Genomic DNA, 136417 nt, shown 5'->3' with positions numbered 1-136417 from the left:
CTTCGCCGGGCCCTCGGCCGGTAGAGGTCCGTGCCTTGATATTGCCAAGTCGGGGCCATTGACAGAGAGGTAGACTCCAACCCTTCACATATTCAAGCAATGACTTCAGAGAAAAGCTTGAAAACTTTCACCTAAGGCGTCTTTACTGGCCTCAATGTTCGCAGCCGTCATCGTGTGACTGGTTTCGCTCCATCACCACAGTATCCACATTTCAATCGATGCAGCATCCCGAAACCGTCCTACACCAGCCGCAACCCTCGACGACCAAGTCGTACATGGAAACCAACCACTCCCAGCTGCAAGATCTTGAACTCAATCATATATCAAGGCCTTCTTCGATCAACATCCCCGAATTCCGATCATCCACCGGCATCACCTTTCAAATCCCCAGCTCTAGTAGCTTGGTCCCCGCCGCACAGTATTAAGCATCATGATCCCACCAAAAGCAAAGTTCGTCCACGAGGTCGAGCGCGATAAAACGTCGACCTTGACATCCTCTTCACCCAACATGGTTTCTCACACATTCACGACGCCTGCGCCGCCAGACGCGACATACTTCGCCAGCATACTGAAACGCGAGCGAGAATCTAGCTTGCCTACCTACGAATCCGACAAGCAACGCCCGACCTCGACGGGGAGCAGTAAAGGCTTTGATGCGCGGAGCTACAGAGAGGATTTGGCTGTCAAAGCTAGAAGGCGTCGGAGGAAGTACGACTGTATCGCTGGGATCCTGGTTGCAATGGTTCTTTTAGGATGTGCGGGCACTTTGGCTGCAGTGATGATTTCCATTCGGAAGGATTAGTTTTGGAATATTTTGGGACAAATAATTGTTGTCTTTCTGCATGAATTGAGAATATTTGTGTGCAGGTAACGCAAAGCATGACGGATAGTATTGGGTATACAGGCATATCGTTGCAATATCAGATCAGTAGCGTCATTATCATAACGACACCCTTTCTCCTTTGCGCCTCAAAGCACATACTTAAACAGAGGCGACCTGTCTCCCATGTTGAACAGCTCTTCCTCGGTGTACTTCTCCTTTGCCTCGTCAGCAATTCTTGCTTTCTTCGCGTTGGCCGCCTTGTAACTCCACTCAAGAAGGAAGGCTACGATAAGACCACTTCCACCGAACGCCAAACTCAGACCGAACCCAGTGTGGTACTTGGGCTTCTCGCTCTCGAGGTACATAAAACTGCCAACGATTCCACCAACGTTGCCGACGCAGTTCATGAGAGCGATACCGATCGCACGTCGCGAGGCAGGAGCAATGTTGTTCGCGTTCCACGATGCGGCCGCTGCCTGAATGGGATAAATACCGATGACCGCGAGGACGACGGAGAAGTACGCGACTCCTCGCTTCTCCGCAAGCGCGCCGTTGAGGGACAGAATGATCGAATAGGCGACGGCGACGATGGCGAGTGGGATGGCGAGGAACGGCATGCGCCAGAAGAACCGATCGGATACCTTGGCGAAGCTGACGGCGGAGATGGCGGCGGCGACGTACGGCGGCGCGGAGAGCAGTTGCGCTTGGGTATTCGCGAAACCCATGGCTTTCGTGATGGTCGGGAGGGTGAACTTGATACCGTACGACAGCGCAGACTGGCAGACCAGGAAATACGCCTGGACGTAGATGCGCCAGTTGGTGAGGTTCATCTTGAGGTCCCTCCAGTTGACCTTGTTATCGCCGTGTTCGTCGCGAGATCCACCGCCCTGCTTGATGAAGATGGAGAGTTCTAGGTACTTGATCTCCTCGGGCTCCAGCCAGCGCGTGGAGAGGGTCGGCGTGTCGATGAGCAGGAAGAAGCACGCCACGCCGAGGCAGACGGTGGCGAGGCCCTCGAGGATGAAAATCCAGCGCCAGCCTTCCATGCCGGCAACACCATCCATTTCGGCGATGGCTGCGGCTAGGAGACCGGAGAAGGCACCAGATAGGGCACTTGCGCAGTAGAAGTATGAGATTCGGACGGAGAGATCGCTGGGCATGTACCAGTATGAGCACAGGTAAATAGCACCGGGGAAGAAACCGGCCCTGTGAGAAGGATTATTAGCTGATGTTGCCGCACGATGACATGGTGTGAGTACTCACTCGAAGATGCCAAGGAGAATGCGGGTAACCATCAGGCCGGCGAAGTTCCTCACCAAGCCTGTGCAAGTCATGACAATACCCCATGCAAGGGTAAGACTGCCGAGGTACGTGGAAGGGCGCTTGACTTTCTTGAGGATGATGTTGCTGGGGACTTCGAAGAGGACGTATGGGACGAAGACTGTGTGGTCGCGCGTTAGTGCGAGAAACGAAACAACAAAGACATTCGTCGTGAGACTCACAGATGGAAAGGACAGTGTTGTACTGCACGCCCGTCATGCCCAAGTCCTCAACCATGCCCTCGATCTTGGCATTTCCAATGTTGGCGCGATCAATGTGGCAGATCAAGTACAGAAGGGCGAGCATCGGAACCAGTCGTACATCAACCTAGTTGAATCGTTAGTCACTTCCCAGTGAGCTGCGCACCCCGAAGTTCAGTCTCACCTTGTGGAAAACCTTCTTCCGCTTCTCGTCCGGATAGTTGTTGTAGAAGTCCGCATCCTCAGGACTCAAACCAAACACGCGGTAGGGGCCGACTTCGATGGCCTCGGGAACTTTCTCGAGGTGGGTTTCTCCGGATGGCCTGTGTTGGATAGCCTCGACCTCGCTCTTGTCGAGCGAGCTCCTGTGTGCGGCCATATTCTGACTGCGTGAAGGTTATCGTTTCGCAATTAGAGAAGGTGAGAAGATGCGTCTGGCCGTGAAGAAGGCACAAGCAGTTGAGATGAGACACGTTCGGCTTCCTGAGTCGCTCAGCCTGCCTAGCTCTCACTCAAGACGCAAGAGTCCCGGACTAGTTATATCTCGCCGGGAGCACCTTATAACATAAAACGAATCCACTGCGGAGAAAGGTCCACCGCGGAGAAGGTTGGGAACAGCTTCCTGTGGGCTTTTGGAGCTGCTTCACCCGCACCGCTAAAATCCCCAGAGATCCATGTCCCCAGACTTGGCAGTTTTGCGGGGTGCGGGGAAATGGTTCGTCTGGCGAGGTTGGCCGTTGGAATCAACGGACGACGACACGGAAAAGCCACTCGCCAAGCTTATCCGTGGTTGTATCCGTCATGTCCGTCGCGTCCAGCGTCACATTGCAGCGCACGCGTCGAACGATTGGAGGCCGCAGGGAGACGTGGTTGGAGATGGCAATAGATGGCTCCTGTGCAGAGTAGGGATTCCAGTGGGACTGATTGCGCTCTGACGAGACGGTGAGATACGGCCGTTCTTGAGATTGCGCGATAGCCGAGCATGGGTAAGCTGCACTGGTTGACTGGTTCCTTTGGCTGCCTCTCGGTTTGTTCCATCTTCCCCACGGGGAGCGTTCCGCTGCTCTGCATAAACGAATACTGTGGACTCGAGAAACAACGCGATATCAGGGCTCCATTTCAAAGTCTCTCTTCCCAGCTCTCACTTCGCAACTTGAACTCTCCACTCAGGTCGTCGGGATAAGCTCTGGCACTCTAGTCATTCCAGAGGCTTGTCACGCACTAGTTACCGATGGCGTTCTTGGAATTCTTGGACAGAGGCTCCGGCATACCACGATCGTGTCTTGGCAATTTACTTCTGGTGCGCTCCGACGACTGACGGATAATACGGAACGAACCCGTCGTCTGCTTCAATGAGGCTGTTTTCCCGCCTCTCTGAATACCCCGCAGGCGTAGTGAACTTGGCGACGTCGGTACGTGGTCGGTAATTTTCCCGCCAAGCACGCCACACCAAGGGTCTCGTAGCCGCGGCCGGATCACCTGCCATCCTGAAGTGGTGCGATATGCGTTCGGGTGAGCGGGGTGCACGACACGAGCCGGGCGTCCTTGGAACAGCTCACAATCTTGCTTTTCCGTCGGGGCAGATGAGAAGAAATGTTCATAATGAAGGTGGTCCCACGGATTATTCACTGGCCGGTTCTCAAAATGGCGGATGGGAAGACAAATTTTAAGAAGGAATCGGCTTTTATTCTATGACAACTTAATTACGATTGATGACGGCCTGACTTTCAGACTTGAAATGAGCGTCGGCAGCTTACAGTTTGTCAGACCTTCACCGATCGCGTAATACTAGACCAACTCCGTCTTGATGCGAACTTCAACTTTTGTTCCTTTGAGGCGTTCGTCCTATATTTGATATAGCCCGTTGCGAGAGAGCAATGAATGACTCGTCGCAATTTGGCGAAAATCGAGACCATGTTCAGTCGGCACAAGTATCAACCCAGATTTTGCCCAAGTGAGATATCTCATAGCAAGCAGCAACCTCAGCAACGCAGCTACCTGACGCACCAGACCCATTGAACCCATACCTTGTGGCGTGCATTAGTCTTGAGCACCATGCGCGATCCGAGTATTGCATCATGAACATCATTCATATATTTGCCCTAGAAGTGATTGTATGAAGCCATGGCAACGCCATCGCTCAAATACTGTGTACAAGAAGTCGCGCAACTAAAAATACTTACGGCGATGAGATAGGTTTCTTCATCATCGTTTGTTTGAACGCAACCAGAGCGACCTCGGGCTGGTAGGACATCAGCCCGTGACCGGCATCAAACACCCTCATCCAGCTCAGGTTCTTGTTCGTCTTGTACTCTCCCTTCTTCTTCCCATCAAGCATGAAATCTTTCATCTCGGCCTTTTCGAAGTCGGGTCCCCCAATGCGAGTGACTGCTCTGAAGTTGCCAACATAGTTGCAGATCCAATCTGGCTCTCGAGTCAGCTGATTGTTATCACGGTCCAGACGTCTTGAGGACTCACCAGCATCACCAGCCCACACTAGGACCTGTACATCGGTCTGCGTAACCTTGCCGAGGGTTTCGAGAAACGAGCGTTGGCCTGGTTTAGTTGGTTATCGTGTGTCCTCAACACAGAACAGGTCGACTCACCATCTCCTGTAGCCGTGAACTTGTCGTAAGGAGCTTGGGGGCACTCCTGGTACTGTGACTTGGCACCGATGGCCTTCATGACTTCGGGTTTGTTGATGTACTTCATGTACGTGTTGGGTGGAAACTTGTCATCTTTCGCTCTGACATCGTACACATTGAACTGTTTGATGGCCTCGATGGGTGCCTCAATGGCGTTGAAACACGCGGTTTCGGCAGCGACACAAGCCTCGTTATTGCCCTCGGGTGCGGTGCACTTATCCATGGCAGGCGCGCAATCCTTGTCGTATGCCTTGGCGAGCTCATCATACTTGGGCTGGTCAATGAGCTTGTTGTATGTGTTGTTGATGGCGTAGTCCAAGTAATCCCGGTACTGGTTGCCTACGTCATAGTTAATACTACGCTCCATCTCAAGTGTCATGCGTACTTACGAGCGTCTATCCAGCCATTATTCACACCAAGAGCGACCACCTTGATCTTCTCACCCTTGACCTCGCCCTTGTCAATCTTGGCGTTCTGTGTCTGGAAGTGGTTGATGAACTCCGGGCCGTAGTGGCCGCCGTAAGACTCCGTGAAAAGTCCGAAATCCCGGCTCTTGTACTCCGGGAACTGCGTGTAGAATGATTGCATCAACGACCACACCTTGGGTGCCGCTTTGACAGTTGAATCGACATCGTTCGTGCCGTAACTGAAACCGACCCCGATTGGTTGGTCCACATAGAGCTGTGATGGGACGAGTCAGCATTGAGCAGCTTCCAAGAGGTATGAGCGCGGTTGTGTTATCACTATGGGGCCGTGATGGGGCTATGACCGCATTGGAGATGTCGAAACTTACCATGTTGGCGTAATTATTCCAAGAGTTGGGGTTCAGTTTGGGCTCGTCGCCACCTCCGTTGAAGGTGCAAGGACCGTTCTCCTGAAAGAGGCCCAACATGGAGCTGCAGCCTGGTCCACCGTTCAACCACAACGCCACGGGAGCCTCTTTTGGCTTGTCTCGGGCCTCGAAGAACCAGAAGAACATGTTCTGGTCCGTACCTTAGGATATGTTAGTCCCTTAGCTCGAGACTAGAGGAGTACGTCAACTTACCGACGTCAAAATATCCCGAGTACTGCTTCACATTGGGAGTGGTTTCGCAAATCTTGGAGTCAGTGACGAACCTCGTCCTGGAGTTCGTCGCCGCGTGTTCAAAAACGGTGTAGTTGGTGCCAAGGTCGGACATTAGGCTATAGCTTCTGTCGACGGCGTAGCTCTTCGGAACCGCGAGCGCCGCGACGAGCCCGGCGAAGCCGAGGACGGCCAATGATCGAACAGACACGCCCATTGTGTTGGCACCACACTTACAGTGAGGGAAGGACTTGTATGGGATGTGATCAAAGAAAGGAGAGTACAGAGAAGTTAGATCATAGCATTAACCCACATAGTGCAGGAGGGTGTGCGAAGGCAGCAGATGGGCGGTATTTGAGCTTGACATATGTGTGGAAGCCCGGACTGTCTGCATCCAAACGGAGGGAGCCGCTCATGACAGTCACCCTCGCCTGGCCGTGGAATTTTCAATCGAGAGCTTGTTTTATGGGGCGCAGATTATCCCGCCGTTCTTTTCTTTCGGCGGAGAGGGTTTAATTGTCGAATCCGGGGACGTAAGACAGGACTACCGCTGCGGCGGCTGTCGCCCGCCTCGTGTTGGTTTTGCCATTGTCTACGAATGTATGCCCATCTTGCCGAAAGACTTAACGCGGGATGCGTGGAATATGCAGCTTGTGAAGACTATCGCGGGAGCCGCTGCAGGGAACATTTCCTACTTGAGTATGGCCGTCCGCGCGCGTAGTGGGAGATTGAGCACAGTCGGCCTCGGTCGGCGAACCCTTTCATAGGTTTGTTTCGTCTGACCACACCATCATTCCGTCTGATCTGGGACCAGAAACAGAAACAAGATTAGACGCTGTTTCGTGGCAACGGAACAATTCTGTCCCTTACATTTAGCCTCGTTTTCAGGAGAGGAGGAAGCCGCGGCAGAGGGGCGGGAAGCCGCAGAGAAGAAGTTCTTACTTTGGAGGACTACTGGGAGAGTTCGAAGAAAGACTCGAGGATGCAGCGATGAGGTGAGAGGTTCCGCAGAACAGTCTCGTGGGAAGTGTCGCCCCCTGGCGTCGATCACCAATCAATGTTGTCAATCGGGAATTACGCTTAGTTCCCACGAGTCGGCGTGTGGTCCGTTGAGTCCGAGAAAGAATCTGACTGGTGCGGGTTCTTTGCAGAATCGAGGATTATCCCAGAATTACAGGAAATAAGCCGTCATAGGGTACACTTAAATGATGTCGCGGAAAGATTTTGGGATGCGCCGGCAACCCCCAACCAAGCGCCTGTCCTCTGAGAGGAATTAAGCTTGGTTTTTACACTCCACCTAGTCATCGGAAGCTCATCATCCGCATGGCACAAGTTCTCAGTGGCTGGAAACCAACGCATGTGGCGAGAGCGGTCGTGATGAAGAACAGTGAGGCGCATGTTGAAATGAAGTTTTCTTTGTCATATTTACGATCAAGTATTACTATTATCGTGCTGTCATACCTATTCAGTGCTTCATCACAGTCATGCGAAAATTATAAGCCGCCGTGCTTCCATCTCAGCTTTTTGAAGGTTTTTCAATAACCACAGGTTCCAGCTCAGGCTTCTCGATACTCCGTTCACTGGAGCTGTCGCTGGATACTCCGTGATTCTCGAGATCGGTGATCTTGGCGGCTTGCTCGCCTCTCCAGTCTTTGTGGTGTTAGTAAAGTGAATGGTAGATAGTGAAATCAGGGGCTTCTTACGTCTTGATTTCCAGGCTGGTACACCTGCGGCGAACATTTCGTCAATCTCCTCAAGAGACTTCTTGGCCATTTCAGGCATGCAGAGGTATCCCCATACCAAACCCATGGCTGAGATGGATCCGTATATTAGACCAACTCTGGAGCCAAGATTTGCCGGTTCTTGCAGCAGATAGGGCAGAGTGAATGAAGCGATGAAATTGCAGAGGTTTGCTGTGAGCCAAAACAGCATGACGGACTTGTCTCTGAGAGTGACATGCGGAATCTCAGTTTTCGTCAATTGCAATCTGTGTTCAGTGTCAGTAAACGACGCACTTCTCGAACTGAAGTGTATGGACACTTACGGGCCGCCGAATGAGACGAAATGGAAGATTGGGAACATGACGGTGAGCGCAACAATGCCCTTGTTGATGTCCAAGGTAGGATGAGCGATAGTGCCCAACCCACCCATCACCATCAGCACGGCGGTTTGAACAAAGCCCATCTGGAGGAAGAGGCGCCGACGGCCAACCCGATCAATGATGAACATGAAGGTAATGGCAGTGCCGAGCAAAAGAGCTCTTTTTACCATGGTCATCATGAAAGGGTCGACAATTTTCAGACTCTTCAAGAAGATGGTTCCGTAAAGATTCGAGAATGATGCACCTGACAGCGAAGCCAACGCGGCAGCCGTCAATCCGTTCACGGTTCGCCGCTGGGCTAGTTAGAGATATTCCTTCATTGAAGATGCCACTCTCAACTTACCAGGTTGGTTCCCTTAACGAGGTCCTTCCACCTTCCCTTCGTGTCGCTGGAGTTCAGGGCTTCCTGCAAAAGCTTGGCCTCCTTTTCGGCGTCATATCCTGGCATGGCTCCAAAGAGGTAGTCGAGATTCTCAACAGCCTTCTGATATTCGCCCTTCCGCAGGAGCCATCTGGGAGACTCGGGGATCAAGACCCAGAAAAACAACGAAAACGCGGGAAACAAGAAGCCGATGCCAACAGGGATCTTCCAGCAGCGGTCATCGTTGAGGTGGCTGGTAAAGTTGGTGATTATCGACGCGATGAATGCGGCAAACACACCATTGACTCCATAGATGGCCGTCAGAGAACCACGCACTGCGGCAGGTGCGATCTCGGCCTGGAACATCGGAATCAGGAAAGCCTCCATGCCGACATGAAAGTTCACGATCATTCGACCCGCGAGAAGCTGTTCGTAGTTCTTTGCCGTGTATACCGTGATCGTGCCAGCCAGGCAGACAATGTTGGTTAGGATGAAGACCAGTCGCCGGCCCCACCGCTCGCCGATTTGAGCACCGATGATTACGCCGACGGCATAGACGATGAGAGGGAAAGAGTTCATGTATGCCAGCTTATTCGAAGTGAAACCGAATGCCTTTTTCGCCGGGATGTAGTCTCCAAATCTTTTTTCGAATGCTAGATAACATGAATTAGTTTGATCATCCACAAAACACAGTTCTCTGAATATCACTTACGCGTCATTGCCTGGATAGTGTTGAGCGTTGAGCCTTCATACCCGAAGGTGAAGACGCTCATACCGAACACCAAGGTGACCCATAGTAGATTAGATGTAATGTGATGGGTCACCTTGAAGTTGTGACTCCGTAAATATGCGATTGTCATGATGGGCGTGTATTGTGAATCTGATGAGGCGTCCCAAAGAAGAATATGTCAAGACCAGCTTACTTCTTTCTGTTGTCTTGGCGATCGCCTGCCCTTCACCGACCAAACCAGCCGCGAACCAGAGGTAGTGAGGGCGAGGTGTCTTTCTCTTTTATGGGTTGAAGCTCTGTGTCTGAACACATCTGAAGACGAAAAATGTCTGGGTGTGTGAGCTGGGTTCAGCAGGGTGTCTGGATGGATGCAAGGGTTCACGGACGACGTGGGTGTAGGAAACTCTCAGGCCCCAGGTGCACTTGGGAGCTTAAACGCCTCCCGTCGGATGCAGTCGGCCACAACGGCAGGTCAAGCGCTCTGTCCGCCAGCTGTACTACACGTCGTTTCAATCCAAGCCGTCTCCCTGTTCATGAAGCAAAAACCACGCCCCGGATCTGTTCTGTGTGTCTGTCGAGATGGTCAGAAGGACAGACACCATCCCACACCCCGGGTCGCCGTCGTCGAATGTCTGTTGTTTGAATGCGCCGATCATTTTTCTTTGCAACACAGCCCATCCATCCTCTCACTATCTATGGCACGATATATCCCACAACGTCCCAAGGCGTTTCGTTGAACTAGGTACTCCCTTACTCTTGTTATTTTACGCATCTCGCGCCTCGCGATGTCCGTCCAGCGAACAGCCGCCCGCTTATTCACACATCCAACCCTGTACACCATCAGTCTTCCCGGATGGCCCGCATGATTCGACTGATAGAATCCATGCAGACGAGGCGACTTGATGGGGCCGCTCCGGAAGTATCGCCCACTATTATCCCCCGCCTTTCAGGTCTTTTGGGTACTTTGACACCATCCGAATGTTGTTGCTTTGAGTTATGCCGAGAAATCTAGGTGTCAAAAAAGCCATTCCTACGCCAGTTGGACACACGCTGCAATGGTCCAAGACCAGTATGATCATACCTCGAGAAGCAGCTCACGCGATGTTCACTTCATGTTCCCATGCACGGCAAACCGCTATTTCGCGAGAACGACTCGGCAAGTTCTTTGCTCACCTTAGCTTTGCTTAGCTTAACTTGGCTTCGCAATGAGGCTTCGCAATTGGGCTTCGCAATGGTGATTATGACTATGCCAAGTGATCGGAATCTTGTGGTTGCGATCTGGATTCCTGCAAATGCTTGTCCTGTTTGCCACGCATCCCGCGCGCGTTCCCCCTCAAGTCACAAACTTTACGGGATTTGTGGACAAGTCGCCCTCTTTCCGGGTAAACCCTATCTGCAGATGGATGAGTGGCCAAAGTTCGAAGCAATCATGGGACGAATTCAGCTCCTTCGGGAAACAAGACCGACCGCAGGTTGCAAAGCGCCGCCAGTCCCGTCTCAGACCCCCTTCTCGGCCGACACAGATCGTAAAGATGTAAACACTCGACATCATCACAGCTCCATCTTGCCATTGACTTCGAAACCCCCACCATCATGTTGTTGAGATCTACATAGTCGATGTGACCTGACACTCAGCCGGCGTGATTCGCCGCTCTATGTTTGGAAGCACAGGACAACTACTGGTGGAAAAGAGCCTCTTGCTGAGTCAATATGGACTTCTGGCTACTCTGCGATAATGCGACGCTGTGTTCACCTCTCGTAGTATCACCTACCGCAACTACAAGCCTTACCCCCATCTCACTCTAGAGACGATGATACGGGGTCAAAGGCATAGATCTCGCGAATCTCCAAATTTGTTTCGGTCTGGGGAGCTCGCCTTCGGTAAATGTGGCTCTGGTCTTGCTCGTATGTAAGAGTTGGTGGGGGAAAAGGGTGGGAAGTGGCGCTTTGGCCGGCCGCGAAACGTCTCCGCGTTTCGGCGTCAAAGAGGGTACTTCCCGGCTTCGGGAGACTCTTTGCTCCGCCTACCCGCCTCTGCTCAAGTTCACCAATAGGATCCTTTTCCAGAAGTCGCAAATCCTACGGATTCTGTACTGTCGTATGGCATCTATAGATTTGCGGCTCAGGGCCCTTGCATTAGCGCCGAGATCTCTTCATGGGGCCAAGACGGGATCACATGGATGTCGATGTGGCCATTCCGTTCCCGTGTGCGGGATAGCTTCTTCCCTTCCCACAATCTCCATATTTCATCTTGGCTATATCTTGGTTATTGAGGCGCAGTTGGTTCCCAGGTCGAGCCTCCCTTCCAAAACCGTCCGAAGAACTTCATCGACAAGGATTCAGTGGACCACTGCGGTCTCTCTGTTAAGCACTCTTGCAGCCTTCACTTGGAGGGATAGGGGAGCTCTGGGATCATACGGGTAACGCAACGAAACATTGCGTGAAAGCCCGTCGAAAAGTTCAGCTGCGACGCAGACAGAACGCCGATGAGGCCAAAGACACCGCAGGTCGGACGAATGATGTCGCGTCTCAGAAGCCACAGCAGCATAACTGGCAACAACTCCAACGACCAGTAGAAAGATTAGCCGCCTCCCCGCTGCCGAGACGGGACTGCACTCGGCTCGAGTGGAACATTTCGTCGCGGCCACGAGGATGCCAGGGATGGTCGAGGTCTTGGACGCTGTCAGAGCCGAGACCCCACGGAAACAAGTCGCGAATTCTTGCCCAAGAAAGCTCTCATCCATTCTGCTGCGGGAAATAATAAGAGAAGCCCTACGAAAAGGACGTGCTCAAGCAGGGTTTCCTCTTGACAGACAGCTGTGCCAAGCCTCGGGGCTTTTCTACACTAGCGGCAGATCTGAGGTAGCATTGCATTTCTGTCAAGAGTGTCATTCAACGTCTAGTCTACATGATCCATTTTCTGTCAGATAAATCTCAGTCTTCAAACCAAGTACAACGCGGCGCTGACGTTGATGTCCACGACGTCGCCGCGACAAGACAAAACATGGCGACGGCATTTGCATCGATAGTATATGGCACTCCTGCGACAATCCCAAGTCATTTACAAGGAGACATGCTGTTAGCATAGTCAATCCCCGCACGAATGTGTAGGCGCCAAGTGGAGGCAAAGTGCTTGTCACATTGTGACAGCCAATTTTTCCAGACAAAACGCCAAGAAACCCACAATCTTTGGCTTGGCGATTACAGCATGTTCGAGATGAATGGCTTGGTAATCGATGATGTTTTATCAAGTGGCGCGCGTGGAGCGCATCTTACGAAGGTGTTTCTATCAACGGACTCTTGCCCGGGTGGGAGGGCCATGCCTTTTCCTACCTATGCAGAACTGGTCCGTTGGGGCGACCCGGCAAGCTAAGGGTACGGAAGGTTGCAACCAAAGAGCAAGAGCCTACGAGAGGTCGAAGAGCTGGGGATAAAACTTCAGGTTAAACCGCACTATCTTCCCCATTCATCGTCATTCGCGGGGGTGGCGGTGTTGGATCCTATACCGAGTAGGAAAAGCATCGCCAACTTCACTGTTACAGACAGTTGTTTCTTTGGACATATTTGTTCAAGTCCGAACTTTGGATGATTCTGTACAGAACACGTTTGCCATCTCTTCGCGGTCGTTCCAACGACTTCACTCAATGTCGTCTGCCAAGACTGTCTCTTGATCTCAAGCATGAAAGAAACAATTGACAGGTTGACGATCCCACTGAACACAATGGATGATGGAAGTCTTGGTAATCGGATTGTCCGTCTGGATGAATCAATGCATCACAACGCCAATACTATGCGATGACGATGCTACGATAGGTGTTGGATGTGCCGGGCAACTTTCAGATGATGTTCTGCTCAATGACTCGGCTGCTCAATGCTGCACTGTGCCCATGGGACCATTTCCTGCCATGAAAGAGAACCGGAAAATACGATGGCGAAACATGAGGCCAGAAATACGAAAGGGGAAGTGGGCCAGACAGATGGGCCACACGGATACCACCAGATCTGATAGCAGTGTTGGTGTGTACCTGGTCTCATCTGATGTCTCTGATACACCAATGACATTGGCGACTTCTTCTTGCAGGAAGCCTCCATCGACGTCATTCTCCGGCACATGGGAAGGCGGGACACACATTCCGAGCCGATACGTTCGCTCTGAAAGTATGTGCTGTGTGCACGGAATCCAGTGCTGGAGAGTCATGTCGAGTTCCGATTCGCCGGATGGAGTTGTGAATGGTTTCAGTGCACCGGACCAGAGTCCGCCAGTTTTACGCTAGGTAAAATGAATCGTTGGACTATCCTCCGAAGCCCTTTCGTTCTAGAATGAGACCACCCCTCCGGAAGATGCTGCCGAGTCTTTGGCTAGTCTTTGCGCAATGGCGTCCCATCCTACTGTGCGTTGATTTCTGCTTAGACCACATCATCAACTTTGCTTCGTCGAATATTGACCGTTTCCCATCATCAATGCCAAAACATGGTTTCAATGAAAAGAATCAACCATTCTTTCATTACTGAATGAAAACAACTTCATATTTCCGCGGACCCGGGGATTTATCGGAGTCGCTGTATGAGCTGGCAACCGCTATGCCCGAGACTTGGGACGGTCTGTTATTGAGGCACGGAGTATCTGATCGCGAAGAGAGGCTCAGAACTTTCGAACTTTGCTATACGTGTTACTATGCTTCCAGATTGTGCTGTTCCTTCTTGACTACATGTACGAGACGCTACTAAACACTCGACATCCGTCGCCGGTCGAAGATGCCGATAGCCGTTTGACGGCATCAAGTGCCGTTAGCTCGGTCGGAACCGCCACAATTCACAGACTTCGAGTTAGTTATTAAGCCGGGTGGCATGATTCTATCGGCCAAAAGACATTTTTCGAAGCCAGAGAGACTATTTGTTCCGTGCTTAATACCCGGGGGAGCAATGCCGGGAAGACAAGCGTCCTGTTCCTTGGGTGGTAGGTATCGGTGGAAGAGCTCCTTCCGTGTTTCTTGTGGGCACCTCGAATGTTGCCAGGACCTCAACTCTGTTGGGTGTCTTTCAGTGTCATCATTTGTCAATGTCGGTATCGCTTTCGCCTTCGATGGCTGGTAATCATAGATTGTTTTGACGTTTAGCACCTTTCAACTTCGTTTGCTACATTTGCGACGTGATCTATAACGGCACTATCAAAGAATTTCTTGGCACCTATATCATGAACATCCTGAATCTCTGCAATAAAAGCATCTCTGCCTAGACCCAAGTCCCCGTTTGCCCTTTTCTACAGTTTTTGAGGTAATTCTTGTTATCCACCACGTTTATATTTGAGATTGTCGTTTGTCTCCGGTTGTGAGAGTATGTCTAATATTCTGAACTTTCCTGTGGGTCTGAAGATACTTCGTGATGATAGCTCATTAGGATCCATTAGAATGATCGACACTATCCAACCAATATGGACCTAATCCTGCACAGCGATATTCTCAGATAATAACAATTTTGAAGCCAATCTCTGCCTGATAGCCCGATCAATCAGATCACTGGCTGTTGTGCGTATGTATCTACAATCCATGCATTTGATTTCTGTCTCACATGCAACATTGACTGGAACGAAGAGGCAGGTCGGTGCTTGCGCTTCTCGTGACTTTGTTCAATGTTGGCTCTCCAACGGATCTCAACCGTATCACTAGTCGATGGATTCCGACCGCACATCGTGTTGTTTCGCTTCTTCTCAACGAACACTTAAGGAGCAGCCATCAACCCACGTACTCTCAGATGATGGTGATGGATAAGTGACCTGGGAAGGTGTAATATTGTGCAACCTCGCCGCGCGAAGAGGCGGTTCAGTCAAGCTGTTTGAACCAACTTCTGTTCCAATTTCTAGAACCTTGTACAATCGAGTTGCCAAATTGCGAGCTATTTGCTGTACGATTCATTTATTAATACGCCATCAACGCAATACATGTCTTCTGTTGTATGGATGCCAGATCGTGGAACTTGGCTGACTCGGGCTCGGCGGACCCACTCGGGCCCGGTCGGTCGGATCGGTGCCTCGGAGTTATATCGCCGAGGGAGCTCAGCCGAAGAAGGAATGGCCTCACGCGAGCACGCCTCACGCGAGCACATTCGATTCAAATGCATGTCGGATCTTTGATAAGCTTCAAATCATGCATAGGCTGCCTGCGGTGAGATTGTGGATTGCGAATGTCGCAAAAAAGCCTTGGGTGAAGCGATACAATCACGAGGTGTGAGAGATAATCATAGAGATAATCCAGGGGCAAATATGCACGTGATTAGTATTTCATTCACGAACTTGGTTTCTTTTTGACAGAAATCAGGGTGGAAATATCATCAGATCCTGCTACTGAGGCTAGCGGTAAGGCACTGGTCTAGTCTGCGATGGCACGCCTCTTCAACACAACGACCCATGAGACAACCCTCGAAAGGCTCCTATTCTTGGGAACGAATCAAAGTTCTGCATGCCCTAACGTCAATTGTCTTGGCCGAGCAACTGACTGACTAGTAGGACGGACATTCTATCTTCATGGTCTTGGGAAATCGTATGAACCCCTCGTCCCTGTGGTCTCACGTAGGGAGCTGCTCTGCCCTCAAACTGGGGCCCCCAGGGTTACTTCCGGCAGTGATCGTGAGTAAATTCTCTCCAACCCGGTTGCAGTTTTCGATATCCAGAGCATTGAGTATTCGAAGAGTTTAACTTTAGAGATCTCTATCTCTCATGATTGTGGTCACACGTTGTGTTTCGAGGCTTCCTCATTCCCAGTACCCCAACGCTTGCGTACGCGCACTAATGCATCATTCTTTCAGGCAAGCTGACCCAAGACACTCCATGCGGTCTGCGAGGCCAAGGAAGACATCCAGCCAACTCCATTGATGAGATTAAGTTCAACAGGTAGGTCTACAAGGTTGCGGTTCCTGGATTTCATTCTGGTCCACTCGGTGACCGCTTTGTCGGGACCGCATCGGTATGACACGCAAGCCAGTAGGCCACTTTTCTATTTAATTCGGCCCTTGCAGAAAACCTTCGCGCGACGTTATTTTTACCCGGAGTGTTCGTCTCTGCAGTGACGCTTTTGAGTTAGTCGCGAGCATGCAGCCGATGACTGGGTTCTTCATTCGGGGGAGTCCTTTCTAGAAGATGTTCCTGTCGTCATCATCGACGATCGTTGAAAGCTGCGCTGCACAAGAACGACGAAATGCTTGTTGGGTGCGTTTCTCAAGCTTGGGGAAATGGATTTGATCATGGGCTTTTCGCTGGGTTGTCTTAACCCGACTGCCTGGCTCATTTGAAAGTTGATCCCTGTGACTAATCAATCATCAAAGTGGCTAGAATGTGTGGAAATGGAGGTGAGGGCAACTCGCAATGCAGTGATTCTTACATGCAGTCTCTCTATGATGATTTGTGTTTCTATTGTATGCTACTCAGGTAAACGTCGTAAAATCAATGTTGTTAGTATCAGCCGTCGAGCTCTCAAGCTTCTTTCTTCCAGAAGCCACTGATAGATGCCGCCACTTCTGGTACTCTTTGCCTGACCACGGCATGTCCAACCTTGGGGACCACAACAACGTTTCTCAAGCCGAGTTCCTTAATCTGACCCTCACTGCACAAATCGTCCAGTTCTCCCAGCACCACCAGCGACGGGATGCCAGTGCCAACCGCCCGAACAAACTCAGCATCGTTGTCAAAGACACCGCCGTCCCTGAAAATGGCAACAACAGAAGCCGTGTGTCCGGGATGCTCGCGCATCTGCCACTCCCTCACGGCCTCGGCAACAACTTCTCCCTTGGCGACGCGCTCCTTCCAGTCTGTGGGCACTACCAAATCCCCACCCTCGAGGAAGTTAAGAGTGAACTTCCGCGCGGCAGTCTCGTCGACGTCGTTGCCGCGCAAGTAGTTTTGCTGCTCCGCGGTGAATTCAGAAGCGCGGAGGAGCCCGGCGGGCGCAACGAGAACGAAACTCTTCACCCGCGACGCCCGTGAGGCTACGTATCCCACCGTCAAGGCGGCCCCGAACGAGTACCCAACGAGGTGGGCGCAAGGCCAACCGAGCTGGTCCAGCAGAGCATCCAGAAGCTCGTGGAAGATTCTCGGTTCGTGGGGGACGACGGGCGTGTCGGTCAGCCCGTGACCCCAGAGGTCGACCAGCGCAAAGTGCGTCTGAGGAAACGACGCGTGCAAAGCCTTGGCAAGCGGCAGCATGCCCAGGGCAGGGGTCTGCACGCCGTGGATAAAAAGAACGCGATCGGGTGCGTTCGCGCCGTCCCCGGGCGAGGAAGGGGGTATCTCGAAGTAGGCGGCTTTGCCGGTGGGCGTGGTGAGATATTGGGCGGGCGGAAGTAGCGCGCCGAAAGCCGCCGTGAAGGCTTCTTCGGACGCACCCGGTATCGGCGCTTGCGAGCCGTAGGCCCCGCCCGGACGGGGCAGGACGAGGTCTTTGGACGCGTCGGACATTGTTGCACAGCCAACAGCCACAAGAGCGAGAAGTTTCGGAAACGCGGCTGCTTGTGATGCGCGTTTTATGATCGTGAAAAAAAAACGCTGAGAAATCAAAATGTCAACGCCAGGGCGCGGAGGTGGAGGCAGTGAGGCCCCTATTGGTCGATTCTGAGGTCCACATGTAAGACGTCTCCCGATCTCGCCCGGAGTCAACGACCCACTTGAGGCCGCGAACCGGATCCGGTCGGGGGAGTGGCCAGAGATACTCCAATGCCTTACGTGCACGCTCGCCAATCGCGCGGTCATCTTCGCCAGCTCAGTGGTACGCTGGTTGACGACATAAAGGGTCCACGACTAGCTGTTCCGCACGAGGGATGGGCCGAGTCCACGAGGAGTGAGAAATTCTTAGAAAATACACAAGTTTGAACGTATCTCATTCACAAGAGACGGGACACATTTCTAGCCAACCGGAGCCGGAGGCGTCGGTGGTGGGGCCGGGTCATTCGGCTCCGTCGTGATGGACCCACCCTTCCGGCTGCCGCGGTGTCGTCTTTGGCGAGGTGAGCCAAGCTTGAAAATATTCTGTTTGGATGACATGGATGGAGAGGCTGGGTTTAGGACGGTTTTCAGTCTGGCCTTATTCCGGTGATGAATTATAATATCCTCCCTAATTGGGCGTTGAGGTAGAGCTGTAGATCTTACCAACCTAACTGTGTGCTACTTGTCCTAATTGCTACATGACTTGTCTACACATTGTCTCTTTGAATCAGGTCGAGGCTATCGACTTTCTCACGTTTGACTCTTGGCATCAACACATCGAAGTGATGAATCCGAGAGACCTACGAACTAGGACCCCAGATCGACCACCGAGCGGCGGCGATCTTGACACCAGCACCAGTGAAGCAGGCGCTGAGAACGCCTCCCGTGCCAGAATGGCCGCAGGTATAGTCAGGCGTGCCGGTCTTCACATCCGCCTTGAAAGCTGTGGGTTTCCCCTCGACATCAATGTACACCGTCCAAGACTGGATGTTGAATCCGTTGGGGAAGTCAATGTCGGAGGTATAACCCGCGACGGAGCATGCATTATCGATGACGGATCGGGCACCGGAGATCCTGCAAAACAGATGTCAGTTAGTCTCTTGAAATGTGTCGAGGATAGAGAGTCCGACCATTGGTTGGAGCAGTGCGCCGTCTTGTTATTGGTGTTATCGACCACGTCAAACTCAAAGACTAGGTTATTGTTCGACAAGGTCTCGGCGGAGACGTTGGTGATCTCAATCTCGGGGTAGGCGGGCTCGGGAGGGAGGACGGGAGAGACCGGCGCGGCGGAGATTTGGAGGCTCGGGGTGGTGAGACAAGTGCTCAGCACGCCCGCCTCGCCAGAGTGGGCGCAGGTGTAGTCTGGCGACGAGGTGTCCAGGACCGCGCGGAACCACGTCGGGCGTCCTTCGATGCCGATGAGGGCTGACCAGGACTCGATACTGCTCGTGTTGCTGGGGAATCTGACGGTGAAGGAGTAGCCTGCGACGGAGCAGGACGCTGGGGTGGGGCGGGTGTCATCGAAGGCCCTGTTGCACGGTTAGGATCTCCGCGTTGGAGGGTGGGGGACGGGGTTGAAGTGCCATGTGTTGGAGCAGTGAATGGTCTGATCGGAGGTATTATCGACGACGTCGAAGTCGAAGAAAAGATTGCTGTTGGATAGGGTCTTGGCTGTGACGTTTGCGATTCTGATTAAGACTAGGCCGGCGTCGGAAGTGACGGGGGCGGCGGCCACAACGGTTGCGGAGAGGGCTGCGAGGAAAGAGGAGGGACGCATCTTGCGGGAGGCTTAAAGACAATTAAGCGAGCGTGTGTATTAAGAGATCGTACGGTGAAAGAATAAAGGGGTTATGGAATGAATTCGTCGACGAACACGTTCATCTTATATATTGCCCGAGAGACGTGATGGTCCATATCGGCATAACACGTTACTGACATAGGTAAGATGATGAACCTTGTTTCTCGCTGGATCTTGGACGGGACTGAAAAAGCGGACGAATTACAATCTGGAAAGATGAATAAACGCACCCCGCCGAGGAAAATGCGAGATATATTGCATCTTCGTGTTGCGTTTAGATTGCCGTTTCGGGAACGTCTACCCCGGGATCGCGGGGCCGGCCTTCCCACCGGCTCCACCACTGGGTCGGCGGATGCCGAACGCCACACGACTCGCTTTCGGAACGTCGGAGTTGGGCGCAGACTGGCCGGGGCGCGAAAACGTCAATTCCCCCGATTGACATATGCCGCCGACATGAGCCCAGACGCGCGGCAGTTGTGGCTCAGACTTTATCTAAGCAAGCACGGCTTTGAGGTCGCCTCCTTCGCCATTCGATACTTCGAACTCTCCCAGTTCGACTTCACCAACCGGGTCATGTTGCGGCGGGCACACTACAAGGATGACGACGACGACGACGATGACGATGACGACGCTGAGGACGACGAATCCTGAGGGTGACCGGCATGTGAGACATCGTTCTCTGCTGCGAGCTTCTTTGAACGTGTGCTGGGTATGGGTTGGACGTGGTGATCATGGGCCTGTCTTGATGAGGTTTGTGGTATGGGACTGGCTTTTGATCCTGTGGTGCTCCGGGACTTGGTTCCATGTACTTCAAGTTTCAGTTCCATCGGCAGAGCAATACAACACCGTTCCCATCAGCCCTTAACAAGGAAGTTCTGCCTTGTTAAGTGTGCAATTGCGTCCCTTCACAGGGTAGTATTACATGGGTGAGTTGATCCCCTTGCAATGATTGAATGTAGTCGCCAACCGTTTCGATTAGATATACGCCCTCCCAGCCCCTTCAGAACCCCGTCATCCCCTTCGTCCATCGCCTCCACGTGTCTTGCCAGTCGAATCATTGTTACCGTGTTGTTCCCTTCGAGGTAGGTTCTGCATTCCTGAACCGGATCCTGACTGAAATCCTAACTTGAACACCAGTCCTTCGTACGCAGCAACCAGGCTCTGCTTGCTGGGTGAGAGCCGCTCTGTAGGGGTGCCCTTCTGGAGGTCTATTTGTATGCCCGTGCATATATGTAGAACATCCTGAAGTCTTCCCCTCTCTGGCTCTGTTGTTATTAAGCCATAGTGTTGGTTGAGTTCGAGTGTGAACCTCATGAGCTGTAAGTCCAAAACACACTTCACACTCTTCCCAAGTCCCATCTAACCATGTTTCAGTCATGTACTGCTCTGGGAACCGCTCGAAGTCGATCTTTGAAGGTGTGAATTTGAGCTCTTGGAGTATTTGTTTCGCCTTTTTGTTGTTCTTGTTGATCTTGTGTCGCATGTGTTTGATGGTTAGTAGTCCCTTCTGCGATACGTTATGGACCTCAATCTGATTGCATCTAGTGCCGAGGCTTAAGAACCTTCTTGAACTCGTCTGCGAGAAGCGTGGCGTGTGCCGTGGTGGCCTCTGGGTTGACTGGAATTCGGGACGTCATGTTGAGTATGGCTTTCCCTTCACTTCTTCTTTCTCACAAACTAATCCGATAAGTCAGTCGTTCGGTTGCTAGAAGTGTCTCGGTGTGGTGTGTGTGGCTGGAGATGTTGGCAAGGATCAGATTCTTGCCAGGGGGGGCCTCATCAGTGTACGAAGCAATCCACCCTCACCTCGACAAGTGCATGTACTTACTGTTTGCATGACAGCTTCCAGCAATTTATACCTGCTGGAAACGCCCTTCAAGGTCGTCACGACCTTGGTGGTTGAGGCCATTCATGGTACGTCACTCCAATCCACTTCTCTTGAACGCAAACGCTAACTCCGCTCTGTCAACAGACCAAGTGGGCTGAAAACTTAGCTGGGAGGGCTTGCATATCCATTGGGCTTATAAACTCTCATTGTGTTGAGTGCTGGGTATTGCACTTATATTGCGTTATGTGGAAAGTTATTCTATTGTGTGGCTTGATATGAGTTTTTTTTTTTTGTAGCTCGCGATGTCCTCATTTCTTCTGAAAAATCAAATTTACCCAAAACTTCTCGTTCCCTGACCGTGACGTGACATGTCGCTATTACCGCTGGTTGTTTCTGGTCGGAGAAAGAAGGTGGAGGTTGATATTTGGCCTCAGTTGTGGTCTGGGTCAAAGGGGTGCAGCACGGATACCAAGGTGCCACACCGGATGGATTTTGTTGGGGGAGAGGGTTAGCGGAATTGGGGTAAAATGAGGTGAGGTATAAATAGACGCATCCCTCACATTTAACCGACACATGTCTCGCTTGATTCGGTTTCTGCTACTTCACTTTTTGAATCGTCATACACCACCACTCGCCCAACTCAGCATCATGCAAACCAACCCCACGGTTAGCCTCAGTAATGGCTTTCTTCGTCTCCCTCGAGAGCTGCGGGACGTGATCTACAAGATGTACGTCACCGTCGATGGCGGCTACAAATGCGACAGCAACATACTGGTGGAGAGCAAACTCCGCGGGGAAGCAAGAGGTAGACTCACGCAAGCCAACGGCGAGCCCATCGATTTGTCACTCGCTTATACCTGCAGAATAATCGCAAACGAAATGAGAGGTCTTGCCTTGCAGACGAATAATATCACCTTTTCCACCTTTTACTCCGACGGCCTGCGATGTCACCTCAACGCCTTCGACTTTTGGAAAAAGGACGGCCTCGATCAGCTGAGGATCGAGATCTTCGACTTGGCCCGCGAGTTTCTGACGGGACCGGTGTGCGACCAACTCGCGGCGGCCTACCCGCAGTTTGTGCCGCTTTTGGACCATATGAGGACAACGGAAGCAAGCAGCTCGACGACAATCGTTGACGCTGCCCACTACCGGGAAGCACCGTCGGTTTACAAGGAGTTCGTGAAGCGGGCGCTACAGCTGGCATCATCCCCGAACGCCAAACGGTTCGCCGAAGAAATGGATCGCCTGTGCCGGGGCGAGAAGGGTGCCAAGCGCTGGCAACCCGGGAAGCTCGACATTTTGCGAGTCATCGACTGCCCCATTGAAGCCTGGGATATACCGTCACAAGACGATCTGCTTGAGGTCGTGTCTTATGGTTACTTCCGCTTTCCCGCCGCCGACGACGAGACACCGGAGGCATTGATCAAATCGAGAGAAAGCGACAACTCGAAATATCGGCTCTCAGCAGCATCGTTGGCCGTTCAGTTTCTCAGTGCACTCCCCAAAAATACGCGGAGCTTTATCCGTAATATCATGCTAAACGAGGACCGGGACTCTGTTGCGGAATCCCCGTGTCACGCCCGTGGACTGATCCCATACTGCCAGGAGAACCGCCTACTACGGGTGGAGCGCCGCGCCGACTTATGGTGGAACGTACTACGAAAACACCCCTATCTCTCCCCCGAACAACGAATCTCAAGACCTCAGAGGATGAAGCTGTTTTCCAACCAAGTCACCAGAAACGTGGCTGTGTGGGTTGTCGAAGCGTCTATCCTCAGCTCTGCGGGCATGCCACCCGGGTCCTTCTCTCTCGTCTTAGACGCCGGCCCCGCCCCACAACTAGCCGAGGCGATATTTCAGCAAGTCGTACAACGGGATATAGCGTGGCATCTCGCGTGTGACGAGGCGGTCCGCCGAGGCTATGTCCCAGAGCTCTCTTGGGAGGACAGGAGATGCGATAATGACGACGGCCTTTTACGCGATGGTCGGACCTTTGAGAACTTTCCAAACGATATGGAAAATGTCGCGTCGCGGAGGTCTGTGGTACGGTTCACGTTCGATGTTGGGGCTTTGGGGGACGTGGGGAAGTTGGTCGAAGAAAGTCGCGACTACGATCACGACGACTGGAATGAAGTGTGGGATTCTCACGATCCCAAAACTTGGGAGACCGTTTCGCCCCTTCCTCAGTGGAAGGAAATTCTCATGGACAACGTAGTGTCAAGAGGGGAGACCACGACTGGTGAAAGAGGAAGTTCCACAACCGTTTAAGACATCCATGTGCAGACGGTAGCTTCGGGATCTATAGAGTCAGATTGCTGAGCAGGTACACTTATGTTGTGCTTCATGTGGAAAGTTATCAAGGTGCTGCATGACGTGAGCCCTTCCTTCTTTTCCCCGTAGCATGCCAACATCACAATATTTATTGAATGGGTCTCTGCGATGATGTCACTCAGAACATCAAATGATGACTTCGCACTTGCTGGACATCACGAGATGTCGGATAGAATAAGAAGAATAAGGGTTGCTGCGTTATATTGCGCGGCGAGCTGCATTTGTAGTTGCTGCGATAATGTCATCCTTTTCCAATCTTTCCACTGCAGACCTAAGAGGCTGAAGGACGTGATGCCTGTCAGATCAGGATGAGAAATTTTATGTACATTTTCCTTGCGCGGGCTTGCGCTTTTGATAGTCACACAAACACGGCGAACCTCAACTCGGAGAAGTCACATCAGACCTCACGCATCTTCAAGCTTCACCATGCACGAAGTTAATTGTTCGAGTAGAGCCTCGCATTCCTCGCTACTGAATCCAACAAACAAAACACCCCGCCACACCCAAACCCCAAGAACCAAATCCCAGAAAGCAAGAAAATCGCAGTAAATAAATACAGAAGAACACCAACCCCCTCCAAGAGCTTTCAATCCTTGACCAGCCACACGCAGACGACCGGCTTACCCCCGGGCTGCCCCGTCCTGGTCGCGTCCCAGCCGACGTCGGCGAGCGTCTTCTTCATCATGTCCTTGTCGTCGCCGGAGAAGCAGAGGCCCTTGTACCACTTGCCGTTGCCGGCCTGCACGATCTCGAAGCACTTGTTCTTCTTGGGCGTCGCGTTGGTGGCGCCGAAGCCCTTGAGGACGTCGGCGAGCGAGGTGGACACGGGGACGTGGAAGGCGGAGAACTGGATGCGCGCGTTGGCGGGCAGCTGCCAGGGCGGCGTGGTGGTGCGGAAGACGTGGATCTTGGTGTGCGCGGCGGGGAAGAAGTAGTTGTAGCCCGGCTCGCAGCCGGTGCCGCCGGTGGAGTTGGTGAGCTGCGCGGCCGGGTTGCGCGGGTCGAGGGCCGGGAGGTTCTGCGAGGTGCGGGCGACGGGGTAGGACTGGCCGCCGGGTTGGAGGGGGTAGGTGCCGTAGCCGGGCTGGGGGGCCGCGGCCGGGTTGGGCCACGTGTAGGCCGTCGATCCCGGGTAGGGGGCTGCGTTGGATGGGTATGAGTAGTACTGCGACGGGTAGTAGGCGACGTTACCGTATCCGCCGTACGTGGGGCCGGGTGGGGCCCAGCCGGGGTGGGGCATGTAGGCTTCGCCGTAGCGGGGGAGCTGCATGCCGGTGTTGGGGCCCCACGGGGGACGGCGAGCGTCGGCGTCTGGGCCGTTGAGTGGGTTGGACATTGCTGCGGTCTTTTTGGGGGTGAGGTTAGAAGTGGTGGTGGTTTGGTTGCCAGGTGTTCACCCAGTTGCCGAGGTGCGGATCGTATGCGGTGATCCAACTGCCGGGGACAGGTCCAGCGACTGACGGGTCCCACAAGCGGTTGTAGTGAGGGTGTTGGTGAGTCCGATTCGTTGGGGTTGTAAAGTTATTCGTTTCGTCAAAGCTGAGGCTATTCGAGAATTGTGAAGCCAAGTCTTGTTCGGAAGAAGAATCTGGGAAGATGTAAGCGACAACAGTTGATGACTTTATAACACGGCGTATTGGAGTTTGCTGGTTTGCAGTGAATAAGGGGGCGTGCTTGTGAGTGACTCACCCGAGTCAGAAGAGACGACGGACGATGATTCTGTGTCGTCACCGCGCGTGTCACGCTGGAAAGCAAAGATCTCGGTGCTCCAGACGGGGTTGTTGTGCTGGTCGTAAAAGGTGCCGACGATGAGCCAGCCCCAGAATGGAGGGTCCCTGGAGCAGTGCCAGTACTGGCCGATGATCAGCTTGGTTGCTGGGTAGGGCAGATACTCCGTCTCAGCCTCGTCGGCGGAGGACTGTTGAGAAGCCACGGTGATTGATGTATGAGGGGATTGAAGGTGTTGTTGGCTGTGTAATGCAGTCAGGCTTCAGGCTGATGATGATGTAGAATGTTATGCGAGAGAAGACGAGCAGTCATGATGGGCAAATTTATAGATTATTTTCAGTGTCGAAGCAGTGAATCATCGAGAGTTCCGTCGCCGAGTCTGACGAGCATGACGGCCGGTCGAAGTTGAGATGAGGCCATGTGTAATGCACATGAACATCGCCAGGTGAGCTCGTTGCGGGGATTGCGACATGCGACGAATGTGGTGGCTGCATGTTTCGGCAGTGAATCAGTGACGGTGAGTCTACCGATTCAGCTCGCCCATAAGATGATGTGTGATGTTGCAGTCAAGCGTCGCATGTCAAGTGATTTGAGCGAAGTTGACTTTTATTGCATTTTGCGGCTGGTATCTGAATGATGTGAATCTTTGGCGTGCGATGTGTCGCAACAGAGTGTGTCAGGCGTTTTTCCAACTTGTTTTCTCCAACTTCATTTTCTCCAAGTCTTCCCCAGGGACCCAAAAACCCAATTGCAGAGATCCTTGCAGCTGAAAAGATGAACCAGTCCGAGCGTCGTCTGTTGCGATGAACCGAACCAGCCGAGCAGTTCCTGAGAATCAGTTCAGCCGCTCCTTTCCTCTTCGCACACAGCGTAATGAACTTCGAGATGAATCGGTGGGTACAATCCAGCTCGCTCAACCAATCGCGAGCTTCGTTCGCGGCCTGTAGTGCTCGTGTCCACCGCTTGGTTTTGATTGGCAATTTCCGAGCTGGAGACGGGAGAAGCTTCTCGTCGCGCAACTGAATAGGGTCGGCATGATGCAGCTGCGATGTGTGACTTGTGTTGACGACGAGAATGCTCAGTGATGCGTGTTGCGCCCGTGGCCGACAGGTCCAGCTCCTCCAAGAATCGCTAGTAAAGTCGACGAGCTGATTCGAGAACTTGATCGGTTGCGGGGCGCCGTTTGACATGGGTCCGTATGTCGAGCTCCGGCATTCCCGTGCTGCGTCCAGCAGTACCCCTCGAAGTCGTCTCTGGGGGCCAGCTTCTCGTCAGCGCTCATGCACTCCACGAGTGCTCGTCGTCTGCGACCCCGCAGGCATGTTTTGAGAGGGCTCTCGGTCGTGATAATGTCGTGGATCTGTCATGGAGCTCAATCCTCGACCTCGATATCCTCCTCGACAACCCTCACGCCACCCGCCTTCTTCAACTCCTCGACCTCTCTCCGCACCATCTTCCTCCTCTCGACCTCGGTGACCAGGCCCTTGAGGTAGACCTCGGCCTGCACGGTGGCGCTGTACGACATGGCGGTCCAACTCCACATGTTCCTCCTCTCGGCGTCTGCGCCAGCCGCGAGCAGCGTCCTAAGCACCAACAAGTTGCCATTACCGCTTGCAAAGTGAAGCGCCGTGTTGCCGTCCAAATCAGCCCTCCGCACAGCGTCCTGCGCACCGCTCGGCACATACGTCAGAAGGATCTGCAGAACCGTGTCGTGGCCGCCGCGGCTGGCCTCCATGATGGCGTCGCGCCAGCGGACATCGCGGCGAAGGATGACGTGCGGGGTGCGCTCGCAGAGGAAGTGCACCACGTCGGTGTGGCCGGCGGCGGCGGCGAGCATCAGGGCGGTCTGGTGGCTCTCGTTGAGGGCCGGGTCGGGGTCTTCGTGGCCGAGGTCGAGCAGGACGTGGCAGATGGGGAGGTGGCCGAGGGAGGCGGCGAGGTGGAGGTTGGAGTTGGAGAGGCCCTCGGGGGAGGGATCTGGGTTGTGCAGGAGGCCCGGGTGGGATTTGAGGATTCGCTTGACGAGGAGGGGGTCGTTTGCCGTGATGGCGCGTCGGACGCGGAGGGAGGGCTCGATCCTGTGGTGTTTTGCGGGTGGTCAGCTTCAGTTACGTCACTGCTGGTCGTGACGGAACGGACTGGGCGCGTACATGGCTGATGGCTGTTAAATGGTGATCTAGCAAATACTTTGACGCGTATGAACTGTGGTAGAGATAAATATCATCGCCGTCGTGAGCGAGAGCAAGTGGAAGGCGTGGCGGCGATGGTGGCGAGGAGGAGGAGGAGCAGGAGGAGGAGGAGGATGGTGAAATTGGAGGAGAGAAAGAGCTGCTAGTTGGGATGAAAATGACATTTTGGCCGGTGACAGACAGCAAGCTGAGTTCAGCTACAGCGAGCACCCCCTGAAAACGGCAGGGGTGGCTAAGGGGTCAGCGGGGGAAGGCGGGGTCCATTTCCGTCACTGCCTTCCGTCGTCGCCGGGCTCACCTTGCTTCGGTGTGAGGCAGGTGCCAGATGCAGCTCTGTTCACCATGTGTTGGTTCTCGGTGAATTAATTTGGAGGTTTGCAATTGAGTTTTGGTAGTCTGATGTGGTATGAGATGAACAACGTTGCTATGCGTGGGTGAACTTTGAATGTGGCTTATTTTTGGGTCTTGTTCGTGAGAAGCTCACGAGAAGATGCATCCTATGAATCTTGACCAAATCTATTCCATATGACATTCATACTTGGCCGCAAATAATCTCACAATGCCGAAACTCCAAACACTCTAAGCAGCCGCGGCATACGGCGTGCCGTAGGGCTCCAGCTTCGTGCCCTCGACGTCAATGTACCCGAACTTGGTCAGGTCGCTGTTCTGCGCCATCTGCTCCGCCCACTTCTGCATCGACTTCTCAAACACGTCCTTGTACTTCTCCTGGGTGAGGTCCAAAGGCTCCTTATCCTGACCGACGAGTCTCATCCTACACACACATGTCAGTCAGCACCCGCCCCACCATCACGGACGAAAAGAAGGAAACTTACTGCGTGCCGGCCAACACGTTCGTCAGCCCAAAGTTCTCCTCCCCAAATAGCGTCTGGATAGCGCTCTGCACCTCCCCGTTGATCAACTTCTTGGGCAGGTCGAACTCGTTGCAGACGGGTCGCGCCAGCCCGATGCCGTGCACCGTCTCCAGCGCCTGGACCATGGCCGCCGCCGTCCTCAGCCCGCCGGTGACGTACGCCTTGGTCTTCTTCAGCTGCGGGATGATCTGCTCGGCGAAATCCAGGAAGAAGGCCTCGCGCTTCTTGCTCGACTCGCGCTTGTGCTCGAAGGCGAGCGACTGGTACGTGCCGCCGCTGAGCTCCACGAAGTCGAAGCCGTTCTCCTCGAGCGCCGCGCACAGCTCGCGGCAGTCGTCCGTCGTGAACCCGCCCTCCTGGAACTCGACGCTGTTGATCTTGATGCCGATGCTGAACGAAGGGTCCGGCACCCGCGCCCGGATCGCCTCGGCGATCTCGAGGATGATGCGCGCTCTGTTGGCGAGAGAGCCGCCGTACTGGTCCGTGCGCTTGTTGGTTGTGGGAGAGAGGAATTGCGCCAGGAGGTAGCCGCTAAACGCCCGATTAGTAATCTTTTCCGATTTATTCTTTTCGAAAAGAATTCTTCTTTCTTCTTCGTCGCAAGGAAAACTTACTGCGCGCCGTGCAACTCAACACCATCAAAGCCCGCCCTCCAACAGTACTCGGCGGCGTGCGCGAACCCCCCGATGACCTTCTCAAAGTCCGCCTTCTCCATCGCCCTCGGCTTCCCAAACGTCATCCCCATCACGTTGCCCTCCAGCTGCACGTCGCTCGCCGAGATGGGGTTCGGGTTGATGAAGTCGGCCACCTGCCGGCCCGGGTGGCTGAGCTGCGCGTGCACGAGGCTGCCGTGCTTCTTGGCCGCCTCCGCCACGGCCCGGAACCCCTCGAACCGCTCCCCTTCGAACTTGGACCCGGGCGGGATGATCGGGTTGCCCATCGCCTCCAGCTGGTCGTAGTCGATCAGCACGTTGCCCGTGAGGATCAACCCGAACCCGCCCTCGCCCCAGCGTTTGTACAGGTTGACGAGCTCCGGCGTTGGCACCCCGCGCTTCTCGAGCACCTTGGGGTCCCACGTCGAGAGGCGCTCCGTCATGGCCCCCTTCATGAACCGGTTCGGCGCCGTCTTGCCGCTGAACTCGAACTTGAGCGGCTGCGCGAGGGGCGCGGGGTCGACCGGCTCCGCGGGGAATCTTGTGGGTGCCATCTTTGATTTGAGTTTTGTGAGAAAAAGTTGAACGCTCTTTTAGGTGATGCTGAAGAAAAAGAATGTTCGTCTCGTCTTGACTTCTCGACATCATTCAACGAAACCGGCGGGCCGGAAGCTCCGTTTTATAACCCCCTCGACCCCACCCAAAAAGACGTCTCCAGTCTATGCCAGCACATCTTCATTATTCAGCTTCAGCTTTCTCTCCTTGAGAAGCGGAGCAATCTTGACGTTGCATGGTTTCAAAAGGCCTGAGCATTTGTAATGATATCATCGCCTCCCCACGCACTCCAGCCCGCCTCCCGGGCTTCGGGGAAACATGGCCACGGTCGCTCCACTCGGGATTCGGCAACGGCCACACTTCTGAGCCTCCCATCCCAACCCTCCTCCAGACCGGCATGCATAGAAACGGGGCGAGGCGCCGCGCCGCTGCCATCGGGTTCTAGAACTACCAATAGGTATCCGTCGACAAAACTTGCTCGCCCGGCGATATCGACGGCGTTAATCGGGCTCGACCAATGTGACTCCATCGGCGAGCGGGAGTGGGGACTCGTCGGTGTCATGGTGGGGGGCGCTCTCTCAATCCCGTGAACGTCATGAACCGCTCATTGGTTACACAACAACCCCAGAGTGGTAAACCTCCCCAAAGAGGAAACGGTGCTTTGGGTGCCTGGCATTGGCGCCGTTGCTGAACAAGCTTTGGGAGGATTATTGCTAATCTGACGACGGAGATCTATCCGTTTTCTCATCTATCGCCGCTGCTGAGTGATGATTGATCTAGCCTAGGTAGGCAAACAACCAGAGGAAGGAACTGGTGAGGCGCGAGATGTCGGGTGCATCCAGATCACGTCGTTGTCAAACGGCGGAGACGGAATATAGACTGACGTGTTTCATCACACCTTCCCCGCTGTGGTGTCTTCAGTGTAGGTGGGTTTCTTCCGAACAATCGGACCCGAAGCCAAAAGGTGACATGCAATTGACGACCAAGAAGATCATAGATAACATAGGAGTAAAAAGCAAAACATTGCGCCGAGGGGGAATCGAACCCCCGGCTCCCCGACGCTGCTGGATGGCAACGGAGAATTTTACCACTAAACCATCGGCGCTGACTAACAGGGGCGGATCAATGATTCGCCGGTGTTGAGAACGGCGTCCAACCGTCTTTTCGTAGCATCACCGGCATCTGTTCCGGACTTGCGATCGACACTCGCACGATGGTTCATTGAAGCCGCGACGTGAATTAGACTGGGTCCCAAATCAGGACAATTAGGACCAGATCTCTCTCACCGCATGCATCGCATGGTCGAGCTGGCCAGCATCCTCAATGCTATCTTGGTGACACAGGCAGAGAGCACAGCAGTGCGTCGTGATCTCCCGTACATGTTCCCACGACAACCAGACCTTCAACCAGCTTCGGTAGTTGAAATAAGGTAGTGGACCATCTATCTTCATTCTTTCTTCTTAGATTTCACAGATTGAAGTCCCGCACGTGGCAAGCGTCGTGGGCAGCAAATCCCAGAACGAGGCTGTCTCGTACCTGAGATACAAGCCCTCAAGTACACCGTTTTCTTGATGTCAATCTGTACGGTGCATTTTACACGGCACGTGCGAAACATTTCGAACTCTTACTGTCTACGTACCGGACATAATAGGTAAAGCGTCGACGATGTACCTTATCTGCACCGGTACATCCAGACTGTCCCACTGAATAAGCTCGGGGTGTGTGAGATGCGTGCTCCACGAGCCTAATCGCCAGCCACGGCCCGCACCGAATGCGGACCCGGATCCGGCGGCAGTCAGACATCGCCGCTTCGGCCGGTGATGGCGCCCACTCATGTCCGACAGCTGCTTTCAAACGACGCACTTGCGGGTACTTTTCTGACGTGCTGGTAGAACCGAATCAGACACACGCCGAATTTCGTCTGACTACTTTCACAGCTAGCTCCTGAGCCACCGGCATGCCGCCTCACATGCACCACCCCCGCCAACAGCAAAGACTTCACAATCAACAGCATCATTTGCCTTCAGTAGATAACCTCAGTATTCATTCCGAAATATCTACTTTCATTTTCCTTACTAAACTACTCAATCCCCCAACCCAAGCACCGCTCCCGCGAGCCGAACCCCCCAGAGGAGTCAGACGTTCCCTCAGGCATACGGATGCCACCGATCCTGCGCAGCCACCCGCCCAGCCTTCTTCTTCTCCGGCGACGGGGGCGGCGTCAGCTCCACCACAGGCGGACCCTTCGGCATCCTCTCCTTCAACTTGCAGTCGTCGCACCGGTTGCGGCGGAACGCCCCGTTGCACCGGGCGCAGCGCCCGACCCAGCCAGGCATGGTGATGATTTGTTTGGATTGGTTTATTTCTGTTGCGTCAGTTTGTTCGTGAATCTTTCTGTCTTGAAGCCCGGAGGAAGGGCGAGCGACTCACCAATGTGAAACTATGTTGGGATTGCAGATTTGCTGATGGTTATTTTGTGTGAATGGTTGGGTTTGATGAGTTTGAAGTGGAGGTCTGAGAGATAGCAGAACTTTTGGAAAGCTTGTCGGTTCTTATACCTCTTGAAATTGATGCTTTCTTTTTTGCCCAGTCATATTGAGTCCGCGGGCGAGGCACAGCTCACCACCCTGAGCAAACACTTGCGACACATCTCTTGATCGTCATACACCGAATCAGAAAAGCGGTTGACTCTGGTAAAGATTGACTGGAGCAGTTCTCATCAAGTGTCTACCCGATTCACAAGCAGTCATGTTCGTTTGACTTGGAGTCGACAGGATTCATGAACGGGGTAATTCTCTGGTTTCCTGTAAAGTTCTGCCATATTCTTTTCAGACAAGAGTTCAAACACTGACTGTCTCTGCGTCGGACTGATGTTGCACTGTTAAGTAAACGAATCTTTCCTTACGTGATGACGCCTTCTGCAAGAATGAGTTCTCGAAGTCTTCATTATTGCTGTGATCATGTCTGAAGCGTGTAAGGGCATAGTCCTGGACTGAGTTTAATGATTAAAGAGCTCGTTCAACTGACTTCTTTTCTGAAAAACATACTAACAAAGGCGCATGGTAATAATAATTTCCGAGATAGGGAGCATACAAGTCAAATGAGATTTTATCGACGTTCCATAGAGACATCCTCAACTACTATTCTTTGTTGCATATCTAATCCCATGCTAACTACATTTAATTCTCAACATATTAACTAGCCCAGCCTTCCCACAGTCACCATCCCCACACGGAAGCAGATCAACAGGAACGAGTTACAAGCGCCCGTGAGAACGGGAAGGTACTTCCATTTCGGCTTCCTCTTCGTCTTTCCACAGTGGCTGCACTTGTTGCCACGCCAGACCCCGCCGCATTTTGGGCATTTCTCCGCGTAGCCCGTCATCTTGGGCTTATTTGAAGCTTTGAATTGTCCTTCGCCAGGGTTTTGGGCGGTCTCGTTTTCTCTGGCCATTGTATTGAAGGGCTTCTGCTCAGTAAGATAAAATGTTGCTTGGAAATTAGTTTGATAGCACTGTGGTACTGATGTCCTGAGATTTGATCAGAATGCACTTCATGTAAGTTGTAATCTTTTCTGTGCTACGTCCAGGTATATTTATAAAAGTCGGTGGCCATGAATGTCGTTGGAAATCGTTCAGCGACTGGTTTGCTACTCCATCGTGAATACTCCTTCCGAATCCAATATGATGACTCGGCGTCGTTTCAGGTAGCTTCTGGCACTCCTAAAGCCTGACAGTTGACATAAACGCATGTATGGGTTGGGACTCAGGGTTTCTACCGGTCAAAGTTTGTGTTTGTCACGATTCACCAAGACGTGCAGTCAGCTTGACAGACAATCATTATATCATTAGTATGACTTTTCATGGATGATGTAGCAAAACTCCATTTTGTGAACTCTTCGTCGTGCCTGAAGTGCTCAAAACCCACCACGAGCACCACCAACTATTCCATGTCTTATCCCAATTCAATTTGGAGATTATTCATCTCCAATCCTTTTACTTCGGACGATCAATTACATGAAGGGATCAATTTACCAAACTATTTTTATCCCTTCATATAAGTGTGAAATGAACGAGTAATAGTGTAGCCTCATGTATGACTGACACGCCGAATCTTCGAATTAAGTAGCTCTCCATACCACATTGATCTTGGGCTTGACAGTTTCTTCCGAATCAAGTGACCACATGTGAAACTCAATGTCAAGGAAGATCATGTAATACATTTCGTACTGCTTATAATACGAATATTCTGGAGTATGGTCGACCTGTCTTTTGTAGCTCGTCCTACTTCGCTAATCCTCCAAGAACCAAGTACTCGACAAAGACCAGGTTCGGAATCCAACAACTGAACCCCGTCAGCGAGAGCGCAAACCGCGCCTCCATCCCGCTCACCAGCATCAACGGAAACTGCCACCTCAACATGGCCGCAGCATACGTCAGCGCAAAGTTCCTCGTCATCCAAGCCCGATGACTCTTCAGATCCGCATCCCTTCTAATGGCCAAAATGCTCCTTCGCAACGTCTCAAGCCACGCACACGCCAAGAGCGCGAACCCGACCCTGCCCCACGGCAGCGCAAGACTGTGGAAGGTGACATAGAACGCCGCGACGCCACCGAAGGTCACGGCTGCGGCGTAGACCCAGCCGAGCCAGCGATGGATCGCGGGGTAGTGCCGGCGGAGGGAGGGGAGGAATTGGAAGGGGCCGAGGCCCATGGCGACGAAGGACCCGGCTATGTGGACGCATCCGCCGGTGGAGGAGAGGATCCTGGCTTTGATTTCGGGGTCGCCTGGGGTCATGCCGGTGAAGAAGAGGGCGCCGTGGGCTGAGATGAGGAAGGAGGGGATGGCCATCAGCCACCACTGCAGGCTGGGTCCTCTGGATTTGGATGCTCGCGCAGATGTGTTGGCGTGACGTATAGTGGTTGTGGCGATTGTTTCGGCGGAGCTCGTGTCGCCATCTTTGATTGTTGAGGCTTGGGGTTCGGTCTTTCGGTGGGAAATCGATGCGCTGAGCATGTTTGCGGTCTTCGTAGGTTAATGGGATTTGATGGTGTATTGAGTCAAAGTATTGTTCAAGAGCGAAAAGAACTAGAAAAGCTGCCTTTTTGTACACAAAAATTGTCTCCACGTCAAATTCGATATGGTGTTGTTCCTGATAAGGTGGGTTTTCTCCGACGTAGGTCGTCTTCGGGGTCGCGGGCTTTCCCGCTTGCCGGCAGGGATGTCGTAGCATGGCAGTTGAGTAGCCCACACGTTTGAGTTCGAATTGGATGCTCAGTTTTTGCATCCTAAGTATATATAGGAATAAGTCTATTGGCCCATACACTCGAGGTGTACCGAAAACGTATGGCGGCGGCCGCGTTTAGTTCGCATGCATGTATGGGCCTCGATGGTCCTGGTCCATTGAATATGCCCTGATTGCTCTATACGTCTGCAGCATTTCTTTGGATGCTGGAGTCAGCGGATACAAATGAATTCGATCAAGGTGGCGGACTACTCCGGGTGGACCCCGGGTCGGACGGAGCTTACGGATTGCCCGTGGATAATAGAGCCTGTAGACATATATATTATGTGCATGAGGCCATTCCAGTGGGTGGCAAGACGGGACTTCATCTGCCCTTGAGACCTTTTTGCCGGCTAAAGACTGGAATCTATCCCAGTATATCTGTTTCAGAGGCCGCAAGAGGCGCGACTCCTTGGCAAGGTACTGATCATGATGTCCTACGTCTGCAGAAAGTGTCCTCACGGTTCGATTTTATATAATCATTTGAGATCTGGTACCGGCTGTAGTAACTATACATTGTGACGTATTTGTAGCTATTGCCCCCGGTATGCGTTTATAGCAAAAGTTCGAATCAAGCTGAAAGCGTTGGTTTAATACTCGCTGGTCTGGATTGGAATCCACGTTCATTAGATTGGAGATTACGTTGGATTCGTGGAGGCAGTGTTGTAAAAGAATCTCTCTTGGTGGCATTTGAGAGATAAGCCAATACTTGGAAGAAGTGTCTCCTGCGAAGGGCCACTTTCTGGGTTCAAGCTTCACAATGCCGCTTTCAACAGTTGAGATCTCGTTGGGTATGGCGAGATATGTACCAAAATAACAAGGGTGGCTGCATTGTATTGCGCGACAAGGCATCTGTAAACAGTTGAGACCACAGTTACAACATGGAAAGCATGTCGCAGCTCCATTCGCCCGAGCCTTATTGAAGAACTGCATCACGGCCCGAAAGGCAGACTGTATTCACAGCTGCCTCGGAGCGAGCATTACTGCTTGATTACCCCTGCTTCAAATCCGGTCCATAGAGGTTTGGAAGCTTGAGCTGGGTCAACTTAATGGCTACGTTGACCTCGACATCTGATGGGCAGGCAAACATAGAAGAAAGAACATCATTAAACAGCGAGATTATTGTGTCTCATACATGTTATTACATTTCTTTATTCTTTTTTCATTTCACATACCAATGCCCGGTTCCAATCGTTATAGCAAGACTTTTACTCCCAGGTAACAGGCACGTTCCACACTCTACGTCCACGGGCATCCAAAGACTGCTCCTTTGCTTCAGCCCCCTTTGTGACAACGGTCCTGTCCTCACCAACGGGCAGGATGACGTTGATACCTCCATCAGCCCACAGAGGCTTCCAAGCGTTCTTGTCACCCTCTGTAACAGCACCGCGAACCTCAACGGAGATCCTCTCTCCGTCGACGACCTCGTACTTAACGGTGAACTTGTACTCCGCCGGCACGTCGCGGCTGATACCGTCATCCTCAAACCACGCATCCTCAAAGACGACGCCCTTGACGTCGTCACTGGAAACCTGCTCAACCGTGCCGGAGGCAGCAGAGCCCCTCAGCACGGGAGGCGGGAAGATCTCCAATCCACGCCAGTCGTCCTTGGCCTGTCCAGGGAACTCTGGGTCCTCCTCCTTCTGCGACGTCGTGGGCAACGGCTTTCCGACGGGGATGGCGGCACCGATCTTGGCGATGACGGGGATGGAGTTGTACCACGGCGAGAGAACGGTGTGCCACTTGCCGGCCTCGAAGTGCTCGTACGGCGCGTTGGTGTTGAGGAAACCAAAGTCCTTGCCGTCGCTCTTCTTGGGGAGGTAGACCTTGGCCGTGTCGACGCCGGGCTCGTAGACGCCGCCGATGATGAGGGCATCACCGAACCAGTACTGTGTGTCGCCGGCCTTGATGGCCTTGGTCCAGACCTCGGGGTCGGACTCGTAGCCCCAACCGGTCCAGCGCTGGGGAGGGATGGCGGTGTGGTGGGCGCGGAGGTTGTGGGAGTAGGTGTAGGGGACGAGCTCGTAGCGGCGCTTGACGGCGGCGCGGATGGTCGGGGTCGCGGTGGGGTACATCCAGGGCTCGATGACGCCGCCGATGAGGTTGTCTTCCTCGGAGGTCTTGAAGCAGTTGATTGTGAAGCGGGGGGAGTGGACGCCGAGCTGGATCCAGCGGGTGAGGTGCTCGGGGGTGGGCTGGGGGCCTTCGAAGCCGCCAATGTCGTGACCGTAGCACTAATTGGTTATGTTAGAACAGATGTGTGAGTCAAGGTGAAGAGAGGACTTACGTGGAGGAGGGAGAAGCTGGCGTTGAGGGCAAGGGAGTTGCCGCCCTTCATGGACTCCCAGGCTGTAACGTTGTCACCACTCCAGGAGCTGCCGCAGTACTTCATAGTTCCAGCGGTAGCACTGCGAGTGAGAACAACAGGGCGTTCTTCCGGCTTGCCCTCGATAGTAGCATCGTGGGATGCCTTACCCATGAGCTCGGTGTGAATAGCACGACCCCAGAGACCAACGTCCTTGCGGTCGAGACCCTCAGGAATAGGGACCAGGTCCTTCTTCTCAAGGGCACACTGCCACTGGTCATCGGGGACAGTGTACTCATTGTTGTCGTTCCACATCACGTCGATGCCGACCTTCTTCAGGGAGACGACACCGTCATACCACCATTGATATCCGGCATTGCTGGTGAAGTCGATGTGACTTCCCTCGCCGCTCTCACCACCACCAGCACTCCAAAGTCTTGTGACAGCAGTCTTTCCAGTCTCGGGGTCCTTGAAGAACGCACCAGCCTCAGAAAGCCTCTTGTACTCCGGGTGTGTCGCAAGCACGTACGGCTTGATGTTCGCCAACAGCCTTACGCCATGCTTGTGGGCTTCTCTTGTAAACTCGCGCGGTTCCGGGAATCTGTGGTAATTCCATGTGAACACATTTCTCGTTTTGGGCTCCACCTCAGCAACAGTGTATCCGGAGCTCATCTGGAAAGCTGTGCAGGGAATATCGTGCTTCTCGCAGTTCTTGATGAAGCCCATGATGCAGTCGTGTGCCCTCGGTGAGTCCATCGCACTGTACTTCATACCGCCGCCGATGTAACCCATCATGTAACGCGGCACGCGCAGCGGGAAGCCAACGAGCTCAGCGTATGAGTGAACAACCTCAGCGACCGTCTTGCCGACGATGATGTACTGCTCCAGACCGCCATGAGCCTGGCGATGGACCTTGTAGGCACCCCACATGCCATCGAGCTCGGAGCCTATAGACCATGTGGAGCGGGAGTGCGCGGTCGAGAAGAGACCGACGGCGCCTTCGGTGGTGACGTTGATGAGCAACGGGATGTGCTTGTACAGAGGGTCGGTGTTGTAGGCATCGTAGCCAAAGGTGTCGGAGGCGGAGATCGTGAAGCCACGGGCGCTGAGGTCCATTGGCGCGGCCTTCTCGCCGAGGCCGACGTGGAGGGTGCCCTTCTTGTAGACAGAGTAGTGCGCCACGCCGGCGCCGTCAGCCGAGTAGGAGCGGAACGGCAGGTCCTTGTGAAGAGGCTTTCCTGAGGTGTCTTTGCCCAGGTGAATGGACACAACGGGAGCGCTTGACCATTCTACAACAGCCTTAGCGGCGGAGGTGGTGAAAGCGCGGCTGTTGTCGCTTGAGGAGGACTCGACATCTTTGGGAGCGGCGTCCAAACTCGGACGCTGGGCGCTGGGAAACGGAGGAATTGGGCGGGAAGCCGAGGAGTATGTGGTACGGAAAACCGTCGGGCGGACGACTTCGAAGGTGAAGTTGAAAGGTTCGATCTCCTTGTCGGAGGACTGCAGCTGCAGCGAAGCCGGGGCGAGGGACGCGCCCTTGGCCTCTTGCGGCGCGTATTTTACGGGTGTTCTTTCGTTTTGGATGAGCATTTTGAGGACTTTGTTGAAGCAATTGAACTCCTTCCAGCACAATACAAAGGATTCCGCCGTGGCGTTCTGACGGTTTTATTGTCGAGGAGGGGGAGGGGAAGGTGGGGGATTGTCAATTGATCATTACGTGCCCGGATGGAGGGGCACCGCATCGGAGGCCGGGCATAGCAACGTCAGTCACGATCCGCGGCAGCAGTCCCTTCAGCACAACTCAATAATAGTGCTCTGTGCAGCGTTATTCGTCTCGGTGGCCTCGGCCGACCTGGTCGTCACGGGGGTTCGGCTGGAGACCGAGAAGCATTAGTTGGCGATGTTTGTTGGGTTGCCGGGGTTGGAGTTGCCAGATGGTGTCATGGCATTGGCGGCTTCTGCGGCATTTGCTCCTTCGAGAGCGGGACGGCGTCGGCTATTACCCTTTTCAGATCGGGACGCGAGTCGCGGGTCGCAAGTAGGTGGATATCGTGAGAATCGTGGCCGAGATTCGGCGTCGAGTCGGTTTCGCGGGGTGTAATTGGAGAAAGGGCCTCCCCCGACGTGTTCCCCCGACTCTCCACATCCCCAGGTTGGGGTTAGGTCTGGATTCAAGGAGATGCCTGCAGGGAAGATTGATGTTCCGGTCGTATCATGAACGACAAAAGCACGCGTTGTGGATTCTCTGACTCGTTGGTGGAGGCGTGTTGCATGTCTGGTGGATGTTTTCTGTCATTTCGGCGTTGTCTTTCCTGAATGAAGAGAAACGAGCAAGACACGGCAACAAACCGGGCTTAACTCATCCTCGGTTCTCTCGGTTGCTGCTATTATGTAAGTCTCGGGAGTTCTCGGGCAACAGATGAACTTCTTAGACTTCATCAATATGTTTGTGTTTAAGTATGAGTATCTCTTTCTGTAGTTTCACAGATTGAACATTTGACTTCGACGTTAACCAGGAAGTCAGAATATTCTTCATGGACTTCCCCGCATCTCCTCATAATCCTCTGGAGAAAATGTTGGGGAACTGGGAACCAAGAGGAAGTTCGTAGCGCTTTTCAAGCGTCACAACGAGTTGCCCCGACATTCCCCAAACCTCCAGACCTTCCACTCCTTTCCCCGCGCGGAGAAACCCCGACATTTTGTCTGATTAAGTGGAGGTGACACGACCTGAACCCCAGAAACCTCCACACCGCCGACTTCATCAAACCACTCGACACCCTGCATTACTCGGTCTTCTTCCCGCAATAATCGAATCTCCCTGTCTTCTCTCCTGCATTGTCATTCGACCAACATCTCATCTCTCTCCGCAATACAGCAAAAACGGCACTCGGATCTTTCTCTTATTCGATACACACGTCGACGCTACGGGCTAGTATTTCCCCGAGAATTCATAGGCCCCCACGATATCGCGGCAGTCTTTCCTACTATGCTGTAGTCACCATGATCCAAGGCCCAAGCCCTGGCCCATCATCAAGCTCATTGATCCCGTGCCATTCCGTTCTTGAGCCTCCTCCACACCAATCATACACACCCAACCCCTGGATCCCAAGACTACGGATCTTCGCCGAAGGCCTTCTGCCATCCCGTCTGGGCAGTTTCCCCCCTTGGCAACCTCTTGTTCCGATGTCCAGAGAATGAGCCGCCGGGTCACCAACGACGTCAGCCCCTGTCGTTCGGCGACCGACTCGTAGGCGGGATAAGTCAGCCGACGCGCTCCCGACCCAAAAATGGCATTCTTAACTCGACTCTCCATCCCGCAATTCTCCTGGACGAGTTGGACTCGGCCCAACTCTGAACTCGAGCCCTTGCTACATGAAGAAACTTCTGGTCACAGCAGAGACTACGACGACGACGACGATACCGGCATCATGGCGACCAACGACGACCAGAACAAGCCTCCTGTGGACCAGGTTGAGAACGCCCGGCCGGCCGATGCCAACCATCGCCGCGATGCCGCCGCTGACCTTCTCGGCAAGTCCGGCACCTCGCCGGAGCACCGCGTCGTTGTCACGGCCGAGGATGACAAGAATGTGCTGAGGAGGATCGACTTGGTCATCCTTCCTCTGATGCTTTTTGTGTACTTCCTCCAGGGAATCGACAAGTCTACTCTCGCCTATGCCTCCGTCTTTGGTCTCATCAAGGACACCAACCTCGTTGGTGACCAGTACTCATGGCTCGGGTCCGTGGTCTACCTCGCTCAGCTGGTGATGCAGTTCCCGCTCGCCTGGTTGTTGGTCAAGTTGCCCATCGGCAAGTTCACTAGTTGCATGGTCGCCTTCTGGGGAGTTACTCTGTCGTGCATGGCTGCCGCGCACAACTTTGGCGGACTCCTGGCTGCACGCGCCTTTCTCGGAGCCTTTGAGTCTTCGGTGGCACCTGCCTTCGTCGCCATCACGCAGATGTGGTGGCGTCGTCGTGAGCAGACTCTGAGAATCAGCTACTGGTATGCCATGAACGGCTTCACCAACATGGTACGTTTGAATGCGTCGTGGAGCTTCGACATGTTGCTGACCTCTTTCAGTTCGGTAGTCTCATCACCTATGGCCTCGGTCACATCTCCTCTCCCTTGAAGGAATACCAGGTAAGATTCGCCAGTTGCATCCGCGGCCAGATTCCCGCTAACGACAAAATCACCAGATCATCTTCATGTTCTTCGGTATCATCACCGTCGTCTTCTCTTTCGTCATGTTCCTTTTCATGCCCGACTCTCCCGTGGAGGCCAAGTTCCTCAACGACCATCAGAAGGTCATCGCCATCGAGCGTCTGCGCATGAACCAGCAGGGTGTCATGTCGCGTGAGTGGAGATGGGATCATCTTTGGGAGAGTTTGAAGGATGTCAAGACCTGGATCTGGTTTTCTCTGGTCTTCTCCATCTCGTAAGCCACTTCCTCCATGTTTGCCGGGTTCCACTAACACCACGTCAGCATTCCTTCCGGCGGTATCTCGACTTTTGGTCCCTTGATCGTCCAGTCCTTCGGCTTCGATTCCTTCCAGACGATTCTCTTCAACATCCCCTTCGGATTCGTCCAGCTTGTCTCCACTGTCGGCGGCTCCTGGATTGCGACCAAGTTCCACAAGAAGGGACCCGTCATCGTTGGTCTTTGCATACCACCCATCATCGGATGCGTAATGCTTATGGTCCTTCCTAACAGCGCCAGTAAGCGGGCTGCGCGCTTGGTTGGATACTACCTCATCTCCGTCTACCCAGGAATCAGTACGTCACCCGCTTGATCTATGTAGCTTCCGACTAACATTTCACGCAGCGCCCCTCATCTACTCCTGGTCTGCCGCCAACACCGCTGGAGACACCAAGCGAAAGTGCACCTCAGCAGCCCTCTTCATCGGCCAGTCCGTGGGAAACGTCATCGGTCCCCTCCTCTACAAGCCATCCGAAGCGCCAAAGTATACTCGCGGTCTGACCTCAAACCTTGCCCTCTACTGCGTCATCATCGTTCTCGTCGGCCTCGCTAGCGTCTACCTCGCATGGCTTAACAAGTCGCACAGCAAGCGCCGTGTGGCAATGGGCAAGAGCGCAGTCATCATTGACACCAGTCTGTTCTCTGCGGAGGAGGCTGAGAGGATGCAGCAGGCGGGTCAGCCGGCTGGCGGAGATGGCCATGAGATGGCGGCGCCTGGAGAGGATGGCGCCGGCGATGTTGGAGCGAGGGCTTTTGACAACTTGACTGACCTGCAGAACGAAGAGTTCGTTTTCGTGTTCTGAGTCACGAGCTTGATAAGATGCACTGAATCGATGCTATATATGGATCAAATACGATCATTCTGAGTACAACCTATCCCTATGTGTTTGGGAATATGCAAGCGAAGTGATCAATACGTGCGGTTTGCGATCCATTGACTGTAAACAACATGCTATGCAGAACTTTTAATGCCTGAGTACACACAAAGGAAATTTTTGGTTCAATAAACAGGGCGTCGCAGGCGATGCATCAACTTAAACGATTGTCCCATCCTCATCTTCATCCGTCGACGCAAAGCTTTTCCAGTCGTCGTCTACTTTCTTCTCAGCGTCCTTCTCATTTGCGTTCTTGTTTGCGTGGTTTTCATGTTCAGTTGATGCCGATTTGATGATGATCAAGACCAGCACGCCGGCCAAAGTAACTCCGAGTCCAGCTAAAAGAATGACGTTAGCAAATGCTCGGTCTCCTTCAGTGAGGGAGAGGCGGAGATGAGCTCACTGATTGTGAATGCCCAGCCAACACCGATGGCGTCGATCAAGGGAACCACACCGCCGACTGCGCTGGCAGCAAAGAAGTATTGCACAATGTACTTCCCACTGATTACAGCTGTTCTCTGCTCGGGTAATACCTCTATAAACTTGGGTTAGCACCAGACTTGCACAGTATCTGGGAGCATTGCGGCTCAGGACATAATCTTACCAGCAGCATATGTGTTCAAGCCACTGAACGACCACATGAGTCCGAAACCCTGGACAAAAGAACTGATGACGAGAAGGGGTATCCCGCCAATCTCGCCCTGGAGACTCCAGCCATATGCCAGGGTGCCGATAGGTAGCACCACAAAGAGGGCGGGGAGGGAGCTGTTGAGTCTGTCCTGGGGCAAGCGTTGGCCGCTTCGCATGCGGATGTACTGCTTGACGGTTCGATCAGATAAGGCACCTCCAATCATGCTCCCCAACAGGAAGCCAGCACCGGGTGCGAGATAGAAGATGCCACTGATGAGTGGGGAAGTCAGATTGAACCGGGGATTGATGACCCTTCGAACTGAGGCTATGAGGCCGTATTGGTTGAAGCCTAAAAGCCCGCAAGCGATATTCTGATGGGAGTCAAGAGTCAGAAAGAAGCCAATCCTAAATTTCAGTGAAGAGACTCACTGCGGTGATTATCTTGGGATGTTTGAAAAGGCGAAACACGCCCATGGGATTGATGGTGCCCAGAACACTTCGCAGAGGACTCTTCGAGGGAGGTTGTGTTTTCCTTTGTTTGTGGTTCACATCGTTTGCGTTTGGGATGAATAGGAGCGCCATCAACAAGCCGAAGAAGGTGATGGCAGCTTGTACGACGTAGATGACTCTCCAGCTTGCGTAGGACACAATGATGCCGCCAACTAAAGGGGCTAGCAACAAGGTCAGTAAGATCCAACTGATTCCTGGGACTGAGAGCTTTACCTAAGGAGTTGGCAGCGACCGAGCTTCCTAGAAATAGACCGACGGCCATGCCACGAGTGGTCTACCAGTTTCCATCAGATCAACAACATCTTCCAGGGGACTCCATGATTGCCTACCGGTTCGAAGATGTCGGCCAATATTGTTTGCCCAGCAATGAGAAAGTATAGTCCAGTGGTCCCTCCGATGATCCAGATTGTGGTGAAGACTGCAAAGCTCTGAGATAGCGCCGAACCAATCGAGCACAAAGCCAGCATGATAGTAGCCAGGAGATAGGCAGCCCTGCGGCCGATGAAAGTACTGATCGGAAGCCATATCAAAGCTGACACGGCCATGGCAATGAAAACACCAGCGTTGGCAGCTGTTGTGCTTTGCGTCGAGACATGGAACTCGGCAGCTACCTCTGCCACAGCAGTCATGATAGAGCTGCTAGCAAAGGTGGCGGGGAGCGTCATCCAACAGATGACAAATAACGTGGTCCATTTCCTCCAGGTGGGCATCTCTATTACCATGTCATCGTCGGAGGCGGTTGGTATCGGCTCGACAAGCGTTTCGGTGCTTGAGCTGGTACTTGACCGGTGGGCTATGGTGGTGTCCATGTCGAAGTCTCCGGCGTCGGAAATGTTGATGTACGTATAGACAGAATCGCCATCGAAGTCGCTGAGCTCTCTTCTTAAATCGTCGGCCCAATGCTCGGCCTTCTGCTGAGGCAGAAGCTGAAGTGATTGGGAACACATGGGATCGACAAGGGACGCAGGCAAGCGCTGATGGAACATCGGGGTATTTCTCATTGGCGTTACGTTCTGATACATGGCTTGCCTTCTCTCACGTAGGTTTAAGAAGACGATCTCTGCAGGCAGCGACAAACTCCGGGCGTCAAGTCTCAGATTAAAATCACCAAAAGCCTTCAAGCTACCAGACATCATCCATCGAGCACGAAGTGACTGTCGAATGCCGTTAGTAGATGCGGGAGGGTGTACTATTCGGGGAATGGAGGTGAAATCCTACGATGAGGGCGGTCTCACGGAAAGCCCTGGCTTGCATGGGGCTCACAGCCTGGTGAAGATCATCCTTGCCGTTCCGATTCATCATAAGGGGGAGGCTGCTGACCTACAATGAAATCACAACTCATCTCAAAACGTGGCAGTCGGGGAAATCTCGTTATGGTCGAAGTGGCTTAGGAACTAGACGTAGCGCCCGCTGGAGCCTAGCTGCCATCAAAGTTGAATAGAAGCGGAGGCTGGTCTTCGAAAAGCTTAACTCTCGAAAAGGGTTTCTTGTGGCGCGCTAGCTGCCTTACAAGGAAGTTTGGCTTGTGTTATAAATTCCTGCGTAAGTCACTCTCGTCATCTTTTAGTCAAATCCGGGGGTACACGGACGTGCTTGGATACATATCTCAATCATTCCTACGGGCGTTCAAACGGTAGATTCCGAATTTCAATCCTACCGAGCCGTTTCCTAGTCTTGCAACTCATTTCCAGTTTGAGATTGATGTGAGATGGCTTAGATGGCGGCGAAGGAAGAATGCATGAGGTTTTGTCGATCAATGAATGGTATGGGTATGGCTTGTTGAAGTAAGAACCGGGTTCCGATTTGTAAGAAACCACGTCAATGTGCAGAAGAAGTCAGTATTACAGAAATATTATTATCGAATGCGTGCAGGATGAGCACAAAAGACGCCTTGAACTCCCATTTCCTGGTGGAAGGTCTTCAAATTCCAACAGAATATATCGAGACCAGAGTAGGCTCACATACTACATGTTCAGTTTTAGAAACCACTTTTGTATTTTCTTATTCTGAAAGGACATCCGGCGCCAGAGCCCTTCCATCTAGAGAGCGGACGATGCTATTCAATGTTCCAACGTATAAGCATCAACAATAACGACCTTTCAGCCAACAGCAGAGAAGGGAATATTGGAAGAGCGATGTGTGCCATGCTGGACAGACACGTCTCTCAACCATCCAAGCGAACATCACCGGCAACAGAAGCGTCCCCCTTCCCCTGTTTTCCCATCCCATCCTGCCAGTAACATTGCCTCTGGTACCACATCAAAAGACGGTTTGCGTTCTCCGCTTAAATCTTGAGAGTGGGCGTGAACTCTTCGGGGATGTCGTCGGCAGAAGTCACGTTAGGGTCGGCGGCGATTGTGAGGCTGGAAAGGTGGAGGACTTTGGTTAGCAAAGTTTTCGAGATAGAAGGGAGATATTATTAAGGGGGAAGCAATAAAATTATGGCATACTAGATGGGAGAAAGAAAGGTTAGCAGCTGATCTTGTCAAGATTCAAGTGTCATCGGGTAGAAGAATCCATACCAGTCGTTCGAGCTTCTCGGCCTCGAGGCCAACAAGGTTGTACTCGGAACCGTCGACGAGAACCAGAGTGTCAGGCTCCTGCGAGCTCTCGCACTTTTGGGTCTGACCGTCAACCAGCTCGAGCTCGTTGGGGTCGCAGGTCTCGTCGGCCTGGGGAGCTCGCTTGCGGTTGACGAAGCCGTAGCCAGCGCCAGTGAAGAGGAAACCACCGGAGCGCATGCAGACAGCCGTGGAGCCGGCTGAGAAGATGGTGGCGCGGCGCGTCTTGCAGTCGCCGTCGACGTAGCCCCTGCACTCGATACGCCAGTTGGCGGGGATGTACCTGAACAGGATGCTCTCGGCCGTAGCGCCCACGCAGCAGATATTGGGGTTTAGGCCTGTGCAGACGCGGTAGTTGCCACCGCAGTTCTGTCCAAAGTGCTTCTGAATGTCAATGGCAGAGACTGCGGCAATGAGGCCGGTGAGGACTTGGAAGAAGCGCATCTTGGAAGAGGTGGACGGAGTTCTGGGAAAGGAAGATGATTAGGCTTTGTAGTGTCGGTTGGTAACTGCGATGGCTGCTTGCTGGCTGAGGACAGAAGCCAAAGGAAAGCTAAGGGCACTCTTGACCTTTTATAGATATCAGAGACGACTACAGAAAGATCTCGGCGTCTTGGCTTTTCAGTCGGTTCAACGACTCATCGTTGGCCCAAATTCTTTGAGGTTTTCAGACTTACACATGATCCAATCAGGTATAAGCAAAGTTGTGGCAACATAGTCAAGACTTGCATGAATTTACACATAACTCTCATTGGTTCTCATTGTCTGATCGCATAGCCTTTCTCCAGACTCGGATTTGGACAGTCTATCATAATCGTCCGGGTATCTCAAGACTTCCATACACCTATTTCGGTCTAGCGGAGTTCAGTACCCGCGCCTCTCAACATATATCCTGCAGTGAGGTGGGCCAAATACATGCCCGCCTCACGTCAGATAGGGACACATTACATGAAAAGGGGAAATGAAAGACCATTGTGTCAGCAATCCAGCTGCATAGACAAGCCCATTTTTGACCTCAAAGAATCCGCAACTTTGAGACTGAAATCTGTTTAGGGAAGGTAGTATTAGTCTTTTCGGATGACATCCGATTGCAACATCGGTGTAAGTTATGTTCTAAAGCTGTTCATGAACAGCTCTAATCGTTGGACTATGCTCTCTACGTTGTAAGGTTCTCAATTGGGGAGGCTTTCAATTCAACTTATGGTATGATGCAAAGCATGTGAAGAAAATACGCACCAAAAGTATATTACCAACTGTTGTCGACCCATTATCAAAAGACCACAGGCCGAGGACTCGATTGCCCGACATCGTGATTCATGATGGAAGTTGAAAAGATACATCTAAGTTCAAGATCTTGAATCTGAGAAAGTGGGAACGCGGATCCCGCGCCCTCCATGATGTTCTCGACTCTCAATCAATCCACGTAAGCCCCCGCGCTGCCAAGGTGGAATCGCATATTGTGGGCAACCGACACGACCCGTTCCGTGCTTGGCTTCAGCTAGCGGCCGACCACATATGTCTGGCAGCGACTACTCTCGAATAGACACCTCAGGGGTCCTGCGCATGCTTTCGATCAATATCGTGACTAATTATTGTAAGGAGTAGTCGGGTAAGATGAGCTTACTTTTCGCATTCATGCGGCTTATACCTAAGGTTGCAAGTCGTGTCAACGGCCGAATCATACGACATATGACGATGGTCAACTTTGCTTGGCCTTCTCTAGGCCTTTCCTATTGTGTTATGTTGCGCCGTCTACACCTAGTTTCGGGCAGAAGGTAGTCGCTCCGGCAAGCTGCCAAGGGCAGTTGAGTATTTACGTGGAATGAGTTCATCAAATGTCATTGGCTACAAAACCCGAATTAACCTCAAGGTGAGACATCGAACCGTGGGGACTGAAGACAAGGGTTCTCAAGTAAGTGATGTAGGTCTCAGGCTCAATGAGACCAAATAAAAGTTTTGTTGCGCATGATTAGCATATGCATAGACACAGTGGCCCGCATTTTCGAACCTCTGATTTAGCCGGCATGATCAACAGTATTTGTTGGGATTTGACAGCGGAAGCTGAGCGCCCTGTCAGAAACGTGATTCTGTCGATAATAGTTGCCGTCAATTTCGTCAGCTCACTCGACGAAGGTTTAGCGGAGTGAATCCGCTTGTCTCTCTTGAGGAATCAGCTCAGTGCGATACATGCAACGCAGTTGAGTATACATTTGAGACTAGGATTGAGACTAAACCTCTACGCTGGTTTATTGCTGACCCATACCCGCATACATCGCATCAGCAGAGACACGCTTATTGAGCATCATCTGACTGAAGAGAGTGGAGATTTGACGTGCTTAATGCATTCATGATCTCGTTTCCCATCTAGCGAAGGGCCTCGAGCCATACCTCCACAGGGTCCCATTCATCATCCTCTGCCGTCTTGACGCTCTTGTCCTTCACACCATACAGGTACGGCTTTTCGTTGGCGTAGCACGCAGTCTCTTGCTCATTAGGCAATTCGCCCCGCAGTATGTACTTCTTCGCGATCGATTCCGTGCAGTTCGATGTGTCTCTCGATGAGTGACCGTATCCATGATGGGCTATCAATCTTGCGTTCTGCCCCATCTCGTTCAAGAGTCTTCTACCGTTTCGCAAGGGGGTCGCAGGATCGTAGGTCTCAGCAATGAGCAACACTGGATTCTTGAGTGTGTGGTTGAGATCTCCGCGGTAGACACCCGCCGGCTCAGGCCAATACTTTGTGAAATGTTGACAGGGAAAAACGTCGGAGAATCGCGCATCACCAGAGACCCAAGACTTGGTAGTCATGTTGGCCCAAAGAGACTCCCACCAGACCAAGCCGTCGGGCGGCAGCGGCGCATCCCAGGAATCGGAGCATATGACAAGAGTGGTCAACTCATCCGATGACGGTCGCTTGTTCGGGGTGGCAGGTAACGACGGGTCATACTCCCAAGTGGACTTCTCGAGGAACGAGGTCGCAAGTGTTGAGTTTCCCGCTTCTAACTCATACAGCATTCGAGCTAGGGCTGGCCAGCTTTCTGCGTTGTACAGCGAACTGTAGATGGCCGCGACGAGAGCCGAGTAGGTCACCAGAGAAGGACCATTCTTCTTCGTATAACCAACAATAGGCCGTTCGATAAGCGAGTCAATGAGAGATATCATGCGCGTCTCCAGCTCTTCCAGGGCAACAGGCTCTCCGTGCTTTGAGCGAGCCAGCGCACAATGATTCGGTCCGGCATTGATGCACTCTCCGAGAAAACCGTCATGCCAGGCATTCGTCGCGTTGTCGAGAGCAGTCCAGCCGAAGCCACCAAGTAGACGGTGGTCGCGTACGTATTCGGTGCCGTCCAAAATCATTCGACCAACGCTTTGGGGGAAGATGTTGGCATACGTCTGTCCGATACCCGTGCCGTAGCTGACAAGATACCCCGTCAACTCTTCTTCGCCGATAGCCTTCCGGATCTCCTCCAAGTCGCGCGCGACGAACGTCGTGCTGAGAAAACGCCCGATGTCGCCATGGGTTTCCCAGCAAGCCTTCATCGTGGCCTCGTTCATGGCGTCTGCCAGGTTGATCTGACGCTTGGGATCGGAAACCTGCAGATACTGGCCGGTGAGAAGCGACCAGTGATCTCGGTCCACATCGTAGGGGAAGCAAGCGATTGAGGGGCGTGTGATGTTGACACCGCGCGGGTCCCATCCGAGAACGTCAAAAGCGCCGTCGCTGAAGCGCTTCGAGACCTTCTCGGCGACCTGCCAGGTGTACCTCGTACCGCTTCCACCTGGACCACCCGGTTCGATCACAATAGTCCGTTTGCTCTTGCCTCCTGGTGGAGGATTTCTGTTCGTGTTGAGAGGATCGCCGACACGAGCAAGCCCGGAGACCTGGAACTTGGTCACGGCCAAGCGGACGATGCGGGGGTCGGATTTGTTAGTGTAGTCGAGCGGCACATCCAGGTAGCCACATAGGTAGATGCCGCGACCATAGTACGAATCAACGTGTTGCGATGAGTCGGATCGATTGCCCCAGCTCCAATGAGATGGTTCGGCGTCGAAAAGCTTAGCCCAGGTATCCTCTGGGTGAGGATCATCGAGAGCTGGCGGAAGCGAGGTGTTGGTACAAGGGATGAACTTGAAAGGATCCTGGGGCAGAGGGAAACGGCCGAAGGGAGACTCCCTCCAAGTAAGAGTAAGTGGGCTGTCGGTGTGGGGTTGATTTTCGAGTGTCCAGACTTTGATAATCTGTTGGTGACAGTACAGACTGGCGGCTCCGAGCAAACAGACGGCGCCGCCGGCCTTCAGCCACCTCCGGATCCCCGGTCGGGTGGATCGTGCAGCCGGCCGCACGTCGACATCTGGTCGCTTCTCCATGACTGTTGTTCGCGTGTGATCTGACCCAGAAATTCCGATTGATTGATCATTCAAGATGGATCATTGCTTGGTCTTAAACACGGTGAAGGTGAGACGTCAGCTTACTTGGTGACAACAACGATGACGACAAACACGCGTTTGAGATAACGTTGCCCGGTGAGGGGTCTACGAATCCGCTGGCGGCATTGGCTACCTCTGGTTGGCTCGGTTCGTCTGATACCGCAACGGCCGGCTTATTTAATCCACCACCGCGCCGCTTCCGGCTTAGGCCCCGGAATAAGTGGATACTTCGGCTCCGACTTGCCGGAGCCCTGGTTCTGCTCTGCGTGTCTCAGGAAACTTGTTCTACGAATAATCATTCAATCTCGTTGGTACCGATAAATGGTTATATAGGTTTCTGGCATGAAGTCTTAACAAAATGAACTTAGGATAAAGCAGTGAATGGGTCGGTTCATATTAACTAGCACAATTAAGGTGCCTACGTTTCCAGGTCCGTGAATGTGTGACCAGTTGAATGAGTGGTAGTTGAACGATCCCTCAATTAGCATGAAGAGGACTTGGAATCTCTAACAGAAACAGATAGGGAAGCAGTTCATTATTTGAGACGCACTTGGCAAGAAACCTATTCGGCCGAGACTCCACGGGGCCACGGACTTCCGAGCGGGTCTCCCGCCGGCAAGAGGACCCGTCTTTCTGCCTGGCCATGGTTGAAATGATCACTTTTTCGCACTTTCAAAGTCCGAAGGCCGAAAGCGCGAGACCCCTGAGAATACCAATTTTTGGCCCAATTGCACATACGTCGTGGTTGAGGCTCTTCTAGAGACGGAGCGATCCGGATAACAACTCAAAATTTGCCCCGGGAAAATCTGCCATTTTTTAAGTCTAAATCTTCATTCCTGTCACATCAAGGCTTACACGTGCGAACCACTTCTTCGATCTTGACCTATTTGTATCATCCAATTGCAACAAACCATGGCGTCTCTCTTCACACGCGCGAGGTTAATGACCTTCTCAAAGTTGGTCGCCGGCACAGCCATCGCGGTGCCGACCGGCTTCCACCTATGGACCCGCCAATGTGCGTTCGATGAATCGTTCTCACCGGCCACGGATCCCGTCTTCCAGCACCCGTTCCTCAAGAAGGCAAACCCAAAGAACAACCCCGACTTCCACGACTGCTACTTACGCACCGTTCCATTCGATAAGATACGCCCTGACCTGCTTGAAGATGCGCTGAATGGTGGATCCAAACTGGTGGAAACGTATTCAGCTGGTCTCTGGGGTCGTTATGGTGAGTCGAGAAATGTCTGAGTAGTGTTTGGGTCCTAATCAGCTGCAGCATTCACTCCTCAGCGCAAAATCATAGAATTGGCTAGGAAAGACGGATCCAATGCAAGTGACATGTGGGAGAAGGAGGACTTGTTAAAGAGTTCCTATCCCGTCGGTAGGTTCCCAAGCTACGTCGTCCCTAGTAGCAGCCAGCACTTACTCACGGACGCAGGCGCAATATTCGCGGACGACTTCATTGTCATCGACAAGTCCCCTAACACATTGATGTTTCGTGGTGGTCTATCGCCCAGAGTAGCACCTGAAGGGCCGCGCGAGATGGACACTTTCATCACACTTACCACGGAGCTTGACCCCAAAACTCAAGTGGCCAAGTTCAAGCTCAAGTCCATGGTGATAGATGGCGTGAGCGACGGAAAGGGTGTGCCTTTGGGAGGCTTTGCATGCTTCTTGCACCAGCAGTACGCCAAGTTACTGCTGACAGCGGGCGTTGACCACTGCATCGCATGATGCGCGGGGACGGTGTCGGAAAGTCTCACCTCACGACTCAACATGTTGATGTATCAATCCTGTATTACTACTGTAAAATATTAGACTAGAGTGCTCGCGGCAAGCCGTGGGAAGAAAAGCATCTGTTCCTCTCTGATTTGATCACCGGGTATCTGGGGCGTAGACATTTTTACTGGATTTCGGCGATGAACTTCGGCACCACAAACTCCGCCGGGCCTCCGGTGAATGCCTCCGTTCCGAGCTGGTAGACTGCAAAACTGTCAGAATATCGATGCGCCGTTCAATCCGTTCATTCCCACTTACCGAGCATGTACTGGTCCTGGGCTGGAAACCGGTGTTCGTGAATGAGGTAATCGAAGAACTGCTTCACGTCTGTGTTGAAGTGCTGTATCGGCCCGTTGACGGGAAGAAAGCTGAAGACCTTCATTTTCCCTCCGTGGTTGTATCCAAAATGCAGCTCCCACTGATGGCCTCCGATCTCGACATGCGCAATGGGCGCCTTGGACTCGCTGATGGGCCAGACGCCTCCGAGCTTCGCCAGCCTATTCCCGTCAGCAAAGTGTTCTTCACGATTGCGCCTGACGAGTCCTACCAGATCATGACCTCGTACTCTCCGCTACTGTTTGCATGCTCCCGGTCCGGGTCCGTAAAGATGTCGAAGGCGACGTTGGCCCGCACATCCCACGTGCTGTAGTGCCACTCCACCTCAGTCGGCAGCGCCGTGATCTCGCTAACAAGTCGACGCTGGAACTGCCGCGCGCCGTATACGTATGACTTCACGTTGTGTTCGCCGCCTTGCCATTCCCAATCTGAGGACCACGCGATGCCAACGGCACCGGAGGATCCCGGGGCGGAAGGTCCATCGTAGTGCGTGCGCTGAGAGCCTGACGTCGCGCTGTCGCAACCCCATGTGTTGTTATTGAGCTCATACCCGTCGACGGCATGGTACCCCCATTTCTTCTCGAGTGTCACGATGTGGTCGCGGCGGTCCGGCATGTTGATCGGTGGCTGTGAGGGACGTGGTTGTTGTTGGTCGTCTGTGTCGTCCAACAATGAGGAGCAGGAACAGCCCATGTTGATAAGAGACTGAGGGGAAGTTGTGACTGGGGTCAATCCCACACTGCAGGTGTCGATAAGATGAACGAGCCGGTTGCCGTCAATTTAGCAGGACAGTCAACGCTGTGGAAGAGCTGATCCCTGGCATTTGTGGACTTGGGGATCCCAAATCAAGCTTAAAATGACTATTGCTCAGGGGTTTTATTGGAACGAAACACCCCACTAGACTGCGTCAGCTCTTGTATCTACCAAGACCTCTCACGGCTTCTCGGCCGGTTGGCTGACGTCAATAATCAGCAAACATTTGAAACTGTTGCAGAAGAAAAAGAATTAGGGCAACAAAGAAAGCGGTACAAATACACAAGAAAGCTCTGGCTAGGGTTTACCGAAATGTCTCTAGCTGAAATCTCAAGCCTGAAAATTAGCCAGCCAACAACAACGACAATCCCTCGTCGTGAACTCTTAGAAACAGCCACTGCGCTCCATTTCTCTATGTGTCTATTTGAGACTACGAACTCGATTGAATGAGGCAACAATCTCACCAGCATCCACGTCCAACGCCTCGAGACTGTTGACGAGCCACTGCCCTTCCGTATGCCGTTCCTTGGCAATAGTCTTCCTCGTTCCGCTGTGCACCGCAGATCTCAAACTCTTCGCGATTCCGGCACCGGGGTACGCGAACAATCCAAACATGCCCGCACCGCTCTTGGCCACCAGACTCGCAGAGCCTTTGCCGGCTCCCTTGAAAGCACCCAGAGCTCCCTCCTTACCCGCGCCCCTGACTGGTTCCATGACCAAGTCACTCAAGCCGTCCATGATTCCCCATGCAAAGGTTTTCCCCGCCACGACGGCGCCGCTCTTGGCATTGGTCACTGGACCGTGATTGCGGACTTCGGTGCCAAAGTGCTTCGGGATAGCCCTCAGGCCTTCGGTAATGGCGAGGGGAATGTCGACCAGCGTGCCTTTTACATAAGTTGGCCCGATCATGCCGATGCTCTTTGCTGATGCGCCCGCTACCTTGGTTGCCATTGAATGTTGTTTCTTGCTACTGCCGCTCCCACTGCCAGTCGACACAACGGACACTCGGTCGTCAAAAGACCCATCACGAGAGACAGCAGTGCCCACACCAACATGTTGTTGTTGCTTCTGCAACTCCCGAGCTCTACGGCGTTTCTCGTCGTGGTATTCTTCGATTGGTTTCGTCACGATACCTGTGATGGATCCTGCTAGGTCCACTGTCGTGGCCATGAGTGCCGATGCGCCTCCGGAGATTGGATCCCAGCGAGTGACGTCGGTCGTAATAGTTTTGCTTTGGTATCTGCCGATTTCAGTGTCAGCCGTATCATTGTTCTGATAATATTTGGGCCAACTAGCTCATCTCAAAGCCAGTGGAAGACGTACATCGAGAGATGCTTCTGCTGCACCGCGTCATGAGACATCAAGACTTCAGCAGCCGCCTTCGACAGTTTCATGGGTCTTTTAGACTTGGTGTAAGTCCAAACTGCCGGTTGACTTGGGACCAAGTCGCATTGCATGCGCTTCAGAGGCAGCTGCTTCCACCAAGAGTCCGCAGCCGCTTGTACGCCCCTTTCCGATTCCATTTGAGCGGCGATCTTTCGCGCTGCGCTTACGGCTTGATTTGACAGACAATACTCGATGGCGGCCTTGAGGTTCTCGGACGTAAGCTGTTTGTGAGGAATAGGCCTTGGGCCGGCGCCGGCCTCTGCCACCATGTCGCCCCAAAATGGCTGGCTGTGAGAATAGTCTGTGGTTAGCTTACATACTGTCTTCGTGTCTCTGGAACCAATAGTCTCGAAAGGGTTACTCACTCTCCGAAAAAGGGAACGATGGTTGTAGGCTTTCCGTTCCTCAAGCCGCAGGCGGTGGTACCAGCTCCTCCGTGATGCACTACGGCTGCGACATGCTGGAACAGCCACTCGTGCGGACAGTCGCCGATCCAATACACGTTGTCACTTTCTGACCCCGCCAGATCAGACCAGCCTTTAGAAATGATGGCGCGAACTCCTACTGCACGGACGGCGCCGAGAATGGTGTTGACGACTCGTTCCGGATCGTCCAACACGATGCTGCCGAAGCCAATGTAAACTGGCGGAGGCCCTGTTGCAAGAAATCGGGACAGATCCTCTGGAGGGGAGAACTGGGGTGCGTCACGGAAGAAGAAGCCACAGACATCTGGTCGCGGTCAAATCAGCAAATATTTCTAGCTGCGTAAGGATTCAGAACTCACCAATATGCGAACCCCAGTCTTTGGGCTTTGGAACAAGAGCCGGAGACCAGCAGTACGTGAAGGGTATCTTTAATGCTTCCGCAAGCCTAGGGCCATCGAACATGGCGATATGTTCCAAATCAAGTCTGCTTCGCCACTTGTTCACCACGTCGCCGAGACTGCGAATCAATGTCAGTAACAAACCCGCTAGCTATATGAGACAGCAGAACGATCTTCCCTACATGGACATACCCTTGCCATGTCAAGTGCTCAACAACACCGTAGGAAATATAGTTGGGCAAGTCTCGATCACCTCCGGCGTTCTTCAGGTTTGCCAACGGATGTGGGAACGCCGCCGTGCTCGTCCAAGGCATCGTGAACATTAGATGGACCGGGATGCCGAGTGCCTGGGCACAATGAATGTGGGCAAAAGTCGGGGGATTTGAGATGATTGCGTCTGCCACGAAGGGCTGGCCGCTGATAGCATCTGGGCATATGCAAGCCTCCCAAAACCCATCGAGCATTTCTTCAACCATTTCGCGCTTCCGCCGGATCTCGCCCTCGTGTAGGCTCTTCATGCTGGGAATGAGACCCGGGTTCTTTACCATATAAGCCATCAAGGCGGCAGGGTCGCCTCCCACTCCGTAGAACTCCAGACCCGTGTCCCTGACGAACTTTTCAAACACATCGTGGGTAGCTAGTCTCACGCGGTGCCCACGTCTTTGAAGCTCCGCACCCAATGCCACGAATGGCTGGACGTCTCCTCGGCTGCCCACGACTTGTATCACAATGTTGAGCCTGATTGATTCCTTTAGGTCGGTTTCTCCCTGCACTCGCTCGTAAGGCGGCAACGACGGCCCCGGAGATGGCGTTCTGGGAGGCGGGCGCTCGTCTGTTTCGGTTCTGCTCATTCTGTACATGATGCTCATCGCGCGCGCCAGCTTGGAGTCGCAGTCAATCTCGACACGGCCATCTTCATCTGCAAGTCGTAAACGTTGGATTAGTTTTCCCTGTGAGGGTAAAACTTGGGCCTTACCTAAGAGTTTGGCATCACCTCCCCAGAGTTCACTGGGTGGCGGCGACGGGTCGCGATTTCGAGTTGTAGCCAACTGTTCATGTTGGTAGAATTGTCCACCAATATCGCCAGTGCTTGCAGCCCGGTGGATGGTGTTAGGCGAGACTGGAGAGAGGTAATTTTCGTCACCCGCGTCCAACTCGTAGCGCATAGTTCTGCGTTTGTTGTTCATCGTGGTGTTTTTTGGGAAGAGTATGGATATTGGCTGTGTTCGATTTGTCGAAAGACTTTCGGAAGCAGGTCCTCAATCTATACGGGTGGTCTTGCGGTTCTCTACTGGGGTAGAAAGGAGTTGAAGGTTGTTGACTTTGGGGCTGGGAAATACATAGCTGAGAATGTCATAGGCTAGGAAATCAAATGTCTACGGCGAAGGCTAGAACTCGGTGAGATCCGAAATGATTACTGATTCTTGCCCGTTTAAGAACAATTCACGTGGGCAATGGAAAGGGGTCCTCGTTGCTCAACTCCCCGCTCCAAGCTCTCCCTATCACCCTCCAGGTGGGTATGTAAACTCTCCTCGTTCATCTCGTTCCCCTCGTTCCTCGTTTAGGCGTTGGCCCTTCTCGATCTTTGGAACCCTGCAGTCGCTTATTGCTCTCGTTCGTCGTTCTCGTTCAATCATCACAACGTGATCGCGACCAAGGATATCCCGGTTGTTCAACAGCATGACTTCTCGCTGGCTTGCACTTGATGAAGTCCAGCGGCAAGTCCATCTCGAGGGCTTACCAGCTCAATCACCAGCATATCATGGCGCAGCAAACAAGCGTCAATCAATTCTCCATTTCTCGTTTCTCGGTTTGCCCGTGCCCAGTCGACGCCGGTAGCAATGAAAGATACCAAAAGGCGATTTCGGGATTCACCACAAATCCTCATCCATTCAAGCTGCATTGGCACGTCATTGTAATCATGAATACGCGGTGTGTCAAAGACGGCGCAACACCGCCGCAATCTCAACGTCCCCACAAAGATCTATATAATTCTTGATGATGTTGAAGTAGTAGTTGCAAATCATTCTCTCTTTACTCACTTTACAATACCTGAGATTCGCGACGCATCAAGAAACAGAACCATGAAGACTTCAACAGTCATTTCGATACTCACTGCTACCGAAGCGGCTGGCCTGTTCGCTGGCACCGGAACCGCCTCGCTCAGAGAGGAGGCAGCCAGAAAGAACATTCTCATCGGGTCTGGGGCGATCAATCCGGACTACCTGGATGATCCCCAATTCGCAGCCGTCCTATCCAAGCAATTCAACAGTCTTTCCCCCGAAAACGAGTTGAAGTGGTCGTTCATCAACCCGGCCGAAGGAGAATACAATTGGGACACCATCGACCGCCTCGTTGACTTCGCAGAGGCCAACGACATGGTGGTTAAGGGACATGGGCTCATCTCGTCTTGCTGCAACCCGAGCTACCTGGTCAACATCACCGATCCCACCGAGTTTCGCGCTGCGATGACGGCGCACTTCGTGGCTGTCATGCACCGTTATCACGGCAAGTTGGATCGATGGGACGTCGTTACCGAAGCCCTGGAAACCCAGGGTGGCGGCCTGCAAGCCAATGACTTCTACAACGTTCTCGGGCAAGGATACATCGGAGATGCATTCCGCATCGCCCGTGCAGCAGACCCGACTGCCAAACTATTCATCAACGAGAATCTCGTCGAATCGCTCCCCGAAAAGCGTCAGGAACTCTTCAACCTTATTGCTGGACTCGTGGCGGACGGCGTCCCGATCGACGGAGTCGCCCTCCAGATGCACGTCACCGAAACGGCTCCGGTACCGGGCATTCTCACAAACATGGTGGAATCCTACAAAGCGCTTGGCCTGGAAGTGACAATCGCCGAGCTAGATGTCCATACGTATAATGCCTCCCTCCAGGCTGATATCTACGGTGCCGTGATGGACGAAGGTCTAAAGGCAGGAATCACCGATATTAGCTTTTGGGGGTTTACAGATAAGCACGCCTACACCTGGCTACCGGGCGCGAGCCCGTTGATGTTTGACGAGAACTACAAGGCAAAGGGGGCATTTTATGCAACTCATGATGCCTTGGAGAACTTTGTAAACGTCCCTTAGGATGTTTGCAGTGTCGCTGGGTTACGAACCATCACTCGAGGGAATAATGGATCTCTGGAGATGAAGCATTGTGTAGACTTGTCGATATATATACTCTCGTAACTCTTTTTGGCACTGGCAATTTACTTTGTGAAGACTGAAACCATCCGGCCGTTCATTCGTCTCAGCATGCGCCGGTACCTTTTGAGATACAGTTGACGCTCCAACGATGGCTCTCGCGCGATTTTGTCCGCTGCATAATCCACCGGCGTCATCCCGTCTCTGTCCCGAATTTCCAGATCGGCGCCGGCTTCAAGAAGCACACGGAACGCATCCAGATTATCCCTTTGCGCGGCGAAGTGAATTGCAGTCTGTCCCAGTCGGTTTCTTTTTGACAACAGCTCGAGTATTGTGTCCTGCTCGGGGAGGATAAGCAATAGTCTCTGCACCCACGCAGCAGATGACTTATGGGCCGCATAATGGAGCGCTGTCATGCCCTGGGTGTCCGTAATGAACAGCAAGTCTTGTGTCCTTCCCAGAGCGTTGAAGCTATCATGGTCGCACGACCCATCCTCCATGAACATGTGCAGCACCGTCTTCCCGACAAAGCTTTTGGCCCGGACATCCGCGCCCAACCTGACCAGGGGTCTAATCCCATATCGATGGGCGATTCTGTGATGTATTGGGGTCATCCCGCGCCCGTCTTTAGAATTAATATCCCCTCCCTGTTGAACGAGTGACTCCAATATCGAAACATTTGACATTTTTGCTGCAATGTGGACAACGCTCTCTCTAGCATTATTTTGGGCGTGGATATCAACACCATACCCAATAAGCGTTTGGACCATTGATGACTCTGGTGTTTTAAGAGCAATATGCAGAGCGTTTTCCCCTCTGCTGTTCTTGATGTTTGTCTGCGCCCCGTGCTGAAGGAGTAGTTGGGTAATTGCGACATCTTTGGATCGAACAGCGAAGTGAAGCGCTGTTTCTCCGGCTTGATTTTGTAGATTGGGATTCGCAGCACAACCAATCAAACCCTCCGCCATTACAGAACTCATCGCGTTCTGCTTGCTGTGGCGACTTTGGGATTCAATGCCAGTTTGGTTGCTCACCAGAAACTCAACCATGTCAGCGATGCCCTCGCGAGCCGCGTAATGCAAAGCCGAGTCGCCGTGGCTGTCTTGGACATTGACGTCGAATCCTGATTTCAGCATGAAGGAAATTGAAAGAAACATCCGGTGACGAGCCAGCAGGTGAAGCGGGCTGCAGCCTGTTTCCCATCCCTCGTTGCGTTTTTCATTGTAGAAAGACGCAGCAAAACGCCACGCTCTCCAGAAAGTTTGTTGCGTATCTGCAAGCTGGTGCAGCACCTTTTCAGCAACTTTCTGGCTGCTTTCGACTTGCCGAGCGTGGTAGAACACCCCCAATAGAGCATATTGAAGAAAGGGATGGCTCTTGGGCATCTGACTCTGGTCAGAGGCAGATGCTGTGCTTGCATAAGTCGTGCTCTGCATAATACAGGCCATGCAGTATTCAGACAGTATCTCATGTCTCTCGGAGAGTGAGCGTTTAAGCCCATCAGGTCGAAGGAGGGAAAATCCGCTTCCAAACAGGAAAAACTCGCGAACGGACTCGTGGATGAACTGGACCGCTGACCAACCAACATTTTCTTGCCTCTTCTCTCCTGCACTCGGAACAGAGCGCCAGGGCTCCATCTCGCCTATCCAAGGTGCAGTTGTTCCGCAATTCGCAAATTCATTGTTTGCAGATGTTTGCTCTTTGCGTTCTTTCCTCCTAGCTTCACGTTCTTTCCTCCTAGCTTCACGTTCTTCCTTCCTAGCTTTGTGGTCTTTCTTCCTAGCTTCGAGGTCTTTCTTCCTAACTTCGCGGTCTTTCTTCCTGGCTTCAGAACCTTTTCTCATAGCGTTAAGTAGTTCTTTTGGGGCTTCAGATTCTTCTTTCATGACTTCATTCTCCAAAAGCGTGTTGCCACATTGCCTGGCGACCTCGGGTCTTTGTGTAAGTGACTTTGGCAAAGTTATTCTGGAAGAGTCTCCCAAGTGCTCTGGAGGTTCTTCGAAGCTCTTGGGTCGCGTGGAAATGTTCTTAAGACTCGATGGATTTGGCAAAATTACTCCAGAAGAGCCTTTCCGGTGCCCTGAAGATTCATACGAATTCTCAATCTGCATAGAAATGCTCTCAAGAATCGATGAAACTTTTAAAGATGATCCAGAAGATTCACATAAGTCCTCTGAAGATTCACGACGCAGGACAATTTCTGCAAGTCCCCTGGTATACAATCTCAACTGCATCAAGAACCTCTCAGGGTTTGAGTCCAAGCAGTTATGAGACTCGTACCAGTGATTGATCAACGTCGTAGGAGTTTCTTCGTCGTCGGGGTGACGCTTGATTGTCAAGATATGCCGAAGCTCATCCTTCTCCAACGGTCGCTCAGACAACAAAATCCACTGGAAGATTTCTTCGGCATTCTGGACTTCGGTTCTGTTCATGTTGCTGTCGATCATGCCCTCAAAGAGCCTTTCCAGTTCCGAAGGTAAATCATCCAAGATTCGCTCAAGGCCTGATTCGGTCATTTCGTTGTCCAAGCCGGCCTTGAGTCTTCCCACAACCACGGTAACCCAAATGAAGACGCCCTTGGCTTTTTCTGCGACTTTCTTTCCTAGGCTGTTGAGCTTTCCGCTACTTGTAAGATTGGGGAATTTGTCGTTGACAAATTTCGCGATATCGTCGTCATTAAAGTCCTCAACAACGATTTGATCGCAATCGGGGACTTGAATGTTGGGAAAATGCCGACTTGACAGACAGACTTTGAGTTTCCCTTTGGCGGCCAGGTTTCGGAAAAAGTGGACGAGGTCCTGAGCAACCCGGTATGCTTCGTCATAGGTTTCTGAGCGGACCTCATCGAGGGCATCTACCATAACCACGGCGTTTTTGACGCCAGGATAATTCCCCGCATACGCAGATTCGAAGAACGCTCGAAGTTCCTCTTCTTTCCATTCCCATTCAAATTCCTGGGCCGCGGACTTCGCACACTTGGCCCTATACACTGGAATGAAGGCATGCAGCAAGGCTTTGTCTTGGCTGATGAGAACGTACAGCAACGTCCGGAACAGCCCGAGAGCCGAGTTTTGCAGCTTGACGTTGCTCCTGGCAGTGAAGAAGAAGCTAGCAACGGACACTGAGGAGGGCAGACCGGTGGATTTGAGGTGCCTCAGTATTTTCTTCATCAGTGTTGACTTTCCGGAACCAGGCTTGCCTTTGATCCAAAGAAGGCCTGGGGATCCTGGTCCAAACGCCCACTTGGACCAGTCAACGAAGTTTCGATGACCAAAGAGCCATGCCGATGTGTTGACCGCGGTATTTTCAATGGAGCCTTCTCTGTGATCGATCTCTGTGAAGTATAATGAACTTAACAGCACCGCCCTCGACTGCAGACCCATAGCCTTGATGCTGTCGGTGTAAGACCTCAAAACCTTGGAGAGTCGGACATAGCCATTGTCTAAACAGCTCTCAAAGCGACAGAAACCCTGCGCGTTGGAAAGAATTCTCTCCACGACCGGTTTTGACTTCAGGGGTGTTGCGAAGGTTGTCGAGGTTGCCGACTGAATCGATGGTAAAGCACGTACGTGAGATCGCACCGAGTCCCGGTAATCCCTAACCGAGCTCTCCAAGAAGTAACTGGTCTGTATGCCGTAGGTCTCCTGTAGCAGTGAAAATGATTCGACGTCTGATGAAGACTCTCCTCTCGCGAACTCCTGATTTTGGCTCCCGAGAGCCTGTTGCGACTGGACGTCGAAGGATATACGATCTCTGCCCAAGCATCGACGCGAGACTAGAAACACAACGGCGGATGTCCATCTAATAAGATCTTTCTCAATCTCCGATACGCCTCTTTCCGACAGCAGCAGTGCTTTTTTTAGGAGTAACCCTCCCTCTGCATGTGCCACGAATACCAGACTTCTACCCATCGGCCTCAAAGCTGATAGATCCCGCAGAAGCCCCGCTGCCTGGTCTAGGAAGCTTTCTAGCTGGTTCGGTAACTCGGCTTCGGAACCCCACGTCATCACACGGGTGTTGTTGAGAGTTGTCGGAAGATACACCTGCGGCCAGAACCTTCCCAAGGTGGTAGAGCGAGTGCTGCTCCTTGGAGTACAGGACCATGCTTCCCATGGATCTCCTTGGAGGCCCGGGATCAGAACCACATCAGCGATGGGTGCCGGAGGATCATGCATGATAGTAATGCCCTTCGGTCGGACTTTCCCGGCCTCGAGCCATTCTAGGCTGCGAATCTTGGCCTGCTCCTTCTCATGGGATCGAACGAATCCAAGCATTCGTTTGTATGCGGGTAAGGATTTTGTCCCCAGCTGATGAATATTGGATTTGAAACCTGGCACAGTCTCTTTCTTCTGTGCAGTGTCTATGATCATAGGCGGATCGAGGTCGAAAAGTTCGCGCCGTTGTGACCACGGCTTCATGTCCAGCCGGACCCTTTTCGGCGGCCGTGATGGCGCGAAATGCAGGATTTTACTGTCTTCAAGATAAGTCTTAAAGTCAATGAGTTCCTCGCTCAGCTCTTCCAGAATATCCTTGACCATGTCAATAACGTGATCAAGACTTGGGCTTTCAGCTTCAGACTCAAGCATCCTCTGGATCTCATCGAGAATGTCGCCCTTTTCGGAAGGCGCAAACAAAATCAGTCCAGTGATGCTATCTGCCAGCGGGCCGCCCGTAGCTCCAGACTCTTGACTATTGACAGCTTTCAGGAGTATTTTGGCAGCTAAGAGACACCCAAATCCGTGGCACACGAAAATCAGCGGTCGGTGGGCTTCTTCGGCTGTTTTGCGGACACAGTGCAGCCACTGCAAGAGCTCCTCGCAGTATTTGTTCATTGACTGAATTCCTTCCACGGCGAATTTAGGAATGTACCCATAGGCCAGAACGCGGCATTGAGGCAGGTCTTGTTGGAAGAATTCCTGGATCCAGATTCCACCAGTGCTCCCCTCGGGTCTCCAGGAGGAGTAGGCATGTCCATTCAAGTCTGGAATTGCAACAACGCTGCTGAATGTTAGCTATTTAAGCGTTGTGGAAGGCCAGTTACTCGATGTTCTCACTCTGCATTAATTGGTTCGTCCAGAGGATTCGCGTACAGCTGGGTGAATCCCTGGAAATGGCGATCGAAGCAAAGTCTTCCACCTGGAGTATTGACAAAACAGTTTGCGCTTAAGTCTCCTTCCAAGTATGCCAAGAAGTTTGGTGGGTAGTCTGTTTTCATCAACAAAGTTTGACTCGCGCTGTTATCGTCACAACTTGGGACTAAACTCGAGCAGAAGTCGAAGATGTGTTGTTCATCGGCCGAGAACAAAGCGCTGATAATCTGTCTTGATTGGCTCAAGGACCATGAGCTTCCGAGTCCTCGAATTCTATAATAGACCGGGGTGTTAGAAACCAAGCCTTGTATGGTAGGTGGCTTGAAGGGCGTGGCTGCTAGCGGCTGCGTAGACTGCCCCAGGTTGACTTTGGTGACCCAGATGGCATCCAGCCAGAAAGTTTGGAACTGCTGGCTTCCGGACATGATCCATTTGATCTTTGAAGTCTTTTCAGAAGCGCTGAGAGATACAAAGTCAAGGAAAAGGCTCATTTTATCGCCACAAGTGTGGATTTGGTCGATGACGAAATAAATTGTCGAAATGTCCGGGTCCGTGATCATATTTGAGAGCATTAACGAGAGCAGCCCCGAATCCAACACATCGATTGTAAGACTTCTTCCAGGGGTGCCGAAGGGTTTGAGGTATCGTCCCAGTTTACGGTGTGTCTTGACCAGCATCCAGATCAGAATCCGAAATACAGATATCGAATCTATGTCGCGGCCATTCTCACAGAAGCAGAAAGCCAACTTGCTGGATGAATCGTTCATGATCTCGCTGACAATTCCGGACACGATGACACTTTGCTCGACTGGGGTGCTCCCAGTAATCCAAAGTACTCGGCCATGTTCGTCGTTCTGCCAATCAAGGAAGCGGCTGTCACTGGTGCTAAACCTTTTTGGCCCCTGGTACCGCTTCCCCCATGTGTTTTGGATGTTTTGAAGTTGATATCCAGGATCCACGACGTATAACTCTTCCAGGCATTTTGTAAATTTCAGATTGGCTTTGAATCAGTTAGCAGGCACGTCACAATATTTGATCATCCCTAATGTTCTCACATATGTCTGAAGCAGCGAGTAGCATTTCCCCCACTGCGTGTCTCACCAAGATGTAATTCGCATCATGGGGATCTGTAAACTTATTCAGTTGGAAATGGTCAAGAGTCAAAGCTGTACAGCCGTGCCCTTGGAGACAGGCCGATTCTCTCTCAACCAATGTGGTCTAGTGCAAAGGCATGAGCGCGAGCATTTCATTTGAAAGTCCCCAATTACCACTCACTCTGCGAGAAACCGGGATAAAACTCGACGTCAATGATCGAGCTAAAGGGGCGATATTTGTCTCTCTTTCCTCGTAGAAACAATGAATGTTGAGTTTCAAGCGGTTCGCCTGAATAGCGAAGTTTCTGACTGTGTCGTCCAGCAATTGTGAGTCTCCGCCGAGCGTTTCCAAAAGAGGGGACTTATGGGCGTAATTGAGGGCCGCAGCAATGATTGCGACAGTCTGTGCGAGTCCCGCAGACGACGAGCCTCGATGAGGAGTGCCTAAGAGAACAATCCCCGAGATTGAAGCCATTAAGATCCTATCATGATAGGTACCTCGTGCTAAAGCTTGGAGCAAGGCCTTTTCAATCACGATACCTCCAAAACAGTGTGCGATGAAGACGAGTTGCCTATGAGGACAATCCTATTAGAAAAACCACACAACCACGTCAGCCACAGCAATGATCCAGAGAAAAATGACGGGTATTACCTTTCTCAAATCCTGCAGTAGGCTGAGAAGTCGGTCGGCCACATCAACCAGGCAGGTCGCCATGCTCAATTGGCCGAGCCAGTTAGACGCGTATCCATAAGCCATGATGCGAGCTCTTGGAAAGCAGCTTGGTAGCATGTCTTCCTTGCTGAGCCAACTGGAGCCCCCGGCACTCCATGTGTAATCTCTATGAGCGCCGATACCATGGACGGCAATTATGCTAAGAGTGAGAGGATCAGTGGCCGTATATTCGTCATAATAGTAGACTCTACCAGGAGCCTTACTCCAAGTTAGGTTCATGACCCTCAAACAGAGGGGTTCCAAACCCGGACGGCTTGAGATAATCATAGTCAGTGAAAGGCCACATGATCTTAGGGGACTGCGCCCTTCATCCGAGACTTACCGGCTCCGATCGTCCCGACATCTTCAAAAGTCCATGTGCCTACTCGGTATCCTCACATCCGATCCTCGAAAGCAGTTCTTTTCGTCCAGCGTTGAGGAGTTTGTGTTTCCGCGAGGATGATCAGGCTGTAAATAGGCCGACACTGAGATTCTGGGTGCGTCATAAGGCAATCTTTTCTCGTCACGTGTTCCAAGCCTGGTGCTGAGATCTTTTCTCAACGCGTAACCCCGCAGCGGTAAGCACTCGATGAAGCTGATGGTCAGCGGCTAGGTGCGACAACAACGTGATTGGTTTCCTCTGCATCAGACATATTACTACGCCACCACCACAAGGCCTCATTGCAGCTAGCCATTGAGCCTGCGCCACGTCAACTTGTTGCTGTCATGATCCAATGACAGCAGCCAGCTGGACTTATGCACATGCACATTGGGTTGGTCAACTCAGCTCATCAACAGTCAGGCTCGGAATCAGGCGCGTCGACGCTACGTACTTGACCTATGGCACAGCCCTCCTGCTTGTTTCTCCTCTCGTGAATATGTTGGTCAAATTGACTTGGATCCGATCAATTCGCCTCTGCCGTGAATTGCGAACGGTTTTCCTGTATACGCATCAGATATTTTCGATCAGCACCATAACACTTTGTTTCAAATGGGATGGTGATTGATCCAGAACACGTCCCTTTCACATTGAAGGCCGAACTTTGGCCCGGAATTTCCAAAAATGTGCTGAGGCCGTATCATACCGTACCAGGCCAACCACGCATCTCCATGAGCGACAACTCGGCCGTCGAAAACTTCCTCCGCAGAGAGCTTTCAACCAAGAGGCTTGATGATTTGTACTTCATGCTTTTTCTCGTCTCCAAGAGAAATAACATCAGTCCTTTGCATCACCAAGCCATCAAAGGCCGTCAGATCGTTATTACCGAGCGGCCAGACCTACACCTCGTATGGTATTATGACCGTATCTTCATCAAGCCGATTCCGCACTGCATTCTCAACTACGGTTTTTTCGAAAAGTTCTTACGGCCTGGTTCGTCTTACCGATCAGCAGCATACGGTTTTCTCAGGACCTATGCGAGCTTGGTGGTGCACGAAACGGATTTCAACATCGCGAAAGCAACGGGTCTGATTCCGACGGAGGTCAACTGGGAGAACTGGTGTCTTTTCATAGAAAACGTCGCCAAGACAAGGGACGATGAAGTGGCTCCTCGATATCACTACGGGGAATTGCGACTCACCCGCCTCAACTTTTACTCGAAATTATTTCTGCGCGAGTGGGACTATCTCGAGACACACCACCAGTATGTCGACTACTTCTCAAGATTCCTGGCGCCCTACCTCTTCGTCTTCGGTGCCGTGACAGTAGTGCTGGCTGCTATGCAGACGACGCTGACGGCTGACCCCAACGGATTATCGAAATCCAGGGTGTCCGAATTCTGCACTTTCTCTATTGTACTGACCGCCTGTGGTCTCTTCTTTTTTCCCGTGCTATACCTAGCGTTCCAACTTCGAGAACTGGCGTTGTTCTTGTTTTATCGGCAAAAAGCCAAATGACTTGTGTAGTGTCGCGTAATGGAAGGAAAAGTCAGATGTGTTTCGTTCTTTTCGACTCTCCCCTCAAGAAAGTGAGCACAGGCGTTCTTCGATCATCCGCAAGGGATTCTCGTTTTAGATCTGAACGTACAAAGATTTGCCAAATAGTTGGCTAATTACACCGAGAAAACCGGGAAATATCTGCAATGCCTCTGACATCTTGTTACAAACTGTTCCATTGCGTCATGTGGAACTGAAAGCCGTACTCGGTGAAATTACGGAGACGAGCTCCATCCCGAGAACCGGAGCCTCCAAGATTGACAACACATGTTTATGGGCCTGCCTCAGGTCTAGTATCTTGGCATGACAATCCCAGGAGACCTGTTTGCATTTGTAAAGTCTGCGCAGCTGCAAAACATTTGCGAGTATGGTAGCACACTATCGTTACACCCACCTTCATCCCAAAATCATGGTTCCGGGAGCTCGGCCGTGAAGACCCACTATTTTCGGATCCGGCCCGATCCATCGTAGCCGGCATCTTCGATATCAATCCTCTAAGTCATTTCAGTCGTGAGAAAAAATGTGTGATCATTATAAGAAATATGCTAATGAACGTAGAGTTACAAAGAAAAACAAGTCGAAAGCATATCAGACATCCGTTTTTCGATCGTGAGTAAATGGTCCCTCTTTCGAATCTTTCGAATCCTTCCCTGATGAATCTCCGCGCCCGAAGGGCTTCGTCTCACTCGAGTCCAAATCCACACTCGCCCTCCAGCCCATCCACCATGGACCGCTGAAAAGCTCTTCCATCCGCTCCATAGGAATACCCTTAGTCTCAGGCGCCCATAGACCGAGGAGTACAAGTCCTGCCGCGCACACGCACGCCCAGAAGACGTACGCGCCCCAGACGTCAAGACTCACAAACATATTGGGCGTTACCCTCACAACGGCAAACTGGAAGAACCAGTGCAGCGCCATGTTGGTGGCGTAGCAGACGTTACGGATGCGCGTCGGGTAGATCTCTGTGCCATAGAGGTACTGTACGGTGCATAGCCCGATGGACCAGCCAACGGCGTATACGAAAACGGACGCGATAGCGGCGTCCGAGGCAGGCTTGTTGGTTCCATCGATCCAGATGCCCATGTACACAGCCATGTATACGTGGGTGATGCACTGCAGGAAGAGACCTAGGATGAAGCACCGCCGACGCCCGAAGACATCGACGAGACCCCAGGTGAAGACCATCGTAAAAACGAGCTTGACAGCGCCATAAGCACCACTCGTGATGAGAGATGTGTTGTCACCGACGACGCCGGCATACCGGAAGATCTCCGGGATGTAGTACGTGATGCCGTTACCGCCAGACCATTGCGCCACAGTCTGCATCACAGCCCCCAAGAGGAAACGCGTTCGATATGTGGGAATGGTGATGGTCTCCTTGCAGATGGCCCAGGTGGAAGTGTCCGCGAGAATCTGTTGCTTGTTGCGGAGCTGCTCGTGGATCTCCTCATACTCGAGGTCGAGGGCCGGGTCGCTCCGGTCTGCGTGGCGGAGCTTGGCAAGCACGGCGAGCGCCTCATCGCCCCGGTCCCGCGATGCCAGCCAGCGCGGGGTATCAGCGAGGAAGAAGGAAGCGATGAACGCCAGGCCCACCGGGATGAGAGGGATGGCGATGACGAGGCGGTACTGCATCCTGGTCGCGGCTAGCGTTGCGTTGGCGGCGTAATTGATGAAGAAACCTAGTATCGAGATCGGTCAGTCGGAGGTTCGCCGAGGGAGGGGCCGTTTCCTGGAATGAGAACTCACCGATGGTTAGGAACGACAGCAAGACGACCATGTATATGCTGACCACCATGCCGCGCGACTTTGCGGGCGCAATCTCAGACAGATACAGCGGCGCCACGACGGTGAGACCGCCGGCACCCAACCCACCCCATATGCGGGCGAAAAGCATCAATCCTAAGATGCCGGATGAGAATACCTGCATCAAGGCGCCGGTCATCCAGAGGGCGATGAAGACCTGCCATGTCCGAAGCCGACCGAGCCTATCGTTCAAACCTAGAGCGATTATCGAGCCAAAGGCGGCGCCGAGAACACCAAACGATGAGATATTGGCCTTGCGGTCAGCCAGTCCAGACTCATTGCCTACCCATTGACTCGATAAGAGGCCAAAGTCTTCCTTGAATGAGGTCAAGCCCGTGGAGGCGCTGAAGCCTCCCTCATCATAACCTGTTGAGGACCCATCAGCACACCGCGAACGGAGGTTTTTTGGTGGAGAAAATGACAGATCACGGTCGCGTTATGCGGTGACCTGACTTGACCGTACATAAACAGAAACTTACCCTTGGGGATTGACCCGCACGCGATAACGATAATGGTCAAGAGATAGTAGGCGTTGAAGTCGACCATTTTCCAGGGTCTGATGGAACTGGTTGACGGTTCGAACGCGTTCGTGGAACGCAGGTTGTGCGAGTTCCTCGAAGTGAGTGAGATGAATGAGAGAAATTTTCTGCGGTCGCCCCCTATTTCCGACACGCAACTGTGACCAAGTCACGCACCATTCGCCTCCGACGACTCGTCACTTCTTATGTCGCCTTTCTTTTCCCCCTCCTTCAACGAGCGTCGTCGCTCAACCGCGGGGTTGAAGCGAAGTCCCTCCACGGGGTAAGACGGCCAAGCGATGCAGGTTCTCCCGCTTCAGTCTTCTCCGGATTTTGCGGCCCCGGTTCGTGAAGCCAACCCCACGATTTCAGTTCGAGTCGATCGCGCGTGGAGGAGGATCTCGTGCAGAGAGTGGAGATGAAAAACGTCGGACGTTGACCGAACAAAGATTTTGGGGGGAACACGCAACTTTGAAAGGAAAAACCGGAGGCAAACGCGAACTGGAGACTTTCTTAGTAATGATCTCCACTCGGGAGTTGCGTTCATCCAGTGCCAGTTCCCTTCACACCATTTCCAAGTGCCGGTGGGTTGTCTTCTCAGATGAAAGGGTCCAGGTATTGTCTCACGGAATGATGGTGGTGAGATACCTCAACATCGTCCGGTATTCCCGGTCCGCTTCCGGCTGGTCCAGGCTCTCTCTGTGTGTGTTCTCTCTGTCGAGGCGTCTCTCTCACTTTCACTCGCTCAATCTCTCTTCTCAACGATGCTCGGTCAACTTCCGGCAGGCCTGGCTTCCACTAACTGTGGTCCGCGTCCTGACTCGTGGCAAAGGAAAAGTAGCTGTATTCTCTCGTTCACACTCACATATGCGCCTGTAAAACGATGCTGTCGTCGCCCGCTATCCAATAACCCGAAGCAAATAATCCCTACCGTGCACATATGGCCGATGCATGCCGTCGGTCATGTTCCATAGGCAAGATTCTGAAAATAGTTGAAGAGCATATGCGTAGTGTAGTTACACGCGCAAATCGTCCCAAACCACCAATACGCAACGCCAAACCGCTGCTCAGTTGCTGTACCTTGTGAGAATCGGACATCCTCCGAGCGACACCGCCCAGAATTTCCCTCCCCAAAACCAGAAACCTGCACCTCTCATCTTGACGAATTCGCCCTCAACCACCTCCACTATCGCTCCTACTACTTGTTGCCATTCTTGCTGGAGAATCCGTAAAACTGCGGGCTGCCCTAGAGGAGTGAAAGGTTCCTCTCGAGTATGCTGCAACTCAATGATCCACTCAACGAGCCGGGCAGTCGGCAGGATCTCAGCGAGCACGATGGGCCGACGTCCATATGTGCAGGCGCACCGCCGCCGCCGCCATCACGGTCCTCTGACGTTCCTGCAGTCAGTTGCGGATGACGAAAACCCCGTCGTACCTTCGGTGCCGTCGCCAGTTTGTTCTCGCGAGGAGAAGGATTCATCCCTTCCATGCCTTTCCAGTAGGCGCCCGCGTACCACCACAACCACATCCACCCCTCCGTCCCTAGATACTTGTCACCATCAAATCGGCAAGAAACCCGAGCCTCGCCTCTATCATTCGTCCCCCTCGTTTCCTCCATCTACTTCTTCTACCGATAGGGCCCTCCCCTCAACCCTCACTCATAGAGCTGCTGCCCTCAACATGGTACAGCGGCGCATGCTCCAGGCACACTCTTACTTGTATCGACATATCAGAACCATCATGGCCCTCCTTCAGCCTCTCCTAAACCCGACATCGACGTCGACAAGAAACGACAAAGTAATACCAACAGTTATTACTTCGACGGCCCGTCGGAGGTTGACCCTGCCAGAGCGGATCCCCCGCGGAGCATGGGACTCACACATGCACGTCGTCGACCCGGCCGCATATCCCTTGGCAAGAGACGCAATATACTGCCCCAAGACGCACCGTCTCGAGCACGCCCTCACCTTCGAATCGTCGGTTGGAATCGATAACATCGTCCTCGTTCAACCTTCCATCTACGGCAATGATAACACATGTCTCCTCGATGCTCTTAGAGCCCTGGGTCCTCGCCGTGGCCGTGCGGTTGTGGCTTTCGAACCCGGTAGCTTGCCGCAAAGTACACTGCTGGAGTGGCACAAGCTCGGTGTAAGAGGCGTCCGCATTAACCTCTCATCGGTTGGCAAGTCCCTTGATGCCAACGAGCTCGATAACCTCCTGCATCGCTATGCAGAGGATTGCAAGCCGTTAGACTGGGTTATTCAAGTTTACATGCCCATGTCTATGATCGAGCTTCTCGAGCCCATCGTACCGACTCTTGGCGTCCGCGTCTGTATCGACCACCTCGGCCACCCTTGCATCAAAGACATGCCTTCACACAACCCATACGAAATGAACGGCTTCAAGTCCTTGGCAAGGCTTCTTAGAGCCGGTAACACCTACGTGAAGCTATCGGCTCCGTACCGACTGAGCTCCAAGGCCGACCATAGCGACCTGGAGCCCATTGCACGAGAGGTTCTTAACCTTCGTGGCAAGGATAGAGTCATCTTCGCAACGGACTGGCCGCATACCCGGTTCGAAGGATTAGACATCAGGCCATGGATGGAAACAGTTCTTGATTGGTGCGGTAAAGACGACATCCTGGTCGACAGGTTGTTCAGAGGAAACGCGGAGGATTTATGGAATACACGGCACAGCAGATGATTTTCAACAACATCTGTTAGCTTCGTTCATCCTTTCTAGTAATTCAGCATAGCGATGGCAGCAGGAACGTCGGGTACGACGAATGACTCACGACAACAACCTAACAATAAAGAATATTAATTCCTCTCAAATGCGAAATTCACCGTCTGCTTGATTATCCGAACACTGTCATTTCATTGGTTACCGACAACCTGGGTCTGGGCCATTTCAAAGCGTCAAGCGAGTTTCCATTGCTCTGTCCAAACCTACGTAGCCTTGAATGGTTGGTATTGCATGATAAGCCACGTGAACTGGAAGAGTAATGGTACCAATGGAAAATGAAGTATTTCTCCATGTCCGTTGAGACCAAAGACATCTTCAATGTTGCATAGTGATCAATATCAAAAGCCGTCAACCGACCTACGTTCAACTGGCTTTCCAGCTGCCAATGAGCTGTTGCGCATGCTCGGCCGTTGCCAAGGCCCATCATCCAAAGTCCCAAACCAACCTTAACACATTGCTTTGGTTGTTCGATGTGCGTAATCTTCGGTTCCAAGTCATCGGACAACTTCCTTCCAACCCCACATTCTCTGCGGTATTACTACATCCTTCTGGTTTCTGGTGAGCAGCACCTGCCACCATCCTCGGTGTTGATTGTGCAAACTACTTCATTAGTTTGAATGCGGAGCGGGTCCTCCGCGCCGTCCGTTCCGTATCCGAAAGCAAAGCCGAACTCGAGACTTATGGAACCGAAGCAAGCCGCCAAGCCGTGGGCGAAGCGTGGAAGTTGGCCGAGTGAGGCCGGGACTGGCTTATTCCAGTATGTACGGACACCAAAAGGACCCTAAGTACATCTTTGAGTGTATAGCGGAAGAGCAATCATGATCGGACTGACTTACACCGTGGGTCGGAGAGTCCGCGTAGAAGAGCGAGTCTAGACCGATCTGGTCTGTAAGATGTTGAACGTGCCGCTGAAGAACTTTTGTAGCGGAAAAGGCGACGGGGAATAAAGCGGGATTGCGGGGGGGTTTTGTGAGCGTCGGTGAGATCTGAAAGGCCGAGGCTTACTATCATGGTTCCATGCCCCGGAGAGCTTTTCGCTGCTAATTCCTTTGGGTTAGTATTTCCGTCGCTTGAGTTATCCCGGCCGAGAGAGAGACTATCACGGAGAAGTCCTACCATTTGTCCGTATTGTGTGTGTCTGCGCAGTACGCCGAGTCAGGGAAGTGTAAACGCCCTTTTAACATGATCAGTGGCCTTGAAGAACAAACAGCGATGAAAAACTCCACGGACAAATTCTCCCAATAATTACCCCACAATTCGTCCCATGGGGACTGGGGATTTACAAAGAACAGTCACGAAATCCCCGGATTCCAACTGGCTGTTTGTAATTGCCGAGACGAGACGCCGGTGCTGTTGCAACCTCCCCCAGCTTTGGCAGCTAGGCCGTCCGACTTCCGCATGGGGTCTCCGAGTTCCGAGCTCTGGGCGCAATGTCAAGCGGTGGACGAATCAGGAAAGAATAGCCTCTATGTGACAACTCCAGCAATAGGCAATGATTCAATCCCGGCACAGCGGTGGAAAACAAGCTTGTTTTTGGCTTTTGACGGGAGATGCGATGCCAATATCGGAATCTGGGGTTTGCGGGGGAACAGTTCGTCTGACGTCGAATCTGGGGATATTTGGATAATCACTATTGGCGAGAGTGACGTTGAGAAGTTCATAAATATGAGGTCGGATCGAAACAACATTTAGGAGAGAAGCTTCACTCGTTGCGCTCTCTTCTCTCAAGTCGGGTCGAAATTCCCAACTAATCTTTGAAATCCCACTCCTCCCGACCAGCCGGACTCTTTCAATCGCCACACCCCGGCAAGATGCGTCCCGCAACCCTCCTCCTCCCCCTCCTCCCCGCCGCCGCCTCCCAGACCCTCTGCCCCCTCACACCCTGCAGCGCCGTCCACGTCCTCCTCATCCGCGGCACGAACGAGCCGTACCCGGGTCTGCAACAGCCCATCGCCGAGGCCATCTGCAAGGACTGGGACTGCACGTGGGCGAGCGTCGAGTACCAGGCCGTCTTCCACGACTACTGCGACTCCGTCGAGGGCGGCGTCGCCAACACCCTCAAGGCCGTCACCGACTACGCCACCCGCTGCCCGGACGCCAAGATCGTGCTGTCCGGCTTCTCGCAGGGCGGCCAGGTCGTCGGCGACTTGCTCGGCGGCGGCGGCGGGGAGTTCAAGAGCCAGAGCTGCGTGCAGGAGACGAGCGAGGGGATTGCGCCGGAGGTTTTCCCTGGCGATCATAGTGAGTTTCGCGCCTCGCCGCTCTCCCCTCCGGATGAATGTATATGCTGGTGGGGAATTTTTGGACTGACGGAGTGTGTGTCTGATAGTCGCTGCTGCTCTTATCTGGGGCTCGCCGAGACACGTTGCGAACCAGACTTACAACTTGCTCGTTGGCGCCCGCATGCAGTCCGTAAGTTGCGAGATCCGCGTTGCGTCGAGATGAAAGAGGATAATGACTAACACGCATACCAGGGTTTCCCTCGGGAGGGCGCGCAGCTCGAGTCGCTGAACCGGTGGTCTGCCAGACTGCGCGACTACTGTAATGCTGACGACCCCGCCTGCTCTCAAGGAACTAGCTGGGACGCGCACGAGAACTACGGCCTGAAGTATGCGGAGGATGCGGCTCAGTTCGTCAAGTTCAAGGTTTGCTGAGTTGGCATGAGACGGCGAACCGAATGTTGACGAATCATGAGTTGGCGTAGACTTACTCGTAACTTACAACTGGAAACTATTCAATGACTTAGTCACATTGGGATGTCAACTATCTGAGAGTTTAATGATAATACGACTAGTCAAAGAAGAAAGAGAGTTTCCGGTCGAGTTGAGACACCTCTTCAAATGCAATGATGAAGCACTGATCTCCAAGCGTTCGGATACCTACCTCTCTTACATGCGGGTGACAGCTTGCTTGTCTCGCAGGGCCGCCGAAACAATTTCCAAGCAAAAACCAAAGCCGGGAACGGAAAGTTTGACAACTGAGGTGCAAAAAGATATCAGTTGCTTGAAATTGGCAAAAGAAGTGCCCCCTCACGGGATTGAACCGTGGACCTTCTCATGATCCGTGAAGCATACGAGTGAGACGCTCTACCACTGAGCCAAAGGGGCATATCATGGGATTATGTAAGGGGGCGTTTGAGCCGGCTTATGACGCGTGTGACGCTCATCCTTCCGGCGTCGATTTCGGTGCTCGATTTCGCAGGTCCGGATCAAGCATTCTCCTGTTCTCACGTCCCCTTCATCCGTCAACGACACTCACTTCTATAGCTTGTTCCACCACCTCACACCTCTGAGAACTCGGTCAACTTCCACACTCAGCCTCCGCAAGATCGCCAATTCAGATCTTCAAACCTCATTAAAGTTCACTAAATCATCGGCACGCGAAGGGCCAGAAAATGCCCTCATCCCTCGGCCCAAGTCCGTGATGGAACGAACGCAACGCACAACCTCGGCCATCCCCCGTGCCGGTGAACCGGAGCCACATTCAACCTGTTCCCCCAGCCGGGATTCAAAGTATCCGCCAACGGGCGTCGGCGCAGTCTCGTCCCCACCCTCGACGATTCCTCTCTTTCTTTTTCTCCTTTCGGTCTGATTTCGCACGTGTAAAAGCAGCGAAACTTATAGCGAAACCTGCAGGAAATTCACCGGTCAGCAAATTTGTCCGGCTCTTGTCAGGGTCTCACGCTACGGTCCGACTCGTGAGGAAAGAACCGTTCCATAATTATCCTGCCATCGCAACTCTTCTCTTGGCAAATTACTCAAAATGAAAAAAAAAGTCCTCAGCAGGGCAGCGGTCGTCAAAGCAGTCCGTTCCCTCATGTCGGGATCGGATGCACGTCCCGAGCCTGCTCGACCTCCCTCCCCCTCGGACCCTAGCCGTGACATCTGCAATGGACCCCGCGACAGCGCATCATCGCACTCCTATTTCGCCATTACAAGCTCCTCCAGAAAGTCCCACGCCGAACATGGGCCCCGGTAACGCAGAAACAAGACGGCTTCGGTCCTCCGCAGTCAAAGATAGCCCGAAACAAGCACCCGCAATCCCGCTCGACCGGCACGTGTCCATCCTCAGGGTGCGGACGACAAGCGGCCATGTGTGGCACACATGTAACCTCCGGACGCATCTTGCATATACGCGCTAGCGGCCCCCAGGTTTTCCAAGAAATCCAGAATCTCCTCCCCCTCAAAAACTTTACACATCATCATCGCCGTCGCCGTTGGCCGGTGATGTCTCTCGGTCAACTTCCGAATGTCAGACGGACCTGGAGAGGTTGAGTCTTGAGAGACCTTCGCGGACTTGCTCAGCCGGGCTGTTGATCTGATCACCGAGACAAGCAGGCTCCCAAAACGCCGGCCATCGCCAAGATGACCCCGGAGAACAACCCATGCGCTCTCTCTCTCTCTCTCTGTCTCGCACGTCCGCCGAGCGGCCCAGCCCGCCGTCGCCGTGTCGCTTAAACACAGACAAACCCACGCAGGCACGAATCCCACGGATGTCAAAAAAGCACCGAGCCACGCCATCTCATCGGCGCTGATCTCGCGGAAAATGGCCGAAGAATGCAGAACGAGAAACTTCATGATATCGAAATCCCCCTCCCCCCACGGAAAGAACACCGATATACGAGCGAGAAACCCTCCAAACGCTCGGAACATGTCCGAGTGGAGCCCCGTCGTCGTCGTGAGACGGCCATACTCCGGAGAGCTCCTCAATTTCTCGGGGGGTAAAAATCGAGCCCACGAGACCCCGATGCTGTGGGAACGTTTAAGCGAGCGAGCGCAGCAAAAGACGTATATGACTTGTGCGGGAGAACCGGCACCCCGGGTGGGCTTGGTGTTTACTAGTATGACGACGACGATTTCGTGACAAAAAAAAAGAACCCTATTGACGACTCCACGATCCCCGGCTAGCTTTTACCGACGAACACCGAGGTTCGTCCTTGCCGTTAGACTCGTGTCATCAGATCATATCAGCCCATATCGTCAAAGATTCCAAAACCGGCCCAGATCAGCAGATGGATTCCGGAGTGCTGAGCAAGATCCTGGCCGGCGGCGTTGCGGGGGTTTCAGAAACACTCGTCACTGTAAGTCTCAGGATCCATGGATCTGCTGCTTTCTAAACTTAGCAACAAAACGACAACACATCATCACATTCCGTCTTAAGTCTCAGTGTCTTTCCGGGAGTCACTTGATGGGCAAACAAACACTGTTCATATCATTTCTCTCCTGAAATTTTGTACACTTTCTCTAACAAAACGACGCAAAACTGAAAAGTACCCCGCCGAATTCGTCAAGACTCGTCGCCAGTTACACGTCAAGTCCGGCGATGCGCCGCCGAGCTCCCTCTCCATCGTCCGCGAGACCGTACGCCGCTCCGGCGTGAAGGGCATCTACTCGGGCGTCCAGGCCCTCGCGGCCTCCAACGCGGCCAAGTCCGGTATTCGGTTTCTCGCCTTCGAGACCACCCGCGCCAAGCTCGATGGCCTGAACGGGACCGACCCGAAGGCCGGGCGGCCGAGGTCCGCGTGGATCAACGTCGTGAGCGGGCTCAGCGCCGGCGTGGCGGAGAGCATCGCGGTGGTGACCCCGGGCGAGGCGATCAAGACGAAGATGATCCACGACGCGTCGTCGTCGTCGTCCGGCGGACGGTTCGCGAACCGAGGGCTCGCCGGCGCCGTCGGCGTGCTTGTTCGCGAGGAGGGCGTGAGGGGGTTGTGGAGCGGTCTGACGCCGGTGTTGTGCAAGCAGGGGACCAACAGCGCGGTGCGGTTCACGACGTTTGCGATGCTCCAGGAGCGGGTCGCGAGCTGGTGGCCTAGCCTCGACGGGAGCGTCGGCAGCACGCTTGTCTTGGGAGGGATCAGTGGTGTTTTTACGGTGTACGTTTGTGTGCTGGTTGTGTTGTTTTTATATGATGGAAACATGTGCTGACTGTATTTACAGATATGCGTCGATGCCGTTTGATAACATCAAAACGAGGATGCAGGCTGTTGATGCGAGGTACAAGGGTATGCTGGACTGCGCTGCGCAGGTCTTTCGGGGTGATGGCGTGTTGGCTTTTTGGAGAGGCACTTCGCCTAGACTAGTCCGCTTGACGGTAAGTGATGCAATGTGAAGCAGACTTGGCCGTTTGCTGACACACTCAGCTTTCGAGTGGCATCACTTTTACGGTGTACGACCAGGTGGTCCGCCTGATCAAGTCGATTCAAGCAGATGGTGCCGCTGGCGATCTCCAGCGCGTGTAAGACGCGGGAAAGTTGGCGCGCCGTCTGCGTTATTCGTCTATCGCGCCAACCCGGACGCTCAAAGGCTCGATGGAAGACATGTTCTGGAAGACCTGCGGATCGATCGCGAAAGCCTCTGGGCCGAGGGTATCGACGAAGGAGAAGTTTTCGAGCTGCTCCGGCGAGCTCGTGGCTTCGGGTCCCGGAGGCGCGGAGGTGGGGATCCCGTCCATCGGTCTGTTCTGCGGGATGCCGTACGTCGCCATCGGGGGCGTTGCGGCAGTCTTAGGGATACCGAGGGCGCCGACGTCGATGCCGAGGCTGGCGAGCTCGCGGATGATGAGGTTAAGAGCACTGCTGATGACTTTGGCGGGGGGTCAGCTACATGTCGATACCGGGATGGGGGACTCTCCACTTACCTGGGTTGATTCGTTTCACAGAGGCGAGAATCCGAACGCAGTACTGCAGCCGGTGGAGAGCCTGCGTGTCCTCGACGCTCGACTGAACCTGCAGGAGGAAGATGGACGCGGCGATGTAGACGCTGTACGAGAGCGACAAGACGCAGTGGCTGATGCCGAAGGACTGGCAGAAGAGGTCGAAGATTGCGACGATGGACGTTGCCGTCGTCACGCACTCGACCAGGTACCGCTGAACCAGCTGCAGGTTCTCCCCGACGCGGCCCCTCTGGGACAGCATCGGCCTGTAAAGGAGGATCTTGAAAGTCCGATAGAGTGCGCTAATCAAAAGTCAGCTGCGGTTTCCCAGCGCTACGCTACGAGGTGGGATGTGCCTACTTTAACGTGATGATGTGGGATGGCGGCGCCAGCTTGGGCAGGTTGGAGGACTCCAGCTTCAGATGAGGGGGTAGCTCATCCCACCACTGTTGAAGGGCGGGCTCTTGCTTGACGAGGCAGTCTTGCATCTCGGCCTGGCTGTTGGGGCGCACTGGGTCGTACATGTGGACGAGGATCTCGTTGAAGATGACGGAGAGTCGGCACATCTGCATGAAACATGAGGTGGAGTATGCGTGGGATGGAGGGTACTTCCAGCCGCCTTGCGGAACGACACCAAACGGCGTCCAGGAGTCGTTCTCGGCCGAGTCGTCAACTAACGTCACGTTAGCTCTTGTTGGAAAGTTCAGCAAGATGGGTTGGACGTACATATGATTTGCGGCGGCGACACCGACGTCTGCTGCAGCGATGGCGAACGGCCGAGGTACAAGCTGATCATCTTGTCCCAGAAATAACAACTCCAGAACAGACGGTGCCGAATCTCGACGTCCTCGTCACTGAACTGCACCGAGCCGGGATACCTCTGGCCGTCCACGCAGATACCAAGGTGGTCTATGATGCGGAAGGCGAGACCGCTGTATGTCCATGCTTGGGCGCTGTTCCCGACACTGCACTCTTGCGCGCTGAGAAGCAGCAATGTCTGGACGGTAGGAATCGAGCTGACGCCCTGGCTGAGCTCTTCGAAGACCATACTTCGAGCGTGCTTGCCGAAGAGCGCGCCGCCGTCGTAGTACTCATCGAGCTTCTCTTTCGTGGCAGGATCACTCCTGCCCCAACGTATTGAGTGAGATAATACCGCGTTCATCAGCGTGTGAGAGTAGTACGGGCCCATCGACTGCATATCACCTATCAAAAGTCAGCACGGCGCGTGCAAGCTCACCCGGGTCGAACTCACGGGTGAAAGCGGGCCTGTAGATGAAGTTGAAAAGAGGCTGGATCCAGCACCAATGGACGTTCAACAGGTATTGGAATGGTTCCTTTTTCACGAAGTCAGCTCTGCGACTCGGCTCACACAAGCAACAACACTCACCGGGATCTCCGACATGTTCTCCATGGCTCTCTGCTCCCAAGCTTTCGCAACCAGCCTCTGGCGCCGATTCATAGCCTGCTCCGACGACGACGTGTGGTCTCTCGAACCGAGCTGCCGATCACCGGGCAACTGGAAGAAACTCGTAGCGCCGTGATACGTGATGGCGCCTTTGTCGTCGACCTTGAGCCCCTTGAAGCTCTCGCTCACGGACTCCTCATCCTGCGACTCGACGTGATGGGGGTCAGTCATCGGCGACTGACCCGCCGACGGGCCGAGGCTGGGCGACGACGTCCGCGAGGGCTCCGCGGGGCCGGGGGCGTGTACCCTCGCGGCGGCCAGCTGGGCCTCTAGTTCCTTGATGCGCTGCTCCAGGCGCGATGTATACGACAAAGTCGGGTTACTGCATGTGGCCGGGCCCGGCAGTCGGTCAGTCCCACTGTGACGATATGCGGGTGATATGGGGATGATGGGGGGCGGCGTTTGTGTTTGCGTGTGTGTGTGGCTTACAGTTTATATACGCACTCATCCGCGCGAGCTGCGCATCTATTGCACGTCGGTTGTTCTCCGCCGCATTTTACCTGTCACCCCCGATCCGGTCAGCCGCCGTGTTTTCCGGAGATAGTCCGCGATATCCGCGCCACGCGCATCAAACCACCACCACCACCACCATCGTCAAACCCCTGCGGCGTCAAGCACAGAGTAGGAAGGACGTGTGCCATTGAGCCCAGGAATACGGATCATCAAACGATAAGCGGCATTCCGCTTAACCTCAGCCTCCTCCGCCTCCGCCGGTGCAGGGGTACGGGGTGGCGCGGAGGCGGAAGCGGAAGGATGAAATGAAGAACCGGGTAAGGGGGCAGCAGCAGATTGGTCCAGGGAGATCGGAGATTAAAAAATAATAAAATAAAACGTACCTTACGCCGACGACATGGCTCGCAGGAGAAGGCGCTCTTCTTAATGGCCCTCGTCGACATGGTGATCTTCTTTGAGGCTCTGCTCTAGCCTGAGGGGTGGGTGTGAGGCTGATGAAGCTAATCTCGCTCGCTTCTCCTCTCTCTGTGTGTCTCTGCTGCGGGACGGAAGAACTGGAAGTTGCCTGACCAGGAGTGGAGTTCTCTCTCTCTATTTTTTTTTTTCCCTACCTGCGTCAGAAAGCGAGATCGGGGTCTGGATCTGTTGGGAGCAGCACAGCCAACAGCAGAGTCAGGAAGAGACCCGTCTTCGTTCCATTGACGGCACCACCACCAGCACCACCACACGGCATCGGCCGGGTCGGGAATCGCGGGCGGTCTCCACCTCGAAATCCACACTAGCGGAACTGTGACGCCCCTGAGACGGCGATGAGCGAATCAGAATCCACGATGATGGTGGATGGCGAATCATCGATCATGAGAGTCCACATTTCCGCAACGGCTTTACCTAATATGGGTCTCCGACGGTGGGACCGGCGGGGCTTCACCGAAGCTTATCCGGCTCACCTGAAGATTGTTTCATTGGTTCACCGAGATTACGTAACTCACTCTCAATCGATGCTATGATCTCATCGGCCGTTTCATGAAACTCATGTCAGTATTCATTGAGATCTGGCTCACTCATGTAGACTGTGTGACGTTACTCATTTTCAATTTTCTGTCTGCTCCCCGACTTTCTTCTACATATCTCTCACATTTATGTTACTTCACAATGAGCCCAAAATGAGGGATCAAGACCCTTTACACATGAGAGCATGCTGTGCCACAGGGTCGCAGACACGGCCTAAATGAGCCTGGTCTAGTGATCTCTCGTAAAGGGAGGCCTGCAGATGTCGGCCGCGTCACTTTCATGAGAGCCTCATTTCAACTGAACAGCAGACCATACCGGGACTCATTCCAGCCAGCCATATCACCTCTTCTTCTTGCAGCTCACCGACGCAGCGGCACAGAGCATGACAACACCCGCGCCAGCACGCGTAACTCCTCCACCAGAGTGCCGCTTCCTCCCTGAAGACAGACAGAAGCAGCGCACAGCATGTCGAATTCTCCACGCCGAGGGTTGGAATGGCTGTCCCACGGGCTTCACGTCGGGCTGCAACCAAACCGTGTCCGTCACCTCGCACTACAAGCACAGCCTGGACTGGAGCAGAGGGTTCGACGACACCATGACTCCCCTGACGGTGACGGAAAGATGGCAAACGGCGATGGTGCAAGTGATATGCTGCCCCGAGTACGCGCCTCACCCATGCCGCACTCGCCGCAAGACTGATGATGATCGATAGCGCCCTCAAGTACGAGTGTGACTCCGCCCACGTAATGTGCACAACTCACGTCCAGACACAGAGCGTGCTAGTCTACACCCCGCCGACAACCAGCCCGCTGCCGAAACCGACCACCACGACCCTAGGCCTCTCCGACGTCGTCCAAGGCTACGCCATCACGGCCGCCTTCGCCGAGATCAGCCTCGGCGGTCTCGCCTACGCCGCCGACGACCCCCGATCCGACACGGATTTCCACGGCGGGGCCCTGACGACCTGGTGCAGCGAGCCGCTGTGCGCCGACATCCCGAGGACCCTGACGACGCAGCGGCTCGCCGTCACTGCGGCGGCGGACGAGTTCCGCCTGCAGGCGCCGCCGGACATGGGCAAGGTCGGGCCGATGGGGATTTTTGCCATCACGGCGCTCTTCGGGGCCATCTTGTTCGCGGTGGGCATGCTGGCGCCGTGGGCTTGGCTTTATCGGCAGCGTCGGCTTGCGCAACGGGTTCAGTCGCAGTGAAGATGTGAGCACGGTTTTCATCACATGATGAATGTAATGTGAGAGGAATATGAGATTATGAGGTCAAAACGACGCGATTTTTTGATTAATGGTATCTTTATGCTGATGGGGTATCTCTTGTGGTTTGCTCTGTGAAATTCATTCCGATGGCCTCGATCCGTTCATTTGATCCTGTCCCAGTTCCTTTTTCAACGCCGTGCTGTGATGTTTCTGATGCGACCGCACAATCCCAATGATCACCGTCAAACCTGCACCATGGCCTCGCTCTCATGCCGCGTCCTGTCGTTGCTGAACTCGAACCATGCCCGTCCCAGAAGACCGAATTCAGACAGCCTGCGAACGTCAGTACTCATTTTGGGGCAGTGAGCAACCAAGATGAACTCACATGATGAGGCCGAGCAAAAATGCCAACGCGGCCTCGTACTGGATATACGGATATGCGTAGTATCCGTTTGACTTCTTCGACTCGATCTGGATCACCAGCAGGATCCAGCAAATCGTCGCGCCGAGCGAGAAACACAACTCCATGCCGAAATGGAAATGCTTCGGGATCCCGCCGCGCGCCGCATCCCGCTTGCGAAAGATGACCGTCGTAATGGACCAAATCATCAACAGCACAGACTAAAACTCAACGTCAGCACCATCCAAACACACTCCATCACATCTCATCTCATCACGGTGATCAAACATACCAACGGAACGGACAGCCACATGGCGTAAAAGATGGGATCGCTCGGGCTCGTCGAATCGTTCAGATACTTCCCTCTCCGCGACACGTAGATGTTGACGTTCAGGAAAACGACGACGAGCGGCACGATGATGGCCAGCTGGCGGAGGACGTAGTACATGTACGTGCACCGCCTCCGTTTCCTGTTGAAGCGGTCCGACTCGGGCGAGCATCCTCCGCCGCTGTACCGGCGGGTGTCCGGCTGGCCGTACCAGTACCGCTGCTGCGAGCTGCGCGTCGACGATGCCGTGCTGGGAGGGTTGTTGTCGGGGGTGTAGTAGATTTGCGTGCTGTCGCGGCCGGTGTAGGTGTCGGAGTACATCTGGCCGCCGGGTGGGTGGTGATATCCCTGGCTGTATGGCGGCGCGCAGTAGCCCTGATGGCTGTATGCGCCGTTGTGGAGGGACATGGCTGTCTGTCTGTCTGTCTGGCTTTCTTTTCCCTTTTTTCTTCCCTTTCCTAATTTGATCCCTTCTGTGGATTCTTTCCAATGTCGTTGCCTTCTTTTCTCTCTCTCTCATTCGCAGTTCAAAACCGGTTGCTGCTGCTCATCGATAGTGACCCAAACTGAAAGTCGTCTTATTATGGGACTCTCAATGGTCAAAGTCAGGGGGGATACGAAGGGTCAAAATAAAGCCCACATGACGTCGAATGAAAATGGGATGGAGGGGGTGGCCTTCAGCGTCCTTTTAGCAACGCGTCGTAGTCTGGTGTGAGAAAAGCCCAGATACGCCGAGCAAAACGCTCTGATTGCGCCTGACCATATCTGCCCGCCTCCCAAGAGAAAACCAAGAGAAGGGAAAGAAAGGAAAGAAAAGTTTAGCGGAAGGGATGGGATAGGACACACAGAGAAAGGAAAAAAAGGCCAAGTCCCTGGGCGAATTTTACGATTGCTGGGTAGGTCTCAAAAGCTGCTCGCCAAGTCGCGCTATCAGCTCACTGACTCCGAATGGGCCACAGAGGCCCGTCTTGGCCCGCCTAAGGGGGCCTGTAGGGGGGGCATTTCTGTGCTTGTCTTGGCGCTGCGCTGGGCCTTTTGGCGAAGGACAACACCAAGGAGCCCAGCCGGCGTTCTTGGGGGTTCTTGGGGTTACGTTTTTCTTGGAAGGTTAGGGGAGCTGGAGCCAAGCCATTCGGACTTGTTTGGGGCTGGATGGATGCTTTGCTATGAGATGGATGTGTTCGATGTGTAGAGGGTACGATACGGTACTGGGCTGAGAAAAGGAGGCGTCGTCGTACACTGCCGCTGCCAACGCTTGAGGGCCGCAGCCGTCCTACAAGAAAGACAAAAAAGACACCAGGCGACGGGCTTCAGCATGAAAACGTGAAGACACAAGAAAACCGCCCAGTTATGAATGAGGCCATGAGGGGCTTGGGAGTGTTGCAGCCAAGCGGCATCCCGAGGCTCCATGTTTGCTCATCGCACTCAAACTGCGATCAACTGGCGCCCAGAGGGAACGGTGAGCGAAAGGCAAAGAGAAGCCTAGACTTCTAGGCTTCTTGGGGATGCAATGCACTGCTCCGAGTGCTGCTGCGGCGCCGTTTCGGCGGAGGACAGCAGCAGCGGCATTGCATAAGAGACACGGCGGTCGAGACATGGAATTTTGTCTCAGACGCCCTGTTCCGGTGCCTGTGTGATGGCAGCGCAGCTAGTGCTCCATTGGCGAGGATTGGCGCCGCCGTTTCTCTCGGCATACCTCAGCATTCCAGCGTTTGATGCCATTCACCGCGCGTGAATTGCCCATGTTTCTCTTGGATCGTCTTGGAGATGGGAGAAAAGGAAATTGCCATTTGCTCATGTTTTACTAGTTGGTTTCTGGGCAAGAACCTTCTGAGGTCGCGCAAACGACGCTTCCGTTTGCCGGGCAGTCTAGGCGTGTTCATGTTGAAATCGATTCCGTCTCCCTCAAACCTCGATGATGATTATCTCGACCTCCCACCAGCCGGTGGTGTGAACTGCAACCGTCCGATTACAGTACAACCACAAGTACCGAGACATATCCCCGTTTGCAGCAACGTTGCGACGACCACGTTCCAGACCGACCAGCCATATCGCACCGCTCGATATCTCGATGGAACACCGAGTCCGTTTCTGGTCGAAAAAAAGAAATGACGTCCATATACCTCAAATCATGTGGTTGCAATGAGAAAAACCGCCCACATCGCGAGACTTTCAGGGTCCTCAACAATCATCTTCACATCTTACCATTTGCCGCCCGCCCAGATCAGCACAACAACTCATTCGTCTTGGCACCCGCCAAGCTACCGCGGCCAACCGACTCAGTCGCTCGCCTCGGCGCCGATCGACAAGCGCCAGCGTGACAGGCACGCGCGGGCGCTTTCAGATGACGAGCTTTCGAGCCGGTCAAGATTCCAGTGAAAATCTTCTTTCTTTCTTTCCAGCCGCGATGTCGAGACCAGAGAGTCATGCTAAGGTTTCGATAGCCGACAATGCTCGCTCTTGGGTTGTGAACCATCGGGATCTGATTTCCATCATCGGGGGGGACTTTCTGGGCACAAGATTGGCGCCGAGAGGAAATCTCGCTAATTTGGCAATTTGTTTGCGATTCTCCGCGATTCGTCGTCACTGGCGATGATGATGTGTCTCAAACCCTTCGTGCAACTTGCCCATCTCCCCATTGCTATTGTCACAAGGCGGTGCACATCTCGTTCTCGCATCGAGCTGTTTCGTTTGCGATACACCGACCCGAATGAATGCGATTCTTCGGCGTCGGCCTCAACCAACCCCGTATTAGCGCGCGTCTTTCGCCCAGACCATTGGCAGTGCTCCGGCCAAGGCTCGTCTCACGCAAGACGGCAGCTCGTTGGCACAGATGTTCTGACTTTTCTCCCTTCCGCAGCGATGAGGCCGGGCGACCAGCTCGGCCACGGTGGCGGTCTTGGCATTGGGGCTCACGCATCTTTTTCCCAAGTGATCGATGTCTTGGCGGAAATAAAGACGAGGAACCGAGTCGGAGATTTCCGTACCTGATAGCCGGGTCTCAAGATCCTCTCATCTTTCCTCCGTCATGTGATTCTTTTCAATAAGTTCTTTGGGGGCTGATCGGGCAGTCAACCGTAGATCTGGTTGTTTTTTGAAATAAAACATGTCTAGGCTGAGTCGGCAGGGCCAGAGTTCACGAACCCCCGTTTTCCGGCAAAGTCGGCGATTTTGGGGGTGATCCGAGTTGCGGCTAGTGGCGGCAACGTGGGAGTTGCCAAGAGTTGCGAAAAAATCTCTTTGAGTCCACAACCACTTCACGTGATGGAGTTATTGAACTATCAGTCAAGTCCGGAAGGGATTGTCACCGACGCATCTTGGCGCCGTGCTTTCGACTCCGGGCTTGGTATGCCGGTATACCGGTGCACTTTCACGAGAACTCTCGGGGGAGTCGACGGCTTTTCGGCACGATCGACAGAGAACTTCCTTGGATTGAGTCAAAGCGCAGGACTATCTTTACCAGTAGCTGATGAAGATGAAGAAATGTAAAATCTTCAGAGCGAGCATCAAAGAGTATCTGGTCATCCCGGATCCCGAAATGTTCGGAGGCGGTTCCTTGGCAGCGGTGCCGACACGGCCCCACTCCGGCAGCGTGAGCTGGCACATTGACAGAGCCACTCCGAAGAGAGGCAAGAGGAAACTGTGCTGTTAACTGGCAGGGAAACTCCAATGTTGTCAGTATTTTCGAATATGGAGACCTTTATGTCAATATGTCTTCCCACCTTTTGGTCACCTTCCTCAAATCCTTTGAGCTCCGTGGTCTGCCCAACTTAAACATATATGTTCACTTAGAAAGACGCCGTTACGCATATTCAGAATTATATGTTTGCTGCTTGTTCGGATTCAACAGTCCATCCCGACCTTTACAGATGGTAGTAACCAACTGATACCTTGATAGGCTTTTTATGCACCCAACATCAACACTTTCCCACGTGTAAACCCAACAAGTGCACACACTCATCATTCACAGCGCTCAGAATTCTTTGCCTGCGCTATTTGAACTTATGTTGCGTCTCCGTCCAATCAATGCAAGAGGCCTCTTCCTGTTCGGAGCTTGAGCCAGCTTGAACCAGACTGCGGTTTTTGGCTTCAATGCTACACGTGGAATGGAAGAACCCTTACATACCTCATATTACACGACACCGGGGCCAAATAGAGACTCATTTCGGAGAAAGGCTCCTGGCTGCTCATATAAAAAGGCGACCTCGCTCCACCGTGGGAAGGGAGTGGAGGGCGAAGCTATCACAAAGCATTCCGCTCGCATTTGGATACATCATGGACAATACGCATACGTATATACGTCCCACATTGGGATACTTACCGCCAGAAATCATCCTACATATTTTGGATGAACTACTCGTGACTGATGAGAGGAGCTCCTACGACGTTATCGACTATTTCCCGGGCGGCGACCTCGACCCAGAGGATTGCCCTCTGCCTTTCCCGGGAGTCAGAGCCGCCGCACGCCTCGGAATGACTTGCAAACGCATTTTTGCCACCACGAACCGAGCAATTATCCTTCATGATATTCGACAACACCACTCATCATGTATTATTCTCTCCGCCAAAAACGGTTGCGTGGAAGGCGTGGCTAAGGCGCTAGCGCACGGCGCAAACATCGACACCCTCGACTATACTACTTTTGCGTACGAAATAGACGAGCAATATGGCGGTTACATCCACTATTCGCGTTTTCCGATCACTTCAAACCTTACGGCGCTCCACTGGGCGGCATTCTATGGACACGCAGATGTCGTGTCATTGTTGTTGCAGAAGGGGGCTTGCGTACACGACAGAGCAGATGTCGGATACTTGAATCGACGTCATGACCGAGAATACGGACCTCTCACACTCAGCGGAGACGTCGAGCATGAACACTGTCAACGGGTGATGTTTTCTCATACCCAGGACGACGTCGAGGTGATCAAGACATTTCAGGACGGCTGCGGACCGGACGACGACATTGACGTGGAGTGGAACGAATTGCCGTCAATGAAGGTCGGTGCGAATGCGTTGTTCTTCGCTCTCAAGGCATGCGCCGATGAAAGCGCCCGAGAGGCGTGGAAGAGGTCTTCATTTTGGGCGGACGACCGTCCCATCGTCATGGGAGATGCTAGCGGCCGTCGCCTAGCCACTGCGCAAATGCTGATCGATGCCGGGACGTCGTTGAATACTCGCACGAGAGATGGCGTACACGCTCTTCATCAGGCGTGCGCTTACAGAGACTTCGACGTCGTCCAGTTTCTGGTACGCGAGCTGGGCGTTGGTGCAAACACGACCGATAACAACGGCAATACGGCGCTTCATTACATGGCCATGAATAACTTTTGGAAAGATCAAGGTGGGGTCTGTCATCAGATCCAGCATCCAAGGCAACAAGAATGTCTTATTACAAGATTTCTGCTGGACAGGGGCGTAGACCTTTATCAGCACAATAATGAAGGGTCAACGGCCATGGAGATAGGCCTCGATATTACGGACAGTGTACCCTCTACAGAGATTTATGTATTGGAACATCACTTCAACAATCGGGGCTAGCTGGAGACGGCTGGAACATATTACGCTGCGGGATGTCAGGCTGGCTCGGCCAGTTGCGCATGTCGTGGCTTTGGATCAACGGCTGTAGATTCAAGAGAATGTATCCAGCGCCTATCAAATTTATCAGGGATGCATTTACTATTGCGGGTCAAGAGGGAAGGTTGAGAGCGGCGTAGTGTTCATGTCTTTTCAACTAAATGGACCAAAGAGAGATGTACTATTTAGAGAACGGTGAGAGAAAGTCATGTTGAATACACAAGTAGTTTGAAAACGTCGCATGACGTCAATCAATGAGTCTTTCATGAAGAAATGTAGTTTAAAATGGCCGAGAATACATGAAATCGAACTTTTCTTGTAGAGCTGCACGGTCTGCCATGCTCTTCGAGATGGTTTCATCACGTTGAGAGCAAAACTCAGGGGCTGCAACTCGAGCCTGGCCTATCATTCGTGCCCCCTTTACTAGCGTTGAAGTATGTGGCTGCTGTTTTGCCGCATACGACTTGAAAGCTTCAGTAAGAATTGAATTCGACAAAGCACTTGTGGTCTCGAAGTTGGGCATCTTCTCGAACAGATAGTAGCAATCCTCACTACTTCATGTTAGCCCGGCTGGAGTCCTTGGAGGTACCAGGGATTCGGAAAATAGACGCTTACCAAGCTTGATTAGCCCCTTGCCCAAGATGAACACTAGTTGGATGCACGGCATCGCCAACCATAACGCAACGGCCGGAGTACCACTGATCGGCGGACAACTCAGGTCGATCGTAGATGCCATACTTCATAAGCCTCTGCGCCGAGCTCACCAGTTCTAGTACGACCGGATCCCAGGTTTTTAGATTGAGTATCTCGTTCATCTTCTCCTTTTCGACAGCTCTCCTTTCATCGTCGAAAAGACCCCATGAAGCTTCTTCTACTTCATTACCAGGCAGCGTGAGAGCCCATGACGACTTGTCGTGCGTGATAGGGTAGCAGATGACGTGGCTTAGTTCACCATACCAGTTGCTCAAGCTGGGACTTTTCCGGAAGGCCTCTGGAGTTGGAGAAATCCCTGCCGTCTATTTTCGTTAACTACGTAGCTCGTAACAGGCGGAGATTGAATATGGGTATCACGGGCGAAGTCGAGGGAAAGGACGTCGGAAACAAAACAAAGAACATACCTGCGTCAGCCCAGTGAAGGAAGGCACTCCCTCTTCTATGCCGCCTCGCGCCAGAAGGATTTTTCGAGTCGCCGCTTTCAGTCCATCGCAGCCTACTAAGAAGCTGCCGACCTCATATTTGTCTCCTTCGAAAAATGCCGTGACCGAGTTCTCGTTTTCTTTAATTTGCTCCAACTTCCAACCCTCTCGGACTTCTATCCCCTTCTCCTGGGCCAATTCTCTCAGCCAAGCAGTAATAAGTGTCCGTTTAATACCAACGGCAGGTTGGCTGTATCGCTTGGCAAACTCGTTTGGCATATCAGATCTGCCGAGCACTTCTCCGGAAGCCTTGTAGTCGCACAACTCTAACACAGGAGGACCGTTCTGAAGCAGCTTGTCGGGTAGGGGACCTATCAAGTTGAGGACTTTGAGGCCGTTTGGACAGATCATGAGAGATGCTCCAACATCTCCAGGGGCTTCGGACTTCTCGAAGATGATGGGCTCGTAGCCCTTCTGCTTCAATAAACACGCAACGACCGGCCCGGCAACACCGCAGCCAATGACAAGAACCTTTGGCGAAGACATAGTGTACTGAGCGACCCCAAATTTTCAATTAAAAGATCGAGTGTGGTGATTTGACAAGACTTAGGTGGCGTTTCGGCGACATCTTCATATTGATAAAGGGGTGGTGCTGGCGGTTCAGCAGGCGACGGTATGGTCCGTTCTCATGTCCGATGCTCGGGCCTATGAGGGGGAAGGCCGCTACGTCACAATCACGGCGAGTACTCACAGCCTGTGAAACTGACGGAAACCTACTTTGATATTTTCACCGGATCTGGTTATTAGGTTATCAGGGTCTCGTCGCCGCACGTACGAGTTGCCGGATAAGGGAGTTGCTCCATGTGCTAGTCCGAGCCGACGGCCCAGACTGATGGTTCCCCATGGTCATCTCGGCCGGTTTCTTTGTGCGGGAAGCTGCGAATACATTTCCATTTACTTGTTTTGTCCGTCGATAATCCTTGCGAGATGTTTCTAGCCAAGCAGTACATATCTTCAAAGCTGGAGGCTGTGGTTCTGGTCAAAACCGCTGGTTGGTTCCGACATTTCTTCGCCAGTCACTGCAGTCAATACACTTCAGCAAACCTATGTGGATGTAGCCATTTGCTTGTTGAAAAAATGATTGTTTGCGCATTTTGAATTTTGTAGGAATCCCCAAGAGCGAACTGTCAAATAACTGTCGATAGTCCCAAGCGAAAAAAGCGAAAACGGCGCGAACCACGAGGAACTGGTCATAGCCTTTCTGAGTTATTGGAAAAGAAGCACATCAATGGATGTTGAAGACGATGAGAAATGTAAGCGTAGAATAGCGGAAAGTTGGGCGTATTATCTCCAGTCAGGAAATATAAATGAGGTTTCGATGTCGCTTAGTTTTCAGTCCGACTACATATGATAAGCCTCACAACCAACTTACTCGTCATGTGTATCATTTGAAGCATGGAAGCGAATAGAGATGAATGAAGAATTTGTCTGTCTCTTTGAGACCTGCGTCCAATTGAGAAATCCCGATGGGCGTTGCTCCGGAATCTGGAAGTATTAAAAGTCCCCAGTGCCCTTTGAGGTCACGCCTGAACGGAATGCGGCTGATCTAGATCAAAGACTACTATCGACTCAGCAAGCAGAGAACTGACTGGGATGAATTGACATGTATATACCTCAGCCGAAATGCGATAGTAAGGAAGACTCGTCAGCCACGACAAGTCCTGTTCAGTTGAGCTACTAGTCAGCTGCGGAGGCGTTAACTCTATGTTCTACGCACGCCTGACATCAAATGATTCTGCAAGTCTCTTTTCATGACTCAGATCTGCGGCCTTTTAGGTCGAACAGCTGTGATACATTGGACTGAACGCTTAGGTAAATCCTCTGAGAAAGTTCCGCATCCCGAGAACGAGAAAGTCTTTGCACATGCGCCATTATGCCATCCGCAATCTAAGGGACCCCTCGCAGAGGCACTTGGATTACCAGAAAGTCTTTTCCTATAGTTACAGAAGACCTGAATCGGAACTCCGTTAGAGCGACCGAAGGTCATGGGCGAAAACCATTGATCCATTTTTGTCTGCGCCGAGGATAGAGAAATTCAACCCCGAGGAAATGGCCCATCACCGCGCTACGATTGCTGCTAGTAGTCCGTTGTTCGTCTTTGCGCAACTATCTCTGGAACGTCTCCTTGTCTGTGCGCCGTAGAAAAGAACCGCCACGTGCGTGCACGTACGGGATCTTCAACAAACGTTTGACATTTCATCCCGGGGAAGATTGCTTACCCGGAAACACAGACACTAGATGAAGGCGAGAATGGAATCAAGTACCGCTGAAACACATTGAAATTGCGCAGATTCAGAAGACCAGTTGAGCGACTGGTCTAGTCGTTGAGTTATTCACATGAAGAACGGTTGGTGACTGGCTCAAAGACTGGCTTAATGTCATGACCCCAATTAACTTGAGACTGGGCCATGCCATACTTAAAAGATTGTAAAGTAAAACAATTGATCAATGTCTCTGAAGGTGGAGTTCCTATTGATTCAGTTGAGCCGCGTCAGACCAAGCTTCCCCAGAAGCCCCAGCTTATACACGGGAACGATCCCGGTGAGCCAAGCAATCGGGATAAGCCGACGGAAGTTGGGGCCCCTTGACGATCGTTTGAACCTTTCAACCTTAAATGATCGGAAGAAGATCGGCCCTGATGAGACCCCGAAGAATTTGCGTAGGTTAATCTGGAAGAAAGATTCCAAAGATGGTCAACCCTGTGGCGTTATCACGTGGCGTGCGTCGACTGCTTTAGTTTCGTTAGCACCAACATCCAATCTTGTCATTCGCTCCAAAGTCAAATCGACCGAGCGAGGCGAAGCCATGATGAGTAGCAACCAATACAATGCTCTGGCTGCCGCGAGCAATGTCGGAAGGCGGGAGGAAGGCAGAGACACGAGTCAGGATAGCAAACTGGCTGCCATCATACCGTTGCATGGTGCGTTTGACTAAAACTCTATTAGCTGAGAGATTTGACCGTATTTCCTCGTCGCACCGCTTGGACATTCCCGCACAAACACCGATCCCACGTGCAGCACGGGCTGCGAGTGCCGTGTGGACGAAAAGAGTCCCTACATGAGGGAGTTCCGATCAACTCCATCCCTGTGCTTGCCAGCAGAGTTTCTCAAGAATGGATTTCCTCGTCTTCCCCGTTTCATACCTCTCCATTACTCCCCGCTCTTCCCCTCCCTCCAGTCGATAGCACCTTGCTTCCCGCCGCGTGTTGGGAAACAGTTCGTCGTCAGTTGGCCCTTAACACCGTCATAAGGGCTTCGAAACAACATCGCGGGCCCCATCGTCCCGCTCCGTCTCCCGCTCGACAATACCCACTCGGCGCGTTGGGTCGGCTCCCCCGAGTCGACATACAGATGAACAAGATCTTGATGGGGTCAACATAACCAGGCGAGGGCAGCACGCAGTAGCAAAGCCGGAGCCATGATTCCGTTCGAAGCGAGCGACCTGGTCGTCCGCGCCAGCATCAATCACGAGCCACAACCACTGGCGGGAAAGGTCGTCAGCATCATCGTCGCCTTGATATCAGCATGCACTCTTGCAAGTCTGTTCGGTCAGTACCTCCAAGCAATATATCGACTACATTGCCGACGTTCCGAACGACTTCGAGACTTCAAGACACGATCACTGACAGGTGATGCAGCTCTCCGAGTGACGACGGTTAAAGATTGGAGGATTCTACCATGGACGATGTGGCGTAAGGAGATATGCGAACGGTCGAGGAGCGCAAGCTGATGATGGTTATAGTTGTGGTCTTCATCTACTTCTTCTCATTTTTGTTCGTGTTTGGAACGTCGATTCTACAATTCGGATTCGGAACCGATCTAAACTACGCAACATGCTCTGCAGCAACGCTTTTCTGCCTTGGGGCATATGTTTCGACAAAGGTCAGTACTTCATCAGATTATACATCAACAATTGCTAATCGGACTCGACTCTAGCTGGTGCGTGCTGATGAGATTGCTTGAGATTTGACGTCGCGTATTGACTGTTGATTTAGTTCATCTACCTCTTCATGGTAGACAGGGCAGTCAGTAGAACCCACGTCGAGCGAAAAGAACCTTGGGAAGGTACTAACACACTCCGCAGCATATCATCCGGCAGACGTCAAAGCCGCGTCTGAAGTCGAAGCTTTATATATTCAATTCCTTTGGGATGCTCGGTATGTTCATGTGCTGTTGCCGTTCTGACGCGTTCTCACAATTCTCAGGGGTATTTGTTATCATCGTGATAATGAACTTCATCTTCCGGATTACGAACTTTCAAAATGGCCTCTGTGTCATTGGATTGGGACAAAGCGTGATACTGTTGCTCATCTCCTTCGATGCTGCTGTCAACGTAAGACCTGTCGTAATTCCTAGCTGTGAAGTGTGACTTCTGACCATGCCTAGGTTTACCTTACCATCCTTTTCCTCCTTCCTCTGTTGAGTAAGTCACTTCGTCCTTGTGGCATCACCACGCTCTCTGCAAATGTGTTGACAGAATGCTAGGTCTTCACTCGGTAAAATATAACTTTTGGAAACCGTGGACACTCGACTGGCGAAACCGACGGATACCTCGAGCCCCTCCGAATGTCAGACTCCGACGACTTGTTATCCGGACATTCATTGGCTCCTGCTGTACACTGGCCAGCAGCGTGACGTATGGGACCACAGACAACTCGCAATGTGTAACGATGTTGACGAAGATGTCTAGAAACTTAACAGTGCTTGGGGCACTGAATGGAGAGGTGGCGTGGCTGTGTCTGCTGTGCTGCAACACTGATAGTAGGATATGCCCTCGCATCCAGCCTTTTCTATCCTCACGTGTACTGACATGACGTCCTTCACAGTCTTCTTTTCTGCGCTGGTGATGAACTGGATCACTTCTCCGGGCCAAGAATCGACCCTTCGCACACTCACACGACCATCGAGGGCCTCGAGGGGTTTGTCAACGCTACGCCCCGAAGAAGACCCTAGCCTGCCGCTTGATCCGGATGGCAACAGTACACGAAAAACATGGGAGCAGAGGCGGTCACGTACACCAACAACGATTGGGCTACACTCTACTGAGGGAGAAGACGGCCACACGAACGACGATGTGGAACTCGCCGAACGGCATTCCATGGACCACGAACGCGCATCATTGGAAACCGAGCACGGCGATCGTGACGACCGAGATGTGTCGAAGGAACAGGAGTCCAGACACTCTGACGTTGAGGAGGATACACATCGAACCCGACCGTAATTATCACCGACATAGATTATTTGTTTACACGTTTATTTGGCGATGTGGTTGGATGAGATGATACCAAACGCACATGGCACCTCTGAAATTGGGGGTTATCAAGAACCGGATAAATGGCGTTCAAGGTTACGAGCTAGCTGCAAGCCATACGAATGATGAAAGTAATTGAAACAAAGTAAAGTGATATCACAAACCCATGACATTGCGACTCCTACCGGTGTAGTATCAAGACATTTTCAGCGAAAGTGCGGCCGTAATGGTCGGACGTGATTTGAGAACATACCATGACCTGGTCTGTTGGTGCTAAGAGGACTCTCTTTGCCAGAAGAAGCGTAATAGCACACTGGGTAGTTGCCCCAGCAGATGATGTCACCCACCTCTTGTACTCAAGTCTGTAGTCATGCCAAAGATAGCTTAACTTAATTCTCAGTGACGAGAAATAACAGGAGATGGTAATCCCCCACAACACGGCTCCAGCAAGAAGTTAGAACGCAAAGCACGCTACCTGGATTAGCATCATCTCAACCTAATCTGGGGATATGAAACTGCAACGCCGTTCGTCTCGTTGAAAACACATGGCAAAAGAGGAAGAACCACGCCGAGAATACTCGAATGCCCGGACTCGTCGCCAACGGCCGGATCTCGTCGGGCTTGAGGGAGCCATGGCGGAAGAAGGCAAGGTCTCAAGTCAACCAAGCAATATCACATAACAATGCTTGGCTCAGTATTTGTTACGATGAGAGTCAAATCAATACCAACAAGCCTAATGAACTTATGTTCCATTGAATGAGTGCCACAGTGTCATGAACCAAGTTGGATTTATTCATGATTATCAGAGTACACATAGCTAAGGATCACCAGAATTAAGCTTATTGACCCGTTTCGTCGAATTCCCGCCGTGTGTTTGATGACAGACTCGTACCACCCCTTGCCTGCGGCCGTCTTGTCGCCGCTCATCACTTCAAGGGCATTCGTTGGCTACAGTCGCACACCCTCCGAACTGGTCGCAGCAAGCACCGAACCGGCCTTGGCAGGTGCCGAACTTGCATGCCTTCGCCTCTGCGAGATGGTAAAACAGAGTTAGTCACTCCCGTCACATATCCGAACGGGAATTACGTAGATATGACGAACCGGCAAGTGCCAAGACGGACATGAGGGCGACCAGGGTCTTGGTGAGTTGCATGTTGGAGTATTTCGGGATTTGAGGAGGATGTTGTTTAAAGTTTAAGCTGATTGTCGTACCAGACGATTCGTTGCGGACACTGGACCGGGCTGATATTACGTAGAAAGTTTGCACCAGTGCATTGAAGATGACCAAGGAGATTTGTGATAGAGACTCCGGGAGGTCAGCCTTAAGTATGTGGTTTCTGTATTGAACATCCGCATATAATCGCTTGACGCGGAGCTATCCAAGCGAGCTGCTGTTAGCCGCCATCTACACGCGTATTTGGCGACAATTCCCAGATCTGAGAGAGCTCTGAAGCACGTTGTAGGTGATCAAACCTTACTCATCAACCGCTTCTTAAACCAGCCCAGTCGCATGAGATTTTCATTGGACGGAATTTGATCCGACGAAATGCTGCTCCGGGATAACCTTACCGTTTTAGTCGCCTCCAAAACGCTATCCACCCGAAGCCCTCGGACGACACCGAAGACAGCCTGGGAAATGCTTGTAAAACCCAATATTGAGCATAGTTCAGGTCCACGAAGACCATGGAAACGGCAGATATGAGTCAGGGAGCCGCCGGAAGTATGACAAAACCGGAAATCTGATCAGTCCATTTAACGTGTTTCTGCCAGGGAACCTTTTCCCGTCATTCTGGCGATGGGATTGCCTGACAAGAACACTGTTATGACACGACGTGAGCGTCGTTCCAACGTAGACGTTCATCAAAGCATTGAGAAGCATTGTGGAATGAACATACGTGTCGTGAACCGCACGCCTGGATACCAATTCACAATAATAATAACACATAGGCTGAATAAACCTGGACTTCAAAATTTTGTCTATATCGATGCAGCTGCTGGCGTGGAACCATTGAATATGTCGTAGGCATGCTACCTATTGCGGGGGATTTGAGGAATTGCGTTGCATGTTGCGATCTTTCCTGTTTTATACTACTATTGTTCACTGAAACGACTCGTGTGCCTCAACTTTGAGCCGTAACGCCAAAGTAGAATAGGCGCCGGTATACCGACAAGGAATGCAATGCCAGCTAGTATGCTCCCGCCTACTCCATAACCAAGCTTCCCAAACAGCGCCGGAACAAAGAGCGGAAAAGCGAATGCAAACATCGACCTCATGAAGCAGCATGCTGCAGATGCCGACGCTGTGTACAATGGATAGCAGTCGGCGATGTAAGCAGATACGCATTGGTAAGATATCATGGTGCTTGCCATGGTTATTGCGATGCCGATCTGTGAGATGTAAGAAAGGTTTCTGCGGTACATGGGATGAAGAAGATGTTTCGAAGGTAACCTACATTGGGAATCAAAAAATACATCTTCTGTTGTGCTGACCAAGCAAACAACAGAATACCCAAAGGCGTTACCAATGAGCATGGGATCATCAACGGGATGCGGAATTCGGGAATACCGGGCTGGTCTTTACCGAGACCGAAGCGGTGCTTCAGTCTCCGGTAAACGATATCCATGGATGGTGCACAAATGAGTACTCCTACTAGGGACCCTGTCGCGATTGAGATGTAGTTCAAGCTGGCTCGCCCTTTCTCCAAGCCGTAATGCTTTTCCCATAACGTCGGGAAGCTTGAGATAACGAGATAGAGGAGACCGAAGTTGAAGGCCTGTAGTAATGCTAGGCTTTGGATGATTGGCTGTGTCCCCAGCATGATCCATGGTCTAGACAGGCTGATTCGAAGTACACTGGCGAGTGTCTTTTGCTGTAACTCAGTGGCCGCCTGGTATGAGGGATCTCCTGTACTTTGGCGGAGTTTCCGAGCTTTCAAAACGAGAAGCCGAGGTGCATAGGTCTCCCGGAGTTGGAAAAAGGCAATGATCTGTACGAAGACGTTGACGAGAACAACAGTCCAGAAAGCCCAACGCCAGCTGGCGTATTGTGAGATGTAGCCGCCAACTTTTGATGCACGTCAGTATAAATAAAGTGGTGACTGAAATTGAAGATTGACTTACCAATGGGACCGACAGCAGGGCCTATGACTGGTGCAAGCTGCATCATGGCAAGTCCTTTGCCCCTTTCTTCTGGCCGCCAGCAGTCCGTCAGGACCCCACTGCCCATCTGAAAAGCCTCCCGTTAATGAGTGGTCTAAATACTGAACGAGGCTGGTACTCACTCCTGTTGTTGCACTTCCCCCAATACCGGCCATGAACCGGAATGCTATGATCTGTCCCTTCGATGTGGCGAAGCCGCATAGAGTGGTGAACAGGATGAAGATGATGTTGCCAACTCTGACGATAGGCGTGCGTCCCCATATTTCCGAGCATGGCGATAAGATGAAAGGTCCGAAGGCATACGTCAGAAGAAATATTGAAAGGACCAGCTGAAGTTCAATCTCGCTGTTGATATGAAGGTCGTGTCCGATGGGGCCGAGGGCTGGAGCGGCGATCGACGAAGAAAGGGGCGAGAGGAAGGCAAACATCGAAATAATGAGCGAAGTCTATTCTCAGAAGTCAGCAGTGAGTGGTGGGGTGGGAAGGGAAGACCTCTTACGATCCATTTCTGTCGTCTGCTCCAATTCTTCGGGTTCTCTGGATCGTCAGGCCCATCCCATGCCACCTAACAGTTGCGTGAGTATTGAGGCCTGCTCGTACAAGAAAAGTGCCATACTGTTGTATCTACAGGCGTTACAGTAACCTCAACTTCTTTCGAAGAACCAGATGGATATTTGAGGCTACAAACGGTGGTTGATCGGCTGCATGGATCATTCTCGCAAAGTGTTGATACTGAGTCTCGGGTGAATGGCCTCTGAGCTTGCTCCAGATCTGGGTATGATGGGTTGTGAGCCGCCATGTTGAGAGGTGGTGATACTGAAAAGAAGTGTCAAGCTCCTGATAGTTTTCGACGAAGCTACCATCACATATCGTGTCGGTTCGATGGTGTACTTATGATCTTTCCATGGCCCTTGTGGCATAGCTGAAGGAGTTTCTGTTACGAAAACGTAAGACAGCTATGAACGCCAGTCAACTCTTCACGCAACAACAAGCAAGGGAGGCTGATGCTGAAAAAAATGAAAAACGCCATTGTTGCTATGCTGCAAGTTGAATTGCTGAATCGCGGTACGCTTTGGGCCGTCGTTTAGACACAATGCCCGAAGCCACACTCAGGAGGATTGGTGGACACGGTTGCGTGCGAACGCACTAAAGAGATGAATCTAACACACGATCTCATAAACCCAGGAAGTGGCGCGCCAAAAGAGGGAGACTAGAATTTGCTAATCCTAGCTGGTTCACGCCCCCAGCCGCGGAGTTGGAGCTGATAGAAGAGAGGCTTAGCTGCGGCTTTCCGCTTGGCAAGACAGAAATGAGCTCTCCAAAAAGAGAAAGCCTCACGATGATATGATCGCAGGCTGTGAACAGGTCCATCCAGGATTCGAACCTGGGCTTACGGAAGAGACTGAGTTGGAAGTCAGAATCCGACGTCCTAACCAACTAGACTAATAGACCATGCGATTCATCAGGATTGATTGCTCGGTGCTGCTTGGGGGTACTGGGGCAGTTCATGTGGGATGCAAGAAGCGGGTTGAGCCCTCGTGGTGGACACCGCGATGCCCTCGATGGGGCCGGGTGGATAATTACCACGGCCTAAACCCCAAAATGAGCGGCCAACAGAAGAAACCAAGGTGGTATTGCCTCAGAAACACAGCGCATTGCTGGGAAAGGAATCCAACTTCAAATTAGGGCTGGGAACAGACAAGTTCGCAAGTAGCCAAAAAGCCAAGACGTTAACAGGTGTCGAGAGTAGGGGACAATGCCATAGCCATTTGCCTAGTGCCATAACCCCGGGTTCGTGGCGTGCTGCTAAGGCGGTTAGCTCAGTCTCCCATTGTTATTTTCTATTGTTTGAGACAGCCCGTCCAGCGCGGAACGCAAAACGGAAATGCCGTGCCGTTCAGCTGAGTACTACTAGTTACGGACTTGCGGCTGGAATACCAGATAGCCGGGTCTCGTCGAGCGCCACAATACTCAGACTGAAATGTCGTCTAAAAGGGGAGATGGGTCACGCGACACTTGCAACAGGATGAGAAAGAGTGAATGCTAGGCCTACGATCATGAAGAGCGAGGTCACGCTACAGGAATACGATGAGTCCATGGCGTTGCCAGCAGGAGCGGACGACAATCAAGAAAAACGGCAAAAAGCAAAAGAATTGGACGAACAGGGAATCGAACCCTGGACCACTCACATGCTAAGCGAGTATTATACCACTAAACCATTCGCCCGTGTCGATGGATGCCAACACGTGAAATGAGTAGCCTTACAACCGGCATCGCGCTCACCGCCGCCGGTGACCGTAGTCGCTGGACGATATTCTCGTGTCTGTGGTAACCTGCAGGTTTGTCTAGCCGAGCTGCTTGGAGCGTTTTGTGTCCTACGCAGTATCGCTACCAGCTTATTCCCGATAATGCCAGTTTCATGGTGCTGGCACGCGAGGCACAGCACTACTTCGTTATTGGGGAAGAAAGTCAAGGCCTCTTTCCACCCGTTGTCTCAATTACATTGTGGTCGCATTCGGCTGGGTAAAGCGAAAATGTAAGACTTTCGGTGCCGAATGGGGATCCTCTCAGATTGAGTAACAAATCACCATCATAAGGACTAGTTCTTAACGATGCTCCGAAGCTCTTAAAATCGAACCGCGCCATCCGATAATTGTTTTGGCAAAATCAGTCTGGTTTAATTGCCCCCTTGGGTAGACATGCTGGAAGTCCCGCGTCCAACATCCAGCCGCCATCCTAAAATGCGGAGGCTTGGCGCCGATGGCTTCATTAATACGACGCAATATCCCGGTTGAAGTCCGGGGAAGCACCCCCTGCTTCTGTAAGTCTTATTTTCTCTTGCTTCTTCGTACTCCGATTGGACTTAGTTACTGGCTGGCCGTGATCTTGTCGGAATCAAATAAGAAGCTTTGGCGATCTTTACTAATATGGCCTGCCGCGGTCCTCTCCACGGTCCGATATAAAACTAGCAGCCGAACCATGCTTCTCTTTCCACGCCTTCCTGTTGTTCTCAGATCTGGATAGAGACTGATTCCCCCATTCAGAAGATGCACATCATTGCCTTTATTGCCATCTTAACGCTGAGCAGCGTGGCTTCGGCTCACAGTCGTATCACCAACTTTGTCATCAACGGCGCCTCATACAGTGGCTATAATGCAAAGATCCCGAATAATCCCAAGCTTCTCGCAGCTTGGAAAACTACCGTCAGCGATGACGGCTGGGTCAGCACTGAAAGCTACGGAAAGCCGAACCTCGTGTGCCATCGCGATGCAAGTAACCCCATTGGCTACGTGCCCGTGTCGGCCGGCGAAACGATTGATATACAATGGCAAGGTTGGCCGGAGTCACACCACGGCCCTGTCTTGACCTACATGGCATTCTGTGGTTCGCAAAGGGGATCCTGCGAGTCTGTCGACAAGACGAAGTTGGACTTCTTCGCCATCGACAAGGTCGGGCTGATCGACCCAAGCAAGAATGCCACCGACTTTGCGACAGCTCGAGGGATATGGGCCAGTGATGTTCTGATTCAGAATAATGCGAGCTGGGTGGTCCAAATCCCGTCCAAGATCGCCGCGGGATACTATGTTCTCCGGCATGAGATCATTGCCCTCCACTTTGCCAGATATCCTGGACAGGGCGCACAGCATTATCCGCAGTGCATCAACATCCAGGTCACCGGAGGCGGAGTTGACATTCCGGCCGGAATTTCGGGAGCAAAATTGTATGAAGCAGCCGAAGAAGGTCTGGTGTACGACATTTCACAAAGCCCGCTTCCGCCGTACAAGATCCCGGGGCCAACGGTCTACAGTGGAGCCAAGACATTTGCTGCACAGACAGGAGCAAAGGTGTTATCGTCTGCCACGGCAATCCCTGGTGTGCCGGATGGAGCGAGAGCTGACGGAACGGCGGTTGGGCTTGTTGAAACAATGGAGACTTTGGCACCGGTGAAGGATACTGGAGGCTTGTTTTGAGAGAGATCCGGATGCCGGGGCCGGAGATGACGGCGCCGCCCACAGCGGGGCCGAAGCGGAGTTCGACGGGAACCGTCGTTCAATTTTGACTCGAGACTCGCAAGCAAAGACGGCTGTTTGTTGTTCATATGTAAGAGTTTCGTAAGAATATGAATGGATCAGTCTTCGTACTCAAATCCCATTAAAAAAGCGCCAGAAATACTGTCGAAGGCGCCGTTGAGGCTGAGTTCGACAGACAGCCTGGGCGTAAATGACAGCTTATCTACACATTTTGCGGGGCGCATTAACGGCCGCTTGACCCCCGGCGTTGGGCCATTCTGCCGATGCACCAGGGTGAATTTGCCGATCAATCCCAGCCCCTCTCCCCGCGCCTACTTCAACTTGCAGTCCTCTGCCATCGAATAGAATATCGAACTTGACCAAAGGCTTTTCATCAATTGGCGCAACCTTCACGATTGCAATTTCGCCAATATTTGTCTGCTAAGATGCTTTGCCGCCTGAGACCTTCGTTTGCCACCCCGCGTCAGGTTAGGGCATACTCATCGACGGCGCGGGGTTCCTTATCAGGCTTGAAGATTAATGCCGACCGACTTCAAGAGACTATCCACCATACCTGCCAATGGGGTGCTGCTCATCGATATGGCAAGTGAGTCTAGGGCTGTCCATCATTTTCAACAGAATCGACGCTAATCATATCATCGATGACAGGGCCGCGACAGAGACCGGCATGGCCCGCTTGGCCCTTTCTGATGACGACGCCAAGGTGAGGCGTTGGTTCGCCGACGAAGTGACACAGAACCTCTCCTGTGATCTCACGGTTGACGAGATGGGAAATATGTTTGCAAAGCGTAAAGGCGCCTTGAACTCGCCCAAGCCGATGACCGCCATGGGAAGCCATCTCGATACGCAGCCCAGAGGTGGCCGGTATGATGGCATTCTGGGTGTTCTTGCTGCCGTGGAAGTCATGAGAACCTTGAAGGAGAACGGTTATAAGACTCAATACGATGTTGGTATCGTCAACTGGACGAAGTGAGTACATTACCGGGTCAAGAAGAATTCTCTATTAACGTAAATCAGTGAGGAGGGCGCTCGTTTTCCCATGTCCATGATGTCTTCCGGTGTTTGGGCAGGCAAGGTTCCTCTAGAGAAAGCTTGGAACATGGGCGATATCTTCGACTCTTCAGTGACTGTGAAGTCGGAGCTTGAGAGGCACGGATACGTCGGTCCGGTCAGCTGTTCATCAACCGGCTACCCTCTGGGTGCGCACTTCGAGTTGCACATCGAACAAGGCCCAATCCTCGAAGAAAACGGCAAGAAGATCGGTGTTGTACAGGGCGCTCAGGCGTATCGGTGGTTCACGTTCACCGTCAAGGGTCGCGATGCCCACACTGGCACAACGCCCCTCAAGTCTCGCTCTGACCCCCTGCTCGCTGCTTCAAAGATGATTGCAAGTTCCAATTCACTCGCAAAGAATCTGGGCGCTCTTGCTTCCACTGGTGTTATCAAGATCCCGCCCAGCTCCTCTACCAACACGATTCCTTCAGACGTCACATTCACTCTGGATATCCGACATCCGGAGGATAGCGTTGTCGAAGAGCTGCAGAGCCAGGTCATCCGGTCATTTGAAGAGATCGCCAAAGAAGACGGCAGGGGAGTCCAGCTCTCATGGACTCTTGACACGGATTCGCCAGCCGCCAAATTCGACAAAGAGTGCATCCAGGCTGTCGAGGATGCGGCCAAGGGTCTTTTCGGCAATGATGGCTGGCTCCCATTGACTAGCGGTGCTGGTCATGACAGTGTCTACACGAGCAAAGTATGCCCGACGACAATGATATTTGTCCCTTGCAAAGACGGAGTAAGCCATCATCCCGAAGAGTACTGCAGCCCCGAGGACTGGTAAGTGAATCTGAGAATTCTTCTGAGATCGAAACACGATTTGAGTCTGACAATCTTCAGCGCGAATGGCACCCAGGCCCTCCTGGAAGCGGTTGTCAGCTATGATAAGCTGCGAGCTAGCAGATGAGATGAATGAAGTCAAAATTCATTTATACATCTGTTTGAGATGAAATTCAGTGCATCTCCTCCGAGAACTCATTCTGCCTCACCGTATGACTCACTTCATGGACCCAATCTCATTACAAATGGGGTTGTATGTGATTTTTCTGAAAGCTATGTGGTATATTCTGTGAAATGCACTGGATTTCTCAGCGTTGAACGCGTGTTCATGTCAAGACGCGCCTTTCGACCGGTGATCTCACCGTGTTTGTGAGACGCGTCTATGATGTCACACAATTTGTGTCACCCGCGGGGAAGCTCCCCCGCACATGTTCATTAGTAATTACTCAACCGCAATTCATTTGAGGTTAACAGAGACAGCAAATGAGTAAGCCGTGTTGACTCGACACTGTGACGCCATTTGCACGTCTAGTTAAGGGCGTGTTCATGAACTACTAAATCTGCGGAGCTCCCCGCGAAGCCAAATTACCAAAGGACAAGACATCTTCATCATCACTTCTCAAATTCGGCCATACTTCTACAAACATTGTCAAAACCTTTTTGGCCACGGATCGTTTACCGAACCTGATTTCAGAATAGATTCCGCAACAATGGATCCTTCCATCAAGCCCTACAAGATTTCCGTGCCGGATTCTGAGATCGAGAACCTGCACGCGAAGTTGGATCTAGCCAAGTTCCCATCAGAGATACCACTCACCGTGAACTGGGACTACGGAGCGCCCGTCTCACACATCAAACGCCTCGCTAGTCACTGGCGCCATGGCTATGATTGGCGCGCTGCGGAGGCCAAGTTGAACGAAGTACCGCAGTACACGACCACAATCTCAGTGGACGGCTTCGGCGATCTCGAGATTCACTTCGTCTGGCAGAAGAGCAAGCAACCTCAGGCCGTCCCGCTATTGTTCTGTCACGGCTGTGAGTACACTCTCATCAAAACCCCTTCGCAACCTGGAAGCTAACTTGGAAATAGGGCCGGGCAGCTATTATGAGGTTCTCAAAATTCTCCCGCTTCTCACGATGGCGACAAGCGGGATCTCGTTTGACGTTGTCGCGCCTTCTCTTCCAAACTTCGGGTTCTCCGAAGGTCCTGACAAGCCTGGCTTCCGTATCCCTCAGTACGCCGAGGTCATGCACAAGGTGATGCTCAAATTGGGTTATGAGCAATATGGTGAGTCTGGGTAACGCAGCTACTCATAGCAACAGTATTGACGCGTGGATAGTGACCCAGGGCGGTGACTGGGGGTTCTCGATCACACGGTTCATGGGTCTCAACTACCCAGACCATGTCCTCGCCTCGCATATCAACATGGCCTCTGCCAGTCCGCCTTCTCTTTTCAAGAACCCGCTACAATATCTCAAGAGCCTGTGGCCATACACCGAACAAGAGAAGAAGGGCATCGAGAGATCACAATGGTTCGCGCGCGAGGGCTTCGGCTATAACCTTGAACAACAAACGCGGCCGGCAACCGTCGGCTTGGCGTGGGCCGACTCTCCCGTGGCCCTCCTCGCCTGGATCTACGAGAAGCTGCATGACTGGACCGACGAATACCCATGGACGGACGATGAGATTCTCACATGGATCTCCATCTACCAGTTCTCGAGGGCTGGTCCGGAAGCGAGCGCCAGGATCTACTATGAGATGAGGCACCCGACGAAGCACACGGAGCCAATGCAGTGGATCCCCAAAGTCAAACTGGGCGTTTCCATCTTTCCCAGGGACCTTTTCGTCCCACCCATCAGCCATGCGAAGACACTTGGGCCGGTTGTGTTCGCTGTGACACACGGAGACGGCGGACACTTTGCCGCACACGAGAGGCCTGAGATACTGGCTAAGGACTTGAGGCAGATGTTTGGCAAGGGTGGAGGGGCTCACGACGTGTCGCAGAAGATTTTGAAGAACAGAATCCAGGCCAAGTTGTAGAAGCACCGTCGGCCGAATTTCACATTTATGTACAGAAGTCGTACCTCATAATTCTTCTCAAGCAGAGTTGGCCTTACCCATTCAAAGGCGAAGAATGTGAGTTTTCAGGTTACAATGATAAGTTGCAGCACAACCCAATGCAGATACTTTTGTCACTTCATGTACTACTAAAATCTCGCCATATCTAACCATAAATGATGTGAGTGATCAGGTTGCCGCCGTCTCACACGCAGGTATCGATGACGAAGACTTTCTGACACGTGTTCCCATTGAGCTGTCGCAGCTCTGGATTTCAGTCGTATTCTTCCTGAAAATCTATTCATCCCATCCTTCGGGGCCAAAAGCTTTGTCTCTTCCAATCGGATCATAATCAGCGGACTGAGACAAGCGGACTCGATCTTGCGAACCGTTACGGACTCTTTCCCACCATTCCGGGGTCAGCTTCTGATTGTAAAGCTCCCAAAGTCGCGGAAGATATTGGACATCCTGAATGCAGTACATCAGGATATCTTTGGAGAGCGGTCGCTCATCGAACACGTGGTAGCCGCCTCCGGACTCCGGGCGGAAGAGGCTGGTGCCCTTTTCCTTCACACTTTTCCACTCCATCAACTCGATCTCCGTCATCAAGGAGTCCTTCTCAATGCACTTTGCCAGCCCGGAAATGAACTTTCTTTTGTACTTGCGCGTCGCAAACTCCATCAGCTGGAGATCCTGAACCCCAGCCAAATTGATCTTGAAATGGTGGAAGAGAGCGTCCGAGTCGTTTCGCACATCGAAGAACACCTTCGGAATTGCTTTTGCTTCGAGTATGTCTTTGAGTGTCATGTTGTGACTCCCGGGCGTCGAGAAGCATGCGCTTCCTAAAGCACGAACATCGACGAGGTATGTGTATTTGTTGGTCGCCAAGTATATCTGAAGGATAGAGATCGTGCCCAGCCGGCAAAGATTGTTTCCTTCGAGGTCGATGTAGAGTGATGGCGGGGTAGTTGTATAGACACTGATAGCATCGATCATCTTGGAGACCGCCGCAGCTGTGTCGACGAGCTCGTATGATTTCGGTTCGCCAGTGTTGGCTCCATTGAGATGATTGCTGGAAGGCATTGCAACTATTTTCTCACAATTATGTAAACAGTTGAGATTAAATGAACATAAGGGAAAATTAGTTTCATTCAACATAAGAGGAGTTAATGAGATGTTGGTGGAGGTTAACGGAGAAACATGCCGCTTACGATATGAGTCATTATCCAGTTCGTCCACTGGATGACATAAGCTTACCAGCTGCCTCATCCGGGTTGCCTTCTAAGATTAATGATATCATTGAATCAAAAAGTTGCCCCTCGAGTCGTGAAGTCCCCGTCAGATTCTGTCGGCACTGGCAACCAAGTTGCACACAAACTTAGGTTGTTGCGTTGGTGAGTATTGGGCAGAAGTGATCGCAAGGGTAACGTGACCTAAGAAGCAGATTTTCACATTCGAAGCAACGATTACATATAAACAAATAGATGTATAGTTGATATAAAGCATATATTGTGCAACAACCAGATTGAAATCATGAAACTAGGTTACTTGGAATTTCTTAGAGTTGCACCCAGAAGACACTTCGATACGTCGACTTAGGCGATGATATGAAGCAACTCAGGGCATGTGTGTGATGAGCATCTTTTCTTTTTATGGACATTTCAGACATTTATGAGGCTCTTAAACTCATATATAGCTTGAGCTAATGAGTTTTGCCATATGCGAAGAATTATTCAAGCAGTTGCTATGCTGTTCATGTAAAGCGAGAGCGCCAAGAAAATGGCTCATCGATCGACCAGGGTCGCTGATGTGAACCCCGCTGGTTCAACTGAAGCTCCGGGCTGGAGCGGCCCCCGGCTTGTCCAGCATAAACCCAAAAGGCCAGTATGAGAAATGAAAACAGAGTCAGAAATAATCAACTCTTCATATGACTTCGTGAAGTGGATTGTTTGACATTCAAGTACTACATACCGCGAAAGACTGAATCAGGACTAATAAGAATTGAGCCAAAGCGTCACCATGAGAGACATGATTCATTTAAAGTTGTCTATTGAAGTCCAGGCGTTCAGGGCATTTGGCAGTCGAAACGAAACAGAACAGCCAGGATCAGCCTGTGTCAAACTCCCTGTGAGCGATGAACATCAGTCGGTCCGGCATCTGTCGCCATTCCACCCCCGCGAGCACGACATCGACGAAAATCCTTTTGGCTTTCCTCTCTCGTTCGCTGGTCTCTTGGCGGTGCAACAACACTGCAAGTCGTCGCAAACGAGCTGCCTCCAACATGCTCCAGGGCCGACCCCAACGCGCCCAAGTCACTCCACGAGTCCACAACGCCCGCATTACCCATGGGATTTCCCCAAATGTCCCCAGGACCCTAGAGTCCGCCAAGAAGCTTGGGTCGTAGGCAATATTCTGGAGCCTATCCCTTCGCTGTATCACTTGGAGCTACCTTCAACGACCTTCCACAAGAGGAAGTCCTGCTCAAGGCATTTTCGAGTTGTTCTCGCGGTCGATCGGTCTCTTCGCCGCCGCCGAGACGGCCCAGCCTGCTGACGCCCTCTTGGCGCAGTTGCCCGTGTCTCTCATCTCGTACCGGCCGAGCCATTCAAAGGCAATCTGGCACTGCCAACTCGCCGACGAGGAAGCCTCACTGGACGCCATCGTCCTCGCGAGCTTGCCGGCATTCATGACGATTCATGAGAAAGAGGCAGTTGAAGATGGACTCATCAGCTCTTCTTACGCATTCGGCGTCGCCTCGTCGCCTCGCGTCAGCTCCCCCATGCTACAAGGAGCTCTGATCCCTGCCAATGCATCCTTCTGGAAGACGCCGAGCAGATGACTCTAAAATTTGACGGGACGGAGTGGGGTGGGAATGTTAGTTGGAGAGGCTATTTTGTGGTTTCCGCATAACCTGGTTCGTCAAGCCACCACAACCGGACAGGTTCGCACAACCTTTTGGAGCTTCCGGGACACCTCTCGCTGATTTTCTTGCCTGTGATCCAAGGGCTTTCCATACAAACGGGGCTGGTAACGAATCGCCTCGACCCTTGCGTGACGTTGCAGTGCGATGACGTGCGGGGCCTGGTGAGCACAGGGAATTGAAGCAGCGAAGCTACCTCTGCATGGGATGACTACATGTTCACCGTTTGTCTTGGGTTGCGATGCAGAAGAGAGATGCAGGGCTAGGCACGTATATATCTCCTAGCTCCCCTCCCCAGAGACCACTCGGTTCTGTGTTCCGATCGTCCCATCTCACCTGAAGCTCCAAACTCTATCTCGTTCCTGGAACAAGGTGAATGAGCTTCATCTTCCCACGCGTCGTACTCCGCACCCTCCGAGCTGAGTTGACACACCACGCGACGAGAACGCGATGAGTGGGCCACTCAAGTACGATCACCATGTCGGCGAGAACAGGCACGAAGTCCACCGGGACGATGCGTCGGCAGAGGTCGGAGTCATCAAAAACCAAGAGACCTACGCCTACTCCGAGTCGCGCAAGATTGGTGTCACGGGCGCCGTCTTCTTGATCCTCAACAAGATGATCGGAACGGGAAGTAAGTGCACTGTCTCGGACGTCCTCGCGAGACATAGCTTGTACTGACAACAATGTTGCACAGTCTTCTCGACGCCCTCCGGCATCTTCCAATCCACCGGTTCGGTCGGCGTGAGCCTGATGCTCTGGGTCATCGGCGGCATTCTCACTTTCTGCGGCATGTCAGTCTTCCTCGAATTCGGCCTCGCGATCCCCCGGTCCGGAGGTGAGAAGAACTACCTCGAGCGCGCATACAAGCACCCGAAATACCTCGCGACCTGCGTTCTGGCATCCCAGATGATCCTCCTCGGCTTCTCGTCCGGAAACTCTCTCGCTTTCGGCCGGTACGTTCTCTTCGCGTCGGGCTCGACGTCTCCGGACGGTTGGGTCGCTCGCGGCATCGGTATCGCCGGTGCCACTTTCGCTGTCGGCATCCACGCCGTCACGCCGAAGTGGGGTATCCGGCTGTTCAACGTGCTGGGCGTTTTCAAGGTGGTCGTCCTGCTGTTCATCGTATTCTCCGGTTTCGCTGCTCTCGCCGGCCGTCGTCGGGTCCCTGATCCGCACAACTTCGACAACGCATTTCGGATCGAGGAGGGCGAGGGGTATGGGAATGGCGGCGTCTATGGATACGCAACTGCGCTGCTCCGTATCATCTACAGTTACAAAGGCTGGGAGAACGCCAACTACGTCGTCGGCGAACTGAAGGAGCCGAGGAAGACCCTCGCCATTGCTGCTCCCTTGGCCATTGGCGGTGTCACTATCCTCTACGTCCTGGCAAATGGTAAGTCACCCACCATGTCCTCACGCGGTTACAAATTTACTCACAACTCATCCCAGTTGCTTATTTTGCCGCCATTCCCAAGACCGAACTCGCAACCTCCGAAGTTATCGTTGCCGGCGTCTTCTTCCGCAACGTCTTCGGCAACAGTGCCGGCGCTCGTGCACTCCCTGCCTTCGTGGCCATCAGCAACTTGGGCAACGTGCTCGCCGTCAGTTTCGCCCATGCCCGTCTGAACCAGGAGTTTGCAAAGGAAGGTTTATTGCCTTTCAGTCGTTTCTGGGCCTCCAACAAACCTTTCAACGCGCCTGCTGCCGCAGTATGTGTTCATTTTCATGTGGCATGACTACTTGACTAATTGAAGGCCAGCTTTTCCTCCACTGGGCCGTGACTATTATAGTTTTGACCGCGCCCCCGGCTGGTAGTGCTTACAACTTCATAACTGACCTCTACGTAAGTGATATTCAGAATCATCTCGTTCCGGCTCTCGGATTGTTGCTTTTCGGAAGGTGGTGGACCGCCGCAGCTGTCTGGCGAATACCCCTGTGCTGCCTTGACTTTCGAATTCCTCCAATTCCCTCTGTTTGTTGTCGTCATCGTGAATTTACTGACAACCATTCTACTCCATAGACATATCCTGGTGCCTGGATCAACGCCTTCGTCGGAATGTATGTCATCGCTCCTAAACCCTTCCGGTGATGTCTTCTAACTTGCATACAGCGGTCTCCTCTACCTTCAATGGAACAAGCAGGAAAACTGGACCTCGCCGTGGCACACGTATTTCCCCATCACCATTCTCTACGTCCTGGCCAACGTGTTCCTATGCATCGTGCCCTTTATCCCACCAACTGGATCCTGGACAGCGGAAGGCTACCCGTACTACGTCTTCCCCATCGTGGGAGTCGGTGTGCTACTTCTCGGTGCCTTCTACTGGGTGTGTTGGACCAAAATCTGGCCAGCATTTGGTGGGTATAAAATCGTGGCTGAAAGGACGTATGACGATGAAGGACATGAAGTCATTCGTTACCGCAAAGTCAGCACCAAGGGCCTGTCTGGACCAGTCGACTAGATTACCCTGTCTTTGAAAATACGTATTACTACTGGCTGCTCAAATACCCCCAAACTGTAGTTGTTATTGTTGTATTGCTTAGCGCCCGTTTTGACCTCATTGGCTTGAGGTATTACCCTCAACATGAAAGATGTAGGGTGTTGATATCGTTCTATCACCGGTGCGTTCTTGTACATGGCCATGGGCGTGGTGGGAAATCCGGAGCTGCAACTGCATTACTCAAAGATAGTGGTTGTCTGTCATAAAGTGCAATAAATGTTCATTGCTTGACAATGTGTACTAGTTGGGTATGGCGAGATATTAATGACCAGATTATAAGGGTGACTGCCTTATATTGCACGGCTTGTTGCATTTGTTTGACGTTCATTGCTTGACACTAGTTCTAATTGCATACGCCTCGCTTCCGCCCTATCGTACTTCCAAAACACCTATCTACTCTAATTGCTCGCGCTCAAGTCCCTCAGTGTCGCCAGGCTCGCGATAGGTTCCTTGGGGCTTGGCAGAACGAGTGCGCTCGTCAATGATGTTGCTCTTGTCAATAGCCTCGTTGTCGTCACGCTCTGCAGGGGGTATTAATGGCATGAAAAACGTGACGCTGCACAAGTGTTTAACTAACCAAGCTGCTCATCGCTATCGGCTGTCTGAGGGTCGATGGGATCTTCGACCTTGGCGTCATCGGCCTGGACTCGGATAGGCTCGCCGCGCTGAGGCTGACGGGAGACGTACTCGTTATCCTGGACGTCACCGGTGGGAGCTTCGTTGGAAGACATGTTGAGTGTTTTTGGGTTGGTGATGAGTTAGAAAGGCGTTAAAGGTAAAATTTAATATGTTAGGATGTTGATGATGAGGGTGTTGCGCAATCTGGAATGGCCCTTTGGGGTTTTACTGCTTCATATATGATTGATGGCCATCACCAAGTCAACATCGGGAGCGTTCTGGTGAATGTCAACACCATAGAGCCAGTCAGTGGTGACTGAGATCATTGTCGGCAATAATTAGTCTATGACGCTCTCATTTACGCGAGCAAGCGCGCATCAACGCGCCTTGAGCCCAGTCCCCAGTCCCGTGCAGCTTCAATCAAACGGAGCCTCCTCCTCGCGACAGCATTGCCGATGCCGCTAGCGGCGCCACCTCGAGACAAGCATCGTCGAATTGGCCTAGCAACTGTGCGTTAGCAATGCGGTCCCTTGTTACCCATTTCAGCCTCCTCAGGCTTGGTCCACGATCGTCCCTGATCGAACGCCAAAGACCCGATTGGTCAATGGCCAAAGTCAATGATGTCTGGAACTTGTCCAGATCGGCGACCCCTGACTTGTCTCGGTGAGTCCCCGGCGGTAAAGCTCCTTTCTCGGTGAACATGCGGCCCACCGAGACATCAGCGGTCGGGTCTCCTCGGTCTGACATCATTCCTTGTTTCGACTGATTCCGTGCGGCACGGGTGAGCGGGCCGCATCATATTGACGTTTGCCATCGCCCCAGCACGCCTCAGCTCCGCCCCAAAACGGCAGTGATCTTCATCCTTTTACATCACCCCGTTCAGGAAGTAATCAAGTTTAATTTTGCCCAGACGGTTATCAGGTGAGTGCCGGGGCCCAGCTACCCACGACTCTTGGTATTTTCCAGATGAAATGCCTTAACAAAACGAAGTCACGGTCCAGTTCTGAGACCGTTGCTCTGCCTCTTCCTTTTCCAACAGAATTGGATGATCCTTCATTAATATCGACCTCAACCTAGCAACTCACGTTCCACCATCGGTTCCAACCCCCTACCTAGCAAATCTTGTGTTCCGATCGGATCGAAACCCCGCAAGAGAATCAACGCGTCACATCCAAGGACAAGGAGGACCAAGCAAACGGCTCGTCGTTAGCTCTCCCCATCATTGTGCGAGCCTTTCCCCATCCGTTCTTCACGAGGCTTGGCACCCTCCATCCTCCTTTCACATCCACGTGGGCCGCACGAGACACCGAAGCGCCCGCGAATCAGCCATGCCGTCACGAAACCACTCAGATCGTTACCCCCGCGACCGGGCGGCCTACGACGATGATTCTGATGACGAGTACTATGAACGCCCAAGAGCACCCAGACGCGTTTCACGAAGCGCACATGAGCTAGACGCCGCCGAGGCAGGGCGATCGCGGCGCGCCCGCGGCCGCTACGACGACAACATCAGTCCGGTACGGCACAAGACCCGTGCCAGATCCCTCGATCATCGGCCACCACGCCGCAGCCACTACGATAGCTACGACGACTCGGACTACACAGACAGCGAGGATGACCGGCGACGACGACGGAACCGCAGCCGGGGCAGAGGACACAGCAGTGGCAGACGAAGAGATGGCAGACCGCCGCCGGCGTCGTCGTCACGGTCGCGCCTGCAACGTCGAGAGTCTGACAAGTCTCACATCTTGCAGGCGGCTGCCAGCGCTGCTGTAGTGGCTGGCGCCGCGGAGGCCTGGAGAATGAGGAAGGATAAGTCGTCCTGGCAGAAGAAGGGCACAAAGATGGCGACGGCTGCGGCTGGAGCTGCTGCGATAGCGGCGTTCAAGGATAACAACCCCAAGGACTATGGCAAGAAGGATGCGGTCGGGGCCACCATTGGAGGCTTGTTAGTAAACCGACTTGCCGGCAATATGGCGAAAAAATAAACCCCGAAGACGAAGATGGAGATGAGGACGTACGACGCGATGGCTTCATCTATCTCATATTATGGTTTACGAATACATACATATAGACTGGCTCAATGACGATAATGATATACAATATTATGCACTTCGATATCTGCGGCATCTCATGATCGGAGTAATGAGCGAGACACAGGTGTGGTTCTAGATTCGGCATGGAGACGTCCATGGAGCGTCTTATTCTTGTGATGAGTACAATGAATCCAGTAAATTTGCTCAACTTCCCGTGTACCCAGTCGGTGGAATACGCCATATCGAGCTCCAGATAGTATCCCTAAAGCGTATGCCATTTTAGATGAAGTTCAGTCGGTGAGGTTATTGATTAGATTAGTGTTAAGCCTCTCTACGCTTTCTCACTGCGGAGGAGGCTCGTGAAAACCTGGGGATGTGTCGAATCTAGAAGTCCGGTGCTGTTCCTATGGGGCGATCATAGTCATATGGGCAAAATGTAAGATGATCATCTTCATTTCTCTCTTTTCTTGGTTACCCACAGCTAACTCTCTTTTCCTGGACCAGACTGGAGACTGTGAGCAGTACTGGAAGGCATGCCGTTTAGGTCGACATAAAAACCTCGACATCAGTTGTTGCCTGTTGTAGCTCGGGCAGGCTATCATGAACTCAAGCATTATCACACCAGGACTAAACGATTAGTATTTGCTCAGTACAACGGTAGAAGAGCGTACTCATGTCCAAGTGAGGTTTTAATGAACCGTATATACCTACATGTAAATGAGGCTATCTTCTAGTAATTTCAGCGCTGATTGTGTTCCTTGGAGTTTATATCGTAAATGAGAACGGAAGCCTAAGAGGGTAGAGAAAAAAACACGCTATTAAGTAACTAGACTCAGTCACATATAAGTCACTGAGAGAGACTTTAGTGTTCACGTCCTCAGGCATTATTCCTGGACACCTCTTAACTGACATTTCAACCATTGCGGTTGCATGTAGTTTAGTGTTGTTCCGTGAAAACGTATGTCTATTTAGTGGCAGCATATTGTAGACCACTGGGTTTACAATGGAAATGAAAGAGAACACCAGAAGCTTTGCGCCGTAACTACAAACACAAGTGACTAGTCTGTCCTATTAAGGCTTTAGCCTGCATCCGCGAGCCTCCCTGGATAATATAAGCTGGACTAGCTCAGGTAAAACCCGGGTTTAACATCTTCCTTACACAATTGTGCTGTGTCAGAGAAGTTTGTCTTCACAGAGGCTCTAGACTCGAATTGACATCCAGGTATTTCCGGTTGATGACGCGTTTGTTGTAGGCATTTAGCCCGTGAGAAGTGTCTATTCCATCCCGGACAAGAGCTGTAGGGCGAGGTTCTCGTCGATGTGTAGCGTTGGAGGGGCCGAAGCACATCGACACGTCCAGAAAGCAAAACATTTATTGATGTTCGATGCTAATCTGAACCAGTCAAATACTGCTGAGGGAAGAGCCACGCAAAACATCACAGGCTACCGGTTCAACCTTAGCGGGGTAATTCAACCGGAGTTAATTCCGCCAGCCAATCACTTACCCCTGTTCCGACGGAAGATGTTTGGAAGAGCTTGGATATGAGACGAACTGTGGACGATGGCAGCATCAAATGAGTCCTGAGAAAACCAGGACTATGGATCTTCATCATGAACCTTAAACGTATCTGGCTTTCAGTCTAACTACCTTCCAGCATTGTATGACCTGGGACAGGGACGTGTTCAACGGTGGCCCGAAGGCAGAGAGCGTGAGTTTACCGGAGAGTGCCAAACGGCATTGTCACAAGTACTAGACTCATACCGGGGAGCAGTACATGTCTACACCAAAAAGAAAGAAGCAGATCCGACAAATCTCAGTACCTGCATTCAGATTGTGAAGCAGAGGGTTGGGTGGTCAAACCATGGCATAGGTAGTAGACAATGGGCTGCGTTCATCGCCGACTCCGCGTTGAGACCCTAGGGGCATGAATGATCCATATTAATGCTCATGAACAACGCTCATGTATTCCACCAGCTGCTTGTGTAGCATGGGAGGACACGATTCGCGAGTCTGGCTTGCAGATCGACACAAGATGTCAATGGCCGGCAGTGCACGGTCACGTCAGGGCCCTCGCGAGAATTCGTTTTCATTACCACAGATAACCCGGACACTGGATCTTTGGCGAGAACATGACAAAGAATGAAGCACCATCAGGAGTCTCACAGAAGGACCAGGGTCAGTGGAGTTTGAAACTCAATGGATGAGTGACCGACAGCAGGGGACTATAGACCCCAGCCCTTATTTGCCTGCCGGGAAAACCCCCAAAAGCAGCCAATGTGCTAACGTGATGAGAAGTCAAGATGCTGTTTTCTGAGACAGTCCACGAGTCGCAGATAATTGGGAAGTTATGATTAAGTGCTTGATTAGAAACTTGAGACTTGCTTGCTGCATGAAACCACGTCTACTCGTAACGCCAAATATCCTGATATCCGGCCCAGGCTGACCAAAGACCCATACCAAAGGGCTCGGCCGAAAGATTCTGCTCAGTCTGGAGCATTTCCTTGCCAGCCCCGTCAGAAACCAAAACGCTTGGCTAAATTGCGAAACTCCACAGTCCCAACGGCCTGCCGCCTGCCTGGATTCGGAAACTATTCCGTTTGCCCCCTCATTCCTACTTCAGCTTTTCCCATTTTTTGCTGCCCAACTCCAATGCGTCAACCCTCTCATAGAGCACTCATGTCAAAACCGGAAAACGAAATCACCCACACGCAGCCCCATCCAGCCGCGTCGAGACCCTCTGATGCGCCTCATCCGCCGTCGCTGTCAGCCCACCCTCTTCCCAGGGCCTACTCCCTCGAACACCGCCGAGAACGAAGTTTCTGGCCTGAGCTCCCAGCCAGCTGCTAATCGCCGGATGTTCACACTTGGCGTGGTCCATCAACGCGGTTCTGGCCTTCATAACCTCGTTCAAGATCTCTACGTGTTGCCGGTGCAGCTCCTTGTTGAGAGCCTCGGCTTCGTTTTGCGCTGCCAACAGGTCCAATTCTCGCTGCTTCTGCTTCTGCCAGTGGCGGGTTGAAGCTCGCCGATGTCGATCTCTGGGTTGGAATCCTGCGGGTGAAGTTCCGCTTTGTTTCTTTGGCCTCTCAGCAATGCCTCTAGCGTCTATGATTGTCGGGGGGCTGGCAGCTTCAAAACTGGAACCGCCCTCGTTAGATGGTGGGCCCATCGCGATGTCCTTCCCGGCATGACTATCGCCGACTTGGTGCATGGATTCATGTTCGTACAGTTCTGTGGGAGGTACCATGGGCGGCTCCAGAGTTGAAAGAGTTGGTGTGGACGACTGACTTGGGTTTTGAGGCTGACTCGGGGTTTCGTAAACGTAGCTGTCGTCAGGCCAAGTAATGAATTCCGCCGCCGAACCAGTGGAAGGGTTGCTTGAAGGTGTCCAGAGGTTGAATACGCCGGGATCGTCGGTCGAAAATATGGTCCGACACACTTGCCTGTCGGGGCTGATCGTGAACTGATGGTTGTCCGTCAGTGCCTGTGAGAAAGGCGCGAAATTATAAAATGAACCAATGTCTCCAGGCATGTCCAAGCCACTCCCAAAATGCATGTTCTCGGGTAGGATTTCCGGCTCATCGTGAATCGGATGACCAATGCAGCATGATGCGGAAGTTGCAAAAGGGTTGAAAAAATCCGGAATAGTGCCACATTCCTTCGCCCCTGCGCAGGTTGGCGCTAAGTCCTCTTCGTAGGCGACTTCTACAGAGGGAGATGCTGCTTTTGGGATCTCGAAAGCAACTGTCTGTATGTTTGCGAGTTGTTTTTTTTCTTCTGGAAGACTCGGAGAACACTGAGAAAACTCGACCGAGGAACAGCGCGTTTCTGGTGTTGGCTGATCTGGGGAATCGGAGAATTGTCTTTCGTCCAGAGGAGATGAAGTAGAGACCCCTGTGAGCGAGGAAGACCCAATGGCTTCGTAAATTGCATCCAACGTTTCGCCGTTGCGAAGTCGACGGAATACGTCCTGGCTGTGGCTCGATATCGCCAGCGCCTCGATCACAACGTCTCGCCTGCGCTGAGCCTCCCTCAAATTCTCGAGTTCCGCCTGTAAGCTACGCTTCGTTCGACTTTTGCGCGCCTCGTATTTGCAATCCAACCCTCGGGTAACACATCTAGAACACGGAAGTTCCCCGTTACACTACCAAGGTCGTGTCAGTTCGAGTCTCTTCGCCCGCCGAAGCAGTAACGTAAGCTTGTTTTGGTCATACCTTGGCCTTTTTCCCTCGACATGGCTCGCAAGCCTCACGAGTGCACACTCTCAGCTTGCGCTGTTGGTCATTCTTCGATGAGGAATTAGACGATTGAGCATTCGTCATGTTTCTCGACCAAATTCCTATTAGTATCGTTGTGAAATCGTGTCCACTATCGTCGTGGTGTGTCAGGCTCGATCGTGGTTCTCTCGGCCGAGGTGGATACACCTGTCCCTCTGCCGTCTTTTTGCAAACAAATCAAATTAGGTAGGTAGAGAGATGAGCAATAGCCTAGGACACCTCAATTGAGGCTTAAGCTGAATGTCGTGATTTTTCGCTAGGAAAAGTTCATGTTGGCATCAAGTACACCTACCTTCCTTGAATCTTGGGAAGAACCAGCCTTATGAATCTCGGCCACCGGGTTCGAGACTGGTCTGGGACCTTCCCCGCAGCCAACAGAAAATAGGGACATGAGTTGATGCTCCAGCTGATCCCATCACACCAGTGTTGGTAAGCCTGGACCCAATATGACGTCTGAATTGGGCGCTGAAAACGTCGGCAGCCGACTCGCCTCCTTCCCCTAGTATACCTTGCAACGGAAAGTGTACCCCTGAAGCCCCGGATGTTTCTTGGGATCTATGAGAAGTACGGAGTGGAGATTGACAACGAATGGCGACCTGGCATTCGATATTGGATTGCATGCTCGCTTCCCTAGCAATTGGTTTTGAGGCCGGAGGTGTGTCCGCTGACAAATGATAGGCATCCTTTTCTTGTCTCTAAGGGCTCACCGGGCAATTCAATGTGTCTCGAATCGGTCCATTGGAATGACGGGGAGGCGATATACGAGGGGGAGACAGGCATCAGAGGCTAGAGCGAGCCCTGAGCTTCATGGCTGCTTCTCTCGATCTGCAATTTCTAGCCAACTGACATCTAGATCGATGGCAAAAGATACCAGCAAATAGTCTAGACTGGCTCCGTTCATTTGTATCCAGTTGGAAGCCTTCGGTGTTATGTCCATAGGCGGACCAGCTTCTGCGGATTGTGGGTACACCGTACTGAAGGCAATTCTAAGGGCATCCGGCTCTCAATCGATGTCAACGAGGGAGCGGGGCAAAGGGGAAAAAAAGCAAGGGTCATGGCCGTCGGAGAGCCTCCGGGGTTGCTGATTGGTCACTCGGTCCCGGAGTCGATGCCGAGTTCTGTGCGAAGACACGGGCAAACGTCAATAGGCGGGGACCCTGACCAAACCACCCTTGAGAAAGATAAGCGTCCCTCTTGGTTTTCAAGTTCCATTGGACAGGTTGGCGAGGCGAATGCAACTTAGGAGATAGTTCCGACCATACAGAGTGCTCGAACCGCAGGTGGAGGTGGAAAGCTGCCGTTGTCCAACTGATCGCCACGGAGCTGCGTCCAGTGTCAAGTGAGACCCTGCATCACTTGAGAGACTCTGAAATACGCCATTCTGTTGTATTTCGCTTTTTGCTACCGCATCCCGGCACGCGAAGCTGAATGGCCCGCAGATTTCAGTAGATATTGTCTGCAATGGCATAATCCATTCACTGGGCAACATTTCTGACTGGAGTCTCACATAGCTATGGAACACGCAAGCGGTGTGGGTTCTGGACATGGAAATGAGAATCAACAGCCGTAACGAACGTTTACCGCCGATGTTTTCGAGGGTCTTTGAGATACCCGGCTAATTTGATGGCGATCAAAGCCGAATTTGTCCTCGGAAGTTGGGTGTCAAGATGCCATAGTCCCCACGTACGTCTTCTGGCCGGTGTGGGTTGCTCGAGGGGCCCCCTTCTGTCAGCAAGATTTTCCAAGACCAGAACGTCAGCATGAGCGTTGGGCTCTTTAGCAAGCGGAGGCAAACGCCTTGGCATCGCTGTCCACGAGAGACGAGGCCCGATGCCGAGTGGAACGAGAAAACGCGTGAAGCGTTTTGGCTGTGATGTTACGGGTGAAGTTGCTCAACAATAGACGTTGAAATGTTCTGAACTGACCCACCCTGTTCTTCACTACCTTAGCATTTGGGGAAAAACTCAATTCAACTTCATCGCCAGAGCCGCCCATTTTCGTCCTTTCAGTCAACCGCCCGGGAGCCACACCCCTACATCCGGTTGACTAAGATCGACGCGGGATGACCGACGCGGGATGATGGCGTGGACTGGTGGGGGGAAGCCCACACACATTGGTACATCGGAAATCCGTGACGCCGTTGACGGGTTAAGCTGACGTGCTTGATACCCCTCCCACGAACTACTTTCCCTGGCATGACTTTACTGAAGAATGCCCCACCAGCGGTTGCATTGACATACAAACTGAGATTTGAACCCTCGGGAACTAGTCCTAGAGATATCCAGAGACTGAATCTTCCCCAAAGACCTGAGTCCTCTTAAGAATCTGGAAAGCATCCAGAAGCTAGCCCAGCACTAGGTGAATACTCTCTATCTCTAGCTCATGGCGTTCCCAAGCAACCAGCCAGACAAATCTAACAGCCTTTCGATCAGCCACGCCATCCGCCCACTCTACCCACAGAACGTGCATCTTGTCCCTTGCTCGACTTCAGGCAATCTCCTCTGACGGATCGCGACGAGTTCGACGACTCCAGGGGTGCAATTGGAGTCAGCCTCGACATAATGGCTGTTGTCCTCATCTCGATTAAGCTTTAGCTCTCCGCAATATTCGCAGTTGGCATCCAGAAGCCTCATGGTGAAGGATCTCTCTTGATAATGATGCTCCGGAACGTCATCCAAGAACCAATTATCAGGAAACCAGCAAGTCATGAACCACCCGGGCTTTGTCTCGCAGGAGATGAAGGGCATCTGTGGTGTGCATGATGGCACGATGTTCTCGTCAAGAGGAGTGACCGGTACTGGAAGCCAGAACGCTTTACTTGGTACTGCAGGGTGTTGATCAACACATCGTGCATATTCCCCAAGACCCTCAGGGGGGTTCTTCTTTGAAGAGCCTCTTATCTTGTCATGTTCATTTTTGCCATACATTTTTTGCGCCCATCCGTCGGCAATGCAGAGGTATGGTTCCATGGTATTTTCTCGTAGTTTGAACCAACTCGAATCGATGCGGCGCCTCACGACGGCGTCCGGGGCATCATGCGTGTTCCATTGAGTGATAGGGATCGTTCTATTCCCGGTCTCGGCTAACTCGAAAGTCACTCGGGAGGAAACCGCGGCCCAAACATCAGTTTGTTAGAACTTGACGGAAGCCATCCATGAGCCCTTGTCGATAGTGCCGCCATCGGGTGTCCGATAGATCGAAATACTCGAATGTGGGTGAGAACCCAGAATCAGTGGGAGCTATCGCTCTCGGAGGTTTCACAACATGTGCTCGTGGCACATTTTTTTGGCCCTGAAGAATCGAGTACGTTAGCTTAGCTTATGGCTATCGATGTGCTTCTACCGTGATAAAATCGAATCCAACCCGAGTCCCGTCTCTAAACTCCTTTGTGAGTGTGCGATGTAATCGTTCGACATCTTCAATTGTTCGAACAGTCTCAATCCCACCATCTTCAACTACTGCTTTCATGAAGGGCCGAACAATGCCCAGTGAAACTAAGCAAGCTGCATCCTGGACATGCTTATCCGCTGCCCAACTTGACAGGATCTTCGTATCGCAGTTCTGGAACCCCGCGTTGAGCAGCGCATTCGGAAGCAGCGCCGGGCCCCTAAGATTTCGAGGTGATTAGAATCGAGTTTCCGGCCATAGTCAGTGTCGCCGCTTACCTCGGGTCTTGCCCATTATTGAGCGCTTGGAGGATTTCTACTCTGGTGAACTCCTCAAATGCTTTGCTGGGCGGGCAAGATCGAAAGGAAAGTGCGGATGCTTCTTCCCATACTATCCGACCGCCTGGTTTGAGTAATTGATACAAATTCGTCGATACCCTCTTGTAATCGCCTGCCTTGATTGCAACTAGTAGGAGCCGGACATGGACGACGTCGAAAGTTCCCCGCAGCTCTTCAGGGAATGGAAGAAGGACGTTCTGCTGTCTGAACGAAATGTTTGGAAACGGAGCGGAGTCTGGAAACTTGACGGGATCGAAGTCGAAGCCGAAAAGTTCGGCCTCTGGCAGATATCCCACAAGGGAGCTCAGCCACACTCTTGTACCAGTTGCTACGTCAGCTACTCGTGGGCGTGGGGTCTGTCTGAGTTCCTCCAGTATAGACGGTGACAATACATGACCGGCCAGCGGCAGCCAAACATTAAAATGGTTGGAGTTCAGCCGTTCGAGTTCTGAATCCACACTCCCGCTGTTCAGGGAGTAGAATGTGTCCGTCCAAGAGCTCCTCACCGACGAAGAAGTGTCGTTAGAACTCATGATTTAATTCGCAAGAATCGATTACCAGACATGTACCCATTATTGATGTGGAACTAAAGCTAAAGAGAGGAATATATAGAATCACTGGAGCGGATGTTGATCGCCAGGATAAATTGAAGCTGAATTGTGATACATGCCAGGTTTTCAATCCTGGGCCATGGGTTTAACCAATGGACGGTCGGTTGAATGCACTGCAGAACGCTTAACGGCAAATTTGGCATAGCCTGATGGTAGTTGAAGATGCGGGAAGGTACCAACTGCATGAAGAACACGGTCAAATGGCCGTGTTAGGGTTCGCTACGAGCAAAAGTGAACATCCTAGCCTAGTACTTATACCGCAAGAAGCGAGAATCCGTCGACATGACGTGTTGGATGGGCAGATCAGGAGCAAGGCCCAGCATCGGCATCGTGTCATTCAAGGACGCCGGCTGTGATTCGGTGACACCGGCAGCTGACTTTCTGATCCCGGAGAAGTCGTTTGTGCGATCTACGGTCCTGTTGCGTTGCCAAAACCACCAGAGTCTGTCGATCTGTACATGATGGAGAAAGAACAACGGATCTATGAACACAAAAATTTCAGCAGTTGACGGTGCCAGGAAAGGTGTTTGACACATACCATTGGGGGAAGTAGATGGAATCATGTCGCCACCGAGTGCCTGGTGAATGGCGCCGTGAGGTTCGTTCTCTAGCTTCGTGGCAAATTCGGAGAAGTTCCCAAAACCTTCAATAATGTCCAAGACCTTGTCGGGGCTATACATGTGTCCTTGGAACTTGCCGTTGTTGCCGCCGACACCATCATTGAAACCTCGGTTCAAGCAGTGCGGCCGTGGCGTTGTGTCGTAATACGAGACTGTGAAGTTGCCGAATGCGCCATCGGTGACACACATCACCAATGGATTTGGACGCGACGGCGATGTCAAGCCACCGTTCAGCCCGTTTCCTCCAAAGCCTCTGGTTGTGTCGTTGGAGAACACGGGGCTCTTAGACATGTCTTCAGAGTCCAAAGTCCAGTCCCAATATGTCATCGGTCCAGTGTAACCGCACTCCTCTCTCAGCGCAGTCTCATAAATATGTATGAAATACCGGTGCCACGGCAAGAATTGAGCGACGAAATGAACTATGCCCGAGTCAGTTGCGACGCCCAGACAACGATTGACAGCCACCTTGAACTCACTTTGAAGGTTAAGGTGGGCGTGAACATAGGGAAAATCATTGTAGCGGGAAGTCTCAAGACCGATCTTGGACGGGAGACCATCGAGACATTGAACTGCCTTGATGTAATCTGCTTGTGCTGTTTGCGACAACTCTCTCCATTCGACTCTTTGCGGGATTTGGGTGTCGTTGACAGATAAGCCGTAGGCTGTCTCGGCTGCAGTTGCGAGCAACAACGCAATGTTGTTGAGAAGAGGCGGAGTCCGCATGATGGCTGTATTCGCTTCACGTGTGACTGATAAAAGGACTCGGCTCCGTTACGAGAAGGTTCCGGTCGACTTTAAGTATTCTGCTAAACCTCGTATTGCCCCATACGAGCTTGGGGATCGGTTGCTAGCGTGGACTGTAATCTCGGCAACGCCTAAGTAACCAAAATTGGCTCTGACGTCGATGGACTAAACACCCGTTCCGCGCTCCATCCTTGCATAACGCGCTACTGCGATATGCCTCCCCACAACCAAGCCACCAGACAGTTGGGAGTGTTATATGTATGACTCGAGACAAAACTGCAATCGGGAGGTTCACGATGAAAGGAACGGCACCCATTTACCAGTTCTTACACTTGAATACACTGGTATATATTTGCAGAGTAGCAAAAAAGGGATCGTTCTTCCGCAAGTTCAGGCTGCTATTGTAATCTGATGTCCCAAATCGAGTTACGGTGTGGATTCGACGACATAATAATAACGTCAACTTGCGTTCGCCTGTTTTTGAAATCGAGATTTATAAGAGTCTGAGATTATGTCCTCATGTCTTTCTGGGTCTGCCAGAATGAAAAGCTGAATCAATCTAGTATCCTTACTTATGACATCTCTTAAAAGGCTTTTGCGTTAATAGAGCTTATATAAAGTGTAAAAGACGCATGTAAAAACAAATTCCACGAAATCAGCTTAGCTGCCGCAGGCAACCCAGTTGCAACTGACGGCCTGATCGCGTTTATTCTCTTGTCTGCAGCCATCAATGGTGTAGGCATCCGTTGGCCCAACCCGAAACCCTTCCGACATTCAGCCGCTGCAACCAAAACAATGTCTGACATTGCCCAACCATATCAGAGAGCGGGGGAATTGCGCGACACGTCACGCGTGCATTCGGATGCAGTCAGCAAGCGGTGTTGAGAATCTCACCCTAAACGTGACAACGATTCCCGCGTTTCCGCGTGGAGCTGACTCTCCGGCTCAACTACCTCCATCTTGACGGACTCGACCTTGAACCCTCTGAACTACTCTTCCGTCAGAACGTCAAAAGGATATGCAGCAGTCATGGACCCCAAGGGTTTCGTGGACAGCGTTCGAAGCATGGTGGGAATTGCAGACGCCGCATTTCGACACACGCTCGACTTTGCCAGAAACAACCTGAACCGCAAGCTAGACGCCAAGAGACAAGATGAAATTCGACAAATCGCGAACGAGATACAAAGACTCGCTGGTCTGTTGCATCAGCTCGCCCTCGTGGCTTCTACTTTCGAGTACGAGGATGGTTCTGGCCATGACCACGGAAACTGGACACCGGCGATACCTCAGCAGATCGTTTCTTGCAACCAAACCCTGCTACGGCTTGAAGCACATTTGAGCAGGAGAAAGCTTACCTACGATGTCAAAAATCAAGAGCGCGAAGGACCGCAACTCGAGCTGAAATGGCCGTTCACGAGAGCCTGGACCCAAGACTTGTTATCAGATCTGGGCCAACATGTCGAGACTATCAACAAAGCTTTACAGGCGAGAGAAATCGCTGAGATGTTCCAAATGTTTTCAGACCAGAAAGGAAAATCTCAGGGGACAGACGACGACTTAATCCATAAATATATCTCGGGTCGCCACGTGGGATCGAGATATTCTTTTGCAGTCACGCGGTTTTTCTCCAGAGTCGACCAGCGGGGCTTGCTCATCAACATTTTGAAAAGGCGAAACAGAATGGTCGAATGTGTTGCTGTCGGGGAGTCACCCATCAAAGACTGGGTGAGCAACGCCAGCTTCAGACTGTGGATTACAGCGTCTCCGGGATGCGGTAAAACTACGATGGTCGCCCAAACGATTGAAGAGGCTATACTGCAAAGTTACAGCGACGCCAATACAGCAGTCATCTTTCTTTTCTGTCACCCCTCAGACCCTCGAACGTATGATGCGAAGTATGTTCTGGGCACTTTTCTTTCACAGTTGTGCCGTCAACATCCATCGGCAATGAGCCTCCTTTCGGAGTACTACAAGGAGCTGCATCAAAACAGGCTCGTTGAGAAGCCCGACGTTTCTCGTATGGAAAGCTTGTTTGTGAAGGCATCGACGATGCTCAAGAGAGTGTTGATGATTGTGGACGGCATCGATGGATGCTCAAATTACGGCAATACTATCATGGACTTGGTGTCTTCTCTGGTGTCCCAATGCCAGAATTTGAGCATTGTTATGATCTCTAGGCCAAACCAGTACATTGAGTCAAGTTTCATTACATGGCCCAATCCATCAAAACTCGAGATCACAACTTCGGCAGAGCAACTCAAGCTGTTCACCGCCATGGAACTTCAGAAGAGAGTCAATTGTGAAAGGCTGGCTAGCATTGACCCAAGGATTAAAGATGAGGCTTTGGAGCGGCTCAGCCATGGAAATGGAGCAAGGTATGGGACCATCTCTCCGACCATCACCAACTTGCATTGACTAACAGTAACAAAGTTTCCGGTTGATAGCTTGCCAAATTGAGTTCCTCGCAGGAAGTGCTGTCAGCAATGAATGGGCAGCCTTTCTGGAGGAGCCTCCGCAAACCCTAGAGTCCTTGTACAGGCTTATGCTGCGACGCATCAACCAGGGCTCGCTTGCAACGCGAGTCCTGTTTCAAGCCTCTATCCAACTGGCAATGTTCTCGGAAATACCTCTCACACTTCATGAAATATGCCAAGCGCTATCAGTGGCAGGCCTACCAGGACTGGATCCGGCTGGGCTGGAGTATCCAGAGCTTGCCGAGACAGAGCTTTTCAGTCACTGCAGTCTCTTCCTGCGGGAGTCAGATCACGGAGATCACATTGAACTTTCAGATCAAACGGTCAGGGATTTCTTCGAAAACATAGACCCTTCAGACTCTGAATTTGTGGAATATCGCGTGTCGGAATCGCGATGTCGTCGACTCGTTGCCTTGTGTGCGCTTCGATTTCTCAACCTCGAACATTTTTCGCGATTTCCGAAGAGATCCAATTATGAAGAACGGTTCATCCAGAACAGAGCAAACAGATATCCATTTTACAGGTATGCTGCATTGGTCTGGCCTCAACTAGCAAAACACCTTGCGGAAGACGAGGATTTCCAATCACTGGCATTCGAGCTGTGCCATCCCAACCAAACACCTAACTTCAAAGCATGGTCTCTGGAAGTCTGTCGTTTCTACCGACTCGAAGGATCGTTGACTAATTGGGAAGAAAAACGCCATGAAGCAAGACACGGAGGTGCACCTGATGATTTACCTGTCAACACTGGTATTGGGCATGAATCCCGTTGCTCAGACTCTACTCAAGGCACTACAGGGCCTTCAGGCTCTCACTTGGGAACGTCAGAGTCCTCGTCTTCAGATCAGCAGACTCCATCTCGACAGACTGATATTAAGGAGTCTTGGAGATGGAGGAAAAGAAATGCTTCTGACTGGAAATGGCCTGCAGGTCAAACCAGACGGTTAGCCCACTTCGTCCGTCGCGGCGACTTCAACCCACTACATATGTCCTCTTTACTGGGTTTGAAGGCTCTTTCTCAACAGCTTATAGACCATGGAGCAAATATCAACCAAATGAGCCGAATTGGCTCCCCGTTGCAGTGCGCACTTGGGGGGCCAAGGCTCATTGCTTGCCATGATCTCTCCACTGTTCGGGAAGATCTCAGTCATTGGACCAAGCTTTCTCCCGTCGAAACAACATCGAGAGAGACTGTGAGAGCCTTGGTAGCATTAGGCGCTGATTGTACAAGGTCCTTGCCCAGTCAGTATACGTGGGACTCGATGGGGGCCCTGGCACTCAAGTCTTCCGAATGGACGAAAGACTACGATTTATTTGCCATTGTTGTGAGAGCAGGTGGTCAGCTGCATGACGAGACGATCGAAATTTTCAGATCGCAATACCGAAAGCGAAATGGACGACCTAACGACTCGGCACTAGTAGACGCATCTGCAGTCTTGGACATGCTCGCCGGAATGGCCAAGAGAGGAGAAGGGGAAGCCGCCGCGTACTTGAAAGCATTCAAGAAGGTCATTTCGGAGTCAACCGAGGTCGAAGAACCATTTCCAGTTTCCGAAGCAATTACGGACACCATGCTCATGGAGAGAATGTGGAAAGCAATCGAAACAGACACATTGAGCACACTCAAAGAAGCATACCAACGTTGCAGCGGCCATCTTTTCGAGGGGGATAGCATGACGAGACATCTGGATTTCGCTGTTTCATGCTCAGCAGTCTCCTGTCTCGACTTCTTACTCACATCATATGTCGAACAGAGACATGACAAAGGCAGGTTGTCAGAGATGGTTCTAAATTGCAGTGAGAATCGCATGGAGGACGTGCTCATGTGTCTCCTCGGCCACGGAGCCATAACAACCACAAAGGACAACATGCAGCGCACAATATGGCACCTCTCAGCCGAGAACGAAGACTGTGGCTCGAGGATCCTCCAAGCTCTTCTATCACATGTTGATCAGACCCAGCTTGAGCGGGCATTACACATGCTCGACTCCAATGGACAGACACCGCTAGCCAGGGCTCTCCAGTGCGAAAGTCATCAATGCGTCGAAATGATGACCAGACATTGCGAAGAAGATCCCACGCTACTCCAAAGCATCTCGCCACCGGTGAACTCTCTCATTGGGGACATCGAGTCCCCAGGCGCCCTCAAAAAGCTATACGAAAAGGGTCTTCTTCCAAAGCTGCCAGGAGAGATTCCGTTACATTGCCTTGGACGAGAATCAACAGCGGATACCATACGCGAACTTCTGGACATCTATCCGTACGCTGAGGCTTTGTTGTGGAAAAGTCCTCTTGAACTCTACTTGGCAGCAACTGAGTTCCACCGATACGATGAAGAGAGCTTGAAAGAACTCATCTCTGCCGACTTATCCCTACCGCCTGATACGTCCAGGCGACACATCTGGGCATTTGTCTGCAACAAAATTCGCACCATTCACGCCTACCCTCAGCAAGATCGTGTAGACTGGGGTGCCGACCTTGTTAAGCTCCTCATAGACTCAGGTTGCCTGGCGTCCTACGAGAAAATTTTCAATATCTCGGGTTTGAAGGAGATCGAATACTTGCTCAACATGGGTAACATACGAGTAGGCGTGAAGCTAGACCCTGATCTCGTCTCTGTGTTAGAGGACGTCTTCATTTCGACATTTGATTCCACCACAGACCCCAGCTTTCTGAAGTCTAGCGGCATGGATTGGAAGATGTTGAAGTGGGCTGCTGCTTGCGATTCCGTGTTTCTGGTAGATCGTCTTCTCGGTCTAGACGCCAGCGTTCATGAAAGAGAGCGCGGCTCGAACGCGCTTGATGTGGTTTGCGCTTATTGGCAGAATCCGAACAGTTACAGGATTCTCCTCATGTTGCTAGAGAAAGCAGATAAGGGCTCGTTGAATGCACTCTCCCGCTCGTATGCGGAAGAGAGGTTCAGCTTGCTGCATCTGCTTGGATCCGGCGAGTGTTTCTCACGAACGCGATGGACAACTCCGGTATTCGCATTCGTGTTATTCCCACCTCCTATATCATCAGTACCCCAGCCGCCAATTCCTAGGCATTTCGTTCGTCTTGGCCCGTTTGGAGGTTACAGTCAGCAGCGAAAACCACTTACTTGCCCGAGGAAGAGACATGTTCAGCAGGTTCTGGACGCAGGAGCGGACCCTAATATGCTTAGCCAACCGAGAAACATTTCGGCGCTGCTCATTCATGTCTATTACGGATATCTCGAAAGCGCCCGCCTACTCCTGAGGCGAGGGGCAGCAAAGACGTTGAACACTCCTGATGCCGATGGATGGACAGCAGTATCTTTTGCTTGCGCTTATGGATGGGTTGAGTTCCTGGATGAGCTGGGTTCATCGTCTGAAACGCAACCAGACTGGAGTTTCGAGGTCAACGTTACTCTGTCAAGATACGGTACCAGCATCCGCAGGTTCTCGAAGGCCCAGGCATTGCACCTGGCGACAATAGGTTCGGCTAATGCAGTCAAATTGCTTCTCGATCGCGGTTACGCAACTGACGTCAACGCCACGACTGCAGATGGCAGCACAGCATTGCACTTTGCCACGATGCTCGGCCAGACTGACTCCATCAGCCTCCTCGTAGATCGAGGTGGCGACATCAATGCACAGAACGCACGAGGATGGAGTCCTCTTCACATAGCTGTCAACAGCCAGCATGAAGGCTTGACGACCCTACTACTTAAACTTGGCGCGAAACTATTAATGTCCAAGGCTGGGAGGACACCACTGGACTTGGCTGTCTCGAAACCGAAAATCTACATCACGAACATGCTTCTGGACTCAGTCCGAGGGCCGAGTCAAGAGACATCTGAACAGCGTAACGACAAATCTCAAAGGCACTATAACGCTGCGTTATCGAGAGCATTGCAGGACGCAATTTTCAAGAACAAACATACAACATGCAAGAGGCTTTTGGAAGAAGGCTGTCCACCTGATCTCAAGATGCGGACTTGCGGAACTTGCACGGCTCTTTTGTTTACCTTGAGGCGTCAACCGATATCTAAGAAGATTGTACAATGCCTTCTCGACCATGGAGCAACTTTCCGCGGCGTGACGTGTCGTCAGCATGCAAATCGTCTTCCACTACACAGCAGGTTTCCTTGGCAGAAAAGCGAAGCATCCAGTGATAGCTCGTCCTCCAGTAGCGAGTCTGACTCCTCCTCGGTCGACAGTGAGACTGATAAAGAGCCAATGAAACCACGCAGCAGCAGGTCTTGGTCGACTGCACTCGACCTGCTCATACAAGACAAAAGACTCGGAAAGACTGAGCTGGAATGGATTAAGTCAGTGCCAGAAGACGACCTCCTATGGCTTGTGGACAACTCCAGCCCAGCGCATCTGGCCATAAAATATGATCACTACTGGTCTCTGAGTCGTTTGTTGGCTTGCCTTGAAGAGATAGGCAAGTCTCTCGGTCACAACTTGTCTAAGCAACTTGCCAACCAGGTTGCAGTATTTGGTCTCGGCAAACGTCATCTCACTCCTTTGCAGTTAGCGGCAATTAAGAAGAACACCGACATCGCCGAGCTGCTCATCGAGCATGGTGCAGATTTAAATGCGATAGACACGAGATCCAAGACAGCGTTGCATATAGCAGCCAACAAAGACAACGTCCAGATGTTGAAACTTCTTTTGGACAATGGTGCCTTACTTTCGAAAAGAGACGGGAAGGGCGAGAGCGCTCTACAGCTTGCCGCTAGGAACAACAATATTGCAGCAACAGCGTTTCTTATTGAGAGAGGAGCTTCTATTAACAAAAGCGAAGACTCAAACGGGTTCATCTTGGTAAATAGTGCCCACATGTTTCGCCTGTTGATGGAAGCCGGGATGAAACCGGACCAGAGAAGTACTCTCGGCATTCCTGTTTGGGCGGCTTCCATGTTCGAGATCAAACTTGCGACATTCATTCTCAATGCAGACTTCAGCAATTCGTTGACGGTACAGGTACGGGAGAGAGCGTGGTGGAAACTCTGGTGGCAGACCGGACTTCAGAATGACAAGTCGGCGCACCGGGGCCTTTGGCTGTTCTATCGGCGTCTCGGGCATCCGTTCATGCGGAGGCTCACCGAGTTCAAAGGCGAAGATGCTTCTGATGGCTTCAGCGTCCTTTGCTTTGCGGCTCATTACGGGCGCGTGGAGGAAGTGAAAGTGCTTCTGAAAATGGGAGCGGACACTGAATTTGACGGGTCTTCGGCCGGAACTGCTCTGATGGCGGCAGCTCACGAGGGCCGGGAGGATGTAGTAAAGTTACTGGTTTTTAACGGGGCTAGTATCTGCTACAACAACGGCGAAGACTGGGTCAGCGCTGTGGACGCTGCGAATAAGTTTCCAAACATTGTCAAATGGCTATTGGTTGGGAGATTCACGGAACAAGGGAAGCTTGGGATGGCTTCAACAAACGGCGAGAATGACCAGAGCAACAACTTGAAGATACACCCGTGGAGCGGCATATGTTTAGGGGTATTCCGTTTGGAAGGCAAGTTCCAGAAGCCTTACGGATGTTCCATTCTGGAATGGCTCTCGACCTTGACAAAGGCGCGGGAAAGCTGCCGTGGACGCGTGGTTATTTCTCAGCTCTGGCAGCCGGAAACAGATTCAGAGACTCAGCCAAGTTAGAAATCATTGGGTACTGGGTAGGATATCATCTTTGGTCGAAGTCAACCGGTTGCTTGCGTAAAGTTATGTCTACCTAGCCTGCATTCTGCAGGTGAACAGTTGCGATTGTGGAAATGGCCCGTAGGAGAGGATGCTTGCGGCCTCAATGCTTTTGCCCTTGAAGGATACGCCAAGATAAATGTAAATGTTTGCGAGCATGGTGGCGCTCTTTAGTTGAAGTTGTGAGACATGATGTGGCTGCAATAGCGGGATGGGCCGAGGGCTGCATGATGTAGATCAGCCTCATGGCATCAGTGGCACGCAAGAATGATTTCTGTTCGCGTCTTTTCCAAACACGGCCATTGAACGTTTGCCATTGGGCCCATTGCTACCGACTCATTTCACCTGCATGTGCGCATCCCTCAAACACCCACCAGACTTCCCTCGCGGGTCATTGCAAGCGCTGGTTTGCTTTTCCTCGGCAAAATGGATACCGACAACTGCTCAATCGATGGCAATGGAGACTTGTACGGACTCGGCGTACGGGTCGGCGTTTATTGCCAATGGATGTCATCCTGGATTCACATGCTGGTCGACGAAGAGAGCGCCGAAGATGTCCACGGAGTCAACGCCATCTTCGTGTTCGCTATCATCATTGCAACGATACTAGCTCAGGTGCATCATGATGTTCGCCCAATAGAGCTGTACATTATGTTGCAAATCTCTCTCGGCTTCTTCATGACGGTCCTCAGCACCATTGGAGTTCGCAATCATTTCTTACGGCCCGAACGGATAGAGCTCATATGGCACCATTTCCGCAGAATCCTCGAAAAGCGCAAGGTGGAGCGACTCAAACGGGAAAGGTTCTGGACTCGACAACGCTTTCAAGAAGCGTTTGAAGAGGAGCGGGCATCTAAGAGCCCCCTCAAAGCTCTGGGTGCCGCCCTTTGGAGAATGGCCAATGGCTTCCTTGAAGACGCGGCCGCGAAGAATTATGTCTCCAATCCAAACTTCGAAGTGCCCCTCGAATATCTCACACCTTTCAAGCCCAGTCATATATCATGGCTTGGTGTGTTATGGAGAACGTCCATCCTTGGTATCGTTGCCGGTTTCAACGTGTACTTCTGGTGTTCAGTTATGAAAACACCGGATATCGACAGGGGTTGCGGTTCTCCTTTCATATTTCTTTTCTCAAAACAGCGCATTCACGAGCCAGTAATCATATTCTCGCAAATCATCTCAATTATTATCGTCATTCTGGTCCTGCCACTCTGTCTTCTCTTGACGTCTGCGGCTGGGTTTCTTGTCACTCTCTTAGCATTTTGTGCCGTCCGAGATATCATTTACTTCATGGTACCCAGTGCGACTCGGGCAACCAAGGTTGCTCGACGCGTACTGCTTCCTATTTTTGAGAGGATACAGTACTATCTTAGAGTCAGCGAGTTCGTTCTAAAACGAACACCTAGTCTGCGATTCTTGATTTCAATCATTTGGCTCTTCATCTTGATCATTCAACTACTTTCCTTCTTCACAAACCTATCCGATCCGGCAACTGTCAGGATCCATGCTGTCGTCAGAGCTGGCATTTCGCTCTTCACCCCAAGACATTCAGATACCAAGACTCACAAACATTTACCTGATGCAACTCATGCCATGACGGATGCTAGTAAGAGACGTCGAATAAGGTGAGTTCATGTTGGTCTTTCGGGACGCCAGAAGAGGCCATGCTGAATAGTTTCCCAGATCCATTTCTCGTATCCTGAGCATCGTTTGGAACGTTTTGGTCTTCCTTAGTATACTGTGGTTCATACTCTCGATTGAGCTGACGCTGGGGTGGAACAATGTTCAAGATGTCAACGAAATCAAGACCACCGGGCAGCTCATTCCTTTCATTATCGGATGTGTCAGCACATGTCAGGTTCTGAAACAAGTTGGACTCATTGGCCTTCGAAAGGTAACAACTCCCAGACGGATCGACCATAGGCGTTGCTGACCAAGTGTCGTAGTTGTTTCCAGATTGGGCAAACTATGAGCTGGAGGCAGCGTACACTGCGAGGGGTGGAATCAAGTTCCACATAAACCACGTTGAGCCAGAACAAGAGAAGGCTATCGTAACTTCAGACGTGCAAACTGGACAAAACGGGTCGTTGAAGAATGCTGGAAGCGTTCAGTCATCGGGCTTCATCAGTTGAGGCGACTGTCTGGAGTATAACTAAACAACTTTCGGTGAACCACATCGTGCACGTTGTTGATGTAACAGATATGTTGGACATGTAACTGCTGGCCGCTTAATGATAAGAAAATATTCGAGTCAATTGGACGAACTGTCGAACAATATCATCCAAGTAAGTGGCAGCCAACTTTGTGTCACTTCCTGTAATCAGACCCGACCGCTCAGTTGGTCTACTACCCCCGATGAACTCAATTTGGCAGTGATGACAGGGCCCAGACCGTGTAGATCTGTATGTTGAGACGCATGAAGCAAACATACACGTGCACATAGCCACACGCAGGGCACGGCAATGCCTACTTTTCCGCGTGGGGTATCGGATCAGCATCCCCGGAAACTGGTACCATGGTGTCAAGTTGAAGCTGTTTTGGCGGGATTGGAGCGCCTGGTTGGATCAGTTCCACGCCCACGTGCAAGGGCGGCAGTGGGAAGAGACAGGTTTTGCACGTGTGCGTCAATATCCATAAAGCAGCAAACACTGATACGGGATACAGGATACAGGAAACATTGGGTTCCAGCAGCTTGGAACCGGAGATAGGGCAATGACGTCCCGATGTCTTACAAAACAAAGCGC

The 136417-nt window shown here is 52.3% G+C and overlaps 35 protein-coding genes across 35 annotated transcripts; 14 read left to right on the top strand and 21 right to left on the bottom strand.

The window, feature by feature from the left end:
* Positions 1-969: 969 nt before the first annotated feature.
* On the bottom strand, positions 970-6268 carry CkaCkLH20_11261 (MFS transporter; the record flags this gene model as incomplete). Its single annotated transcript, XM_038893975.1, has 10 exons — positions 970-2029; positions 2087-2264; positions 2326-2470; positions 2528-2729; positions 4527-4767; positions 4822-4899; positions 4950-5327; positions 5378-5669; positions 5782-5981; positions 6034-6268. 10 exons carry the CDS (start codon positions 6266-6268, stop codon positions 970-972), a joined length of 3009 nt encoding a protein of 1002 aa, XP_038740801.1.
* Positions 6269-7567: 1299 nt separating this feature from the next.
* On the bottom strand, positions 7568-9373 carry CkaCkLH20_11260 (uncharacterized protein; the record flags this gene model as incomplete). The annotated part of the gene is made up of 5 exons (XM_038893974.1): positions 7568-7701; positions 7755-8038; positions 8096-8445; positions 8496-9166; positions 9226-9373. The coding sequence occupies 5 exons, from the start codon at positions 9371-9373 to the stop codon at positions 7568-7570; spliced, it is 1587 nt and encodes a 528-aa protein (XP_038740800.1).
* Positions 9374-16708: 7335 nt separating this feature from the next.
* Positions 16709-17689, bottom strand: CkaCkLH20_11259 (valacyclovir hydrolase; the record flags this gene model as incomplete). The annotated part of the gene is made up of 1 exon (XM_038893973.1): positions 16709-17689. One exon carries the CDS (start codon positions 17687-17689, stop codon positions 16709-16711), a length of 981 nt encoding a protein of 326 aa, XP_038740799.1.
* Positions 17690-18513: 824 nt separating this feature from the next.
* On the bottom strand, positions 18514-20994 carry CkaCkLH20_11258 (uncharacterized protein; the record flags this gene model as incomplete). The annotated part of the gene is made up of 3 exons (XM_038893972.1): positions 18514-18787; positions 18844-19242; positions 20876-20994. The coding sequence occupies 3 exons, from the start codon at positions 20992-20994 to the stop codon at positions 18514-18516; spliced, it is 792 nt and encodes a 263-aa protein (XP_038740798.1).
* A 993-nt stretch (positions 20995-21987) lies between these two features.
* Positions 21988-23607, top strand: CkaCkLH20_11257 (uncharacterized protein; the record flags this gene model as incomplete). Its single annotated transcript, XM_038893971.1, has 1 exon — positions 21988-23607. The coding sequence occupies one exon, from the start codon at positions 21988-21990 to the stop codon at positions 23605-23607; it is 1620 nt and encodes a 539-aa protein (XP_038740797.1).
* Positions 23608-24256: 649 nt separating this feature from the next.
* On the bottom strand, positions 24257-25006 carry CkaCkLH20_11256 (uncharacterized protein; the record flags this gene model as incomplete). Its single annotated transcript, XM_038893970.1, has 1 exon — positions 24257-25006. The coding sequence occupies one exon, from the start codon at positions 25004-25006 to the stop codon at positions 24257-24259; it is 750 nt and encodes a 249-aa protein (XP_038740796.1).
* A 25-nt stretch (positions 25007-25031) lies between these two features.
* Positions 25032-25657, bottom strand: CkaCkLH20_11255 (uncharacterized protein; the record flags this gene model as incomplete). The annotated part of the gene is made up of 2 exons (XM_038893969.1): positions 25032-25258; positions 25360-25657. 2 exons carry the CDS (start codon positions 25655-25657, stop codon positions 25032-25034), a joined length of 525 nt encoding a protein of 174 aa, XP_038740795.1.
* A 1113-nt stretch (positions 25658-26770) lies between these two features.
* Positions 26771-29666, bottom strand: CkaCkLH20_11254 (uncharacterized protein; the record flags this gene model as incomplete). Its single annotated transcript, XM_038893968.1, has 4 exons — positions 26771-27476; positions 28186-28359; positions 28421-28990; positions 29074-29666. 4 exons carry the CDS (start codon positions 29664-29666, stop codon positions 26771-26773), a joined length of 2043 nt encoding a protein of 680 aa, XP_038740794.1.
* Positions 29667-33949: 4283 nt separating this feature from the next.
* Positions 33950-34681, bottom strand: CkaCkLH20_11253 (uncharacterized protein; the record flags this gene model as incomplete). Its single annotated transcript, XM_038893967.1, has 1 exon — positions 33950-34681. One exon carries the CDS (start codon positions 34679-34681, stop codon positions 33950-33952), a length of 732 nt encoding a protein of 243 aa, XP_038740793.1.
* Positions 34682-36157: 1476 nt separating this feature from the next.
* Positions 36158-38844, bottom strand: CkaCkLH20_11252 (neutral alpha-glucosidase ab precursor; the record flags this gene model as incomplete). Its single annotated transcript, XM_038893966.1, has 2 exons — positions 36158-37183; positions 37237-38844. 2 exons carry the CDS (start codon positions 38842-38844, stop codon positions 36158-36160), a joined length of 2634 nt encoding a protein of 877 aa, XP_038740792.1.
* Positions 38845-40541: 1697 nt separating this feature from the next.
* CkaCkLH20_11251 (allantoate permease) lies at positions 40542-42535 on the top strand (the record flags this gene model as incomplete). Its single annotated transcript, XM_038893965.1, has 5 exons — positions 40542-41285; positions 41336-41395; positions 41452-41690; positions 41739-42028; positions 42078-42535. The coding sequence occupies 5 exons, from the start codon at positions 40542-40544 to the stop codon at positions 42533-42535; spliced, it is 1791 nt and encodes a 596-aa protein (XP_038740791.1).
* A 231-nt stretch (positions 42536-42766) lies between these two features.
* On the bottom strand, positions 42767-44694 carry CkaCkLH20_11250 (major facilitator superfamily transporter; the record flags this gene model as incomplete). The annotated part of the gene is made up of 6 exons (XM_038893964.1): positions 42767-42945; positions 43011-43142; positions 43212-43608; positions 43667-43908; positions 43961-44021; positions 44077-44694. 6 exons carry the CDS (start codon positions 44692-44694, stop codon positions 42767-42769), a joined length of 1629 nt encoding a protein of 542 aa, XP_038740790.1.
* Positions 44695-46239: 1545 nt separating this feature from the next.
* On the bottom strand, positions 46240-46752 carry CkaCkLH20_11249 (uncharacterized protein; the record flags this gene model as incomplete). The annotated part of the gene is made up of 1 exon (XM_038893963.1): positions 46240-46752. The coding sequence occupies one exon, from the start codon at positions 46750-46752 to the stop codon at positions 46240-46242; it is 513 nt and encodes a 170-aa protein (XP_038740789.1).
* A 1920-nt stretch (positions 46753-48672) lies between these two features.
* On the bottom strand, positions 48673-50676 carry CkaCkLH20_11248 (uncharacterized protein; the record flags this gene model as incomplete). Its single annotated transcript, XM_038893962.1, has 1 exon — positions 48673-50676. The coding sequence occupies one exon, from the start codon at positions 50674-50676 to the stop codon at positions 48673-48675; it is 2004 nt and encodes a 667-aa protein (XP_038740788.1).
* A 972-nt stretch (positions 50677-51648) lies between these two features.
* On the top strand, positions 51649-52470 carry CkaCkLH20_11247 (uncharacterized protein; the record flags this gene model as incomplete). Its single annotated transcript, XM_038893961.1, has 3 exons — positions 51649-51964; positions 52013-52117; positions 52175-52470. 3 exons carry the CDS (start codon positions 51649-51651, stop codon positions 52468-52470), a joined length of 717 nt encoding a protein of 238 aa, XP_038740787.1.
* A 169-nt stretch (positions 52471-52639) lies between these two features.
* Positions 52640-53466, bottom strand: CkaCkLH20_11246 (endoglucanase a precursor; the record flags this gene model as incomplete). Its single annotated transcript, XM_038893960.1, has 3 exons — positions 52640-52719; positions 52774-53012; positions 53063-53466. 3 exons carry the CDS (start codon positions 53464-53466, stop codon positions 52640-52642), a joined length of 723 nt encoding a protein of 240 aa, XP_038740786.1.
* A 558-nt stretch (positions 53467-54024) lies between these two features.
* CkaCkLH20_11245 (uncharacterized protein) lies at positions 54025-57000 on the bottom strand (the record flags this gene model as incomplete). The annotated part of the gene is made up of 6 exons (XM_038893959.1): positions 54025-54844; positions 54928-55278; positions 55356-55719; positions 55775-55932; positions 56006-56732; positions 56790-57000. 6 exons carry the CDS (start codon positions 56998-57000, stop codon positions 54025-54027), a joined length of 2631 nt encoding a protein of 876 aa, XP_038740785.1.
* An 897-nt stretch (positions 57001-57897) lies between these two features.
* Positions 57898-58905, top strand: CkaCkLH20_11244 (Glycoside hydrolase family 10; the record flags this gene model as incomplete). Its single annotated transcript, XM_038893958.1, has 1 exon — positions 57898-58905. One exon carries the CDS (start codon positions 57898-57900, stop codon positions 58903-58905), a length of 1008 nt encoding a protein of 335 aa, XP_038740784.1.
* An 8063-nt stretch (positions 58906-66968) lies between these two features.
* CkaCkLH20_11243 (uncharacterized protein) lies at positions 66969-67754 on the top strand (the record flags this gene model as incomplete). The annotated part of the gene is made up of 1 exon (XM_038893957.1): positions 66969-67754. One exon carries the CDS (start codon positions 66969-66971, stop codon positions 67752-67754), a length of 786 nt encoding a protein of 261 aa, XP_038740783.1.
* Positions 67755-68381: 627 nt separating this feature from the next.
* On the bottom strand, positions 68382-70142 carry CkaCkLH20_11242 (uncharacterized protein; the record flags this gene model as incomplete). Its single annotated transcript, XM_038893956.1, has 3 exons — positions 68382-69472; positions 69540-69962; positions 70076-70142. The coding sequence occupies 3 exons, from the start codon at positions 70140-70142 to the stop codon at positions 68382-68384; spliced, it is 1581 nt and encodes a 526-aa protein (XP_038740782.1).
* A 1712-nt stretch (positions 70143-71854) lies between these two features.
* CkaCkLH20_11241 (amidohydrolase) lies at positions 71855-72817 on the top strand (the record flags this gene model as incomplete). Its single annotated transcript, XM_038893955.1, has 1 exon — positions 71855-72817. The coding sequence occupies one exon, from the start codon at positions 71855-71857 to the stop codon at positions 72815-72817; it is 963 nt and encodes a 320-aa protein (XP_038740781.1).
* A 1853-nt stretch (positions 72818-74670) lies between these two features.
* On the top strand, positions 74671-79100 carry CkaCkLH20_11240 (acetylxylan esterase precursor; the record flags this gene model as incomplete). The annotated part of the gene is made up of 6 exons (XM_038893954.1): positions 74671-75100; positions 75189-75271; positions 75334-75504; positions 78130-78734; positions 78799-78952; positions 79002-79100. The coding sequence occupies 6 exons, from the start codon at positions 74671-74673 to the stop codon at positions 79098-79100; spliced, it is 1542 nt and encodes a 513-aa protein (XP_038740780.1).
* A 29-nt stretch (positions 79101-79129) lies between these two features.
* On the bottom strand, positions 79130-81272 carry CkaCkLH20_11239 (uncharacterized protein; the record flags this gene model as incomplete). The annotated part of the gene is made up of 6 exons (XM_038893953.1): positions 79130-79443; positions 79499-79815; positions 79874-80186; positions 80240-80716; positions 80766-80847; positions 80901-81272. 6 exons carry the CDS (start codon positions 81270-81272, stop codon positions 79130-79132), a joined length of 1875 nt encoding a protein of 624 aa, XP_038740779.1.
* Positions 81273-82824: 1552 nt separating this feature from the next.
* On the top strand, positions 82825-83650 carry CkaCkLH20_11238 (uncharacterized protein; the record flags this gene model as incomplete). Its single annotated transcript, XM_038893952.1, has 2 exons — positions 82825-83102; positions 83155-83650. 2 exons carry the CDS (start codon positions 82825-82827, stop codon positions 83648-83650), a joined length of 774 nt encoding a protein of 257 aa, XP_038740778.1.
* A 242-nt stretch (positions 83651-83892) lies between these two features.
* CkaCkLH20_11237 (uncharacterized protein) lies at positions 83893-84786 on the bottom strand (the record flags this gene model as incomplete). The annotated part of the gene is made up of 3 exons (XM_038893951.1): positions 83893-83983; positions 84036-84271; positions 84343-84786. 3 exons carry the CDS (start codon positions 84784-84786, stop codon positions 83893-83895), a joined length of 771 nt encoding a protein of 256 aa, XP_038740777.1.
* Positions 84787-90232: 5446 nt separating this feature from the next.
* CkaCkLH20_11236 (uncharacterized protein) lies at positions 90233-99985 on the bottom strand (the record flags this gene model as incomplete). Its single annotated transcript, XM_038893950.1, has 6 exons — positions 90233-90503; positions 90568-90968; positions 91071-91619; positions 98852-99462; positions 99519-99624; positions 99680-99985. 6 exons carry the CDS (start codon positions 99983-99985, stop codon positions 90233-90235), a joined length of 2244 nt encoding a protein of 747 aa, XP_038740776.1.
* Positions 99986-102604: 2619 nt separating this feature from the next.
* On the top strand, positions 102605-103528 carry CkaCkLH20_11235 (glycosyl hydrolase family 61; the record flags this gene model as incomplete). The annotated part of the gene is made up of 1 exon (XM_038893949.1): positions 102605-103528. One exon carries the CDS (start codon positions 102605-102607, stop codon positions 103526-103528), a length of 924 nt encoding a protein of 307 aa, XP_038740775.1.
* A 579-nt stretch (positions 103529-104107) lies between these two features.
* On the top strand, positions 104108-105551 carry CkaCkLH20_11234 (beta-alanine; the record flags this gene model as incomplete). The annotated part of the gene is made up of 4 exons (XM_038893948.1): positions 104108-104174; positions 104248-104557; positions 104606-105424; positions 105485-105551. The coding sequence occupies 4 exons, from the start codon at positions 104108-104110 to the stop codon at positions 105549-105551; spliced, it is 1263 nt and encodes a 420-aa protein (XP_038740774.1).
* A 583-nt stretch (positions 105552-106134) lies between these two features.
* On the top strand, positions 106135-107465 carry CkaCkLH20_11233 (epoxide hydrolase; the record flags this gene model as incomplete). Its single annotated transcript, XM_038893947.1, has 3 exons — positions 106135-106459; positions 106515-106712; positions 106765-107465. The coding sequence occupies 3 exons, from the start codon at positions 106135-106137 to the stop codon at positions 107463-107465; spliced, it is 1224 nt and encodes a 407-aa protein (XP_038740773.1).
* A 315-nt stretch (positions 107466-107780) lies between these two features.
* CkaCkLH20_11232 (uncharacterized protein) lies at positions 107781-108566 on the bottom strand (the record flags this gene model as incomplete). The annotated part of the gene is made up of 1 exon (XM_038893946.1): positions 107781-108566. One exon carries the CDS (start codon positions 108564-108566, stop codon positions 107781-107783), a length of 786 nt encoding a protein of 261 aa, XP_038740772.1.
* Positions 108567-110853: 2287 nt separating this feature from the next.
* Positions 110854-112865, top strand: CkaCkLH20_11231 (high-affinity methionine permease; the record flags this gene model as incomplete). Its single annotated transcript, XM_038893945.1, has 6 exons — positions 110854-111037; positions 111101-111799; positions 111856-112115; positions 112166-112249; positions 112427-112464; positions 112517-112865. 6 exons carry the CDS (start codon positions 110854-110856, stop codon positions 112863-112865), a joined length of 1614 nt encoding a protein of 537 aa, XP_038740771.1.
* Positions 112866-113297: 432 nt separating this feature from the next.
* CkaCkLH20_11230 (uncharacterized protein) lies at positions 113298-113635 on the bottom strand (the record flags this gene model as incomplete). The annotated part of the gene is made up of 2 exons (XM_038893944.1): positions 113298-113425; positions 113482-113635. The coding sequence occupies 2 exons, from the start codon at positions 113633-113635 to the stop codon at positions 113298-113300; spliced, it is 282 nt and encodes a 93-aa protein (XP_038740770.1).
* A 1215-nt stretch (positions 113636-114850) lies between these two features.
* Positions 114851-115510, top strand: CkaCkLH20_11229 (uncharacterized protein; the record flags this gene model as incomplete). Its single annotated transcript, XM_038893943.1, has 1 exon — positions 114851-115510. The coding sequence occupies one exon, from the start codon at positions 114851-114853 to the stop codon at positions 115508-115510; it is 660 nt and encodes a 219-aa protein (XP_038740769.1).
* Positions 115511-124417: 8907 nt separating this feature from the next.
* CkaCkLH20_11228 (uncharacterized protein) lies at positions 124418-125515 on the bottom strand (the record flags this gene model as incomplete). Its single annotated transcript, XM_038893942.1, has 3 exons — positions 124418-124653; positions 124711-125211; positions 125269-125515. 3 exons carry the CDS (start codon positions 125513-125515, stop codon positions 124418-124420), a joined length of 984 nt encoding a protein of 327 aa, XP_038740768.1.
* Positions 125516-127483: 1968 nt separating this feature from the next.
* Positions 127484-135805, top strand: CkaCkLH20_11227 (uncharacterized protein; the record flags this gene model as incomplete). Its single annotated transcript, XM_038893941.1, has 6 exons — positions 127484-127911; positions 127967-128068; positions 129242-130741; positions 134051-135298; positions 135357-135567; positions 135620-135805. The coding sequence occupies 6 exons, from the start codon at positions 127484-127486 to the stop codon at positions 135803-135805; spliced, it is 3675 nt and encodes a 1224-aa protein (XP_038740767.1).
* Positions 135806-136417: the final 612 nt, after the last annotated feature.

Source organism: Colletotrichum karsti, assembly GCF_011947395.1.
Source record: "Colletotrichum karsti strain CkLH20 chromosome Unknown Scaffold46, whole genome shotgun sequence".
Taxonomy (NCBI): Eukaryota; Fungi; Ascomycota; class Sordariomycetes; order Glomerellales; family Glomerellaceae; genus Colletotrichum; species Colletotrichum karsti.
This window is presented reverse-complemented; position numbering and strand designations above follow the sequence as displayed.